This window comes from Heterocephalus glaber, unplaced genomic scaffold (genome assembly GCF_053883595.1).
Source record: "Heterocephalus glaber isolate CG9 unplaced genomic scaffold, H.glaber_assembly_v1.0 deba00001457, whole genome shotgun sequence".
Lineage (NCBI taxonomy): Eukaryota > Metazoa > Chordata > Mammalia > Rodentia > Bathyergidae > Heterocephalus > Heterocephalus glaber.
In genome coordinates, this window is record NW_028258305.1 from 13,711,372 (window position 1) to 13,855,550 (window position 144,179).

Consider the following 144,179-nt stretch of genomic DNA (forward strand, 5'->3'; position numbering starts at 1 on the left):
GGGCCGGGGATTTAGCTCAGTGGTTCTGCCGCCTGCCTCGCAAACTCAAGGTCCCGAGTTCGATCCCCGGTACCAAAAAAAAAAAAAAAGTAACTCAGTAGTAGGGCGCTTGCCTACCGTGCGCGAAGCCCTGGGTCCAATCCTCAGGGCTGCAAAAACGGTGTGTGCTGGGGTAGGACCTGTAGACGGGATAAATGAAGGGAGGAGGCCACCCACTGGCCCAACACCGCACTCCCAGCAAAACGTCACCCTTGGAGGAGAGGCCTATTCCGAATCTGGGGAGGAACCGCTTCGGGGGACCGGAAGCTGTAACGCGGACAGTCTGTGGGACGGACCGACGTATCGACAGTTCCGGGCCCAGAAGCTGATCCCTGCGGCAAACAGAAACGAGGCGCCGGGGACTTCACGTAGGAGCTAAGTGAGTGTGGTTGCTCTGCTAAGGTCGTCGGGTGGCGTGTGATATTTGGCCTTAAGTGTCATGCCACAGGTCTCGCGGATTCAGTTCCACTCACCGGGAAACCTTTCCAAGAATCCCTTCACCCCGGTGTGACCCCCGTGTTCGGAAGCCGGTGGGTTGCTCTCCCCGAGCGCCGGCTCCTCCCCGCCCAGCCTCCTCGTCCCCTGGCTTTTTGCGCTCCAGTTTTAAGTCCCAAGCCGCCTCGCGGGCCACCTTCACCGACTTTTTCCTTAGAGAGAACTTCTAAGGCTTTCAACCTCAGCGTTTCCACCAACGCAACTACGTATTTCCAACATCCTTTTTTTTTTCTTTCTTTCTCCCAGATTCCTTGACAAGAATATCCTTGCAGCGAAACAACACTGAACTGGGAATTAGAAAGGCTAGGTTCTAGTCCCGAGCGCCATTAACTAGCGGTACGATGCTGGCGAATTCTTTCTGATCCTTTTGATCCTAAGTCTCCTTTTCTGTAAAATTAGGGGCTTGGGTATGTAACAACAAAGGTTCGTTCCAGTGTTGACTGGTACCTGTTGCCTCCAATGTGTCTTTTAAAAATTCCTGTCTCATTTATGTTTCTGTCCTTTGATTAATTTCCTGTAGGCCTCTTCCCCCTCTCCCATTAATCTGAGCCCTTGACAAATCTGGTTTCAGATTCATTTGAAAATAATTTCCTAGGGAATCCTATGCTCCCTGAGCATTTTTTACCTTGTAGATAAGGGACATGTACCTAAATAAGGTTTTTGACATATGCAGTTCTTTAAGTGTTTAATGAAGGCTTTTTTTTTTTTTTATAGTAGGTTAAATTCTTTTTTTTTGTACCGGGGATCGAACTCAGGTCCTTGCACTTGCACAGCAGGTAGCAAAACCACTGAGCTAAATCCCCGGCCCTAAATTCTTTTGTCTATATTTGATGAACTCTTTTAAGGTAAAGTGCTATGTTAAATATACATGCAAAAACCTCAGAATTATTTTTAAACAAGATAGTGACTTGTGAATATTTCTAACCTATAAGCAATGAATCGTCAAAGCATATAAACTATAAATGAAAAACACATGATATAGTTTAAAACAGCTGGTGATTAAGTACATACATCATCTTATTTTCTTTTTAGGGCCTTACAGTAGGAAGGACAAGCATTAAAACACTTTAATTTCTTTTTACAGAGATCAGCAAAATGAGGCCCATGGAAAAGAAGTGACATGCTCAGTCAATCAACATAGTAACACCTGATGGTGTATGCCACAGCGGGTGTTCCAAGGTTCTTTTGTTGTCGAGTCAGGTACTTTCTTCATGATGCTGTGCCTTTTCCAGTTATCATTTCTTTTCTTTTTTAAAGAAATCATTCAATATATTAACTATGTCAGGACCAAAAAATGCATTTTAAGAAGATTATTTGAAATATAACATCTAATTTTTAATTTAATGTCCAATTATGTAGCAGAGCTCACTTTCCCAGAACCTCAATTTCTTTGGTCTTATCTTGTAACTATGATTATTTCTGAATAATTTTAAAGAACATATGACAGAAAACATAAATATATAAATAATATATGTGATATATGTAAATACATTTGTATAACTGTAAAATATAAGCAGATTGTAAAAATGCCACAAAACAGTTACATTTTAAGACAAGGTAAAAGTTTAGAATTTTGTTTAAGGCAGCTTTATGTAATTAACCACATTGAAATATTTCATTATTTTTATTCCTTGTTTTATAATGTTGAGTAATGTTTAATGATATAAAGCAATCACAATATATTCTTTAATGGAACAAGTTATAAAACATAATATGGTTTCATTTTTGTGAGTAGAATAGATATTAGCACAGAGAAAAGGTTTGAAAAGATAACACAGTAAGTAGTTAAAAATGAGGTGCCCTATTGAGACGATACTCTTAAGTGAAATAAATAGGACACACATGTGTAAATACTGAATAGTTTCTCTAGTGTGAGAAACTGAAAGTGTAAATAAGGAGTAAAAGGTATAATAAATAACGTGAAATAGAAAGAAAAGGGCAAAGGGGAAGGGGAAGTGGGAGGGGTAGGGGGAAGGAAAGAAAGGAATAGAATTAATATGAGAAAATGAAAAAATGGAAACAAAGTCTTTGTAAATAGGGAGGGATGGAGGGGTTGAAGGGAAGGCAGGGGAAGGGGGAAAAAATAAGAACTAAGATTATGTAAAGGTGCAAATTTCCAGTGATGAATGTCATTATATTGTATACCTAAAATGTACCAATAAAATAATATTTAAAAAAATGAGGTGCCCACTGCCTGCTTGCCCACCTTTCCTCCCTCCCTTCCTTGTTTCCTTCCTTCCTTATTTAACCCAGGACCCCATGCTTAGCTACATGCCCAGCATAGGTTATTTCTGACTAGTGAGTAAAAGAAAGTATACTGAATAGTCTAATGGCCTATATCTATTATTTGAAAACTTAATCTCCTTTAAAAACAAAATGTTGAAGTGACTACATTTTATGGAAATAATTGTGCATGCTTCTGCAATGAAAATTCTACCCTGGGTTGTAATTAGTCACTGTGTCTGCTGTGATCGAGAATCTTTATATTGATAAACTTTAAAGACAGTGAACTTGTGGAAGGAACTTTGGCTTATTAACCTTTGCATCAACAACATTAAGCATAATGCCTGGCATATGGTACTTAGGAAATAATTTCCTAAGGAGAAAACATGAAAATCAAAGCTGTAGAAATGCAGTGTTGAGAGCAAATACAGGACTCTGGGAGGGAAAGAACTGTATTACTAATGAACTCTGTAGTTTTCTCAATAACTCTTCTTTCATTCTAAGAATAATATTCAAAAGGCATTATCCAGTGACTATCCCTTCTTCCCACTCACGATAAAGCACCTTTTTGTAGGGGAATGAGGTAGAGGGAAAAGTGTTAAGAGGTGAAAGACAGTTCCAGCTAAAGGAAGGATATATGTAGGTTTAGAAATGAGATGACAAATGATTGGAGATTATAGGTGGATCAATACAACAAAAGCTTGGGAGGTAGGAGTAGAGAGACTATATAAAAGTATAAGAAATGAAGAGAGAGGTTAGCAGAGGGTAGATAATGAATCCTTTTATAGCATGTTATGAAATTGCACGCTAAATTGGGGTAATGGGGAGCCATTGGAGGGTGTTTAGCAGAGAGGTGATGAATTCAAAATCATATTTTGGAAAATACACTCCAGTTGTGATTTAGTTAGAATTTCAAGAGGGGGAAAAAGAACCATTTATAAAGTTGCATTCTATTGTATTTCAGTCCTGTCATAATAGTAACATGAACAATAATAATACCTATTTTTTAAAAAAAATAATAATACCTATTAACTGGAGAGTAATTGGCATGGAATCCTGTCGCTCTGACCAGGCTGTGGCTCTTCAGGGCAAGAACCCAGTTATATTCATTGTTGTGCTCTAGTACATAGTACAGTGCTTTGCATGTACTGTAGTAAATATTCAATTAATATTTGGTAATGTGATTAAAATATTAAAATCTTTTTTGTACCTAGGAGAAACATGAACCAGAAGCTGCTGAAGTTGGAAAACTTGCTACGATTTCACATGATTTCTAGGCAACTACACAGCCTAGATCAGAGAAGAATGTTAGCACAGTGGAGACATGGGTTTTTGTCTCCTTCCGCAGTGTGGGCAGCTCAGCTGTATGCCTGGCCCTGGCAGACAGATGTGTTCCTTGGGGCTGCTTTATCTCAATATAGGCTTCTAGTAACAGAGAAGGTAGTTATAAATTTCTGTCACTTACTGTATTATTTGGTCTGATATGAAAGTGTCTAGAACCACAAGTAGAAATCCATTTTGGGTATTTTGTCTTTTATGGAATTGTTATTACTTAATATTATACTCCAAGCAATAGATCTTTGTGAGGAAGGGAAATTCTGGTTAGTTGTTCCGTAATAATGCTGATAAATTTGATTACTCAGATAAATATAGTGAATTAAGGATACAGGAATTTTAATTTTAATTGAAGGTTTAACTACTTATGGGAGTGTTTGTTGGTAGAAATAATAGCCATACTTGTAATAGATATTCCAGAATAAATTGTCCCTTAAAGTTTTGTGTTTTTTTTGCACTTGCGAGGCAGGCGTGGTGCCACTGAACCAAATCCCCAGCCCTTGTCCCTTAAAGTTTTCTCTTCTTATTTATATGTTTGTCTTTTTGAATTTTTTTTTTTTTTTTTTTTTTTTTTTTGGTACCAGGGATCAAACTTGGGACCTTGTGCTTTCAAGACAGGCGGCGAAACCACTGAGCTAAATCCCCAGCCCTATATTTGTCTTTTTAATAGGAAAAAAGACCATGGAAATCTCAATTATCTTCAACAAAATCTAAAAAAGAAGTAGAAGTATGGATTGGAATGACTGTTGAGGAATTGGCCAGAGCAATGGAAAGAGACATAGGTGAGCAGAGAATTTACCAAAACAAAAAACAAACCATGAACAACCTAGAATTTTATTTGCAATGAGATTAAGGCTTTGAGGGATGAAACTTAAACCAGCACCTTAAGAAGTTGTTAAGTTACTCATTTTACTTTAGGTAAAAAAAATCCTAATAGTTTCTTGGCTCTTTGGCACATGTGGTTTCTAAGATTTTGCTTTTAATAAAAGTGGAAAATATTTTCTTATCTGAATTAAACTTTATTTTCTTCAGAGATTTTTCTGGGCTGTTAAAATAAATCTAAAGAATGTTTCTGAGCTAAGGGACATATAGTGTTTTACTTTCCCTTTCTTTTCTAAAATTTTCTTTTTCTTTCTTTTTTTTTGTGGGAGTGGGGGTGGGATCGGGCTGAGGGTGGAACCCAGGGCTGTGTGCAGGCTAGGTAAGTGCTCCACACTAAGCTGCATCCTTAATGGTTTTTTTTTACTCTTTTGAAACAAAGTCTTACTGGGTTGCCCAGACTGGCCTTGAACTTTCAATTCTTATTCCTTGCCCTTCTGAGAAGCTGTCATTATAGGTGTGAGCTGTTATGCTGGGCTTCATTCATTTTGACAGTATCTGTAAAGCTAACAGAAAAATGTGTATAGTAATAACTATAATATTTTGAACTGAAGTGCTTTGAGTCTTCCAAGTAACTGAGATTACAGCCATGTGCCACCACACCCACCAAGAAGCCGGCTTCTATGGGATTGGAAGGTTATTTTTTATTTTTTTGTGGTGCTTTGGATCAAACCAAGGGCCTCCCATATGCTAGGCAAACAGTCTACCACTGAGCCACACTCTTAGCCCGTTGGGCACTTTTCTACATGTAAATATTTAGTTTCAGATGAAGATACAATAATGTATTGATAATCATATACATGTAATGTAAAAGGGAAAAGATTATCACTCTATCAGCTACCTCAATAATTCAGGATAGCATGTTGAAAAACTGTAGTAACGATTATTTGGGATTTTTAGCATTATTAAAAACAGCATTGTATTTATAATTTTTAATGGGTTTTTTGTTTTTTTGGTTTTTTTTTCCAGTACCAGGGATTGAACTCACGGCCACTGAGCTAAATCCCCACCTGTATAATTTTTACGTTTTGAAAGAGTTGTGTAGTTCTCTGAGCATATCCATATAGAAAATTGACTTGTAGCATTCTTAAAATGTGTTTTTTTGGGAAAAGATTTGGGAAATAAATAGGAGATAGTTTCTTATGCTACTGTTGACATGTAGCTTTCTGGGGCTGGCTTGTATCACTTTACAAGTCCAAACTGATACAAGCTAAACTCTTAACAAATTATGTTAGCAGGCTGTTAAATACAATCATTTTAAAAAATTAAATCTTGAAGGTAGTAGAAACCCATCAAAACTTTATTTCCCAGGCTGAGGATTTAGCTCAGTGGTTCCCCCACCTGCCTTGCAAGCACAAAGACCCAAGTTCGATCCCCGGTACCAAAAATAAACAAATAAATAAAATTAAAAAAATAAAAAGATATTTAAAAAAAAAACAAAAAACTTTATTTCCCTATTATTTTACTGCCTTTTCCTGTTTCCTATTTTAATTACCTTCAGGTTATTCCTGTCTTAGCTGTATGATAGAAATACTATATAATAGTGTGCTACAGTGCATCTCTTTCCATCTCTGAAGTCATCGACTTCATGTTGGCATCTTGAAATCAGCCATGGTTGGAGTATTTCCACTGTAGAAACTGAGAAATACTATAAATCAGGAAAAAAAATTTTTGAGAGCCTTGTTATTAAAGGCTTATCAGTGAATAAGATGTTCCTTTAGTATAAGGTTCTGCTTGAGGATGCCTTTCATTCATATCTTCTCTTTAAATTTATGTTTGTAGGGTGACTAAAAGTCTGGAAACAAATTTTTTCCTATGTGTCTAAAGTTCTGTTTGGTTCCAACCAGATTGGGTGTATGAAGCTTTATTGAACACTGCTGTTGACATAGATTCTCTAGAAGCAGACTCACATTTAGATGAAGTCTGGATCAAAGAAGTGATAAAGAAAGCAGGGATGAAGCTGAAGTGGAGCAAGTTAAAACAAGACAAAGTTAGAGAAAACAGAGATGCTGTAAGAAGGTAAAATTTACCTATACACTAGAGGAAAAAGACCACAGAGTTTAAGTCACACTTCTTAATGTGAAGATCTGGCTTAAAATTTATTTAATTAAAATGATCTGTGAGTATAGACTAAACTATTTTTCAAAGTGCTTCAAGTACAGGGCCGGGGATGTAGCTCAGCGGTACAGCGCCTGCCTGGCAAGCACAAGGCCCTGAGTTTGATTCCTGGTACCAAAAAAAAGTGCTTCAAGTACAAAAAGTATATTCAGGTTATTTTAAAACTCTAGGGTTATTTTTCATAAATGCTGAGTATATATTTTAGTATGAATTTTAAAATTTGGTTCAGTTTTTCCCATTGCTATGAAGATACCAACTATAAATAGGAAATTTTTAAATCTGTTTTAAGTCACTATATGTACTTCTTTTTTTTTTGGTACCGGGGATTGAACTTGGTACCTTGCGGTTGCAGAGTAGGCAGTGGAACCACTGAGCTAAATCCCCGGCCCCAAGTCACTATATCTAGAGAAGGGGAAAGTAGTTATATGTAATCAAACTTGAACATTGGGTTTTATTGTTAATGGTAGCTTGCAGAAATAACTACAAACCAGTTCACTAAGAAGTGTTTCTTATATTTAAGAAATGAAACTCCTTTGCTGTTAATTGTAGGCCACAGGCAGATCCAGCTTTATTAACCCCAAGGTCCCCAGTTGTCACTATAATGGGCCATGTTGATCATGGGAAAACGTCGTTACTTGACAAACTACGAAAAACTCAAGTGGCAGCAATGGAAGCTGGAGGCATCACTCAGCACATTGGTGCCTTTCTTGGTATGGACATAAATTACCTTACAATATGCTTGGGACCCCCACTTATTATTTTTTTAAGCAAATGTCATGATATGAAATATATAAATTCAAAGTAAAAGGGATAAAATTTATATAAAAGTATATAAATTCAAAGCTACAGCTTAAAGCCATTGAATTGATAAAATGTAGAGCAATTAGTTAAAAGTCATTTTGTGCTTTCTATAAGAAGAAAATCATGTCACTGCTTTTATTATTGTCCATTCTTAGTTTGGTTTAATGAGCCTAAATTTAATTAGGTCATACAACATCCAATGCGAGGTTATGATAATGTTGCTATTAATAATTAAATAATAACTATCATTTACCAAGCACTTAATATGTGCCCAACACTTTGCTAAGCATCTTATTTGCTTCATCTTTTTATTTTTACAACAACATCATGAGGTAAGTATTGATATTCCCACTTACAGATAAGGAGGCTAAGACTTCTTCAGGTTAAGTAACTTGCCTGAAGTACATAGTAAAGTGGCAAAGCCAGGATTTAAACCTACAGTTGTTGGACTCAAATGTTGAGCTACTAACTGCATACTAAATTGCTTTTCTGTGGCTCTGGGCAGTTTTAGCTGTGGTTTGCTAATTGTAAGGGTAACTGCTTATACAGCTATTGATTTCATCTGTTATCTCTCCAAATTGAATATCAATTGGTACATTTATGAAAGTGTCTATATTCTAGAAATATAAAGAGTTTTAGTTTGAAATTATTGCATGAAAAGAAAACCCTGAATGTCTCATTGGTATTTTATAAGTATTCATTATAAATTTCAATCTGTGTTGTTCTGATTAAGATACTAGTAATACAATTTTTTTTAAAGAATTGTGTTTGATAATGTCGTTTGTATTGCTCTGTGTTAAAGAAGTACACATTTGAGTCCTTAGTGTTCTTGGATTTGTTTTCACAGTCTCTCTACCTTCTGGGGAAAAGATAACCTTTCTGGATACTCCAGGACATGCTGCCTTCTCAGCAATGAGAGCCAGAGGTGCTCAGGTCACTGACATTGTCGTGTTGGTTGTAGCTGCAGATGATGGAGTGATGAAACAAACTGTAGAATCTATTCAGCATGCCAGAGATGCTCAAGGTATTGCATGGCTGACTACATGTATCAGGAAGGAGGTTGCTTTTCAAAATTTTTTTAAAGAATCTACTACATAAAGCTGCAATTTTGGATCCACTTACATGTAGCTCATTCAGTCTTCACAGCAGTGCTAGGATTGTTAAACCAGTTTTATAGATAATCTTCAAAGATAGTTTGTTTTCCTGCAGACATATAAATGAAGGGAGGAGTGTAGCAGGATTCAACTTTGGGCTTGACAAGAACTCTTTCATCTACTATGACTTTTATTTTTGAAGCAAAACATTTATTGGTACATTTTAGATATACATAATGATAACACTCATCATAGGACCTTCTCCTGTACATGATATATCCTACCTCTTCCCATTCTCCCCTCCCCTCAACTCCCCCACCCCACACTATATACAAAAGCTTTGTTTCCTTTTTTTTCTTGTCTCTTCCTTCCTTTCCCCCTTCCCCCTCCCTTGTTCCCCTTCCCATTTGAACATTTTCTTCCCATTTCCCAATATCTATTGTACATTTTATACTGTGATTTTTTTTTTTTTTGGTACTGGTGATTGAACTTGGGTCCTTGTGCTTGCGAGGCAGGCACCAGAACCTGAGCTAAATACCCAGTCCTATACTATGATTTAAAAAAAACCCAAAAAACTTTTTATCATGGAAAATTTAGACAGATGGAAAATAAGAAAGAATAATGAACTCCTATTTTCCCATTACCTAAATTCATTAGGAGTTGGATACAGGTGATACTGTTATTCTTTGTTCATTTATCTGGAATTCTTCTCTAAAGAGAAGCTTTTGAGGGAGGGGAGGTCTGAGACAGAGCCTTGCTATTCAGTTCAGGCTGGTCTTGAATTCACTATGTAGCACAGGCTGGCCTCGAACTCATCCACCTGAGTGCTGGAATTACACATGTGTGCCACCACACTTGGCTTAAAGAGAAACTTTTCTTTCATCTCTTTTAAATAAGTTATTCAGGTCAACAGTATAAAGTTGAAACTTTTGGAAAATCACTTGGCCGTCTTCTTTATTTTTTCATTTAAAAATTATAATAAACACCACACACACACACATTCCCTACATTTATTCTTATTCTGGTATGTTACACCCGCCTCCACCAAAGAAATGTACCTGATGGAGTATCATATCCCAGCCTTACCCCTCCACCCTAGTTGGCAGGGGAAAAAAAAGTTGACCGTTACTGATCATGTCCAATTCTTTCATCTTACAACATGAAAACAGACCCAGACTTTAGCAGCTAGAACTCTCCCCAATTACGTACAGTTACATAGCTAATTTGTAACTTTTTTGAATTTGGGGTCTGCATCTTCTAGCTTCCAGTGTTACTTTCTTTCCTTTTTAATTTTTCAAAACTGCCTTTGTGTATTGTGCTGCGCTCTTGATGATTCTAGGCAATACATGGAATAAAGATGAGAGGGATAAATTTAACATGGATCCTCTCAGTTGGTTGAGATGAGAATTGCATTATATTATGTATTCTACATCTATTCTTTTGGTCTTTGTTAAGTTCAAGCTCGTCAACTTGTAATACATTTTTTGTACCTTATTTATTTTTTTTGGTACTGGGGATCGAACTCAGATCCTTGGGCTTCGGGAGTAATGCATTTTTTGATAGTGGTAGTGTAGATTGAAAATGTTTTTGTGTCTTGTTCAGTTTCTTTGACCCTGAGAAAATTGCAGAGATTAATGAAACTCAACTAGAATTATCTTCTAGAATTTTGTGATATCACTGATGAGAGGATATGTTTAGTAATAACAGATTATAAGAATTTTTGATTCACTTAATAATTATATATTTCTCTACTATGTTGATCACTGAGCGAGGTGTGTGAATAGGGGTGCTATTAATCCTAAAAGAAAAGTGCAATATGGTACCCTCCCATTGGCAAATTATCTGGTGGTATTGAATTAGACTCTTTTCTTAATTTCTTTTTCCTGGAGATCATCACCAGTGTATTTCCAATCTCACATTCAGGTTTAAGGATAGGCTTCTCTACCCAAAATAATTTTTTATGATCACGTCAGTTATCTGTTATTAATTCAGAATCTCCTTATAATTGGAGTCCTAATATCTTCTGTCTGGATTCCTTCTTTATATGTAAAGAGCAGAGTGGGGTGGTATGAATCTGAATAGGGCTTTTTAAGCCTTTTGTTAAATAAGTACGTTCACTGAATAAAAGCCAGAGCAGGCTGGTGTCACTCATTGTGTGTACCTAGAATTGAAGGTGCTCTCATTTGTGCTCTTCTTAACTTTGTCTCTTTCAGTTCCTATTGTTCTTGCAATAAACAAATGTGACAAAGCTGAGGCTGATCCTGAAAAAGTGAAAAAAGAGCTGCTGGCTTATGATGTGGTGTGTGAAGACTATGGAGGTGATGTTCAAGCAGTGCATGTTTCTGCACTTACGGTAAATAAGGGCATCTCAGGGATGAAAGTGTTCAGATGCAAGTTCTAGCCTCATATTTTTAAATACATGATTTATGTTGTTGGAAAAAAAGTCCTTTGAGGTCCAGGGATTTAGTTCAGCCGCACTGTACCTGCCTTGGAAACACAAGGTCCTGAGTTCAATCCCCAATACCAAAAAAAAAATCCTTTGAGTACCAGACAAAGCTGGTATTATCCTGATGTGGCTCATTAGGAATTAGGCTCAGAGAGGTCAGTTATCAGTTCAGAGTAGTATAACTCATCTGTGGAAAGTTGATTCTAACCCTAATGCTTTCTAAATCATGAGATATTTAGAACAAAGGGAATAAATGGTAAACAATGTGGGAATAGGATAACAGTAGGCTATTTGAAACAAAAAAGGAACTCAGTTGGTAATAAAAAGGACTTGTATTTCCATACCTTTAATTTTTCTAAATTTGTTACCTCCAGCATGGTTAGAAATTATGTTTGTATGTGTAGTAAAACTATTCTTTTCCTTTGAAATTCATTAAATGGAATTTATTTTACCTCTCCAGTTTATCTCAATTATAATTGCTCTCTGAAAGCTAGATGGCAAACTTACTACAATAAGATTAAAAACACCTTTTCTAGGATACTATCAGATGAGCTGATAGATGTAGAGCTTCAAAGGCCAACCAGAGATGATTCCTATCAAACAGAGAACTGAGAGAGGTTGGCAGGGAAGTAGGATGAAGTCTTCTTTTCTAAGATATAAAAGACTATTTCACACAAAGAAACAACTTCAACTGCTGTTTTGTTTCTTTCTTTCATTGATTTTGCTTTTTTTTTGAGACCATATTTTGCTTTTTTGCTCTGGCTGGACTTGAATTTACAATCCTCCCACCTCAGTCTCATTAGTAGCTGGATTATGCATGTGTACCACTGCATCAGGCCCCAGCTCTGCTTTTTTGAGCAGCATTTTATAAAATTAAAATAAATATTAGGAATAAGTGGGAGAAAGCAAAGTATTTAGTTTGGTTTTTTTTTTTCCATAGTTGTCTATTGTCTGTAATAACTATTCGAAATCACTTAGCTGACATGAGGGATGGAAAAATCCCTTGCCTATCAGTTCTACTTCTATCACGATTCATCAGCTCTGTGATTGTGAAGCCCTAGGGAGCTTAGTAAACATAAATCATTAAAGGTAAAATAATAATGTAATCTTGCCTCTTCATTTCATGGACATGTAAAAGAGATCCACGGAAGTGAGGTTAGTTTTCAGGGTTGCATAGCTAGGTGGTTAAGGAGCATGGCTTACAGCCTGGACCTAGTCAGTGCTTTTTCTCCTCATTTAATAATTCTAAGTAGCGCTTGATACTTACTTTACAAGATTCTTTTTTTTTGCTTTGTTTTGTTTTTTTGTTCTTTGGAGACAGGATCTTGCCTGTGTAGCCCAGGCTGGTCTTGAACTCATTATGTAGCCCAGGCTAGCCTGGAGCTTGCAGCAATCCTCTTGCCTCGGCCTCCTAAGTGCTGAGATTATAGGCATGTGCTACCACTACTGGCCTTTACAAGATTCTTGAGTAGATCAAATGACATAATAGATATGAAGGCTTGTTCAATTGATAAAAGAAATGTCAAGTAGCATCACTAGGAAAGTTAATGAGAGGAAAAACACACAGTCATAGAGGCACATGGAAGAGAAAGAGATTGAATAAATAATGTATTTCTGAAGGGGTATTAACAAATATCAATGGCCAACATATTTTTTAAAATACCCACAGTTCCTTAAAAGATCTGTCCCTGGGTAAGGGTTTCTTCCTGATCCTTTTCTCCTCCCTTCCTTTTTTAATTTATTTGTTTATTTATTTTTTTGGTTGGTTTTTTGAGACAGGGTCTCCCTATGTAGTTCAAACTGGTCTTGAATTCACTGTGTAGCCCAGGCTGGCCTCAAACTTGCAATGATCCTCTTGCCTCAGCTTCCTAAATGCTGGGATTACAGGCTTGTGCCAACATACCCAACTCCCTACCTTTTTAAATTTTTTTATATTTTTTTCTTCTTATTTTAATTGGGTAATTCAAACTGTTAATGCTTAAAGAGAAAAGTGTAACTGTCAGATTATTTGGCTTTCTGACTCTGGTGTTTACATTTACAGATAATAAAATATATTAATATTTGTTGTTAAAGGGTGAGAATCTGATGGCTTTGGCAGAAGCAACAATTGCTCTTGCAGAAATGTTAGAATTGAAAGCAGATCCCAGTGGTCCAGTGGAAGGAACAGTAATAGAGTCTTTCACAGACAAAGGAAGAGGGTAGGACTGCACTAAAATTCTCCTTTTTAATAATTTGGTTTCATGATTTTTGTGACTTGATTATATAACAATATACAGTGGGCCCTCAAGTTATGACTGGCCTGACATACAAACAACTTGAGTTAATTAGGTTAATGGAAGATTCACTTGCCTCTTGTTATCTATAGTGTGTACCCAGGTAAACATCCTTATCTCAGCTGTACTGACTTATAACCAACTTGAGTTACAACCAGCCCTTGGGAACAAATCGAGTTGTAAGTAACGGGCCCACTGTATTATTAACAAACATTTTATTATTTTTATTGCATATATTATTATTATTGCATGTTGTTAATTCATGAACAATATTTTCAAAGTATTTTTGAAAAGATTTTATTTTACTAGCATACAGAACATAAAATTGAGTAGACTTTAGCAACTATCTGTATACATCCTGTCATATTTAGATGATGTAAGTAATTTAGTTTGTTTTTTCTCCCACTGATTTGACTAAATTGTTAAAGCCTCATAGACAAACAGAAGTTGGGATGAAATAATAATTGTTACATTTTAGCATTTCTAAAATGTTTATGACTTTACCGATTAATGTAATATGTAGGAAGGTTCTTGAATTTCCCTACCTGTTATCAAGAGAGGTTTCTCATTGCTTTATACACTGCAATAATAAGTTTGAGCAGTCACTTAGCTGACTTAGTAGAATAGAAAGTGAATTAGGGAGCTCGGGATTTAGCTCAGTGGCATCGCGCCTGCCTTGCAAGCACAAGGTCATGAGTTCGATTCCTGGTACCAAAAAAAAATTAATTAGGATTTTGTCTGAATACTCTACACCCTCTCTTACTTCCCTTACCATAACCTTGCAAGAATTCTTTTCCCCTCCCATCTGTCCTTTTTTTTTCTTCAAAACTGGGGATTAAACCCAGGATTTCATACATGCTAAGAAGCACTCTACCAATGAGCTACATCCCCAGTCCTTTTAAAAATTTATTTTGAAAAAGTATCTTATTAAGCTGCCTAGGCTGACTTCTAAATTGTGATCCTCCTGTCTCAGCCTCTCAAGTAGCTGGGATTATTGGTGTGTAACACAGTGCCTCACTGGTGTTAACCATTTTTAAGTGTAAAGTTTAGTGGTGTTAAGCAGTATATTCACATTGGTGTACAATAGGTCTCTAGAACTTCTTCATTTTGCAGACCTGAAATTGTATACCCATTAAAGACTTAAACCTCCACCATTCATCTGTTGATGAACATTTGGGTTGCTTTTACCTTGGCAGTTGTGAAGAAATGACTTTTTGTTTTGTTTTATTTGTAGTGCCGGGGCCTCACACATGGTAGGCAAGTGCTCTGCCTCTGTGCTATACCACCTCCACCCCTATAAATATTTTATAGCATCAAAAACTGAGAAATTGAGAAGAGAATTAACCCTGTGGACTCCTAGGTTTATATATATTTTAAACCTCATAAAGATATCTTTGTTCTATTTAAGAAAGTACAATTACTATATATCTTACTTATGACATTAAGAATAATATACTTTTATATTCATTTTAGTCCTGTTACAACAGCTATAATTCAAAGAGGAACTTTGAGAAAAGGCTCAATTTTAGTTGCTGGAAAGAGTTGGGCAAAAGTACGCTTAATGTTTGATGAGAATGGAAAAACAGTCAGTGAGGCCTATCCCAGCATGCCTGTTGGAATTATAGGCTGGAAAGACCTTCCTTCTGCAGGAGATGAAATTCTTGAAGTCAAATCTGAGGTACATTATACTTAATTCCTGTATATTAGATATAATGATTTTAAATATGTCTCATGTTATATCAAATAAATATGTTAGTACTAATGAATAATTCTAGTTTATAAGGGGCCATGAGGTGGCTAGTTGTGCCAATTAGAATTTACAGAATTTTTTAAAAATTTGAGATAAAATGTTAAAAGTTAAATCATTTGGGGGCCGGGGATTTAGCTCAGTGTTTCCAGCACCTACCTTGCAAGTGCAAGGTCCTGAGCTCAATACCTGGCACCAAAAAAAAAAAAAAGTTAAATCATTTCAATTATATACAAAGTTCCCAAATTAAGATTTTATAAGCTTCTTGAAACTTAGAAATTTAGTGGTTTCTTATGTGAGTTAAACTAATTTCATAATGGAGGAAAACACAAAGCCTTTAGCATAGTAGGTATCCTTGTCTTTCATTAAATAATGAGTTTCTCTGACATAAAGTCAAGGGCACGGGAGGTCATTGACTGGAGGAAGTACAAAGAAGAGCAGGAGAAAAATAAAGAAGACCTGAAAATAATAGAAGAAAAGCAAAAGGAACACAAAGAAGCACATCGGAAAGCCCGTGAGAAGTATGGCACTTTGCTTTGGAAGGAGAGATCATTTATAAAGTATTTAGAAAGAAAAGAACAAAGACCCTTGAGGCCAAAAGAGAAAGTAGAAAGAGATTCCAATGTACTTCATGTAATTATTAAAGGTACCTTTTGAGTATTTTACAAGTTTTTTATTTTGGTGGTTCTGGGGATGGAACCCCAGGGACTCATGCATAGTAGGCACATGCTCTGCCACTGAGCTACATACCCACCCCTTTTTACATTTTTATTGTGAGACAGAGTCTTGCCAAATTGCCCAGGCTGGCTTTGAGCTTGTGGTCCTCCTGCCTTAGCCTCTTGAATAGCTGGGATTATGGACATTACTACCATGCCCAGCACAGCTTCCTTTTTGTTTTTTTTTTAATTTTTAAATTTTTTACAGCTCCTTTTTTGAATACACGTATTTATTCTCACCATTAGTTTGGACCCTTAAATTTAAGTGAAAATTATTTCAGTATTTTGAGGGGCATTTTCCAGAGTAAACATATTTCTTGCTGATTTTGTGTAAATGTACATTTTTCCTATATACTTTATTATATAGTTACAATGCTAAGCTTAAATAAAAGTGGTTATGGTGGTAAATGCCATACATATCTTAATTTTTTCTTGTTTCTCTTTTGTTTTTTGAGACAGAGTCTTGCTCTGTCTGGCTTTGAGCTTATTGTGAAGCCCTGCCTGGGCTCAAACTTGTGATCCTCCAGCCTCAGCCTTTCAAGTGCTGAGATCACAGACAGGCATCAGCATACCCAGCTGCATATCTTAACTTTGAATAGATCATTGTCATTTTTGTATCTGTCAATGCCTACTTAACCTACCAATTTTAAACTTTTGCTTTATTTAGGTGATGTTGATGGATCTGTTGAGGCCATTTTAGACATAATGGATACCTATGATGCTTCACATGAGTGTGAACTAGAATTAGTACATTTTGGAGTAGGTGATATTAATGAAAATGATGTTAACTTTGCTGAAACATTTGATGGTAAGGATTCTAGTTCCTACTTGTTTAACTGTGTTACCTAGATTGTGTTATGAATCCTTTACTTTTGTCTTGTTGCTTGGCTCATCAGATCTAACATTCCCATCAGAGTCCAGTCCATCTGCTGCAGTCCAGTCCCAGCTAGCGGTTGAGGCTGAATAGGATGTGCAGTACTGAGGCCCTATCTCCACTTGTCATGGATTACTGCAGCCTTGGGGAACTATTTCAAGACCCAGTAGTGTTTCTTGATTTATTTTTTTTCTAAAGCATTATTACTACCTTATTCTCCACCCAGGCAAAAGTTGATTCTCTCTGTATCTTTCATTAATTTAGACTTTGAGTGCACCACACACTGTTATGAGCCTAATCAGTACTTTCCTTCGTCTTTTACTTTTTAGCTGTTTTTGTTCATTGCTAACTATAAATCTAATTTTTAAACTTTAAATGCCTGTATGGCAGGAGGGACTGTCTTTATTAATTGAACTTACAATACACAATAAAGGGAGTCATGACAAAAGCACCAGCATTGTTGATTAATGAATCATTTAGAAAAGACGTAATTTATAACCTGACTTGATTAGAAGTAGGTATCACTTCTACTATTGGAAAGTTATTTTCAGTAATACTTTTTCAGAATATTTGTTACTGACTAGCTTAGCACTATGATATGTAAGGTAGACAGTATTAAAGGATTTCATAATGCTAAGACTTGTGAAGTGATTGTTGAGTCCTGGTTAAACTGTTTGGGCAAATTTGTTTTAGGTAGGTGTGTCTTGCTTTTGTTTCTCTCCACAAGTATTTATAGTTAAACATATTACTTGTTCTTTGGTAAAATGCTTAGTTCCATGAAAGTTCTTTTGTTTCTTACAACAACTTTTGAATTTGGCCAAAGTCAGTCACTATTTTTAAGCATCTATGGCCATTTGGATACCTAAGTGTAGACCACAAAAATTGTAGGAAATAAAAATAAATTGAATAGTAGAATTATTAAAATAATTATTTCCGCTCTGATCATTTTTAATTTTCTTCTCTTATAAAAATCAAATCTTTGATGTACTGCCTTGTACTTTACAGAACACTAGAAACACTAGTTAAGAAACTAGTGTTTCTTTTTTTTTGTATTAAATTCTTTTATTGGTACATTGTAGGTATACAACACAATTACATTTCTCATTGGGAATTGTACCTTTACATAATGCAACTGGGTTCTTATTTTTTCCCCATTCCTAGCCCTCCCTTCACGCCCTCCACCCTTCCCTGTTTACAAAGACCTTATTTCCATTTTTTCCATTTCTCATCATTTTTCCTTTCCCTTCTTTCCTTTCCCCTGCCCCTCCCACTACCCCTACCCCTTTGGACCTTTTCTTCCTATTTTACATTATCGATTATTCATTCTAATCATTGGTACATTTTAGGTATACAATATAATGACATTCATCATTGGAAATTTGCACCTTTACATAGTCTCTCTTGGTTCTTATTTTTCACCCTTGCCCAGCCCTCCCTTCAACCCCTCCATTCCTCCCTGTTTACAAAGATTTTGTTCCTATTTTTCCATTTTCTCATATTAATCCCATTCCCTTCTATCCTTTCCCCTAGCCCTCCCACTTCCTTCCCCTTTGCCCCTTTTCTTCCTATTTCACATTACCTATTACATTTAGTCTTTTTATTTACACTTTCAGTGTTTCTTAAATTAACAGATTTAAAATCAAAAGAAATTTTCCTTATTAAACAAGACATAATAAAATTTATAAAATTCTTTCAGTAATTTGAAAATTTACTAGTTTTCACTAGAAAAAATAGATTTCTCATCTCCCCAGGGACTATTGTTGATTAATTTTCATAGAAGAAAATAATTTGGATTTGTTTCTGTTTGAAAGACAAATATTTGTGCTGTTTTATTGACTATATTTCTGCTTGCCAGGGGTTATATATGGTTTTAATGTGAATGCAAGCAATGTCATCCAGCAGTCAGCTGCAAAAAAAGGAGTAAAAATTAAACTTCACAAAATCATTTACCGTCTTATTGAAGATTTGCAGGGAGAACTGAGCAACAGATTGCCCTGCACTGTGGAAGAACACCCAGTAGGTGAGTGTTCACTGAATGTTACTTTAAAACATACTTCCAGTTCTGTAAATAGCACTTGAAAGTATAGTCAGGGGAAATATATTCACTTTTCCAGTGCAATCTTGTATTCCACGGGAAAAAAAAAAACTACCATGAGAATGTATGTTAACCTCATGGATATTGTAAACACACGCCCTGTACAACACACTGTGCTGTTTAAGCCCTGGAGATTCAAAGGGAAATAAGCAATAAGAACTTGCTTTCAAGCTTAGATATGAACAACTAATGATAATGGTAATACAGATTCAACTGGGATGGGAGGCATAAAGATTTAATGTCATGAGGGCTGGGGATTCAGCTTAGTTGTTCTGCCTTGTGCCTCGCAAGTGCAAGGTCCTGAGTTCAATCCCCTGTACCAAAAAAAATTTGTCATGAAAGGAGCCATTGATTTTGTCCTGGGATTGGCACAGAAATATACCTTGAGAAGAAAATTTACTTTATATTTAAATATAAAATACTTTGAAAGTCTTGTATAAACTTTGTCCAGATTAAAGGATGAATTAAAAAATTGAGATATTGTGCCCATTTGCCTCTAAAACATGTACATTTACTAAGCATAGGATCATAGGTTATATTTATATGTCATCTTTTTAATCTTTTTTTAAACTTGAAATTTTTGCAGTGTATATAGGTCATCAACTTTATAGAATGTACTTTAAATTTATCTGGTATTTCCTCATAATGGTATTTGGTTTTGCATTTTTGGTCATAATACAGATATAATTTAGGGTTCCATGATCATAATGAGGTTATGTTCTTGTACTAAGAGCAATTTTTTTTTTTTGGTACTGGGGATCAAACTCAGGAACTCGTGCTTGCTAGGCAGGCGCTATGCTGCTGAGCTAAATCCCCAGCCCACTAAGCAATTTAAAAAAGTTGTATGTGAGTTTCTAGAGGTGAGCAAACACATCAAATGCCATTAACTAACACCACTTAAGTAATACCCTAGAAAACTGATAATTATAGGTTGTGCTGTTGGAATTTTAATTTCCAGAGGAAAAACTTACAGAATTAGTACTCTGAAGTGGATATAAAAACATTGAAGTGATTTAAAAATAAATCAGTTAAATGATAGTTATCTACTCCAGAAAATATTTTACATGAAAGCTGAAAGCTAGGTTTTCCTGGAACAGACAGGAATAGCCAAGGATTTTCATCTGTTATTCCTAACTATTGGTCAGGAAAATAAAGTTGGTGCAAAGAAATCAGGACTTTTTTCTGTGCATGAGCTCATCCACTATCCCTCCAGTGCTGGGGTCAGACCAAGGTCTTCATCCCTGTTAGGCAAGTGCTAAACTACATCTCCATCTCAAGTTCACTGTATATTGTCAGGCATTATATATTTCTCAGAACCAGTAGTTTTCGGTACATTAATGTTCTTTTCTTCCTAAAGGTGAGGCTTCTGTATTAGCTACTTTCTATGTAACAGATGGAAAAAAAAAAATTCCTGTGGCTGGCTGCAGAGTCCAAAAGGGACAGTTGGAAAGACAAAAAAAATTTAAATTAATGCGTAATGGACATGCTATTTGGAAGGGTAAGCAACATCAAAATCCATGTCTGGGGCCTGGGATTTAGCTCAGTGGTTTCGCAGCAAGGACCTGAGATCAATCTCCGGTACCAAAAAAAAAAAAATCCATGTCTGTTTCATATCCAGTCACCAAACCTTATGTAGCCCTTTCAAATCTGCTCTTTTACTCCCATAATCCTAGTTCAGGCCACTTTTAACTGCTTTGTAGTTGGATTTCCTCCCTGCTTTCACATGTGGGTGTGGGTAACTGGGAACTAAACCCAGAACCCTTGCACTGAAGTACATCTCCAGCCTTTTTAAAAAATGTTAAGACAGGATCTCCCTAAGTTGCTCAGTTGCCCAAGTGGGGCTCAAACTTGTGATCCTCTTGCTTCATCGTTCCAGACTGTTATTACAGGTGTGCGCCATCATGCCTGGCTCCTACTAGTTCTGATGACTCCTCCAGGATTGTTCATCTCCCAGTCTTGACAGGCCAAGCTTTTACAAATTGGCCCCCAACTACCTTTCCAATTCCATCTCCTACACTTCTACATTCTTCCTCTTTCTTAACTTGACCTTTTACCTATGTTTATTCCCATTTAAATCCTAACTATAGTCTTGTCCTCTGCAACGTCTTAATCTGCCATTATTTTGAGGGGGAGATCTTGGGTTCCGTAGGTCTTCCCTCTATCAGTCTACTGGTAGCCAGCCTCCAAGTAGGGACTAGTAGGGCCACCAAGCTGGGCTTACTTTATCTTTAAAATGGGAGATTTATATCTTTTGCTACAAGTCACATCTTTACAGGATACTTTATTTAATTCCATTTAACACTGCAAAATTTCTAAGAATTTCAGTGTAATTTTCCTTTTACAACCAAACTACACACCATTAGTAGGTACTTTAATGAGTCAATATACTAACCTGAAGTTTTTTTTTTTTAATTAAAGGTTCATTAACCTCACTGAAACACCATAAAGATGATATTTCAGTCATCAAAACCAGGATGGAATGTGGTCTCAGTTTAGATGAAGAAAAAATAGAATTTAAAGTGGGAGATGAAATTGTTTGTTATGAAGAAAAGGAAGTTCCAGTTAAGACTTCTTGGGATCCAGGATTTTAAAATTACATTAAAATGTCAACTAAATATTTTGCTTTATTTATAGAGCAGCTAGTTTTTCCTTTTTTGAAGGTAAAAGTTCACCAGTAACAGATTACAAAAACTGTCAAGGGGGCCAGGGATATAGCAGTGGCACAGCACCTGGCTGGCAAACATGAGGTCCCGAGTTCAATCTCTGGTACCAAAAAAAGAAAAAATTTGTCAAAATTGCTACAGAAATAGGAAACCTGAAAAAGATGCATCCAATTAGAAATCCTGGAAAGACCAAATACCTAAAAAGGGTATCAGTGGCATCATTGAATGTTATCAGTTTAGTCCCCTTTAAATTGAGCTTCATGGGCAAAATATGGTACCAGATTTATCCTGAATATTAAATCCCCATGCATTCATGCACAACACTGACGAATAACTAATGTTCCCTTAATGTGCAGCCAACAGGTCTCAGAAGGACTCACAATGTATTTCTGAATGATTCAGCAATTTGAAGTTGTGTATAAATGTGTGGTACTAGGAACTGAAGGGCTTTAAGGCCTTTCTGGTCCTTTTTAAAAATATTGAGAAAATAACTCGCTGAGGCTAGCCTTGAATTTGTGATCCTTTTGCCTCAGCCTCCCAGAACACTAGGATTACAGATATGCAGTGCCACAGTGGAGAACCCACTAAGAATTATCTGACCCGTATCTAGTGTTGAGGTTAAAAAAACTGGCCTCACTACTATGAAGTGAAAACATCAAGCTCTTTCCATGCAGCGGGCACTTTGCAGATATCCAGAAACTACAAACAGGTCACACACTATTCCCAGAAGCAAAATTTACATGATGGCAGAAGCACATCATGGTGGGTTCTATCAAGATTAAAATGACCATCGGTTTGACACTCAAAATTTCCTTAAATTTATGTGCAATAAAATTCAACTGCTAAATGTTAGCTGAAGTCTTTTATTAACTCATGTATAATTACTTGTCTTCTGGTTTGTTGAAGCAGTAAGTCAGACAACACTTGCCACAATAATGTCTGTCAAAGTGGCTTGCCATAAAAACTCCAGCACCACATTCATCTGAAGGGCACTCCCGACGAAGACGACTAATTTTGCCATTTTCATCCACCTGAAAAGTATAAATCTGCTGTAAGCTAATTTTATACAAATTCTGAAGTCTGATTTAAATAACCCAAAATATCTAACTTTGAAACACAATGCTGGTGGGTTTTAGTGCTTACAAGCCAAAGTATTCTAAACTATTACCAATAATTTTAATAGAAAAGTTTAAAAACCCAGCTTTGCAAGTGGTAGATGCCCAAAGAATCCAGATCTCACTGCAAACTAAAAACCCTATTTGGAACAGCTTACAGTGAACTCCAAACAGGAAAAACTCCAGAAACTTTAAAGAAAGTCTTATTTCCAAAACGCCTCATTTAAACCAAAAGTAGGTAATACTCAATATTCAAATACTGTATATTCAAGTCCAATTATTTCAGACAATGTTGACAGGTTAGTATGAAGACTGCTTGTACACAAATGAGAAACTGGCTCACCTTATAGTATTTCAGGACAGCCAACTTAACCTTCTTTCTCTTATGCTTATTCTTCTTGGGGGTGGTGTAAGACTTCTTCTTCCTTTTCTTAGCACCACCACGGAGTCTCAACACAAGATGAAGGGTGGACTCCTATTCATGCAACAGAAGATGAAACAGGCTTTTATGGTACACATTAATGGACCAATATGGCGCATCTCCTAGTTAATATAAAGTCACCTGGAAAGAATCTGTTTGCTAGTCTCTTTCTTCCATTTTTGTGTCAAACTTAAATTAAAAAGTTTCCCAAATAAAACTATTTGTAAGGGGATGCTTTTCCCCTAAACAAACCTTTTGAATGTTGTAATCAGACAAAGTACGTCCATCTTCCAGTTGCTTACCAGCAAAGATCAGCCTTTGCTGATCAGGAGGAATTCCTAATGAAAAAAACAATTCAGAAGAACATCATTTACATATTTCAAATTAACAAACTAATAATCCTGAATCAAGTAACTGCTATGTATAGCTCTCAGTACAGGCACAGCACCATTATAAATGTTACATTTGTTAGTAAATTTAATACACACCAACTTACTAGTTTTCATTTTATAAATTAGCAAACAGGATCAGAGAAATTCACACACAAAATGTCCCGCAGAGATTCTAATCTAGCCTGCTTCCATGCTCAAGGCGTGTTACATTCCAGAGTCCATCAGTAAATAGGCAAAATACACCTAGCCCTTTCAGGTAAGCAGGTGTCTTTAAATGTTAATTTCTGTGAACAACAAAAAAATTTGTTTTTCTTTTGAGACAGTTTTGGATGTAGTTCAGGCAGGCCTTGAACTCATTATGTCTCCCAGGCTGGCCTCCAACTTGCTACAATCCTCCTGCCTCAGCCTCCTCAGTGCAGGGATTACTGGTACAGCCCGCCCCCCTCCCCCAAACTACAAAATATTACTTACCTTCCTTATCCTGGATCTTGGCTTTTACATTTTCTATAGTGTCCGAGGGTTCAACCTATTAAATTAAAAATCCAAGTATGTTGGCTACGCAGCAAGAAACTAGAACGGTCATTTAATTAAACAGTTACCACAGGACCTAACCGAAGTTCACCCAAATGAGCTGACACAGTGGGCGACCTCCCCTAGACTGGTGCAGCCAAGCACAATCTGGGCTCCAGCACCGGGCAGGCGGCGGCTGCGGGGCCACACGTGCTCGCGCTCGCCTAGCGAGAGGCGCCTCCTTCTCTGCAGCAGGGTCCCCTTGCTTTACATTTGGGGGGAACTACTCTAGAAGTGACCGGCCCAGTTTGGGGGCACCGAAAGGCAGCCCTCGGGTCATGATCAGCAAACTACCCTCAATACAAGGCTAGGCCCCAGAACCCAAATTCGGAAACGTGTTCTAACACTTGCTAAGCAGCGCTGGTCCTGAAATCCACCTCAGGACCTTAATCAGTTCTGGGCTTCCTCACACCACCTGGCCCATACCTCGAGCGTGATGGTCTTCCCCGTAAGGGTTTTTACGAAAATCTGCATCTTGGCGGCGGTCCCACCTTAAGTCGATGAAAAGAAAGAAGTAGGTTAGATCTATAGATACGGTAGAGGGCGACCCACAAGCCACGAGCCGGGGACAGGCCTCAGAGAAGACACTCACCACGGACGGCGGATCCGAAAGGAAGACCGCCTCGAGGGCCCACGGACTATCACGACCGAAGGTCCCACCCCTTAGACGACTACAGCAAATGCCTGGCTGCCGTCTCAGAGGCTGTCTAACGCAGTGCCAGATTAGGTTGTGAAAATCTTTTCTTTTTCTAAGTCTAGGCTTATTTCTCACTTTAGCCTTCAGAATGCTTTCAAAAAACATTTCAACAATTTCAAAATGTTTTAAAAAGACTTTTCCCATACAGCCTACAAGGACAAGAGTGTCTCACAAAGTGGACGACTGAGATTGGGGAAGAGGAAATGGAAATGTCTTCTGGGAGTTGTAGTTTCCCAGTCCTCTCTTCGAGAGAGGATTACTTGTCCCAAAATGCAATTCTCCACCTGTAGGCTCCCTAGTTACTATCTCTATGCACTGGAGTCCAGTCAGGAGACGGGGATCCAAGTGAGGACCCGAGAAGGTAGCAGAATAATGGTTTCGAGCAGGGTGGAAATTATTAGAGGAAACCGTTTAAGGGGCAGGAAAATATTGTGAGGCATGAAAGTGTCGTTCACCCGCTTACAGAGGCGCTGAGAGGCGGAGGATTATCGACCAATTTAGACGCTGTCTGGGACTCCAAGAGAATAGAATCTCCTTGTGGTCTACTCCAGGAAAACTGAAAGATAAATGAAATGAGGGTTCAACCTTTTCTTACCTTACCGTAGCCTCCGCCTCGCTTTCAACCCCCAAGTCTCCTAGTGTGAGGAAGGTTCCGGACCAGGTATGTCACTCGTTATAGTGTGAAACAGTTCAATGTAAAGAAACTTTTAGTTTTCCAAGTTTTAAAATGGAATCATAAAGGAAAGGAACCTGTTAATAGTTGTAGAATTAGGTTATTTAATTGTAGAATTTACAAATTTAGACGTGGAGAGTGTTGGTGAAGGACCTAAAAGGAAAGTTTTGGGGTATGTATAGCAATTTATGCCCTTGCCCTGTCCTTTCTTCAGTCCACAAACTACAGAGTCCTTTCTAATGTACCCTCTTAATTCTTTCTCCTTTTCATCTCCCCACTCCCAAATTCATGGTTCCTTAATTTTCTCCTGGAGGGATCCAGTATCTATCTCCTTGCCTTACCGCTTTTCAGTCTTTATCCCCTTTTGATCTATCTGCTCTGTTGCCTTCAAAATATTCATTCCCGAAAAAATGATCATTCTCTTTCAAATACTCCACATTTAGGACATGGTCCAAATTTCTTAGTATGACATTCAGCCTCTGCCTTCCTTACAACCTGGTCTGCTAAACTAATCACTCACTTTACATCTTAATAACATTGAATTGATTGAATTTTCTGACTTATGCTCTCATGCTTTGGCGCTTCTGAATTACCCATTCCTTCCCTCTTCCTGGAACATTTTTTCATGCTGTAGTTTGCCAAGTACTCTCCACCTTCACAACAAAATTTAAAAATGTTAACAGATGTTGTCTCCAAGCCAGGTGTGGTGGTACACACCTGTAATCCCAGCACTTCGGAGGCTAAGGCAGGAGGATCGCCACAAGTTCAAGACCAACTTGGGCTACATAGTGAGTTCAAGGCCAGCCTGAACTACATAGCAAGACCCTGTCTCAAAACAAAACAAAACGACATTGTCTCCAATTTACCCCTTCTCTCAGGCTTTTGTCCCTACCATTCTGGTGGAATAGGTCTTGTAATGTTCACTAATGTCTTCCATTTTGGTAAATTCAATGGTCACTTCATCTTATTTGATGTAAACAGCGTTTTACACAGTTGATCACTACCTACGTCTTTGAGACATTTTCTTCACCTGACTTCAGGGCACCACTTTTATTTCTAACACTCTGGAAGCTCTTTTTCAGTCTCTTACTGCTTCCTCTTGATCTAAAAGACCTCTAAACTCAGAGCATCCTTAGTCCTAGGATCTTTGCTTATTTACATTTTCTAGGTTATCTTATTCTAATAACATTTAAATACCTTTTATATGCAGATGACTCATAAACTTACCTCTCACTCAGACCACTAATATTGAACTTCTTATTCACATATCCAGCTATCTACTCAACATCTCAGGAAATTGTTCTTTCTATCTCCATATATAGCAATTCTAATTTTTCGACTTGCTAAGGCCAGAAACTTTATGGTCATCCTTGATTACTCTTTCATATTCTACATCTGTCTAATTCTTCAGCATATCTTGGCTTTACTTTGTTTGTTTGTTTGTTATTTTTGTTTTTTGAGACAGGGTCTTGCTATGCAGTTCACACTGGTCTCAAATTCACTATGTAGCCTGGGCTGGCCTTGAACTTACAGCAGTCCTCCTGCCTCAGCCTCCTGAGTGCTAGGGCTACAGACGTGCACCACCACACCTGGCTTGGCTTTACTTATATAATGTATGCAGAACACTTCTCACCACCACTGCTACAACCTTGTTTCAAGACACCATCATCTTTTACACAGATTATCACCTTCTAACCATGCTTACAGCTTTGACCCTTGTTGCTTGTAATCTGTTCTGCACAGAAAAGTCAGATGATTCTTTCTTTCTTTCTTTCTTTCTTTCTTTCTTTCTTTCTTTCTTTCTTTCTTTCTTTCTTTCTAGACAGGGTCTCATTATGTAGTTCAGGCTGGCCTTGAACTCACTGTGTACCCCAGGCTGGCTTTAAACTTACAATGATCCTCCTGCCTCTGCCTCCTGAGTGCTGGGATTACAGGGGCTCTTTAAAATGCAAGTCAGCTGTTAACTCTTCTGTGTTCCATCTCACTCAGAGGGAAGCCTAAGCTTCTATAAGCAAGCCCGTTGCTCAAGCACTGGACAAGTGGAGGCCACAATCCAGCCCATTGCTCTGCCAAATCTGTCCAGAGAAAGGGACACCTTTTTCTAAACTACACAAAAGGGTCCCATGAGCTGGTAGTATGTCCTACATGAGGTGACAGCTACCTCTCTGACCTCTTCTCTCCCTTGCTCATTCTCTTTGAGCCCCACAGGCCTTGCTGTTCTCTAACACACTGTCCCACTCTGTGGCCTTTGGACTTGATGTTCTCTTTGCTTTAACAACTTCTTCCAGGAATCTATATGACCTGCCTTTTTCAGATGTCTGAAATCATCAGCTTGCCAGTGAGGGCTTTTCTCTTTCTTAACTCTATATAAGATAGTGTCCTCCTAACTTCCTTACTCTATCCCTCCTACCTTGACTGTTTTTCTCCGTAAAACTTACCCCCATCTGTCACATGTTTTTCACTTATGTGTTGTCTGTCTCTACTTGAGGTTTTATTCAATGCTATATCTCTGCCATCTAGAATAGTGGTAAACACAATAGGCACCCTCAAAATATTTATTGAATAATTAAATGCAGCATAACTTAAGCATTACCCTAGATATTATTCCACCAGGTTGGTGATGGCGATCCTTTTAGAACTTTCAGTGATGCAAACGCATGCTGTGGCATGGGAACTATAGGTTTGCCACCCACTGCACTAGATGTTTCTTCTAACATTTCCATATCTTCTCGTAGGTTAGTGAGATGCCCCTCTGGGCTTTTGTGCCACTGCTGTCATTGTCTCCTGTGCTCAGTAGCAGTGGCTCACTTATTAGATCCAATAGGTTTGACTGGGATCCCAGGTGACTTGTTTTCAGTGTATCCCTAAGTGTCCAATATGAATGAATGAGTAAATGGCAATATAAGTTGGTGTAAGATGCTAAGGAACAATTGCTTTAATTATGTTCTGGCTTGAGGGCACCATAAGTCACATGTCTTCTGGGCAGACAAGATTATTGCTTAGTGAGAAGGCAAATATTTAAGACCCAATGCTAGAAACTATTATGCATTGGAGTGCATATGGGTGGGGGAGGTATAATGGGAAATGAGAACATTTTAGTTCATGATCTTGTCAAACTTATAGTCTAATGGGGGAGTCAGAAAATATACACTTAAACTTTGTATCCACTTGTAGGTATTTACCTTATGGAACAACTTTATGTTCATTTGTAAATTGCCTATTATCCAGTATATCAGCATAAATATACATTTAGTGAAGCCAGGTATGGTGGCACATACCTTTAATCCTAGCACTTGGGGGCCTGAGGAGGTGAGTTTGAGGCCAGCCTGAGATATATAGCAAGCCTCTGTCTCAAAAAAAAAAAAAATTATCCTCTTTTTAAAAACTTTTAATTTTTGCCAGAGATTTAGCTCAGCAGCACAGCGCCTGCCTGGCAAGCACAAGGTCCTGAGTTCAATCCCTGGTACTGCAAACAACAACACCCAAAAACAACAATAACAAAAGTTAAGGTGTAAAAGGCTGTTAAAAGAAACTATGAAGTTATCAAAAGTTTTAATTTTTGTTAGTACGTGTTTACCATACACAGTGAATATATCCCTTGTGAGGAGTTGATACATGTGTATAACATATCTTAATTCGTTTTTTTGTTTTTTTGGTACCGGGGATAAAACTCGGGACCTTGTGTTTGTGAGGCAGGCAGCAGAACCACTGAGTTAAATCCTTGGCCCCTTCATTCATTTTTATCCCCTTTTCCTCTCCCACTCCTTTCATCTCTTAGTGTCTTTCAGTTTTGAAAAAGATCTATCTCCCTATTTCCTATTATCTGTTTTTTATTTTGCTCTTTATATTTTGGGTTTCTCATATAAGAACAACCATATATATATAATTATTTTTTGTATCAGGGATCGAAATCAGGACCTTGCGCTTGTGAGGCAGGCAGTGGCACCACTGAGCTAAATCCCCGGCCCAACCATGCAATATTTAAATTTGTGTGTCTAATTTATTTCATCATGGTCTCAGGTGCATCATTTTCCTATGAAAGACTCAAGTTTGTCTTTCTTTATGGAAGAGTATACTTCTTTGTGTATAAATACCACATTTTCTTTATCCATTCATCTGTTGATACACATGTAGGCCACATCCAAGATTTAGCTGTTATTGATTGTACTGCTATAAACATGGGTATGCATTTATCACTGTAATAAGATGTCTTTAACTCTTTGGGGATGATACCTAGAAGGAGAAGAACTGAGTCAAGTGGGATTTCTATAGGTTTTTGTGGAAAGTCCAAAGTAATTTCTGTGGCGGTTGTACTAGTTTACATTCCTACCAACAATGTAGAATGGTTTCTATTTCCCCAAAGCCTCACCAGCATTTGTTATTATTTGATTTCTTGATGATAGTCATTCTTTTTGGAATAAGATGGAATCTTAATATTGTTTTGATTAGGGTATCTCTAATGGCCAGAGATGTTGAACATTTTATCATGTAGGTATAGGCTATTTGTACTTTTTCTGAGAAGTTTCTAATCATTTCCATTGCCCATTTTTTTATTGATTCTTTTAATTAGGGGAGTAATTATTTTGAGTTCTTTATATATTCTTAGATATTACTACTCTCTCTGAGGAATAGAAGGCAGACAATTTTTTTCCCATTCTGTAGGTTGTCTCTTCACTGTGTTGGTTGTTTCCTTTGCTGGACAGAAGTTTTTCATTTGATGTAATCCCATTTGTTTTGTTGTTGTTGTTTTGTTTTTGTTTTTGAATTTATTTTAATTTAAATATTTTATTTTAAAATACATTTAGCATAGAACTGTCATAGGACAGGAAATAACAAAACACCAAAAAATAGTATTTTCAAATACTTTTTAAGCTAGACATAAAAATCAATAGGCTAGCACAGACTCAAATTTTGGGAAACAATTCTTAAAATTCAATTCATTAACTATACATTTTGAACAAAAAGCTCACATTTTCCAGTGTACTGACAGGTATTCCTATTTATGATCCTTGATGTTATTTCTTTTCCAGTTGGGGTTCTGTTCAGAAGTCTGTGCCTACATCTCTATCTTTAAGAGTTTTACCTATTTTATCTTCCACAGATTGTTTTAATATTTAGATCTTTGATCCATTTTGATTTTAGTTTACTGCATAGTGAGATATATGGTCTATATTCAGTCCTCTGCATGTGAATAATCAGTTCTCCCAGCACCATTTATTAAAGAGGCTATCTTTCCTCCAACTTAGGTTTTTGGCCCCTTTGTCAAAGATCAGATAGCCAAATGTACCTTGGGTTGTTTCTGCATCCTCTGTTCTGTTTCATTGATCTACATGTCTATTTTGTGCCAGTGTTGTGCTGTTTTTAATCACTGTAGCTTTGTAATATAACTTGAAATCTGAGATTGTAATGTCTCCTGTTTTGCTCATGTTGCCCAGATTGCTTTTGTTATTCTGGATCTCTTCTAGTTCCATATAAATTTTAGGATTGTTTTCTTTGGTTCTGTATGGATTGCTATTGATATTTTGATTGGAATTGCATTGCATCTGTGTATCAGTTTTGGTTTATAGCCATTTCGACAATATTGTTTTTGTCTATTCAGAAACAGGATATCTTGCCATTTTCTGATGTCCTCTTTGATCTCTTTTTCAGAGTAATGTAGTTTTCATTTTAGGGATCTTTCATTTCCTTGGTTACATTAATTCCTAAGTATTTAATTTTTCTTGATATTATTGTGAGGCAGGCAGAGGCACCACTGTGCTAATTCCCCGGCCCTCTTGATGCTATTGTGAATGGTCTTGTTTTCCTAATTTCTTTCTTGTGGAGTTTATTGCTGGTATACAGGAACACTATTGATTTTTGTGTGTTGATTTTATATCCTGCTACATTACTGAATATGGTTACTAATTCTAGGAGTCTTTTGGTGGAATTTTTTGTTCTTCCGTGTAAAGGATAATGTCATCTGCAAATAATGATAATTTAAAAATCTATCTATCTACCTCCCTTTTACTTTCTCTTGCTTGATTGCTTTGGCTAGTGTTTCAAGTACTATATTGAACAGGAATGGTGATATGGACAGCCTTGTCTTATATATATATATTTTTGGAAGCAAAACATTTATTGGTACATTTTAGATATACATAATGATAACATTCATCATAGGACATCCTTGTCTTGTTCCTGATTTTAGAGGGAAATTTTTTCAGATTTTTCCCCTTTAATATAATGTTGGCAGTAGGTTTGTCATAAATGGCTTTTATCAGATTGAAATAAGGTCTTTCTGTATCTATTATTTTCAGGGCGTTTAAAATCATGAATAAATGTTGGATTTTGTCAAATGCTTTTTCTGCATCTGTAGAAATGAACATATGGTTTTTGTTCTTGCTTCTGTTTATGTGATATATTACATTTATTTTTTAACAATTCTTTTCTAATTTGTTTTTTAAATAAATTTTGTTTTATTTTATCCCATTCTCCCCCTCAATCCTTCTGTATTACATTTATTTTTCTTTCTTTTTTTTTGGTACCAGGGATTGAACTCAGGACCTTGTGTTTACCAGGCAGGCACCCATGCCACTGAGCTAAATCCTGGCCCTGTATTACATTTATTGATTTGCATATTTTCAGCTATCCTTGCATCCCTGGGATGAAGCCTTCTTGGTCATAATGTATTATCTTTTTTATGATTTGTTGCTTTCTGTTTGTTAGTATCTTATTGAGGATTTTTGAGTTTCTGTTCATTAAGGAGATTACCCTGTTAGTCTCTTTTTTAGTTGGGCCTTTGTCTGGTTTTGGAATCAGGGTAATTCTAGTGTCCAGGAATGACTGAGAGTTCTCCTTCCTTTTCGATACCATTAAAGAGTTTAAGGACCATTGGTATTAGATCTTCTTTGATGTTCTTGGAGAATTCAGTGGCGAATCCATAGGGTTTTGGGTGATTCTTAGTTGGTAGGCTTTTTAAGGTAAGATTGCCTAAATGTGTCTTATTTTGTTTACTTTTTAAAGAATCAGCTCATTAATTCATTGGTTCTTTGGATTGATTTGCTAGTCTCAATTTCATTAATTTCTGTTCTGATATTTATAATTTCCTTCTTTGTACTATTTTTGGATTTGGACTGTTCTCATTTTTCTAGAATCTTGAGTTGCATCATTAGATTATTTATTTGGGCTCACTCTGTTTTTGTGATGTGGGCATTCACAGCTATAAATTTCCTCTTAATTCTGCTTTCACTGTGCCCCGTAAGTTCTGATGTGTTGTACTGGCATTATTGTTTGAGTCTAGGAACTATCTAATTTCTTCCTTGATTTTTTTCTTTGACCTATTGATTATTCAAGAGTATATTGTTTAATTTTCATATGTTTGCATAATTTCTGTGGTTTCTTTTGTCATTGATTTCTAGTTTCATTGTGCTATGATATGGTAATATGAATGGGATAATTTTGATTCCTTTGCACTTATTTAAGCATGTTTTGTGGGCTACAATGTCATTTATTTTGGAGAAAGTTCCATGTGCTGTTGAGAAGAATGTGTATTCTGTTGTTGGGTGGAACACTGTAGATATCTATTAAGTTCATTTGTTCAAAGGTGTAGTTCAACTCTGATAATTCTTTGTTGATTTTTTTGTCTAGTTGATCTATTTGTAATAGTGAGGTGTTGAGGTCCCCCACTGTAATTGTGTTGATGTTATCTGATATTTTAAGTTCAGTAGTGTTTGTTTTATGAGGTTGGTTGTGCCGGTGTTTAGTGCATGTATGTTTGTAATTGTTATCTCTTTCAGTTGAATTATTCCCTTAACCAATATGTAGTTACCTTATTTGCCATTTCTGATCAGTTTTGGCTTAAGTCCACTCTGTCTGAAAATGAGGTAGCCACTTCTGCTTGTTTTCAGGCTTCTGTTGCATGGAATATTGTTTTTCATCCTTTTATTTTTAGTCTCTAATTTGGTTTTGGAGTAAATGTGTTTTGTACACAGCTTACCTTTTTTATTTTTTTAATCCAATCTGTCAATGTGTCTTTTGGTTAGGGAATTGAGACCAATCACATTGAGAGTTAGTACTGAAATATAATGACTTTTCCTGTCATTGCATTATTTTCCTGTTGCTAACACCTCCCCACCCCACCCCATACCATTCTGTTTAACTGTTTACCCTACCTGGTGTATTCATTTCATTAGACCTTTTTGCATTGTCTCTTTCTAGGATATCTTTGAGAATATTTTGGAGTGCTTGTTTGGTGGTCATGAATGTCTTAAGGTGTTTTGTTTCGTTTTGTTTGTCATGGAAAGACCTTATTTCTCCATCAATTTTGAGGATAATTTTGCAGGGAATATCAGTCTGGGTTGGAAGTTGTTTTCCTTTAGGACTTAAAATATTTCACTCCAAACTCTTCTGGCCTTTAAGTTTTGTGTTTAGAAGTCTGCTGTAATTCTAGCAGGTATACCTTCATAAGTGATTTCTTTTCTCTAATATCTTTTAAGATTCTATCCTTGCATTGTACTTCTGGGAATTTAACTATGTGTGTCATAAAGAAGTTCTTTTCTGATCATGGTTATTTGTGGTATTATTGCTTCACTTATCTGTATGTTAAATTATTTCCCCAGTATGGGGAAATTCTCTATTATTTTAGTAAATAGATTTTTTATGCTATTTGTGCTATCTTCTGATTTTTCACCAGTTCCATTTAATCTTAGAGTGGGCTCCTTCAAGTCATCTGGCAACTGGTGAATCTATTTTTCATATTCTCTCTCTTGGTTTTTTGTGTGTGTGTGTGTTTTTTTTTTTTTTTGAGACAGGGTCTTGTTTTGTAGTGCAGGCTTGCCTTGAACTCACTATGTAACCCAGGGTGGCCTCAAACTCATGGCAATCCTCCTGTCTCAGCCTCCTGAATGCTGGGATAAAACAGGCATGCTCCACTACACCTGGCTCTCTTTTTGTTTTTAAGGTATCTCTGAGAATATTGTTTCTGGTATTAGTCCTGCCTTTTAGTTCTAACACTTGATCCTCATATTGATCACTTCTGCTGCTCATACTTTCAATAGAGGTTTTAATTTTCTGGCTTTCTCTTTGGTACTTTTTTATGAACTCTACATCATTTTTTTTTTTCGGTACCAGGGATCAAACTCAGGACCTTGTGCTTTATAGGCAGGTGGCTGCACCACTGAGCTAAATTTCTGGCTCTGAACTCTAAATCTTTACCAAACTGGTCATTTCATTTTTTGTATTATTTCATTTAGCTCATCTAGGTTTTTATTAACATCTTCTATATATTCACTGAGCATTTTATTAAGTTCATTATCTGTTTAGTTATATCTTCTTTGAGCTGGTTGAGCACCTTATTGATCTTTCTTAAAAAAAAACCAAACTCCTTTGTTACCCTTTTGAATAATTCAGCTGTGTGGCTTTTGATTTTGTCCCTTTGGTGTCCCATGGATCAAATTTGGTGGAATTAGGAGTTCTTGGAAGCATTTTGTTGCCTTATCTTCTGTCTTACTTTTCTCTCCTTGCTGAGGCAAAACACCCAACACCCAAAGTTAAAAGGCAAAGGGTTTATTTAGCTCACAGTTTGTAGAGGTTTCAGTCCATAATCGATTAACTTCAAGGCAGGGTGGTGTGGCAGCCAGGCCTTGTAGAGGAGAAACAGTTTATGGTGGCCAGAAGTTAACAAAGCAGCAAGGGACCTTAACGGCATCTTCCTGCTCGTTTTATTTTATCCAGGCTACTCAGAGCGGGTAGCACTCACACTCTTAATCCTAGTGCCCTTGAACCTAAGCATTGTTCCATGAATCAATTCCAGTCACACAATCTAGATCCAGCCACCTCCTAAAAAGCCCCACCTCATTCACATGAGGCTTTCGGGGGACATCTAAACACAAACCATGACATCTTCTCATGTTTCTATTGGCTTTTTGTTTGTTTTTGTGATGAGGTTGTGGGTCAATTATAGAGCAAGGACTTTTTTTGCTAGTATGGAGACTTCTTTAGTTAGTGACTGCTTTTCAGTGATGTAATCTGGGCATGGCTAACTATAGGCCACACATTTGTTAATTTTGGAGGGGAAGATGCAGTATATTCAGCCCAGTACTCAGTACCCAGAGGGGAATGGGCAATAGTATTGTTAATGATGCAAAAGCAATCCAGGTATTGGCATTAGAAAAACAATTATGCCACCCTGGCAAAAGCAACAAATCAGCAGCAATATTAACATCAAAGACACACTGGATATTGACATACCATAAGAACCAATAATGTACTACCTTTAACCATAGACAAGAGATCTAAAATTATAGTATATACACTATGGCAAACCAAATGCTGACATACAATAAATATCTACTAAATGCAACAAGTGTACCTCCACTAATAACAGAAAAGAATTCTAGAGCAATAGCATAGAGCTAACTATCTAAAGATTAATAAAGCTTAATAGTTATACTAGTAAAGATAGAGGGGGTGGGGAATAGAAGAATGAAAGAAGTAAAATTTGAAAAAGTAAACAATCCATGATGAGGAGAGCAAAGTGAGCTAAACAATCCTATTAAGGAGTAAAAAGAAATTAATAGAAATTGATAAAAAGTAACAGAAAAGAACAAAGAAAAATAGCAAAAGAAAGAAATAAAAAAGGAGAGAAAAACTTAAAGGGAAAATAAATAAAAAGATAAGAACCCAAACCCCAAAATCCAATGAAGAAAGAAAAAAAAAAGAAATTCATCTCCAAAAATTTCTGGTTTTTTTGAGTCAGGGTCTTTTCTTGCTGTATAGTTCAGGCTGACCTTGACCTCACTATGTAGCCTAGGCGAGCCTCAAACTCATGGCATCCCTGCTGCCTCGGCTTCCCAAGTGCTGGGATAACAGGTGTGTGCACCATGCTTCGCTTCTCTTTGTTTTTTGTTTATTGTTTGGTACTGGGGATCAAACTTGGGTCCTTGTGATTGCAAGGCAGGCGGCAGAACCACTGAGCTAAATCCACGGCCCTTTCTCTTTGTTTTTGAATGAGTAGTTTATTTCTAGGATGTTCAGTCTTGGAATCCAGCAGATACAGGAAAGAGATAGTGAGTCACTGCTAAGACCAATTTTGTTTCCACAGTCATGTTTTTGTGTGTGAATGTTAAATCCTGCCCTGCCTTTTCTGTTGGGTGTGCTAGTGCTCGGTCAATAGTGTCCTCCCTTAAGGCTGTATAGTAGTCACTTTGGCAAATCTCACTTTCCATGTTCCTCTGTGTACCGTCTCAGTTTTCTCTGGGTTTGTGAGGTGCTCCCCGCATCTCTGCTCCAAGATTCCTCTGTCTGCACATCTCAGGCTATGGCAGCTGTGCAAGCCAAGGTGTATCCTTGCTCACAATGGTGATGGGTAAGGCAATCAGGCCACTCATCTCTGTGCCGGATCTAGGCAGTGGGATGGGGTTTAAGCAGACCACTGAACTTAATGCCAGCACTTTTAGACCCAGCACTCCCTGAAAGCCACAGTTGCCAGGCTTGGCTTCTCACTGTGGAATTTGGGGCTCTCATGTCCTTCCTAGCCTGAGCTTGAACTTCTCAGGGCATCTTTGTTTAGCCCACACACTCTTGACAACTGTCTCTTATGGTCATCTCCCACCCAGTCACTGTCACAGGGGAATACCAGAAACTGAAGCAAAGTTGTTCTGTGGCTCATTCTTAAACAATTACCTCCTTCCCAAAATAGCTCCTGATTAAACCTTCACAAATTTAGTGAGTGGGTGCTACCCTGGATTTCTTCTCCAACTCTAGCCTGCCATGCAGAAGTAGTCACTTTTGGAGTAAAACTCTACACTGTTTTTGGAGTTTATGTAACTGTGCAGATTTCTTGGGGCTAGTAGTACTGCAGGTTCATGTTTCTCCCTGGAGCTGCCAACCCTCTCCAGGCTTTCTGTGTGTTGGCAGAGACAGGTGCCCCTTCCTGGGAGCTGGTGTGACCTTTCAGACTGTTTCATTCTTCTTTTTGTTCGTTTTTGAGACAGGGTCTCGCTATGTAGCGTTGGCTGCCCCTGAACTCACAGCAGTCCTCCTGCCTCAGGCTCCCAAGTGCTGGGATTACAGGTGTGCACCATCATGCCTGGCAACTGCTTTGTTCTTTTCTTTATGTTGTGCTCTATTTTTCTAGCTTTTTTGTAGTTTCTTGTTTACCTGTTAGCTCCCTCAGTTTCTCAGAGTTCTACTTCTTTTTTTTCTCTTCACCAAGTTATCTACGTCAAGACAATCTAGGTGTCTTGATTCCTGGTCCAGGAGAGGCTGTATTTTGCTGCTGATTGCTACTCTACATTTTTTTTTTCTTCCTGCATTTAGTCTCTTAAACTTCATAATTTTTTTTGGTGTCTCCTCACCTATGTACAACCTATAGGTAGAATTTACAAGTTACATATGTTATTTCAGATAACCAGATATCAATTATATTGCCAAGTATCATAAAATCAGTTTAGGTGTTTTTTTCATCATAGCCTTGCTTATAATAGTGAAAATATCCTGGAGTCTAGTGCACAGTTAAATAAATTGTGAAATGTCACACCATGAAATACCATGCAATCTTTAGAAGTTGTTTTTGTTCAATTTTTTTTTTTTTTTTGGTACCGGGGATGGAACTCGGGACCTTGTACTTGCGAGGCAGGCAGTAGAACCACTGAGCTAAATCCCTGGCCCTTAGAAGTTATTTTTGAAAAAATTTAACACATGGAAAATGTTTCCAATATTAAGTGAAAATTTAGAATACACAACTGAATTTAGAATTTGATCCTGCGCTGGGATGTATCTCAGTAGGAAAGTGCTTGCCTCTAGCTCCACATTAAAAAAAAAAAAAAAAAGTGGAATTTGCTTACAATTTTAATAACACTTGAAAGGAAATATATTGCAATATTAAATGGTGATTGTCTTTGGATCTTTGGGTAGTAAGATCCTGGATGAATTTTGTTTTCTTCCCTAATTTTCTTTGGTTTATTTTATTTTACATTCATATTTTTTCTGTACTGGGGATTGAATCGAGACAATGTTGAGCTACATCCTCCGGCCTTTCTATCTGTTTATTTTAAGGTAAGTTTTCACTAAGTTGCCCAGGCTGGCCTTGAACTTGAGATCCTCCTGTCAAGCCTCCCAGGTAGCCTGTGATTATAGCCATCACCACCATACCAGGACTATATTTTCCAAATTTCATACCATGGACATATACTTCTGTAATTGGAGGGAAGTTAAAATGTTTTAACTTGCCAGACATTTTTAAGCAAGCCAAGGGTTCTGCCTGATATTAATGTGAGTAGATCTTAGGTACCCACTTCTGTATCCAACTTCAGTTGGATAATAATTCTTCACTAAAAGCAACATAATAAATCTGCTTGAGTACTACACTCTGGTATGTGACATCATTAATGAATAGGTTTTTTATTTTTTGTGGCGCTGGAGATTGAATGCAGGGCCTTGCACCTTGAGCTACATCCCCAACCTTGATGTATAGAATTTAACAGAAATCCTACCTCTTACTTTTCAGTTAGTGCTTTCATATTAAGGATGAGAATTATAAAATTTATCATTAAAAACTAATTATAGCTATTGTATCTTGGATGACTGTGACTAGGCCAGGTAGGCAATGGGGTCGAGAAGTATTTGACCTTATTTGTTACATGCAAAGAATTAAAAGTTAATTTTCCCACATGAAACAAATTAATAAAACACTAAATCTCCTATTAAAAAGCATTGAATTTCAGTGATTTTTTTGATCCCCTTAAGGTGTCCTTAAAATTACTATTAAGATGTGATATAAAAAATTAAAAAGTATTGTGGTATATCTCAGTGCTGGAGTGCTTGTGTAGCATGCACAAGGCTCTGAGTTTGATCCTCAGCATTGCTAAAAAATAAATAAAAAAGAAAGCTGGTCATGATGGTGCATGCCTCTAATCCCAGGACTTGGGAGGCTGGGGCAGGAGGATTACTGCAAGTTAGAGGCAGTTGTTGCTACATAGTAAGTTCAAGGCCAGCCTGAACTAATAGCGAGACCCTATCTCAAAAAACAAAAATAAATAAGTAAATGAGTAAATGAAAGTATTAAGTTAAAATAAGAAATCATAGGGGCTGGGTATTTAGCTCAGTGGTTCCAGCACCTGCCTCAAAAGCACAAGGTCCCAAGTTCAATCCCTGGTACCAAAAAAAAAAAAAAAAAAAGAAAAGAAAAACATCATAAATTCTATGATATATATGACAGAAGTTGTACCTGGTTGGAAAGGGACAAGTTCTTAATTGGCCAGTATTTGGTATTTCTGTTCCCAGTGTTGTAGCATGTATCAGTAGAATAAAATAGACATTTTTTTTCTGATTAAGTTTATTGGTGCATTTTAGGTATACATTATGATCATGTGCAACATTGGGAATTTGAACCTGTATATGATATATCTTGGTTCTTGTTTTATCCGCATTCCTCTTCCCACACTTCCACCCCTCCACCCCTCCCTATTTACAAAAATTTTATTTGTTTTTTCCTTCTTTTCTCATGGATTTTTCTTTTCCTCCCCCCATTTTATTTCCCTTGCCTGTGGTTCATTTCTTCCTATTTTACATTATCTATTACGCATTTTGATCCTCATTTACACTTTCAGTTTCTTGCATCAGAGAAACTATTTGGTATTTACACATGTGTGTCCTATTTATTTCTTAAGAGTATGGCCTCAAGGTCCATCCATTTATCTATAAATGTCTCTAGTTTATCAGAGAATAGATATTTTAATCCATAGACTGAAATATTTATCCACAGAAAATTTTTTTCTGAAAAGAATATACATTTTTAGATTAAAATTTGATTTATAATTTTAATCTTTTAGATTAACTTATGGTCTCTTTTTTTCTTTCAGGCTTATCAAAGTTTTGGCTTTGTTGCAAAAAATGGTCAAGATTTAATGTTCCTCTGGTGAAAAGTGTGCATACTGTGATTTATGTCGGCCCAAGAAATACATAAACATGCTGTTCTCCCTCCTATCATTAGCAGAAGTGACAAGGAATTTTTGGAAAGTATGCAAAGATACATAATTACAGAAACTGAAAGAGCGGGCTGTAATGAGAAAGGGCCTGCTGATGAATATTATATCATATACAGAAATGTTTTCGATAAGGTATCACAATGCTCTTAAGAACTTTAAGTTTTTGCCAACTTATATTTCTGCCTTACTAATAACAATGCTTGTTTTACTATATTCTGCCTGTCATTTTTTTTTATATATAATCTCCTGAAATTCTTTTATTCGTACATTTTAGGTATACAATACATTTACATTTATCATTGGGTGCTTGTACCTGTACATGATGTATCTTGGTTCTTATTTTTTCCCCATTAAAAGGGTGTGTGCCCTTCACCCCTAAACCCTTCCCTATTTACATAGATTTTGTTTCCATTTTTTTTCTTTTCTCATAATTTTTCCTTTCCCCTTCCCCGCCCACCACCTCTGCCTATTATTTTTGAGTAGTTCATCCAGTTTGTCTGAAAGAGAAGAATGGGGAAAATACAATGTTGGATTTATATTACCTGCTAATAAGAGTTTACTTATTTTATCTTAGCAAGCCTTCTTTTTGTGTGTGTGGTACTGAGGGTTGAACCCATGGCCTTCAGACTGAGCTACATCCCCTGCTTTTTTATTGTATTTTTAATTTTGAGTCAGTCTAAGTTGCCCAAGCTGGCCTCAAATGTGTGACCCTCCTGCCTCAGCCTCCCAAGTAGCTGGAGTTGCAGGCATGCACTACCACATTGGGTTTAGCAGGCCATTTTGATCAGTAATTTGGCTGAGCCTTCTGATATCATTTTGACCCTTCCATCTGAAGGTTGCATACAAGAACCTGCTCATTCCTTGTTGTTTGGGGTTTGTTTATGGTGTCACTAAAGTCTTGGTTTAAATTTGATCTAGTACATTAAGCTGAGACCTCTCCAGCCAGCCAGAGTAACCTGTGCTTGTATTTCAACTACTATGGAGGCCAAGACTGGAGGATCCTTTGAAACCAGGAGATCAAGGACAGCCTAGGCAGTATGTTGAGAAACCTGGTTCAGAATAAATGAAGAAAACAAACAGGGCTGGGGATTTAGCTCAGTAGTTCCACCACCTGCATTGCAAGCGCAAGGTCCCGAGTTAGATCCCCGATACCAAAAAAAAAAAAAAAGGAAAAAAAACTTGATATAAATATTGAGAACTCTTATAGTTACAGGTCTCGATAAGCATGGTAAACGGGGTTTGACTAGACTTACAGGAAGAGATAAGATTAGAAAGTGTTATATATTTGATTTTGCTCTTTAAAATTTTACAAATAACTTTTTCCTTATAAACAACTACAGTTTGCCCATTGATTCTAATTATTTTGCCTTAAAAAAAAAAAAAGCCCTCCTTTGAAAGAAGCCCTGAAAGTAAACTTAGTGAAGTCAGCATCCTTTTCTCTTTGCCGGGAGTAAGTGCTTACCTTAACACTTCCGTACACTATTGGTCACTGAGTAAAACAGACAAAACTGGAAATCAGTCTTTTGTTTTTTAAATATGACATTATAACTCTTTATTTCCCCTCTAAGTAAAAACCTAGTGGCATAGCCAGGTGTGGTGGTACATGCCTGTAATCCCAACACTCTAGGAGACCGAGGTGGGAAGATTACCACAAGTTTGAACCAAACCTGGGTAACTCAGAGAGACTGTGTCTCAAAATAAAAAATAAAATAGGGCTGGGGATGTAGCTCAATGTGAAGGCCCTGGGTTCAATTCCCAGTGGCAAAAACAAACAAACAAAACCTCTAGTGCCTCAATCTAGGAAAAATAGGACGTGAAGTCATGTTATGTACCTACAAGAGGAATTAAGAAAATTGATATATATAAATAAGAGTATAAAATACAGAAAAGGCATCTTTTCTCCACTTAAATCATCCAGAAAAATCTGTCTTTTGGAATTGGTACATTAGCAGGTTATCTTCATTTTATATGTTATGATCACTGGTACTGATGATCATTGCTGGTCTTTTAGTTATTAAGGACTATATTGGGTGAATGTTTACATAAAGGTAGTACCTTGAATAGGTTTCATAAATATCAAGAGTCATGCTGACAATTCTTCATTTATAGCAAGTATACATAGACCTGAATTTTTATGTATACCTTGTGTTTTCTAATCCTGCTAAATTCAAATACAAGTTCTAGGGGCTCCTAGAGATTTCTTAGTATTTTCTCTGTAGATGATCATTTCATCTACATACAAAGATTTTGCTTCTACCTTGCCAATCCTATCCTAATTGTGTCATTTTATTGCCATACTATTTTGGTGGGGCCTAGGTTTCAAAGTTTAATGGACAGATAAAGAGTAAGCATATCTGCCCTTGTTCCCCACCTTAGGGAGAAAGCATTGTATCTTCTCCATTCATATAAGGCATTCTCGCTGGAAGGATGGAGTACATGTCTTTAATCTGTTGAGAAGTTTCTGTTCTACTTCTAGTCTCCTGATAGCTTTTACCATGAACAGCTGTAGAATTTAGTCTGATACTTTTTCTCCAACTAGTGACAGGATCATATGGCTTTTTCCTTTCCTCTGTTAAAATGATGACTTTTGGGGGTGGATCTTCCAAAGCTGAACCAACACTGCCATCTCTATAACAAAACCACTTTCTACATCTTGCCAGATCAGACTTCTAATAGTTTGTTTTGTTAAACAATTTTCTATCTATGTTCATACTTTTTTCTTCTATTATCTTTATCCAGTTTTAGGATTAGCACAATGTTGAGTTCCTAAAATGAGGGGAGAAGTGTTCCTTCTTTTTTCTGCTTTAATTGTTTGATATAATTTATCAGTTAAAATGTATATGAGCCTGCTGTTGTCATATAGGTAGGTTTTCAAGCTAGGAATATACTTTCTTTAATAGGTGCTATTCAAATTGTATATTTCCTCCAGAGTTAGTTTCATTAATTTGTCTTCCAAGGTGCTTCTTAGAAGTTGTCAAATTTATTTCAAAACATATTTTTGAAATATGGTTTCTGTATCCTTTTAAATTCTGCAAAATCTGTGGATACTGTAATTTTAAAAATGTATAATTGATATTGTGTAATAGGAAGAAAAGGTCTAAAGGAGCAGGGGAAGTGGGAGGGGTAGGGGAAAGAAAAAAAGGGAAAAGAAAAAATATGAGAAAAGGAAAAAAATGGAAACAAAATCTTTGTAAATAGGGAAGGGTGGAGGGAGTGAAGGGAGGGCAAGGGAAGGGAAAAAAATGAGAACCAAGATACTCATGTAAAGGTACAAGATCCCAATGATGAATGTAACTGTATTTTATACCTAAAATGTACCAGTAAACTTAATGGGAAAAAAAAAAAAGAGTCATGCTGAATCATCTTGTGTGAAATCAGCAAGGGAAATTATGTGACCTGCTTATCTTTGCATGCCTGAATGCTGGCTTGTCAGAATTTTTCTTACCTAAGAGCCGTCTGCTTTATTTATTGTTATTATTTTTAAAAGTAATTTTATTGGTTACATTTTAGGTGTACAATATAATGACATTCATCATTGGAAATTTGCACCTTTACATAATCTCTCTTGGTTCTTATTTTCCCCCCTTCCCCCGCCCTCCCTTCAACCCCCCATCCCTCCCTATTTACAAAGACTTTGTTTCCATTTTTTCATTTTCTCATATTAATTCCATTCCCTTCTTTCCTTTCCCCTATCCTTCCCACTTCCCCTTCCCCTTTGCCATTTCTTCCTATTTCACATTATTATACCTTTTAGTCCTTATTTACACTTTCAGTTTCTCAGACTAGAGAAACTATTTGGTATTTACACATGTGTGTCCTATTTATTTCACTTAAGAGTATCGCCTCAATGTGCGTCCATTTAGCTATAAATGTCTCTTAATTTCTCATTTCTTTATGGCTGAGTGGTACTCCATTTTATTAAAAAACCACATTTTCTTTATCCAGTCTCCAGTTGATGGGCAATTGGGCTGCTTCCAAGTTTTAGCTATTACGAATTGTGCTGCTATGAACATTGGTGCATGTAAATCTCTCTGGTATGATGCTTTTAATTCTTTTGGGAAGATCCCCAGCAGGGGAATAGCTGGGTCAAATGGGACTTCCAGCCCTAGTTCTTTGAGGTATCTCCATACTGATTTCCACAGTGGTTGCACCAATCTACACTCCCACCAACAATGAAGAAGGGTTCCATTTTCCCCACAACCCCGCCAGCATTTGTTATTGGTCAATCTGCTTTAAATTAGTATGTAGTGAAATCATTTTTCAGTTGGTGCTGGTAAATTTAATTCTTAGAGAAAATACATGGGGTTACATAAAAAATAATATCTAGTTCTATAGTCCTTTTCGTTTGTTTTTGGTACTGGGTATCGAACTTGGGTCCTTGCACTTGTGAGGCAGGCGATGAAACCACTGAGCTAAATCCCTGGCCCTATAGTCCTTCTTTTCTCTCCTCCAAGATTTCTATCTGGACTATCTGTACATGTATAACTATAAATTGTACATTTATTTGACACTATAAAGAACTCTTCAGGACTGAGAGGAATTCTGAAATAGAAGTCATTTGATACGTCTAGAAGAAAAGAACTTTTCTTCTATCTTCTTTTTTCCTTTTCACATTATTCCAAGACATTTCATTTTTTAAATTCATTAAGTTTATTGGTACATTTTAGGTATACAATGTGATGACATTCATCATTGGGAATTTGTACCTGTACATGATATATCTCGGTTCTTATTTTTTCCCCATTCCCTTGCCCTCCCTTTAACCCCTCCACCCCTCCCTATTTACAAGGACTGTTTCTGGCCAGGGATTTAGCTCAGTGGTTCTGCTGCCTGCCTCACAAGTGCAAGGACCTGAGTTCGATCCCCGGTACCAAAAAAAAGAGAGAGCAAACAAAGACTGTTTCTGTTTTTTCCTTTTCTCATATTTTTTCCTTTCCCTTCTTTCCTTTCCCCTACCACATTTCATTATTAACAATCAGATTGATTGATTTGAATGATTTGATTGCCTTCTCTGATATTATTTCTCTCTTGGAAGGATCTAGTTGGGCAAAAGATAAAAGTTTCAACTTGCATCTCTGGATACTTGGAACTGGAAAACAAATACCAAAAGAAATTATGTTTGAAATGATTTGGCTTAGAGAGGATATCTGAATCAAAGCAGAGAGGGCTTGAGATTCATACCAAGAATTGATTATAGAATGAGTCCGTGATCTAGTAAGCAAAGAAGACCAAAGCTAGAAGAGCCTATAGAAATGGATTCTTATATAGGCAACTGGATTTTAGAATAAATGCAGTCTAATGTTCCAGCTATTACTGCCATGAAGGAATGGGGGTTCCACACTGGTAGACTTTTCAGCATTTTCAAGAGATGCTGAAAATATGATTTTCCTAAATTTTAAAATATATCATGGATTAGTTGAAATTGCCAGCTGTATCCTACCTGTGACATATGAGTTTGCATCCTCTACTTTAATACATTTTCTGTGTATTTTCAAAGATATCCATGAGTGTTCTTCTGAAATCTGTTTCTTCTAGAAAACTGATATGGAAGGTGATCATGGTATCACTGCAATTGTATTATTGCAAATTGCAAATTTTTTTTTTTTGGTACCGGGAATCGAACTTGGGACCTTGCCCTTTCCAGGCAGGCAGTGGAACCACTGAGCTAAATCCCCGGCCCTGCTAACAGCTAATTGCATTAGCATCTCAATTGTCTTGGATTGTTGGAGCACATCACAGGGGTACATGAAATAGAGGAAGGCCAGGAATAGCAAGTTGCTTCACTGGGAAGACCACAAATAGTGACTTTTATTTTATTATTGAATTTTATTTTGATTTGAGTGGATAGTAGTATGATATCAAAGAAAGAACATGTATCTCCTACTTAATTATGTTCTCCTGGTACTTGGCATTGATTAATATCTATCTATCTATCTATCTATCTATCTATCTATCTATCTATCTATCTATCTAAACTCTGGGCCTTTACACTGACCTACATCACAGCCCTTTTTGATTTTTTTTTTTATGGTACTGGGGCCTTTTTGACTTTTGAGACAGGGTCATACTAGGTTGCCAAGTTGCCCGGGCTGCACTGGAACTTAGGATCGTCCTGTCTCATCTTCCAAAGGGTAGGATTATAGGCAGGTGGTGTGCCACCGTGTCCAGTTTCCTTATTTTGTATCTTGGTAGATCAAGTGTCTTCCTGGATAACTTTCTCTAGATATTGTCTAGCTATTGTCTATCTGGGGGATACCAAACACTAGAAATGTATCAGGGATAGAAATCATAATTTCAAGTTTCAGAGAAAATTTTGATCACTTCTGTTCCTTATGTACACCAGTCCTTTCTGAAATCCTCATGAGCAAAATTTGGCAACCATAAATTATTTGTAACATTTCTGTTTTTAAAAATTTTTGATGATTAATTTTTGCATGGGTAATGCATATACAAGATTAAGGAAAAAAGAAAGCCAATACAGGAGAGTATATGAAGGAAGTTTAGGCCCTTTTCATCTCAGACCCATTGCTTCTCTGCAGGCACACCCACTGTGTTTTTTGCTATTCTTTCTTATATTATTTTCTTCTGTTATTCTTCCTGAGTATTCTTTGCTTAATCCCATTGGAAACCATGAATGTATAGTGATGAGAGGTTTCCTACAGTTGTATTTGACATCTTGAAAGTAGAAATCCAGTTAGGAATTGAGAATATTGCTTAACCAGTATGAGTTGATAGGTGAGAAAAACAGGTGAAGGGAGTTCAGGCTCTTAAGGTTTAAATGAACTCAGAGACTAGATTTGGAGGGAGTAAGAGAATATATGTAATTAAAAAAGAATTGAGAAGACGAGACTTGGTATTAGATTTTTTGTGTTTTTTTTGAGACAGGATCTCACTATTATAGTCTAGGCTTGAATTCACTATGTAAACAGGCTGGCCTTGAACGCTAGATGATCCTCCTTCAACCTTCTGAGTACTAGGGATATTTGAATTTGCTGGAAAACTTTTAGATATGTTTGTTAATTGTGGTTTTTTTTGGTATCTGGGATCGAACTCGGGACCTTACGCTTGTGAGGCAGGCGCTGGAACCACTGAGCTAAATCCCCAGCCCAATTGTGTTTCATTTTTAAAAATCTGTAATTGTTTGCAAAGCTTTTGATCTATATTATTTTAGAAAAAATTCATTATCATAGGAAGAAAAAAAATTATATTTCAGGTCATAGAGTATGTTACCGCATATAAATCCATTCTTACTTCAATCAAAAAAGAATATGATGCCTTTATTGAGACAATGAAGAAAAGCCAGAGAACTGCATTTTATCTCCATGGGAAACTTAAGGCTTTGGCAGCAGGGCCTACAGCTTTGGTATATCACCAGAGAAGAACAATCCAACTGAAGGAAAAGTGAGTAATTAGTAGCCCAAAAGGTGATAATTATTACTTAATTATGATAATCAGTCAGTGTAATTCTAACCAGTGGTTTGTAGTCTTTTTAATTTCATTTTTCTTATAAAAGCCATATTTTATGTTATCCTCTGCCACCAATTTTTTATGTATTTCAAGTAGAATGTTATTTTTGTTTAAGAATTTCATGATACCTCTTACTATAAGTGGAGGCAAATTGTGGTATCATAAAATGAGATATGCAGGTAACTTCTTGAATGGAAGATTTGATAGTATAATTTCCTGAGTATTGTCTGAAGTACTTAATCCTGTGATACATAAAGGTAGTAACCTACTGGAGAGAATAGTGTTCACTCTTGTTGAGTAGTCTTATGTTTTCAGTGTTACTTTTAGCAAATGTTAAATTATTTGTGTAGATAATTTCAAAATTACCTTGGAAAATTGTGCAGTTTTACTTCCATTTCTGATAATATGGTTGCCTAAATTTTGGAATAAACCTTCTTCCTGGAGAAAAATGCTACCTAAAATGTTTTTTTAAAACCTCTCTAAAAACATCAGAAAGCTGATTAGAGAGTAAGAGATTATCAGGGTAAAATCTAACAAAAGATAAGCAGAGCATGAAAGGTGTTTTGGCCCTGAGAACATTTTGCTAAAACTAGTGATCAAAAATTTCAGCTTTTACTGTCCAGTGGGATTAAAAACAAAGTCTAGGATCTACCCAAGAGGTGCAGTCTACTAGGCAGCACTCCCCATATACAGCTAGGAAGATAAAGGGCTGCAGCCTAGTAGAATGAAACACAAGTTAATTATTTCACCTCTGGGAACTGCATAGAAAATTGCCTTCTGCTCAGCAGACTTCTGATGGGTACAAGGCTTATTGTATTTTGGGGGTGATGGTATGTTCTAGAATTAGGTAGTACTGATGGCTGAACAACTTTGAATATATTAAAATTTACTGAATTATATACAAGAGTGAATTTTAAAGTGTATGAACTATATCTCAATGAGGCTGATATGTAAAGATCTGGAAGATAAGAGTGAGAAGGTCATACTGTATCTAATCACGACTCTAAAAATAGAAAATAGAACATAGAAGAGGGATAACATTTGAAGAAATAATGGCTGAAAGTTTTCTAGAACTGGTAAGAAGTACCAGTTTACAGGTTCAAGAAACTCAAAGAATTCCAAGTATGATAAATGCTAAGAAATGCTCAATTAGATTCATCATTATGAAGTTGTTAAAAACAAGGTGATCATAAAAGTAGCATAGAAAGGAGCAACAATCAGATACTTTCTCATGCATGTGGTAGCATGTATTGGAATGCCATTCTTTTTTATGGCTGAGTAATACTCCATTGCATGTAATATTATCTGTATATTCTACATTTTGTTTATCCATTCATCTATTGATGGACTGTTGGGTTGTTTTGTGCATGATGTCACTATGAACATTCATTTACAAGTGTCCTAGTCCCCACTTTCAATTCTTTAGGAAATTTGTTATTTTATTTCCACAGTCTATTTTATTTACTTTCCACTATTTTATCTCCACAGTCTCCTTTTCATAAATACTGCAAACTCTTACTCTGAGCCAGCTGTAGTTACCAGAAGTTCTGTATAATAATCAGAAGTTGGCAGCAGTTATCCACTAACAAAGTGGTTATTTCTCTTTTGTTTTGGTCCTGGGGCTTGAACCCAGGTTTGAACCTAAGGTCTCATATTCAGTCACCTCCCCAGTTCTTTTTTATTATTTTTTTGAGACAAGATCCAAGTTGCCTCGGCTGGGCTCAAACTTGTGATCCTCCTGCCTCAGCCTCCTGAGTAGCTGGGATTACAGGTGTGTGCCATCATGCTTGGTGACAGATTAGGTTTTAATTTGAAAGAAAAACTGTCATTTATTTATTGACAAAGATTCTCTATCAAACTCTACTTAGGCTTCACTGAACTCTTTTTCTTTTTTTATTCTTTTGATTTTTTGAGACAGGGTCTTGCTTTGTAGTTCATGCTGGCCTCAAACTCACTATGTAGCCCAGGCTAGCCTCGAACTCACAGCGATCCTCCTGGCTCTGCCTCCCAAGTGCTGGGATCACAGGCATGTGCCACCACTCCCGGAAACTGAACTCTTTTTCAACTAGGCTTGACTTTTGGACTTTCATATTCATCTGGGTACTGTTCAGTTTTAGCAAGAATCCTGTCAAGTTGTTTTAGACAGAACTCCCACCTCTTGATATTTGGTCATCTTCAGTGTCTGACACCACATGTTGACTATCCATTTGGGCTGCCATCTAGGGAAGCCAGTGGTAGGTGAGTTTATCTGGAGTCTCTCCTTCCAGTGTTTCCTCTTAGTAATTTTCCACCCCCTCCTTCTTGACTACAGATTCCCACTTGGCAAAGCTGTATTTAGAGTTGAGCCTAATCTTTCTCCCCCAGTGCAAAACCCCATTGCATCTGTTGCCATGGCCCCTCTTGCTTCAGTAGTCATCTTTACCTTGTTTTAACAAGTGTCATGAATTATTTTTCTGTAACAGTATGTAATTTATTTTAATTTGTTATTTCCTAATTTATTTTTTGGTACCGGGGATCAATCTTGGGTCCTCATGCTTGCGAGGCAGGCGGCGGAACCACTGAGCTAAGTCCCTGGCCTTCCTAATTTATTTTAATCTATTTCTCCTTTATGCCAGTAAAGCTAGGATGAACATTTCAAATAATCTGTAAAACAAAGTTTTGAGCCAGGCACAGTGGCACACTCCTGTAATTACAGCTACTCGAGAGGCTGAGGGAGGCTTACGAGTTCAAGGCCAGTCTAGGCAACATACCAAGACCCTGTCTCAAATACAAACAAATAAATAAATGAACAAATAAAACAAGAAAGCAAGTAGAAAGGGGGAAGAAAGGAATAAACAAATGACTGAAGGAAGGAATTGATATTAATTTTAGATTTTTAAGATTCTCTTCTGAATGAACTTAATTTTACCTCAGAGAAGTGATATCCTTCCTCTAGTTCTAGGATCAACATTACTGCATTTGGATGAATAAAGATCCTCAAAGATACCAGGTTCTAATCCCTATAAGCTGTAATTTTTAACTTAATTTGAAAAACAGTCTTTGCACATAAGACTGAATTAAGGCTTTTGACATATAGAAATTAAACAGATGGGCCCTAGACCCAGTCATGAGTACCTTTATAAGAGGGAGGCAGAGGGATCTTTGACACAGGGATAGAAGACAGTGTGACTGTGGAGAAAAAGATTGAAGTTTTGTAGCCACAGAATTTTGCAGCCCTCAGAGGCTGACAGAGGCAAGGAACAGATTTTCTCCTAGAGCTTCCAGAGGAAGCACAGCCTTTACAATATTACTTTGGTCTGGTGATACTGATTTTGTATTTCTGCCCTCCAGGACAGTGAGGCAATAATTTCTATTATTTTTAAGTCACTGAGTTTGTATTGATTGTTATAATAGCCACAGAAAACTAATACAAGTATTTACAAAAACAGTTTTTAAATTACAAAAGGAATAGATGTATTTTGAAGTCAGATTATGTTTAACACTTATTAATTTCCTACAGGATTAATAATCATAGTATTAGATTTTACTGATGCTCTGAAAGAAAATAGTTTCATATTTATAAAGTTAACTTTTTCAGGACATTATTTCCTAAACTTCTACCTACTTTATATGATTCAAAATAATTAACCAAAATAATGACTTAACCTGTTTTATTTTAAATCTCATGACTGAAAAATTAAGTTAGTTGAAAGGAACATTCAGAAAGCCTTTCTGTTTTTTCAGAATAAGGATTATTAAAAATAATTCCTTGAAGATTCAATTGCAAATAGATCAACTGAAACAGCTTAGGGCAGAGTATGATGTGAAAGAAGTAAAATACTGTACTTTCATCAAAAATCCTGCAAAACCTATTCCAGGTACTGTATCTCATTTCAAATGTTTACATGAAATCCTAATTATTTCCATTTACTACCTATTAAAATTAATGTAATTGTACTTTTATATGAGCACTATCCAGTTGTATGTTGTACAAACAACATTAGTCAGGGTTTTTAGCTTGATACAGGGGAAACAGAAAACTTTAAACAACCCTAAAAGATCACATGAGTTCCAGTTTGGCTGAATTAAGTATGGTTTATTTATCAACGTCAGCATCACTTGGGAACCAGTTAGAATGGAAATTATTGAACTTCACTGCAGACTTAACCAAGTAAGAAATTAGGTGATTGAGTCTAAGTGTTTTATGGAGTTCTAGTTATTTTAATACACTCTAAATTGAGAACACCAAGGTATAATGTGGAAAAACTGTAGTACATTAAGTTTTGGGGACTATTATTGATTCATGTTGATATTAGCATTCACTGGTTCCATAACTTTAGTATAATAGTATTACCACATTTTAAGAAATTGGAGTATATCCTGGGATTTATCCAGGTTTTGAAGAAGTTTGTATGATGAATGCATAGAGGAGTTGCAAATATTTACCATGGAAAAATAAAGACTTTGAGAATAGATAGTGGTATTCAAAATTTAAATATACTTGGTTAAGCCGAGTGTGGTGGTGCATGTCTGTAATCCTAGTGCTCTGCAAGGCTGAGGTCAGACGACTGCAAATTCAAACGTAGCCTGGGCAATTTATTTACTTAGCAAGATCCTGTCTCAAAAAAAGAAGGGTGTTGATGTAGCTCAGTTGCAAAAGTCCTGGGTTCGCTTCCCAGTACAGATGGTGGTGGTGGTGGTAGTGGTAGTGGTGGTAAGATAAGATACTTGTTAGTGTTTATGCAGAGGCAGAATCAATAAGTGGAAATTTGAGGAAGCCAGATTTGGTCTAATGGGAGAAATTATGCCTTGAAGCTACTCTGTCCTAAAGGATTTTAACTGAGTTTGAATGACCCTCTTGTATTTGGTGGAAGAGGGGATTAGATTAACTTTCAATATAAAATTGTGACTAGCAAACTCAAAATAAGATACATGACAAAGTGCAGAAAAACTGCTAAATTGACTAAACGTTGAGAAGATTCGGGGTAAGAGAATGATTAAACTCCAGTAGGGTTAATCCAGGGGCATTTCTGAAGGAGGAAATTTTGAGATATGGCTTAATGTCAGTAATCAACCCACATGAGAAAGGAAGGCATTTGAGCATTTGAGAGTGTGTGTGTGTGTGTGTGTGTGTGTGTTATAAATAATAAATACAGGGCAGGGGAAAGAGAGAGGAAGAGATCACTGGAGATTTGGCAGGTGTTTGTAAATTTTGCGTTAGAAAAAAATAAATTGATCATCCTAAGACTTAGCTATAGTAGAGTAATGGGAGATTAGGTTAGAGGAAAATCTGTTGATGAAATCCTCACTTGTTAGGCAGGACTCTTCATGTTATTGAGTAAGATATATTGAAGGGTTTTCAAACTATGTTGCTGAGATCGTTAAATTTTTTTCAGATGCTTTGTTCTCGGAACAGTCAGTCTTCTCTGAGTTGTCATTGATGATGTTAAAACTTCTAGCCATTTTTAATTTTGTGCTTTTATACTTAACATTCAGTAAGGAACAAGTTCTGACCTGTCTTTCTAAGATACTGTTTGAGCATAAGAATCATGCATGTGGCTTGGTGTATCAGTTAGTGTTCACTAGAGGACTAGAGTTAATGTAAGATACATTAAATAATATATATATATATATGGATTTACAAGGTGGGCTTACAGTGGCCACCTGCAGAATTAGGTGTGAAAGAATGTAAAAGTCAAAGACTGGGAGCTCACTGTAGATTACTGTGCAACTTTGTATCAGGAAGCCAGAGTGTCTGCACTGAAAGGCTGTAGAGTCTATACTGGAAGGCTGGAGAGTCTGTGATGGAAGCCTGGTGAGGGACGTCAAATGGCAATGGTGAAGACCTGATCTTTTCTGAAGAAACAGAAGCGATACTTCCTTCTTCTGTTTATTTATTCTAACCAGGCTACAAACCTACTGGTTGTTGCCACCCACACTCAGGATGGGTCTTCCCTCCTCAGTTAGTCCATTATTTGGACACACCCAGAACTACACTAAGCCAATCAGCTAGGCATTTCTTAGTTAAACTGACGCAACAAATGGAAATAAAGTCTTTGTAAATAGGGAAGGGTGGAGGGTGTGAAGGGAGGGCTAGGAATGGGGAAAAAATAAGAACCAAGATGCATTATGTAAAGGTACAATTCCCAATTGGCGAAGCCCAACCGACCTCCAAGGCTGCTTGACAAAGTTCCAGCTTGGGGAAAAGAAGGGTGGAACACATCGTACCCTCATGTTTTATTTTTTTCATGCCATAATGTTTAAAATTGTTACTCTGGTCACAGGAGTCATTGTGTTTGTGACTAACAACAAACTCTCCATAAGGCAAATTGGCAGTGATGTATTGAAATCTGATCTGGCTCAAAAGTTCCAAATTCCAGTTTCTCTTAGTTCTATTGCCACATCCACTTCTAAAGAAACCTCTCCTGAAACTCCCTCTGTTTTCCCACTACTATAACTCCCCCCTCTTATTGCTGACCTTCTTATTACTAAAGGGGTCTTATGAAGAGGTTGAAAGGACAGACTTTAGATGTAAGAAATAGTGGGAAATAAGAAATAGAGAGAAAGTTGGGACAGGTAAATGCATTAAGGAGGCAAGTTATTCAATATTTCTCACAGGGCTGAAAATATCTCCTGCTCATGAACTAGGAACCCAAATGACAGTTAGTTAAGATAAATAGAGGTATAGAGAGGTAGAGAGCTAATAGCAAACTATATTAACTGTTGTGCAGTTTCTCAAGGGCTAGCTGGTGACCACAAGTTTGACATTTAATTAATTAAATCTTGCTTGTACTCCCGCTGTAGAGATTTTAATTAAGTTACCCTCTGGAGATTTTGATTAAGTTCCATTCTGTTCTACCTAGGTATGGAAAAATAAGGGGACAATTGTGATTTTAAGAAATGTATTCATGATGTTCAATGAAATGAATCAGCTTAGAGAAACATACTATTTAGTAAAAATAACCTTTACCTCACTAGATGTTGCTAAGGCAACCTAAAATGTAAACATATTCCGCCCAATGCCTCTTAGCTACTGCTTAAAGATATAAAAATAAATCAGACCCTGAGACTTCTCAGAGGGAACCTGAACATTGCTTGCAACGGTTCTTTTCTCACTCGCCGGCCCAAGACCTCTCCCCTTCCTACCTTGCATCGACTGCAGCTGGTCTGCGGCACCCTATGAGAAATGTAATTGTGTTGTATACCTACAATGTACCAATAAAAGAATTTAATAAAAAAAAAAACTGACACAACAGTTAACTATCACACTGGACCTGTTTGATTTGTTTCTTTTTTTCCATAGGTATGACTCTCCATGAATCTGTCAATTTAGATGCTCTCAGTAAATATATGAAACATCTTGAAGATAAGTATGCAGAAATTAAACAAGCCATGTCAATAAACTATGTACCAGCTCAAAAGAAGGCTGATTTAGATAAGGAAATGATTGTGTTATTAAAAAGGCGAGATGTAGCTGAAAGTCTGAACAAAGAATTACAGTTTCGGTATGAAAGTTGATTATATACTTTTTAAGTTTGATGGTTTTATTTGTGTTTATTTTCCTATTCCACCATTTGATTTTAGGCTCAATATGTTGTTGATGCTTTTTTTTTTTTGTAGTTATCAAAGACTACAGATTGTTTCACATGCACTTACTTCATGGGTAAAATCTGATATGAGCAGCTCATTTCAAGACTTCGTGGACCAAATTCAGAAAACCAAAGGTTCAAGTGGTAGTCTGCCTGCCTATCTATCTATCTGTCTATCTGTGTAATTTATCCCCAGTGCTGGAGATTGAAACCAGGGCCTTGTACATGCTAGGCAAGCACTCTGTCAATGAACAACATCCCCGCAACTCCCTCTCCTTTTTAAAAATTTTGTGGCAGGGTCTTGCTAAATTACCCACACTAGCCTTGAACTTGTGATCCTCCTGCCTTAGCCTCTAAACTACCTGGGCTTACAGGTATGTGACACCATGCCTGGCTTGTCTGTATTTTTTTAATTAGCACAAACAGTGGGAAACATTGTTCCCCAGAAAGCTTAAAAGAATGAAGTTTCCTGAGATTGAGTTTAAAGAAAACTGTTAGTTCTCTGTTACTCTTTGGGTTTCTTCCTTCCATAGCTGTCAGATTATTGGTAAAGAACAGATTTGGTGAGCCAAAGAGAAATGCCTAAAAGCACAGAGGAAAGTGACAGGGAGGCCACTTAGTTTAGGAAGAGGTTGGTATTTTGAAATGAGAGCTATAATTGTTGATATTAAAATGTGTTTATTATTTTCTATAGATAAGTAACCTCAAATATGGTGATCCTTTCAGTATTTACAGGTGACCAAGGCATTGTTGAAGAACTGCTTGAAGATGATCCAAGCAGGGCAAAAGATGCTGAAATTGTGCTGTACTACATTGAAAGGCAAATATTTTAAAAGCTTCAATTTTCCATGTTTAAACGACCACATTTATGTTTATTTGGTGTCTTTTTTTTTTTTGAGACAGAGGTCTTGCCATGTTCTTGAAGCTATGTTCCAATTTGAGATCTTCCAATCTCAGCCTCAAGCCTCCTGAGTAGTAGGGATTACAAGTGTGTGACATTGTCTCTTGATGAGCTATAGTTGTCAGTTGTAGACCTTTTTGAGACAGGGTCTCACTATGTAGTTCAGACTGACTTTGAACTCGTTATATAGCCCATGCTGGCTTTGCACTCATAATGATCCAGGCTCCCAAGTGCTGAGATTACAGGAATGTGCCACCACACCTGGCTAGTTGTCAACTTTTATATCTTTAAAATTCTAGCCAACAATTAGAAAATAAACTAGTTTTTTTCATAGATTCTTTGTGAAAAAATACTAGAGTCTAGGAGATTTTTCATAGGAGATAGGATTGTAGTGTTGGTATAAATTTTATTTGTATCTTTATTGGACTCCCTGTCAACTTGATGTTATTAAATGTTTTTGAGAATATTTTCTTGATTCACATTATCCTTGCCAATTCTGTCTTTTTTCTCATTATTTCCATTGTATAACATATTAATATGGCCTATTTCTTTCTAATACTTAATTTGTGTAATATTTAATGGAGATACAAAGAAGATTGACTGTATTCTTTAAAATTAATTTGCATGCTGTAAAGCCAGTATTTAATGAACTTATGTAATATTCCTAGTCTTATTTTCTCAATTTTTTACTAGTATATGTGTGCAATACATAGTAAACACATTCATCATGGGGGAATTAGTACATGTACATATTGTATCTTGATCTTTTTTACTTCTCCTTTCCCTACCCTCCTATCTCCCCATGTCTCCACATTCCTTTTCCATCCTTTAAAAAAATAATTTTGATTGGGCCAGGGATTTAGCTCAGTGGTTCTGCCGCCTGCCTTGCAAGCGCAAGGACCCAAGTTTGATTCCCGGTACCAAAAAAAAAAAAAAAAAAAAGAAATTCAAAAGTAACTTTGATCCATTGATCCTTTATATTTTTTATTATTCTCTCTCTCTCTCTCTCTCTCTCTCTCTCTCTCTCTCTCTCTCTCTCTCTCTCTCAGGGTGTCTATATAGTTCAGGCTGGCCTTGAACTCACTATGTATCCCTGGCTGACCTTGAACTCCCAGAAGTCCTCCTATCTCAGCCTCCTGAGTGCTGGGATTCCAGGTGTGCACCACCACACCCAGCTATTTTTTTTTTCTTTTTTTTGGTACCGGGGATCTAACTTGGGAATCTAACTCAGGGCCTTGTGCTTTCGAGACAGGCAGCAGAACCACTGAGCTAAATCCCCAGATCCCCAGCTATTTTCTTTTATTCTCAGTTTCATTAATTTCACTCTGATCTTTTTAATTTCTTTCCTCTATTAGTTTCAGATTGGGCTTATTTGGGGTTTTTTGGGGGGGGTACAGGGGATCGAAATTGGGACCTTGTGCTTTCGAGGCAAGCGGCGGTACCACTGAGCTAAATCCCTGACCGATTGGGCTTATTTGTAAGACCTTGAAATGCATTACTAGATTATTTATTTGTGATCACGCTATCCTTTTTATGTGTGTACTTATAGCTATAAACTACCCTTGTAGAACTGTTTTTATTGTCTCCTACATTTTACGCTTCTTTTTTGGTACCAGGGATCGAACTTGGGACCTTGTCCTAGGTTTTAATATGTTGTTTTTTGTTTTTTGTTTTTTTGGTACTAGGGATCAAACTCACACCTTGCACTTGCAAGGCAGTCGTGGCACCACTGAGCTACATCCCTGTCCCTTAGTTTTTGTTTTTTATAAGGTGGGGTATGCCAACATTCAATGCATAGATATTTACAATTGTTATATCCTCCTGTGGAATTGTTCCCTTTCCCAGTATATGGTGTCCATCTTTATCTTTTCTGAGCAATTCTGGCTTGAAGTTTTTTGTGTCTGAAAATAAGATAGCTAGTCCTGCTTGTTTCCAGGCTTTGTTTGAATGGTGTATCATTTTCCATCCTTTCACTTTTAGTCTGTGTACTTCTTTTTGGATGAGTGGCATCTTCTGTAGGAAAAATACGGTTGCATTTTGTTTTTTAATTCAATCTGCCAGTCTGTGTCTTTTGACTGGGAAGTTGAGACCATTGATATTGACAGTTACTATGGTAAGGTGTTTATTGAATTGGGATTATTACATCATCACTATTATTATTATTATTATTATTGCATTATTTTGCCAATGCTGCTTCTTCTATTTTTTTTCTGTTTGTATAACTACTCTTCCAGCTAGATGCATACTTTTCTTTGGCTCTTTGTTGCTGGTGGCCTCCCTGTCTCTATTTAAGATTTCTCTGTTTATGGTATTTTCTTCAATGCTAGTTTAGTGGTCATGTATTTCTTCATGATTTCTTTTTCATGGAAAGTCTTTATTTCTCTGTTTTGTCTTTATTTCTTTATTTCTCAATTTTGAAGGCTGATTTTGCAGGATATAAAAGTCTAGGTTGATAGTTGTTTTCTTTTGGGGCATGAAAAATTTCACTCTAAACTCTCTTGGCCTTTAAAGTTTGAGAAATTAGGGCTACTCCATTGTATCACCCTGGGGTTGACAACCCTATCTGGGCTTACCTTGTGTTTGGCATCATTGAAACAATAAGAACCAACAAACCTACCACTATACCATCCTTAACAATGTAGAAGAGATCTGCAATAATAGACACAAAGACAAACCAAATATTGACATACAGTAAATAGCTACTAAAAGTAACCACTATACCACCATTAACAATAGGCAAGAATTCATTAATAATAGCATAGAGTCAACCAAATAGCTAAAAATTAATAGAAGCTTAATAGTAGTAATAATAAAAATGGAGGGGATGGGGAAAAGGAAAATGAAAGAAGTAATATTTGAAAAAGAAAGAAAGGAAGATGAGGAGTGAAAAGAGACAATTCAACTAAAGAATAAAAGAGTTAATAGGATTAGGTAAAAGTAATAGAAAGAGACAAATGAGAATAAGAAAAGGAAAATAAAAAAGAATAAAGGTTCTGAATTCGATCCCCATTACCGAAAAATAAAATAAAATAAAGAAAAGAGCAAAAAATAGGAAAAACAGAAATATGCCCCCCCCCAAAAAAAAACAAAGAAAAAGAGAAACAAGGCTAAAAAATTCCTGTGTGCTTGGTTTCTTCTCAGGGCCTGTGGTATTGGAATCCATCAGATGTGAGTGGGGAATAGTGAGTCATAATGAGGACCTATTTTGTTTCCATGCCTACTTTTTGCTATAGGAATGTTGGATCCTACCCCACCTTTTTGGCGGGGGGCTACCAGGGATCAAACTTGGTACCTTGTGCTTGTGAGGCAGGTGGCAGAACCACTGAGCTAAATCCCCAGCCCCCTGCCCCCACCTTTCTTGCTGGGTATGATCAGTCAGTGGAATGGTATCTACCTTAGGGATGAATTCAATCCAGTGGTTCTTGGTGTTTGTGCCTTTCTTTGTGCCCCAAATCCCTACTATCTCTGACAAGTTTTATGGCCTGTGAGCAACATAGGCTACTTAGGAAACCTCTTGACCTGTACTTTGGCTGACTTTACATTCAGTTAATATTTCTTCTAGGATGATCTTCTAAGCAGATTGCCTTTTTTTCCCTGATAACCCTTTTCATCTTGAGATAATATAGAACAAATTCTGAGCTCATTGTAAATTGACTTCAAGTTCTTACTTTCCATTCTCTGTGACTTTCTTTAAGTTCTACTCTAGGAATAAAGTATAAGAATAAGAGGTTCAAAGTCAGCTGGAAGATGAGAGTATACACTAAGACAAAACAACCCCTCCCCAGAATATTAAAGATTTGAATGAACATCTTACAGCATGAAATCTAGTTGTAGTTTATTAGAATTGCTTTTTGTTTCTATATTATGCCACTATTTTAGTTTGTACTAAATATTTCTAATCAGTTTTCTTTTTTGTGTGTACCATTATAATGCATTATAAAATGCAATGGTTATAGGTTCAATGAATTAATCTCACTTGGTGAATATGAAAAGGCAGCTTGTTTTGCAGCAAATAGTCCTAGAAGAATTCTTCGAAACATGAATATAATGAACAAATTTAAAGGTAAGTCTTTCTCTTTGAAGCTTATATATTATAAATTATACTTTTTCCCACTTGATAGAATGGAAAGAATATTAACTGAGAGGCTAACAATCTAGGATCTAGTCCTTTTTCTGCCGTTTACTGATTCCTGATTTGTAACATGACAAGATTTAATTAGATTTTCTAAATTAAATTGGCGAAACATTTTGAGTATATAGAAAAGCACAGAGAAAGGTGTCTATACTCATGAATTTACTATCAAGATTTAATAAATGTTATATCAGGCGTGTGGTGATGCACACTTGTAATCCCTGCACTCCTGAGGCTGAGTAGAATTGTGAGTTCAAGTCCAGCCTGGACCACATAGTGAGCCCCTATCAAAAAGAAAAAGACAAGTTAATGTTTTGTCAAATTTGCTCCAGATCCTTTTGGAAATCAACTTTCTTGTGGTAAATTAACAAATACACAATAGACTGTACATACCTACTTACACAATTTGTAATATATATGTATATATATCCCATGACATCATCACTCAAAAGTTCCTCATACTCCTCAGTAATTCTTCTCCTCCTGCTACTTCCTACTCTTCTTACCCATCTCTTCACAGCCTCTCCTTCTCCCAGTCTCTAGGTTACCACTAGTTTACTTTCAGTCACCATAGGTTAGTTTGCACTTTCGATAATTTTATATAATTCCAGCCATACACTAGGATGTTCTTTTTATTTTTTGGTACCGAGGATCAAACTCGGGACCTTGTGTTTGTGAGGCAGATGGCAGCACCACTGAGCTAAATCCCCGGCCCAGGATATTCTTTTTCGACTTCTTGCTCTTAAGCATGAACATTTTGAAATTTATATTGATGGATCTATCAATAATTCATTTCTTTTATTGATGAAAAGTATTCCCTGGAATGAATATAATCCTTTATCAGCTACAATTTGCCAATATTTTCTTTTTTCATTCTCTCAGGAATGTCTATCTAAGAGTAGAAGTTTTTAATTTTGTTGATGTACAATTTGTGAAATTTTTTCTTTTGTGGATCATGATTGTAGTGTCATACCTAAGAAATCTATGCCAAATCCACAAAAAGGTTTCTTTTTTTTTATAAGAATGTTATAGTATTAAGTTTACATTTAGGCCTGTAATCCACTTTGAATTAATTTTTGTATATGGTGTGATATATGGGTCAAAGGTAAGGTGTTTTGTTTTGGCCTATAGCTATCCTGTTGTCTCAGGATAATATATTTATTCATTTATTTAATTTATCATCATCATCATTATTATTGCAGTGGTGGAGGTTGAACCCAGGTCCTTGTACACACTAGGCAAGGGCTGTACCTTGAGTTATGTCCCCAACTCTTGTTTTGTGTTTTGAGATGGGGAGTTTCTCTATGTTGCCTAGGCTGAACTTGAACTCACAGGGGGACCTCAGAACTGCTTCAAAAAGTGGCAAGAATGGTAGGATAACTGGCCAGATGTGGTAGGATAACTGGCCAGATGTGGTAGCATCTGGAGGCTGAGGCAGGAGGATTGCCAAGAGTTGAGGCCAGTCTGAACTACATAGAGACCCTCAAAACTGTCCCCTCCCCCCAAAAGGATGACAGGATAAGTATGTTTAAAGCAAGAGGATAGTATTTTGAGGGAGATTAATGGTAATGTGTCTTTTATTGTAATACTTAAAAATTTAAACATTCACCATATACTTTGATCACCCTTTGAATTCAGTTTTTTTTTTTAAGTTTAAAAAGAAATACAGTGCTGGGAATTTAGCTCAGTGGCACTGTGCCTGCCTTGCAAGCTCAAGGTCCTAAGTTCAATCCCTGGAACCAAAAAACAAAAGGAAAGAAATACCATTGAATTCTATATACTGATCTTGTATCTTTTGAATTTGCTAAAATAATTTATTCTGATACTTTCTTAGAATGCTGTATATGGATGATCATGTCATCTACCAGTGGAGACAGTTCTACTTTTCAGTCTAGATTCCTATTTCTTTTTCTTTTTTTGTTGGGCTGTCCAGATCTTCCACTTTTTGTTCTTGTTTTTGTTTTTGTTTGGTACTGGGGATTGAGCTCAGGACTTTGCAGTTGCGAGGCAGGCAGCAGCACCACTGAGCTAAATCCCCAGCCCCTCCAGTTTTTTTGTTGTTGTTGTTAAATTCTTTTATTGGTACATTTTAGGTATACAACACAATTACATTTTTCATTGGGAATTGTACTTTTACATAATGCATCTTGGTTCTTATTTTTTCCCCATTCCTAGCCCTCCCTTCACGCCCTCCACCCTTCCCTATTTACAAAGACTTTATTTCCATTTTTTCCATTTCTCAGCATTTTTCCTTTCCTTCCTTTCCTTTCCCCTGCCCCTCCCACTACCCCTACCCCTTTGGACCTTTTCTTCCAATTGTGCATTATCGATTATTCATTCTAATCATTGGTACATTTTAGGTATACAATATAATGACATTCATCATTGGAAATTTGCACCTTTACATAGTCTCCCTTGGTTCTTGTTTTTCACCCTTGCCCAGCCCTCCCTTCAACCCCTCCATTCCTCCCTATTTACAAAGATTTTGTTCCTATTTTTCCATTTTCTCATATTAATCCCATTCCCTTCTGTCCTTTCCCCTATCCCTCCCACTTCCTTCCCCTTTGCCCCTTTTCTTCCTATTTCACATTACCTATTATACATTTAGTCCTTATTTACACTTTCAGTTTCTCACACCAGAGAAACTATTCGGTATTTACACATGAGTGTCCTCTTTATTTCACCTAAGAGTATCGCCTCAGTGTGCATCCACTTAGCTATAAATGTCTCGAATTTCTCATTTTTTATGGCTGAGTAGTACTCCATTTTATAAAAAAAACACATTTTCTTTATCCAGTCCCCAATTGATGGGCATTTGGTCTGTTTCCAAGTTTTAGCTATCACAAACTGTGCTGCTATGAACATGGGAGCACATATATCACTGTGGTATGATTCTTTTAATTCTTTGGGGAAGCTCCCCAGCAGTGGAATAGCGGGGTCAAATGGGACTTCCAGTCCTAGTTCTTTGAGGTATCTCCATACTGATTTCCACAGTTGTTGCACCAGTCTACACTCCCACCAGCAGTGGAGCAGGGTTCCTCTTTCCCCACAGCCCCACCTGCATTTGTCATTGGTTGATTTCATGATAGCAGCCATTCTTTCTGGAGTGAGGTGGAATCTCAGCATTGTTTTCATTTGCATCTCTCGAATGACCAGTGATGTTGAACATTTTTTCATGTATTTATTTGCTATTTCTACTTCTTTATCTGAGAAATGTCTGTTCAGTTCAGATGCCCATTTTCGGATTGGGTCTTTAAATTTGGGAGGTCTGATTTTTTTAAGTTCTTTATAGATTCGAGATAGTAGACCTTTGTCTGAGGAAAAGCAGGTGAAGATTTTTTTCCCTCCAGTTTTAAATAGAAGAGGTGAGAATGGATATCTCTGTCTTGTTCTTGATCTTAGGGATAAAGCATTTAGATATTCATTATTAAGTATGATATTAACTGTAGGTTTTTCATAGGTGTCCTTTCTGAGGTTAGAGAAATTCCCTTGTATCCATGGTTGATGAGACTTGGATCATGAATGGATATTAGATTTGTGAAATACTTTTTCTAGATTTATTGAATTGATTATGTGGGCTTTTGTCCTTAAGATAGTAATATAATGTATTGCCTTCATGAGGGAAACTACGAAATTCAGTGATTTTACTGTAATTATAGAAATGTAAATCTATCATCATAATCTAATTTTAGAACATGTTTATCATTTTTAAAAGTATACTCATTAATTGTACCTTATGCCCATTAATTCCTCACTCCTTAGTTCCTGGATTCTCTCCAATCCCTAAGCAACCACCAATAATACTTGCTGGTTATACAAATTTGTCTATTCTGAACTTTTCAGGTAAATAGGATCATACAATATGTAGTTTTTTTGACTGCCTTTTGTCACTTAGCATAATTGTTTTTGAGGTTCATTATGTTGCAGAAGTATCAGTAGTTCATTCCTTTTTATGGCCAGATAACATTCTGTTATATGGATATACTACATTTTGTTTATCCATTCATCAGTTGATGGTTTTTCTCCACTTTTTAGATATTATGAATAATGGTTGTATGAATATTTGTGTGCAAGTTTTTATATGCATATATTTTTAATTCTCTTCAGTAGATACCTAGGGTTAAATTGCTGGCTTTCTTGGTAACACTGTGTAACAATTTAGAAAATGCTAAACATTTGGATGTACCATTTTCCATTCCCATCAGAAATGTATAAGGAGTTTGGTGTGGTACACACCTATAATCCTAGTACTCCAGGAGGCTGATGCAGGAGAATTGCAAGTTCAAATCCAAACAGGGCAGTTTAGTGACTTAGTGAGACCTTGTCTCAAAATTTTAAAAAGGGGGATATGGCTCAGTCCTAGGTTCAATCCCCAGTAACACAGAGGAAGGGAAGGGAAGAGGGAAGGGAAGGGAAGGGAAGAGAGAAGGGAAGAAAAGAAGTGTAAGGGTTCCGGGCCAGGGATTTAGCTCAGTGGTTTTGCCGCTTGCTGTGCAAGCGCAAGGACCCAAGTTCGATCCCCAGTACCAAAAAAAAAAAATAATAAGGGTTCCAATATTTTTGCATCCTTATCAATACTTGTTATTGTCTAGTTTTATTGGTTTTTTTGTTTTGTTTTTGTTGTTGTTGTTGTTTTTTAGTACCGGGGATCAAACTCGGGTCCTTGCGCTTGCGCAGCAGGCGGCAAAACCACTGAGCTAAATCCCTGGCCCCTTGTTTTTTTGTTTTTTGTGTTTTTTTTCCTTGTTTTTGTTTTTGAGACAGGGTCTCCTTATGTAGTCCAGGTTGGCCTTGAACTAACTATGTAGCCCAGGATGGCCTCAAATTTATGGCGATCCTCCTGCCTCAGCCTTCCCAGTGCTGGGATTACAGATGTGTGCCACCACGCCTGGTTCTCATTAGGCTTTTGATTTTCATGTCCCTATTGACTAACAGTGTTGAGTATCTTTTTATGTGCTTATTGACCATTTATATGTATTTGGAGAAAAGTTTATTCTTTATTCGTTTTTAAGTTATATTGTTTGTGTTTTTATTACTGGATTGCAAGAGTTCTTTATTTGTTCTAGATAAAAATTCTGTATCAGCTGGGTGTGGTAGTACATGCCTATAATCATAAACTTTTGGAAGCTGAAACAGGAAATCTTTAAGTTTGCAGCCAGCCTGGGCCACCTAGTGAGAGCTTGTCTCAGAAAAATATCTTGTCAGATTTTGCAAATATTTTCTTCCAGTCTGTAGGCTTTTTATTTTCTTGATGGAATTTTTTTAAATCAAAAGTTTTGGCCAGGCATGGTGTCACAGCCTGTAATCATAGTGCTTGGGAAGCTGAGGCAGGAGACTCACCATGAGTTCAAGGCCAGCCTATGCTACATAGTGAGTTCAAGGCCAATCTGAACTACACAGAGAGACCTTGTCTCAATAAATGAATGAGTGAATGAATAAATAAATAAATGGTTTTTAATTTTGATGAAGTCCAACTTACTAATTGCCATGGTATAGATATAGTTGAAGAGTATTCCCTAAGGTTTCATGTGGTGGAAGTTTGGTCCCCACTGTGGCAGTATTAAGAGGTGGGTGGACTTTTCGATGTGAGGCCTAGTGGGAGATTCCGAGGTCACTGGGATACTCACTCAGAAGGGATGGATACTGATCTCACAGAGTGAGTTAGTTGTTCTTATGATTGGTTGATATTAAAGAACCAGCCTGGCCTCTCCCCATCTCTCTGCCTTCTTGTCTCACCATGTGATATTTCCCTCTTGCATGTATTCCTGCCTTTGTGTTTTTCTGCTGTCTATGAAGTTATCGCCATAGACCACCATAGCTGAGCTGGTCCCATGCTCTTGAACCTCCAGAACTGTGAGCTATACATGAACTTCTTTTCTTTATAAAATATCCAGCCTTAGGTATTTTATTATAATACTAATAGAAAACAGACTAATATGTCAGTTTTATCTTTTATCAGTGTGCTTTTGGTGTTCTAGTTAGGAAATCTCTGCCTGACATAAGGTCACAAAGATCTGCCCCCTTCATTTTCTTCCAAGAGTTTTATGTATTTAGATCTATGATTTACTTTGAGTTAATTTTTGTATATGGTATGAGGCGTAGGAGTCCAATTTCATTCTTTTACATGATTGGTTGCATTTTGTTTGCCAGTATCTTGTTGAGGATTTTCGCAACTATATTCATTAAAGATATTGACCTATAGTTCTCTTTTTTGGTTGGACCTTTGTCTGGTTTTGGAATCTGAGTAGTAATGCTAGCTTCCAGGAATGACTTTGGGAGTACTGCATCCCAGTTTCAGTTTCATTAAAGATCTTGAAAAGTACTTGTGTTAGATCTTCCCTGAAAAGGGACATTAAATAAAAATCTGGGAAATGGGATATTTTTGGTTCACGAAAGAAAAATAATTTGATGAGTTAAGAACTCAAATTCATTGGTTGCATATACAAATTAAATTTAAAAATGAGTTGTAGTCATGCAGATTTTTTAGTCATGCTAATATGAGATTGAAATACCCCATTTGGTCATTGGCTAAGCCTACATATAAAAGTCAAGATTCCAGTTTGTCATTCTCACTGAATTATTTTCAAAGTTAGAGTGTGTCATGAGAGGCCTAGCCATTAACATATATTGGACACATTTGTGTCTTTCCACAATGTCAGACTTTATTGAATAATAATACATTCATAAGCTATATCAATTTTATTGTCTTTGTCTGGCTGAGTACTCAAGATTTCACTCTATAGCCAATGAGCCAGTCAATCGTTGTTTGTTTGATTGGCTGATGAGTTTTTTGAGATGGGGTCTTACTATGTAGTTCAGGCTGGCCTTGAACTCACTATGTAGCCCAGGCTGGCCTCAAACTCCCATTGGATCCTCCTTTATCAGCCTCTTGAGTGGTGAGATTACAGGTGTGAGCCACCATGCCCAGAAATTATAGGTTCTTTTATTATAATCTTAGTTGCTAATACTGTGGCACCCAAGTTACACATCACACTTTGCACAGTAATATACAGGTTGCAGAACATCTAAGAAAGGGTTAACAACAGCTGCAGGATTTCAAGAGGCAGAACTAAAAGCAAAGGCAGAAACCCCAGAGATCTGAAAAGTCACCATAGATGGCCAATTAAGATTACAGACCAGGCAGAGCTTTTTTGAAGTATGGGCTTGTTGAAATTGCAGAGTTGGGCTGGGAATGTAGCTCAGTGGTGTCACACCTGCCTGGTAAGTGCAAGGTCCAGAGTTCAATCCCTGGTACCAAAAAAAAGAAAAAGAGAGAGAGAGACAGAGAGAGGAAGAAAAGAGAAAGGAAGGAAGGAAGAAAGAAAGAAAGAAAGAAAGAAAGAAAGAAAGAAAGAAAGAAAGAAAGAAAGAAAAGAGAAAAGAGAAAAGAAAAGAAAAGAAATGAAATTGCAGAGTTGGTTCAAAGCCCAAGTCTAGACAGCAAGCACTTTGAGTGCATTGGATCAAGAAGGGGGATCAAGGTAAGCTGAAACTGAAGGACAGAAGAACTGGAGTTTGTCTCCTGTTGATCTCAGGATGCATTCACTATGTGGTCTGATGAGATGACAGGTCAGCATGTGTTGCCACTGTGCCCCAATGTTGGATGCCCCTTTTTTATATGATTCTGGGCTTGTTTTTCTTGATATAATTTTTATATGTCATGTATCCATGTTCCTCCGATTTAATCTGATAAGTTTACAGGTGGTATTTTTTATTATTATGATTAATTTATATATCACTTTATCTCTTATGATTGTGCTGTGTAGGTGGAAGGCATTTGGTTTTGTTTTGTTTTGTGTTTTAAAAATAAGCCTGATGTGTCCAACATCTGGTGGCCATCTGTCTGCACAGACAAGCTGTCAAGTTATTCTGCCTCAGCACTTGCACTCAAAATGGAGCAAACTGCTGTTATGAAATGGAGTCACTGGGGGCAAAGCACAGCCTGAAAGCTATGCTTCTATGTAGCATGGAGTAACTCGCAGCAGGACATAGTCTGTTCTACACAGGGTGTGTCTGAATAAATATGTTGCTCTGAATGTCTAGTTTTATATTTGTTTAATTTGAGTGGTCATAGAGCAATATAGTTTGCCTGAGGAATTTTATCCTTAGTGTATTTGCAACTGCATCTTTCGTTTTGAAGTCATAGGTTTTCTCTGATCATGGCAGATTTGCATTATTAATGGGACAGTCCTATGATTTAGAAAACTGATTGATTGATTGGTACCGGGGACCAAACTCGGGACCTTCCACTTGCAAAGCAGGCAGCAGAACCACTGAGCTAAATTCCCAGCCACAATACATTTATTTTTTCATAGTTCTGGAAGCCAGAAGTCTGAAATCAAGGCATCAAAGGGTTTGTTACCTCCTGCAGGCTCTCAGGAAGCTCTCCTAGCTACTGTTGTCTGTTAGCAATTTTTGGCATCTCTTGGTTTATAGACAAATTACTTTAATATCTACCTCCATCTTCACATGGGATGGATAATGCTGTTTAATTATTATCCAAAGTATGAAGTTTAATCAATACATATGTTAAAGTTTTAGAAAATACAAAGAGATGAAAATAGTAATCTGAAATTAGAAAAACCAAACTATTTCTTAAGGTATCTGACTCAAAACTTTTCTTCTTTTGTAGCTGTTGGGAAAATAAGAGGAAAGCCTCTTCCATTACTCTTATTTTTTGAGGCTATATTTAGCACAAGTCATGCTTTTAGATATCCTGTTGATGCATATCTAACTTTGGAAGGAATCAAATGTGGACTGTCTGAAAAAAGGTTTGATTTAGTTATCAACTGGGTCACCCAAGAAAAGTAAGCAAAATTCATCTTTTAACTCCGTTTTCATATCTGGTTAATACAGTTCTCAAAAATATAACAGTTTTCTTATCAATACCTTATTTAAGCTTGTATTTTAGGACCTTATGGCAATTAATTAGTTAGAAAGTATTTACTAAGGGTTCATGGAGTAATGAGGACCAGTCACATTGAGACCGGAACAAGAGTTGATTCACAGTAGTTCACAAAATGATTTTTGATGAATTCTTGGAGGATGGAAGTTGGACAATGAGGATGGAGAAGGAACATCAGTATCACACTGCTTGGGAGGGAAAGATAGGAACCTGGTTCCAGACAGGCTGTGGGATATATAAGCTGGAAGAACACGGACCAGGGTAACATTTAGAACACATAAACCAACAAGAATAGACAGGAGGTGGCTTCTTGGAGCTCAGTTTCAACACAGATTGGCAGATTTGTGCTAGCTCTTATAGATTGGGTTCCTAGAACCAAAGCGAGACAGGAATTTTGGTGCACAGGATTGATAAAGGGAGAGCTTCTCAGGAAATACCTACTGAGGATTGAGTGACACAGTATAGGGAAGTGACATTGTGCCCTCAGACAAAGTCTGCTTGGCCTAATTTATAAAGGATAGCTGTGGAGCGTAAACCATACTACAGAGCTGTTCTCCATTTAGGCAAGGGACTGGGCTTTTATCTTTCTTTATCAGACTGCCAAGGGCTGTGGGCTACCTAGAGGAGGTGGGAGCCCATAGATTCCCAGGGGCAAGGTATCTTCCATCAGCCAAGAGTAATATGGGGAGTTACCTATGAACCACTGGCAGCCAACACCCAGAGCAGCTGTAAAGGGTACACTGGCCCACTACAGAGGGTTTGGATGGGGCATGTAAGTGGCATCTATCCCAGTCAGTCATTTGCACAACATAGTTCTGTTTGTTTTTCATATTAAGTTCATTCCATCCAGGCTCAACTTCTCCAGGTTCTGTGATCATAATTCTTGGGAAACTCATAAGAGAAGGGTTAGTGGGAAAAATCAGAGCTTCTGTTACTACAATTGGTCCTAGGTCGGTAATTTGGGTTTTACAATTTTATTGAGGTATAATTTATACAGTATGCGTAAGTAATGTATACTGTTTGATGAGCTTATAAAAACAACTTTATTTTTTTCAGTTTTTATTTTTATTAGTACATGTTTGCATTACATAATGATGACATTACTTTTGAGGAGTTGGTACATTCATATAATACATCTTAATTCTTTTTAAATCTTTCACTCCTCTTGTTCCCTTCCCTCTATCTCTTTTTAAAAAAATTTTATATAAATTACATATACAATATATAATTATATATTTTCCCTCTCTTGATCTCCTTCCCATTTGAACAAAATATATCTCCCTACTTCCTTTTATCTATCTTTTATTTTGTTCTTTATTTATATTTTGAGTTTCTCATATAAGAGAAAGCATGTGGTATTTAAGTTTGTGTGTCTGATTTGTTTCACATAACATTATAGTCTCAAAGTGCATCCATTTTCCTTCAAATGACTCAAGTCTATCTTTATGGCAGAGTAGTACTCTGTATACAAATGTCATATTTTTTTCATCCATTCATCTGTTGATGGACATAAAGGCCACTTCCAAGATTTAGCTATTATGAATTGTCATGTAATAAACATGGGTATGATGTATCACTGTAATATGACGTCTTTAACTCTTTAAGGAAGATACCTATAAGGGGAATAGCTGGGTCAAATGATATTTCTAGGTGGTGAAATCTAGGTGATTTTTGAGGAATGTCCATATTGATTTCCATAGTGGTTGCACCAGTTTATACTCCCAACAATGGAGAAAGGTTCCTCTTTCCCCTTAGCCTCACCAGCATTTGTTATTATTTGATTTCTTGATAATAGCCACTGTTCCCGGAGTAAGATATCTCAGTATTGTTTTAATTTGCACCTCTCTGGTAGCCAACAGTGTTGGCTATGTCATTTTTTCATGTATTTATTGGTCATTTGTACTTCTTCTGAGAAATGTGTATTAAGGTCAGCTGCCCATCTTTTGATTGCATCTTTTATTTGGGGGAGCTCTTATTTTTATAAGGTCTTCATATAGTCTAGATATTAATCCTCTCTCTGAGGAATAGTGGGCAGGATTTTTTTTCCCATTCTGTAGGTTGTCTCTTTACTCTGTTGGTTGTTTCCTTGTGCTGTCCAGAAGCTTTTAATTTGATATAATCCCATTTGCTCTCAGATCCACTTTTAGAAGTTCCTGAAAGACTCCTCTTAGAATTGGTAGTTGGGGTGTGAGAAGAGTACACAAGAGAACTTTAGGAAAACATTATGATGAGGTGTTTGGGAGTGGAGGAGGAGATGGAAGTTCCTAGGTCCATTTTCCAGCCCTCAATTGTTACAGATGGAGCATCATCATAGTGGTGACCGTTTGAAAAATAAAATAATGGTATTAAAAAGAGGATAATTAATAAAATTATTAATAAGAGGTAATAATGGTATTAATACTAAAATACACTGGTCACTATGTACTAAATGCACACAATGTACTAAAATACAATGGTATTAATACTAAAATACTGGAATTACTCATTTGTCCTGGTATTCTAGCCACTGTGTTGATTCTAATTTACTTGTCCCTTTTCAGGAAATGTTATGATTATATGTACTAAAACCTGTATTTTGGTATTTAAGTGTGGAAATTGAGGAATTGCTTAACAGATCATTGATTTGTACTCAAGTTGCCATCTGATTTTTTTCTGCTCCCCACCCCAATAAACACAGAGCACTTTATTTTCTGAATTTTCAATAGAGACATTTTGTAGAGGTTTCAGGATTTCATTATAGTGTTATCAGCAGTTCAATGTATACAGATGCCAATGTTATTTTTTGTAGCAGTTAATTAAAAATACAACTAAAGCTCAATTTCCATATAACCAATAATTAAGAATGAAACTTTTAATCATACCCAACTGTTCTTTTGGCTCATGCTGGTAGTTTCTAGGTGGAGTTACTGCAGTAGTACAGATGGTGCAATTGTGTATGAAGATGGAATAATAAAATATGAGCACAAATGAGGCCGATGTAGCTCAGTTGTAGAGCACTTGCCTAGCATACATGAGCCCCTGGGTTCCACGCCCAGCACTGGGGTAAAAAACTAATGACAAATGAAATCTATTCAACTGAGCTGTCATTTTTTTGTTTTTGTGTGTTTGTTTGTTTTGAGACAGGGTCTTGCTATGTAGTTCAGGTGACCTTGAACTCATTATGTGGCCCAGGCTGGCCTCAAACTCATGGCAATCCTGCCTCAGCCTCCTGAGTGCGGGACTATAGGCATGTACCACCACACCCAGCTGTTTTCAGCCAAGCTATCTTAAAATAACTGCTTCCTTCAGACTCCCCTAATAATCACAGTTACATCCTTTCCTCTTGTTGCTTATAAATCTGTAACAAAATTTTAAAAATAGCGGTGCTGTCACACTTTATTTTCCTTTTAATACAAATGCCTATAAAATCTATCACTAATTATGGGGTGAAATGGTTCTCATTATCTTTAACCCACATTTAATAAGTTCTTACTTCCATAGGGTTTAGAACCTAGGTATACTCCAGATAACTTCTGAGAACATTGAGACCCCCAATTATAAGACAATTTTTGTTTACCTTGTAATTTTAAATCTCACCAGTCCTTTCAGGGAAGTTTTAACCTTATTTGTAGATTTTTTTTAACTTGGTCTTAATTTCACCAAAATGTCTTCCCCCAAAGGAATGTATGCTGATTATTTTTGTTGTTAAATCTCAGATGTATTTAATTTCTCTTACATCATTTATTGCCTATTGACTTGGAATTTTTATAGGCTATAAAAAAATCCAGTCCTACTGTATTGAATTTTCAAATATTTCAGTATTAGCCACTCATCAAGAGTTCTCTAATGTGTGCCTTATTGATCTGCTTGCTGTAGGTTAACATTTTCTGAGGAGGCTGGTGATGTGATTAGTGATTATGGGGAGCAGGATACTTTTAACAAGGCCAAGTGTTTGGCTTTAGCTCAAATTATCTACAGCAAATGTGGCCTTCATAAGAAAGCTCTTCTTTGCCTGTGCAAACAGGGTCAGATTCATAGGGCCATGGAATACCTACAGCAGTTTAAAGACTTTACTTCAGGTAAGTAAAAAAGCCTACTTATTTTTTTTTGTTTTGTTTTGTTTTTTGTTTTTTAAGCCTACTTATTTTCATACAATCAAATTCTGGACTTCAATTGTAAGATTACTTATAATAGCAGATATAACTTTAAATTTATAGGGCTGGGGATTTAGCTCAGTGGCACCACACCTGCCTCACAAGTGCAAGGTCCTGAGTTTGATCCCGGGCACACACATCCCCAAAAAAGATAAATTTAGTGGATATTCTTGTCTATGCTTTGGGAATGTCCAACTTGCGCCTTCTTTTTTCCTCTCTATTTTTAAAAAAAAATTATAAGAAAAATATTTTAAAATAAAAGCTTTGTTATATACTTTATATTATAAATTTTAATTGCAGCCCAAGAAGTCCACTTTATTCAAAAAGAGGGCATAAAAACACAAGTTGACACACTAAACTAATATGTTGTAAACATTAGAAATGACAAATTAGTGAAATAATGTTCATTTCAGAATTAGCTTTCTTCTTTTTTCCATGGCCTCCCCTCCCTTCAACCCCTCTTTCCCTCCTTATTTACAGAAGCTTTATTTCCATTTTTTCCTTCTATTCTCTTTTTTCTTATCCCTTCCTTTCCCCCGTCCCCTCCTATGTACCTCTTCCCATTTGAACATTTTCTTCCCATTTCCCAATATCTATTATACATTTTGGTCCTTATTTCTCACAGTGGAGAGACAGTGTGGTATTTAAACATGTATGTTCAATTTATTTCACTTAAGAGTATGGTCTCGAGGTGCATCCATTTAGTTAGAAATGTCTCAAGCTTATCCTTCTTTATGACAGAGTTGTATTCTATTGTATTAGAAAAGCCCATCCTTTTTATCTGTTCATCAGTTGATAGGCCTTTGAGCTGTTTCCAAAATTTAGCTATAAATTGTGCTGCTATAAACATGGGTATACATATATCACTGTGGTATGATGCTTTGAACTCTTTTGGGAAGAAACTTAGAAGGGGAACATCTGGGTCAAATGGAACCTCTACTTTTACTTTTTTGAAGAATCTCCATACTGATTTCCACAGTGGTTGTACCAATTTATAATCCCACCAGCAATGTAGAAGGTTTCCTTGTTCCTCACAGCCTCTCCAGCATTTGTTATTGGTTGATTTCTTGATGGTAGCCATTCTTTCTAGTGTGAGGTGGGATCTCAGTGTTGTTTTAATTTGGATCACAACCCCAGGAACTCCAGCAGAATGAATCCATTGGGCACGACAAGAAATTAAATGCAAAGGGGGATAATCCAACAAAAAGAAAAAGTTATGACAAGGATAAGTCAATACCTATCAGTTCTAACCATCAATGTTAATGGTCTCAATTCACCAATCAAAAGAAATAGACTAGCAGAATGGGTCAAGAGGCAAGATCCGACAATATGCTGCATACAAGAAACACAATTAAAAAAGAGACTCATAGACCGAAAGTTAAAGGGTGGAAAACAATACTGCATGTGACAGGAAGCCAAAAAAAAAAGCAGGAGTAGCTATCCTCTTTGCAGATCAAGTGGATTTCAAACCAACATTGATTAAGAGAGATAAAGAAGGACACTACATCTTTGTAAAGGGAACAATCCAGGAGAAAGAGATCACAATCATAAACATATATGTACCAAACACTAGTGCGCCCAACTGTATAAAACAAATACTAATGGACATGAAAAATCACATATATACTAATACAATTGTAGTGGGGGACCTCAATACCCCACTATCACAAGTAGATCAAGTAGACATAAACAATGAAATTCTAGAACTCAATCAAACTCTTGAACAAATGAACTTAACAGATGTTTACAGAATGTTGCACCCCACAAAATCAGAATACACATTCTTTTCAGCTGCACATGGGTTGTTCTCCAAAATAGACCACATACTCGCTCATAGAACATGTTAAAGTAAGTGCAAAGGAATTGAAGTTATCCCCTGTATAATATCAGACCATAGTGTGATGGAATTGGAGATCAATAGCAAAAGAAACTGCAAGAATTTCATAAACACATGGAAATTGAACAACACACTTCTGAATAACCAATGGGTCACAGAGGAAATTAAAGAAGAAATCAGACAGTTCCTTCAATTAAATGACAGTGACAGTACAACATATCAGAATCTATGGGACACAAAGCAGTCTTACGAGGGAAATTCATAGTAATGAATACTCATGTTAGGAGAACAGAATGAGCCCAATTAAACAACCTGATGCTGAACCTCAGGCTTCTAGAAAAAGAAGAGCAGGACAACCCCAAAGCTCATACAAGGGAGGAGATTATAAAGATCAGACCAGAAGTCAATGCAATGGAGACTAAGAGAACAATAAAAAAAAAAATCAATAAAGCCAAGAGTTGGTTCTTCGAAAGAATCAACAAAATTGACAAACCCTTAGCCAAACTGATCAGAAAAAGGAAAGAAAAGGCCCAAATCCATGCAATTAGGAATGAAAGGATGAAATTACAATGGACCCAGCAGAAATGCAGAGGATCATCAACACCTAGTTCCAGAACCTATACGCCAATAAGATGGAAAACACAGAAGAAATAGACAGATTCCTAGATACGTATGAATTACCAAAGTTAAACAAAAGAAAATTCTAAACAACCCAATATCAATCAATGAAATTGAAAATGTAATTAAAAACTTACCAACTAAGAAAAGCCCAGGTGCTGACAGCTTCACTGCTGAATTCTACAAGACTTTTAAAGAGGAACTACTGCCACTATTCTTTAAACTCTTCAATGAAATTGAAAGGGAAGCAATACTCCCAAATTCATTCCTGGAAGCAAGCATCACCTTGATCCCCAAAGCAGAGAAGGACCCAACCAAAAAAGAGAACTATAGGCCAATCTCACTAATGAACACAGATGTAAAAATCCTTAATAAGATACTGGCAAATAGAATGCAGAAGATCATCAAGAAGATCATATACCCTGATCAAGTGGGATTCATCCCAGGGCTGCAGGGATGAGTCAATATACGCAAACCAATCAATGTAATACACTATATCAATAGAGCCAAAGACAAAAATCATATGATCATGTCAATAGATGCAGAAAAAGCATTTGACAAAATCCAACACACATTTATGATAAAAACCCTACAAAAAATTGGAATAGATGGTCTCTACCTCAATCTGATAAAAGCCGTCTATGAAAACTTAACAGCCAGTATCATACTAAATGGTCAAAAACTGAAATCCTTCACACTAAAATCAGGAAAAAGACAAGGATGTCCACTATCACCATTCCTGTTCAATGTAATTTTGAGAACATTAGCCCCAGCAATTAGACCAGAGAAAGCAATAAAAGGAATAAAGATAGGAAATGAAGAAGTCAAATTGTCCTTATTTGCAGATGACATGATACTATATATAGAAGACCCCAAGAACTCCACCAAAAGTCTTCTAGACCTAATAACCAAATTCAGTGAAGTAGCTGGATACAAGGTCATCACAAAAATCAATAGCTTTCCTCTACATGAACAACAGACTCACTGAGAGAGAAATAGGGCAAACAATTCCTTTCACATTAACATCTAAAAAACTGAAATACCTAGGAATCAACCTAACAAAAGAAATCAAAGACCTCTTCTCTGAAAACTATAGCACTCTGAAAAGAGAGATTGAAGATGATATCAGAAAATGGAAAGACATCCCCTGCTCCTGGGTAGGAAGGATCAACATAGTGAAAATGGCCATACTTCCAAAACTGCTATATAGATTCAATGCAATCCCAGTTGAAATCCCAGCAGCATACTTCACAGACCTTGAGAAAGTAATCCAAAAATTCATTTGGAACAAGAAGAAGACCTAGAATAGCAAAAGCAATTCTGGGCAACAGAGATATGGCAGGGGGTATCACAACCCCCAACTTGAAACTATACTACAAAGCTACTGTGATAAAAACACCATGGTATTGGCAAAGAAACAGACCCAAGAACCAGTGGAACAGATTAGAAGATGCAGAAACAACTTCAGACACACTCAGCCACCTCATCTTCGACAAAGGAGCCAAACACCCTCACTGGAGGAAAGATAGCTTCTTTAATAAATGGTGCTGGAAAAATTGGGTTTCAACTTGCCAAAGATTAAAACTAGACCTATATCTCTCACCATGCACTAAACTAAAATCAAAGGGGATTAAAGATCTAAATATTAAAACAGAAATGCCAAACTGGCTGGAAGAGATGTTAGGTAGAACTCTTGAAGACACTGGTGTAGGAAAAGATTTTATGAACCAAACTTCAGTTGCCCAAGAACTAGCACAAACAATCAACAAATGTGTCTACCTCCTCTGCTTATTTGATTTTTTTATGTCCATTAATATTTGTTTTATGTGGTTGAGGGTACTAGTATTTGGTACATATATATTTTTTAATGTTTTATTTAAGATATTTAACATACAAAGAAGGTACACAAATACAGATTACATTATGATGACCAAGGCAGTATTCTACATGACAAAAATCAAAACAAATTTATAAAGTAAATTTATAAAGTACATATATATTTATGATTGTTATCTCTTCCTCTTAGATTGTTGCCTTCACAAGAATGTAGTGACCTTCTTTGTCTCTCTTAATCAGTCTTGGCTTGAAATGTACTTTGTCTGCAAATAGAATAGCACCCCTGGTTTTTTCCAGGTTCCTATAGCATGAAGTATTGTTTTCCATCCTTTTACTGTTAGTCTATAAATTTCCTTTTGAATTAAATATGTTCCTTGTATGCATCACATTGTTGGATCTTGCTTCTTGATTCATTATGCCAATGTGTTTCTTTTGATTGGTGAATTGAGGCCATTTACAATGATGGTTACAACTGAGATGTATTGACTTATCATGTTATTTTTCTGTTGTTGGTTCCCTTTTTTCTACCCTCTGTTTAATTACTTTCCTTGCCTAGTGGATTCATTCTGTTGAGGTTTATAGAGTTGTGGTCCTGGTTTTCTTTTTCTGGAATGTCCTTCAGTACATTTTGGAGTGTTAGTTTGGTGGTTGTGAATTTCTTCAGGAGTTCTTTATCATGGAAGTAGCTTATGTCTCCATCAATTTCGAAAGATAGTTTTGTGGGGTACATCAGTCTGGGCTGGAGGTTGTTTTCTTCAAGGGCTTGAAATACATCACTCCAAGCTCTTCTTGCTTTGAGGGTTTGCATTGAGAAGTCTGCTGTGATCCTGATGGGCTTTCCTTTGTATGTGATTTGTTTCTTTATCTGCTTGTAGAATTTTATTCTTCTTTTGAGTTTCTGGAATCTTAACTATTATATGCCTAGGTGTAGATTTTTTTTTGATCAAGGCTAGTTGGAGTCCTATATGCCTCACTTATCTCTATGTAAAGTTCTTTTCCCCTGCTTGGGAAGTTTTCTGCCATCACTTCTGTGAACAGTTTTTTTGTGTGTCATCTGCACTCCTGTTTCTTCATTGACTCCAATCAGTCTTATTCTTTGTATCATCTAGCAGCTGTTGGATTAATTTTTCATGGTCCCCTGCTGTTTTTAAAAAATCTTTCTTTTCAGGCTGGGGATTTAGCTCAGTGGTTCCGGCACCTGCCTTGCAAGTGCAAGGTCCCAAGTTCGATCCCTGGTACCCAAAAAAAAAAAAACTTTCTTTTCACAATTGCCAATCCTCTCTTTTATATCTGAAATTCTGTCCTCACATTGGCTCATTCTGCTGTGTATCCTTTCAGTGTAATTTTTAATCTCCTTGATATCTGTTTGAATCTATTTCATGGATCCCATTTCCTTCCTATATTAAGTGTTTATGGTTTCCATCATTTTCCTAAGCTCCTCTATTTTCTAAACTTTGTATCTGCTATAGATTCATTAATCATGTCCTTCATTATGGTCAGTATTTTTGTTGTTATTTGACAAATTACTTCTGATATGATTTTTTTCTTGAGTTTCTTTCATCTCCTTTGTTACTTCCATGTTTCCTTTTCAGAGAATCCAGGAGGGTGGCTTTCAAATCATTCCACCTCATTGCTCCTGGGTTTGTGTTTGGCAAGCTGAAAGTCTTGGGTTGCATCTTGCTTCCATGTGTCCTCATTTTCTATTTTGTAATGTTTAATTCCTGGGTTGATGCTTGTAAATTGCTTATGGCAGGTAGCTTTATTGATAGTATTGAAAACCCTTATGAAATGACTACTTCTCAGAGATGTCTTCCAGGGTTTGCTGGCTTCTGAGTTTTGAATCTGTTGCTAGATCCTACCTCTTCAATTTATTTGGGATGAGAAGTTGTTGCCTATTTGGCCTAGCCCCTGCTTCTTTGGCACTGAGCTACAGTATTATTTATGACCCTCAGGGAATCTCAGTCTTGGCATACCAAGAAGAATAACTCCTTGGAACAATTATGTCACCTTGGCTAAAGTGGTACAATCAGTAGTAATAAAAATAGCATCAAACACAGCCTAGAAAATGACAAAGTGTGGTAACTATTAATTTCCTACTTTTAACCATATGAACTAGATTTGTGGTTGTATAACAAAATCTAAAACAGACAAAAAAATTGTGTACAGTAAATATGCCCTCAATGTGGTGATTTTACCCTCAGGAGAAAATTTCAAAGGAATTAGCTGGAAAAATAGAGAAATAGAAGAAGAGAAAGAGAATAGAAGCAAGGCTGGAGGACAAAGGAAGATTATGTGAACTTTGGGAAACTGGTGAAGGAGACAGGACACCAAGAGAAATGGAAGAAATAAAAACAAAAACAGAACAGAAAGACAACAACAAAAAAACTAGAAACAATGTTCATACTAATATAAAAACAAGAACAATCAAGAGAAAAAGGAAGAAAAGAAGAAAAAGAAAAAATATATCCACTTCAAGGCCTGTCTCTGCTGTCACTGGTAGACAGAGTGGGCAGACAGAACCAGGCCAGTGTTGATTAATCCCAGCAACCCAGCTGTAGATTTACAGCAGGGTAGTTGATAATCCCAGCAAGCCTGCATCTTTATTTCCACTGAAATTCAGGCTGGTTTCTGGCTGTGAGGCTGGAACCCAATTTGTTCAGCCTGCAACCCTCTGTGTGCCTCCTCCCAGCTTTACCTCCTTTTGACCTGAAGTCATCTCTACCTCACCTTCACACTGGGAGCTGCTAAATGGAGCCAGTCCACAGCTGCTCTGAGTTCCAAGCTCAGTTGACTTCTCTCCACATTAGCAATTAGCCAATCACCCTTTCTTGGGGGACACCTGAATTGGAATAACTCACCAGCCACTGCAGTCTGCTGGGTCTACTGCTCTGTTTCACTGGTGTGTTTCTCCATGGGAGGCTTCTGGAGTTACCGATAGTCACCTTGCATCTGCAGCTTCCAGCTCCCTCTCCTGTGCAGTGAGCCTGGGCTCAGGGAGAAAGTGCCGCTTGCCACCTCCTTCTTCTGTTTTGATGTCCCTCTCTTCACTCTCACTGTGGGCTTCAATTCTTGCTTCAGATCCTCACTGGGTCCCAGGGTCCCAGGGTCCCACTTTCCTCCTTCTCCTCCTCATGTTGCTATATTCTAGCTTCTAGCCACCAAATCAGAGAGGCCATTTCTCTGCTGTATACCACTGCCAAAACTGTTCTAATTTATACTAGCTGTACAATTCAGGGAACATTAACTCCTCTAAGTCTATTTCCTCACTTGTAATATAAGAATAATAATATCTCACTAACTCATAGTAGTAGATGCAGTAAATTAGTATGTTTGTTGCTTTCATGAGATGCAGTGAATTAATGTTTGTTGCTATCCTGTTAGATATTGTTTAATAAACACCAGATTACCTTGTATTACCTTTTAAAGTGCCAATTATTTATGGTAGTTCTTTTTTTATGGTAGTTCTTAAAAGGCACTCAGAAATTATAAATATTACCTCTATTATGCCCTAAAAAGTATACTTTTACTTTGAAATATTTTAGAAGTTAACATGGAGTTTGTAAATTTAAAAATACAAATCATAATTATAGCTTAAGATTATCCCTAGCATATTAAACCACATATAGTTATTCTTTTTGGGTTAGAAATAGTAAAATGCAGGCAACTTCATATCATCAGCTATTGGCTCAATCATTAGCCATTGGCAAATACTCAATCTCTAGCATTATCTAGCTAATCTCTAGCTCTTAGCTTCTAGCTATTGGCTTCTCATGGCTTCTGAAGATGGTCATTTTTAATTTCTAAATACTTAATATTCCTAGGGGCAAAAATCCAAGTTGTTTTTTTCTATGCAATGCACAGAAAGAAAGACATACTCACCTAGAAGTTGGTACAAATATGAACAATAAAATATAGACAAACAATGTAGTGTTAAGTGGAATTTTAGAAATTTTAGCTAATTCTAGCACTCTTTAGTCATAAAAAGAGTGATTGATGGAAGTTTATTAGTACTTAACTTTGCTGATTTCCAGTCTATATGCTTTTATTATATCATACTTCTGGTAGTCATTTGATTTTTTTTCCCTGATACTCTTTATTATGGGTAGTTTTTGTTTTGTTTTGCTATGCTGAATATTAAATATTTTCCTTATTTAACATCCTACCTGTTTAATGACTGTTCAGACTTATGACCCACCACTCAAACTTAACCAACCTTCCTTTTTTTTTTTTTTTTGATGTTTTGAGACAGGGTCTCACTTTGTAGTGCAGGCTGGCCTTGAAATCATTATGTAGTCCAGGTTAGTCTTTTTTTTTTTTCAGGTTAGTTTTTATCTCACAGTTAAGTTATCCTCCTGCCTAGCCTCCCGAGTGCTGGGATTAAAGGCATGCATTACTATGCTTGGCTTCATTTTTTTTTTTCTTTTGTACAGTTCTGTACTTCTTGTTTATAGAGCCTCAATGTCTTTTTCTTTGGTACAGTACACCTTTTTTATACAGTACTGTAATTTTTGCTGATTGTACTGTACAGTGCTTTAGTTCTATGTTCTGTTATACATTAAAGTACTGCATGTAAGAGTTATGCAAATAAAAGCAAAATCATCAAATTGGAGTTTCTTTTGACCATTTCTTTGTTCGGAATATTGTAATGTACATGTTATATACAAATCCTCATTTAGCAACCAATTCATTTAGCAACCTAGTCGCAGAAATGGGACCCAGTCATTAAATGAGGAATCTCTCTGTATTTTGTGTGTATATTTAAATTGGGGATAGTACTGTTGAGTTGGGTTGGAGTGTGTCATTGAGGGGTGGAAGGATTGGAAAAAGAAGTGTTGATTGGCCCATACAGACTTAGCTGGTCCACTTGTAGTTGATTTATCATATGAAGTTGAGATACAGTTTTTTGTTTTTGTTTTCAGGTGACCTGATGCAGCTAATAACATTATGTCCCCAAGCTGAACTAATTCATTCTCTCACTAAAGAAAGCAATGGGAAACCACCATTTTTATCTTTTGGGCTTATTATACTTCATCTGTTCTCTGGAAATATGGAAGAAGTTGGCATTAAACTACTTAAAGAAATAAATAAAGGTGGGAAAGGTAAGTAAAATGTTCTGAAAGAAACAGTGAGTTATTCAGGGGAAGTTTTATAATGATTATGTATGAGTTAACTCAAAATTTTTTAGAATTTCTTCGTAACAACAGTCAACTTCAGGAATATATAAATGTAAAGATCACTATGTCAGTAATAGTCTCCCGATATTAGTATATATTTCTTGAGGGAATCAAAATGAGGAAAACATCTTTATTAAACTTGATCGGAATGTCATAATAATTTTAATAACACTATCCTAAAACTTAACATATATTAACATGTGTATATTTAGCCATCTTTTTTTTTCCAGTACCATGAATTGAACTCAGGACCTTGCACTTGCCAGGCAGGCACAGTGCCACTGAACTATATCCCGGCCTAGCCATCTTTTATATGCATTTTAAAAGTTACTTAGATATAAGCTTTATATTTTTAAATTTTTAAACCAAACTTATGCATACTTATATATGATACTCCCTCTGAACCTAAATCTGCAGTGGAATCTAGATTAACAAATTAAATTTTATTTTTCCCCCTTTCATTAATTTAACATTGTAGCTAGAACAGACAAACTTGATTTTAAATTATTGTCTGGGATCAAGGAAAGAAAGGCAAATTACTTGAAACCATATTTTGGGAGGTAATTTTATAGTTTGAAATTATCGTTAAAGACATCAATCAACTTATTTTATAAGAAAATAGGAATTATGGTGGAAATAAAATAATAGTGTTGATAGTATGCTAAAGATAAATCATCTTGTATGAAGCATCATAAGTAATATAGGTATTAGGTAAGAAGTTATTTCCAAGCTAGGTATAGTGTTGCACACCTGTAATCCTAGCACTCTGGGAGGCTTAGGTAGGAGGATTGCAAGTTCAAGCCCAGCTTGGGCAATGCTGGGGTTGTAACTCAGTGCAAAGGCCCTGGTTTTAATCACCAGTACTTATAAAATATTATAGATACAAAACACAGTCCCTATAATTGACTTTCAAAAGTAAATATATCATTAGATTTATTTTAAAAGGAAATTTATTTCACTTTCTTTAGAAAAAATATTTGTTATGAAAGCCACATAACAGGTCTCCATTTTAGAGGGTAGAGAGTTTTCCTAAGAGTTTCTTAAATCCTTGGGATGGCACTACTATGGCATTTCTTAAAGTGTTCGTAGGATCATGAAAACTCGAACAATAGGGCCTCAGTTAATAAGATGAGTCCATATCCTTCACTTTCTTAGCTCCCTGCCTCATAGCCGTCAACACCTGCTACTTTACCAAAGAGCCAAAGGGGAGATGAGTAGAGGAGTATAAAGTGTGAAAGATGGTAGAGGGTTGAACTGAGACATGAAAAGTTAATGATAGGGCTGGGGATGTAGCTCAGTGGTTTCACCGCCTGCTGTGCAAGTGCAAGGACCTGAGTTCGATCCCTGGTACAAAAAAAAAAAAGTTAATGATAAAGGAGGAGGAGAAGGAACAGACACTTGAGAACTTAGCATAAGCTGGACTAAGTGCTTTACGTGTTATATCATTAAACTTATGGGAATCAGGTAGAGGTTAAGAGTAACTGAGTTGAAATTATATCCCTTTATATTTTTGAAGAACTGCTGAGTATGGATTATTAAATGACAAGTGTTGTACTGTAATCTTTTTTTTCCCCAGATGCAATAGAACATCTTATGATGAGTGATTCATTTTGCTCGCTAGAAACATGGCAAGACATGGCAGATATATGTTTACAGAATGGCTTTAACAAATTATCTAATGACATCATGTCCATTCTTCGATCTCAGGCTGGAGTTTCAGAAATTTCTGAAGAAGATGAAAAAGTGAACCTAATGGAACATGTTTTTTGGTAGCTCTATATTTTAACCAGTTGAGGGAGCTTGTACAACATTGTCCATATATTGGTTGAGCAAACTGGTTTTGGCATGATAATAAATAAAACCAGCATATAAAGCTCTCAGAACTAAATAACAGCAGTTTTGTTATGATGATATTTAGGTTTGTCCTTGAAACATTTATATTATTGCTTTATTTTTCCAGTATGGTCATTTCTTATATTGAATTTTGATAAAATCCAAATTATAACTTAGTGTAAAATTGTATAGGTATTTTAAGGACATAAGCTAATGTCTAGATACATTCTTTTCTGGTAATTTAATTTGATGGTAAGAACTGAAGAAGGCGAGCATAGTATTTTTCCTTTAGGCTGCCCAAATAACAAATTCTACACACTTGCCTTGAGAAGAAAGGTAGATTTATTTCAAGGTTAATTTCTGGAAAAACCTAGAGTGTAGTAATTTTTTACTGCTGATTTAAAGGTGTGTCCTATGCTTTGGCATATATAAATATGGCAAAGGTTAGGTTTCTACTGAAATTGGAATTCTTGGCTTGTTCTTTAGAGGGAGGAACCAGCCAAATTTTGCATAGAAGTTGACCTGGAATACCTCTAGGTACAAAAGAAATATGTATGTCATAAAAGTTGTTTTTTATTATTTCAAGTGTCTGAATAAATATTTAATTAAAAACTCAGAGTTCTGTGCCATCGACAAGTGTGATATCCAAAATATATAAGTATGGCATGGACACCAATCAAGCAGAACAGATGCTTAATTAATCAGAACAGCTTTCAGTCCTTATGTCACATCAGAACACACAAGCTAATGTCAGCCTTGATGAAGGGTAAAAATGAGCCACTGTTAAGATAGAAAAAGCAAAAAGCATATATTTTCCTTCCTAAATTTAAATTGAAAGTGAATTTTTTATAATGGAAAGAATATGGACTTGGAGTCAGATAGCCTTATATAAAAATTCTGGTACACTCTTACTCATTTGTGAAATATAGGTGGTAATAGCTACCCTAGGTTTATGAAGGGTACTGCTAATGTATGTGAAGTGTAAATGTATCACATAATGGAGGAATTTAGTAGAAGATGACTGTTATTTCTGTGTAGGAGGACGCAGAAACAAATATTCCTCTGCCTACTCTACACTTATGAAATCCTACATTTTTACTCATTTGTATGATATAATGGTACTTATTTGGAGTATTTGATATATTGGTATAACTTACTGCCTATTTTAAGCTATCTGAGCTCATTTTATGTTTCCCTGCCATATATTATAAATCTAGAAGTATACTGGCTGAGATTAATTTTTCCATGTAGTGCTAAACACAGTCCTGGATAGTTATACTTCAGTTTTCTAAAACTTAAAATTTTTACTAAAGTAATATACATGCAAAATTTAAAAGCCAATATATTACTAAGATGCTTATGATAACTAATAACATTTTTATTTCTAACCTTTTATCTTAGCTGTGATTAAAAAAAGAACACAGATGAGGCCGGGTATTTAGTTTAGTGGCACAGCGCCTGCCTCTCAAGCGCAAGGACGTAAGTTTGATCCCTGGTACCAAACAAACAAAAAAACCAAACAAATAGAACAAGCAAACAAAAAATCAGATGAAGCATGAAAAAGAAAAAGGAAAGAGAACGGGTATTTCAGCAGCATTGGTTGTTTATGTACCAGTGGTTTATATACCAATTGTTTAGTACTTTTTTTTTACTCTGAGACCTGTATTAGTGATAGAATACTACTATGGGTTCATTAACAGAACTTAGGGGGGGAAATGTGATCACTGAAAGCCACTAGAATGAATTACATAAATAATCTAGAGAAAGCTTGAAACAACAGTTGTTGTTCTGTTAATTTTGCCATGGTTTAAAAATGTTTATCCTTGGCTCGTTGTTACTCTTTTTCAGATAATTACTTAAGGCAGCTTTCCCAAGGAAAGTGAAAGTTGTCAAGTGAATATGAATTAAAATGCCTGGAATAGGGAGGAAGAACAAGAACATAACGGCAAGTGGGGAAGGAGGAAGAATTGAGTTTTGAGCTGCATAGGGCTTGGAAGATGTAACAACCTTCCTGTAATCTATGGTGAAAGAAACATAACAAGGGCCCAGCGTAGATGCCTGTAATACAGACCAGGACTAACACTATTGAGTTTTATGTCCTGGTATGTTATACTGGCATTATCATTTGATTCTAGGAGCTGTCAAATTTCTTCCTGGATTTCTTCTGTGATCCATTGATACTGTTTAATTTCCATGCATTTGCATAATTTCTGTGGATTTTTTTTGCGATTGATTTCTAGTTTCATTGTGCTATAATCTGATAATATGCATGGGATAATTTTATTTCTTTTGCATTTACTTAAGCATGCTTTATGGGCTAGTGTATGGTCTATTTTGGAGAAAGTTCCGTATGCTGCTGAGAAAAAATGTGTATTCTGTTGTTGAGTAGAACACTCTGAGATGTCTAGTAAGTCCATTTGTTCTGAGGTTTTGGTTCAACTCTGATACTCTTCGTTAATTTTTTATCTAGTTGATCTAATTGTGCTGATGGAGTATTAAGGTTCTCCACTGTAATTGCGTTGATTTTTTTAATTTTTTATGTCCATAGTGTTTGTTTTATGAATTTGGATGTGACTGTTTGATACATATATGTTTATAATTGTTATCCTGTTGAACTGTTCCTTAAAACAATATGTAGTGACTTTTCTTTGCCTCTTCTGATTGGTTTTGGCTTTAAGTCTACTTTATTGGAAAATGGGATAGTAAATCCTGCTGGTTTTTTGGGTTCTTATTGCATGGAATATTGCTTTCCATCCTTTGATTTTTAGTCTATAGATTTCTTTTTGGGGTTGAACGTGTTTTTTGTATATAGCATACTATTGGATTTGTTTCTTGATCCATTCTGCTAATCTGTGTCTTTTGATTAGATAATTGAGACCATTCACACTGAGAGTTATTACTGAAAGGTATTGACTTATTCTTGTCATTGCCCAATTTCCCTGTTGCTGATTCCCTTATTGTTTCTCTCCTACTTAGCTGCTCACCCTGCCTAGTGTACAGTATTTGTTCAGTTAGCTCTGGGCATTTTCTATAATGTGTCATGATGTTCTTTTCTGATTGTGGCTACGTAGGTTTCTATATGCCTTGGATGACAGTATTGTTAATGACACAAAGGCAATCCAGATATTGGCATACAGAGAAAATCAATTAACAGCAATAACTATACCTCCTTGGCAATAGCAATAAAAATCAGCAATAATAATATCATCAAAGATAAACTGGACATTGATATACCCTACGAACCAGTAATATTAACCATAGAAAAGAGATCTATAGTTACTGATTAAACACTAAGACAAACCAAATATTGACACACCATAAATATCTACGACTTGCAACAACTGTATATCTCCACTAACAATAAAACAGTATTCAACAGTAATAGCATAGAGCTAATTAACTATCTAAAGAGTCATAAAGCTTAATGGTTACACTAGTGAGAATAAAAGGGGTGGGGAACTAGAGAATGAAGAGTAGAATTTGAAAAATTAATCAGTGAAAGATGAGAAGGAGGAGAAAAAAGTGAGATAAAGAATCCTGTTGAGTACTGATAGTATTGATCAAATTAATAGTATTGATTAAGAAAAAAAAAGGAAAAAACATCAAAATAAAGGAAAAAAAAGAATTAAATAGAGCCAAGGAGATAGATAGATAGATAGATAGAGAGAGAGAGAGAGAGAGAGAGAGTACCCACACCCCTCAAAAAAATGAAGAAAAGAGAAAAATTGAGTAAAATAAATTCCTCTGGGGGCTGGGGATGTAGGTCAGTGGTGCTGTGCTTGCCTGGCAAGTGCAAGATCCTGAATTCGATCCCCCCCCAGTACAAATAAATAAATTAATTAAATTAAATAAATTCCTCTGTCCCTTTGAATAAGTGATTTCTTTCCAGGATATGCAGTCTTGGAATCCAGCAAGTCACAGTTTTCTCCATCTAGCTTTATGGACTATGGGTTTGTGAGGTGCCGCACCCCCTATCCCAGAAGCCCCTCTGTCCATACACTCCAGACTGGCAACCATTCAAACCAAGATGTGTCCTTGCTTACTTGGTAGATGGGGAAAGCAATCGTACTTCTAGTCTGTGCTGGACATGTAGGCAGTGTAGCAGGGCTTCAGGCAGACTGCTGAACTTAAGGCCAGCACTTTCAGACCCAGCTTGCTCTAGAAGCCACACTTACCAGGCCTGGTATCTCACTACAGAGGCTGGAACTAGTGTCTGCATCTAACCCTCACCTTCTCTGTGGCTGTCTCCTGTAGCTATCTCTCACCCAGTCCCTGTGGGAAAGTAACACTGGAAACCTTAAAGTGGAGTTGTTCTGTGGCTCAGTCTTAAAAACTCAACCCCTTCCTAAAAAGCTGCATGATTAAATACTCTCTGGCAATATGGCAGGTATTGCTGTGGGATTCTTCTCTGACTCTAGCTTGCCATGAAGGAGTCACTTTCAGAGTGAAACTCTACACTGTTTTTGTAGTTTACAATAGCCATGGGTCTTCTTGGATCTAGTACAGCTGGCAAGGTTCATTATTTCGCCCTAGAGCTGCCAACTCTCCAGGGATTACCTTCTCTCCTGGGGCATTGGCCTCATTCACTATCAAGTTGATTGGTCGGTCAGCACCTCTGCTGCCCCATGCCAAGGGGAAACAAAACACAGAGTGATGAGTGGCTGTGACCAGGGCATAGAATCCACAGGCAGAGTTGGCAGGTTGTGAATGCCACACAGAGGCAAGTTCCTATTATCACTATTCTTAAAGAAAAGGGAGATAAGAACATAAAGTTCACACAGTAAGGGTTATAGAGAACGAAAGCTCTTTGACCTTTTATTAGATGTTCTTTCTTACCATATCAGTGAAAGAGAGAAAAAATATTTCTTCCACGGTCTGAAATATTTAATTGTGCTGTTATATTTTTGTTTGAATTATTATAGTGAAGATCTTATCAAGGGAATTTCCATTAATTTCATTCATTTTGAAAAGTTTAGAGATTTTCTGAAACAGATTTAATCTAATAAAATTTTTCTTAACATTTATTTCCCTAAATGAATAAATGACCGATCAATCACTCTTTTTACTTTAAAAGATAAAAAATTGTCACTTTATAGGTGACTAGAACTCTATTAGATTACTAAACCATGAGTTAAGTTAAAAATCAAAGTACAGGTTTTGTTGATTGGTTTTTGAACTTTGTCCATTTCATAGGAAGCTATGTATTTCTTTCATTTCTTGGGGGAAAAACATTTAGTAAAGCTAAACCTCCATGGCCCTATGGAACATAATAAGTTGTTCACTTGCTTGTAGTTATAATTTGTGTGTTATTTAATCAAAAATATATATTAACTATAAAATAAATATACTGTTATTCATATAGGTATTTCCTTGTGTTTCTTTTTTGTCAGTTACCTACAGGTGCATTCCCTCTACCTGGGGAATCTGTGTCAGTCTCTCCTTAATGTTTTTTTCTTACTCTCCAAATGAAATTCTCAAGTATCTAGAGGTCCAGTGCTGCTATAAATTAGTGAAATGTGTCACACTGAGCCATAAGAGATCTGAGGACATTTAGAAATGCATTAATTTCCAATCAGTTTTTATCAGACAGGATTATGAATTCCAGATTACTCTCTCAGAAGCTGGTAATGTTGATTTGGTGCATGCACTGTGTGGGCCAAACAAGATACTTCTATAGACCAAACGACATATAGACCACCAGCTTGAAACCTCTGTCTTGAATTCAGGAGGCCAGAATTAATTTCTTGTCTCTATCAACCTTAAATGAAACACTTTATGGAGCTAATGGAAATAAAGTATTACTATGGTTTCTCATTCAGAAGAAGCTGCTACAGAGTACCCTGTTTATTGATGTACTGGTAACAGAAACGAGGGTGAAGGGTAGAGCATGTGTTGCCAGCTCAGTATAGGGGCCATTGGATTTCTAATGCAGCTGAAGTTAGAAGACAGTACATGTGAAACATGTGGTCAGAAAGAGAAAAGGCATACACTCATTTTGACAATTTTTTCCACTCTAAAGAATTTGTGTATCAGTATCCTTCCCCAACTATATTGCCAAAGGATGGTGAAGAAACAATATTACAGTTTGCATAAAAAAGCTATTGAGATATATTTTGAAGATTTCTATACATAGAATCTTATCTTTATTCAGTTAGCTCTTAATTGGAAATCCCACTGTGGCTGTGGTGGGTTGCCATGTTGTTTGTTATAATAGTTCAAATCAAACTACTCACAGTAGTAATCACCACAAAGCATTTTCAGTCCTCCACTGGGTGCAGATGCTGCCGTAGAGCTCCTCTGTATATTAATGTGTTAAATCCACAGAGGAGGGTATATCTTTTTCACCCAAAGAACAGTTGTTATGTTTATATTCTATTGTTTTCTTGGGTGAATCTATAAATAGTGCCAAATTTGTATGTCGGCTTGACATGGAGTGCCTGTCACTCTCTGTTGTGGTTTGTATGTGTCTGCTGAAGTTCATATGACAGAAACTTGACCTCCAGTATGGCATTGCTGGGAGGTGGGCCCTCATGAATTGATTAATTCTATTATCAAGGAAGTAGGTGTGTTATTGTGGTAGTGAGTTCCTTATAAAAGGACAAGTTTGGTCTTTCCTTACACTTTTGTCTCTTCTCCCATCTCCCTCCCTCCTTCTTCTCTTCCTTCATCATCATCATCATCATCATCATCATCATCCACCATCATCCTCTCTCCCTCCCCCACCTTCTGCCATGTTATGATGCACCAGGAAGGTCCTCACCTTTAAGGTTTATACCTTAAACTCAGATGCCAATGACATGCTCTTGGATTTCCCAACCTCCAGATTTGAGTAGATAAATTTCCACTCATTAAAAATTACTCGGTCTGTTGTAGTCTATTTCAGCAGCACAAAATGAAGTATACCTCCAACTCTTTTTGGAGGTATACTTATAACAACAAACCCCTATCTGTTTTTTCCTGGAACTCTTCCTTCACCACACATATGTTCATACTCCCTCCCTCTTTCCTTTCCTTTCCTTTCTTTCCTTTCCCCTTTCCTTTTTCCTTTTTTTCCTTTTCCTTTCCTTCCATTTTCTGCTGGAGATTGATCCCAGGACCTTGCGTAGTGTGTGGTTTACCACTGAGCTACATCCTCAACCCCATTTCACACATTTTTTTTTTTGGTGCCAGAGATCGAACTCAGGACCTTGCGCTTGTGAAGTAGGCGGCAGCACCTCTGAGCTAAATCCCCGGCCCCACATTTCACACATGTTAAAAGTACAGAATCAATGAGAATATACATTTTTTGGAAGTAGCCCTCACCAGTGGGACTGAATCATCAAAGATCTTTGCCAGCTTGCTTAAAGAGTTAAACATTTATAGGTTAACAAACATAGATTTTTGAATTTCAGGCCTAGACCAATTCTTTTGGATTTTAAGTGGTTTATAAGTTAGCTTGAAAAGTCTGCATGCTACTTTTGCCCAGCCTCACTGGAGCAAGCACTTAACATTTGCTGAGCTCAGTTACTGAGCATAAAATTGAGAAACAGAATTGTGCTGGTACTAGGATTGATAAGGAGAACAGGAAAAACATTGGCAGAGAGACTCCAGTGGCCTAGATTGCACTGTAGAGACCTTGCTTGCTAAGAACCTAAAGGCAGCATTAACCTTGGTACAGAGAGTGTGACTTACTCTGTCTTCCTGAGGGGACAGGGACAAGGACACTGGTTGCCAAAACTGTTCTTCTACTCTCTACCCAGGTCATTTGCTCTGGAGATGGAAAAGACTCTTATACCATATTCTCCAAGTTTCTTCTATCCCCGGGGAGTGCTTTTCCAGATCTCAAATCAGCATAGTGATATTTTCTAAACTAGGAAATGGCCTCTCTGCTTAATGAGAGATCTTGAGAAGCTCATATCACTGATAGCAAATACCAGAAAAAGACATACCTTAAATTCAAAAGACACATCAATTAGATGTCAGTATGATTATGATTATTTTCATTCTGTGATTTATAACCTATGAAAAAACTTGCCCATAAAAAAATTTTATAAATGAAAGTTTAGAAATCAAATTTTTTTTTGAAGCAAAACATCTATTGGTATATTTTAGATATACATAATGATAACATTTATCATAGGGAATTTGTACCTGTACATGATACATCTTGCTTCTTTTTTTCTCATTACTCTCCCTTCCTTTCAACCCCTCTTCCTTCCTTATTTACAAAAGCTTTGTTTCTGTTTTTTCCTCCTATTCTTTTTTCTTGGGGCCGGGGATTTAGCTCAGTGGTTTGGCCACCTGCTTTGCAAGTGCGAGGACCCGAGTTCAATCTCCAGTACCAAAAAACAAAACAAAACAAAAACAAAAATACCTCTTTTTTCTTATCCCTTCTTTCCTTTCCATCCCCCCTCTCTCTTGTTCCCCTTCTTGTTTGAACATTTTCTTCCCATTTCCCAATGTCTATTATACATTTAGGTCCTTATTTCCATCTTTGGTTTCTCATACCAGATGTAAGTAAAATTATAATACCATTTTAACAGTCATAAAATGAATCACCAACTCCTAATTATTCTACACGGTAAATTTTAGGTTTGTCTAATACAAGGTAGGCCTATATATCTAGGGTAAGACAGGTACCACAAATACTTGTATAATCTCTGCCTAAATGCTGACTAGTGCAAGAAAAGTAGTTTTGGGCATCTCATTAAAAATAACTGTTACACATTTTTAGTATATATAGATAATGAAGACAGAAAAGTTGATGAGAAAGGGTCATTTAGTTTTGGAAGAAAACAAAAGTACAATCACAATGCTGCCTTTATGTGTAAAGGCCCTCACAAAAAGGATATAATTCACTTAATCCACGTGAGGAAAGGACTAAAGAGTAAACTTTTTTCCCATGCTGGGCACTGAACCAGGGCCTCATGCATGCTAAGCAAGTGCTCCACCACTGAGCCACACCTCCAACCTATACTCATTTGAGACGACCTGCCTCAGCCTCCCGAGAAGAGAAGTAGCTATTCTTAAGAGCTTAAAAAATAGGGTCAGGGATGTAGCTCAGTGGCACTGTGGCTGCCTGGCAAGTGCAAGGTTCTGAGTTCAATCAACAGTACAAAAGAAAAAAAAAGAGTAGCTTCCTTTCTCTGTGTCATATAGTTACAGTAGTTTCTAGATGTTCCAAGAGAAATTTTTTAAGCCAGCCTGTTTGGTCAAGAACCACATAATACAGACAGTTACCTAATTCAGTAACCGCTTCCTGATTTCCTACTAAAAGATGATTAAGACATCCTATGGGTCTCAATTTGGAAGTAAAGTTTAAAAAACACAAAATTGTAATACTGTACAACATTCTTTGGTTAGGACTTACTAGAATATAATACCAGCTTCATCCAGTAGATGGCAGCTAAGATACCAACAAGACCTGAAATTTGAATTGTTTTTGTGATCAAGTGAGGCTGATCTTATTGTTGCTAGTTATATTTTAAAATTATGGGTATTCTGGTTGGAAAGGTTGGACAACTGTAGAACCATTCTTGGACTATTCTTAGGAATATGGCTCTTTAAAAAAAAGTTACTGTACACTAAAATATTTCAAAATTCTAACTTTTTTTTTGGTTTTTCAGTTGAAGCAGCAATGGGGGTGGGGTTAGTGGAGTGAATGAGGCCTGGGGAAGAGGGCTTTGTTTTCTAGACATAGAATTTCTTTTCAGAGCACTTCAAAGGCCATATTGTAGTTGAATCCTCCTCCTTATGCAGCAATCTGATCCCACACTGTTGTAGGCTTGACCAGATCCTCATGGTTTGGCTGACTTTTATATTGTGCTGCTTTGGGTTGAAGAACAGCCTGGCTGAAAAGTTGTTGCTGATGCCATAACTGTAGCTTCGAAAATTTTTGGCATGCCTAGTGTGGTATTTAGGAAACTAAGAAATATAGACATAAAAATATCCCAATTTGTTGCCAGATTGTGGGAAGTCTCTTTTCTCAAAATGGTTGAGATAGTTTTCAAAACTAATTGAAGAAGGTGCCTCCTTATTCTGCTTCAACTGTTCAACCCTTATTCAAAGTAGGAAAATGAGATTATTCCAGAGTTGAAAGCAAGAGGCATCTCTTTGTGTCTCTGAGCAAGACCCTGACCTTGGAAATAAGCCCAAGAACGTTTGTTATTTTCTGACCAGGTTTACCAGCTCACATAACATAGCTTTTAGATACAGCCCGTGAATCAAGGTTAAGCTTGCCTTCACCTCACAGTTGGGGTTTCACTTGTGGTCTTTGTTCCTCAGCCCTGCCTGCATCAACAGCAGGAAAGTGAACTTGTCAGTCAGGCAGCATGTAATTTCTCCAAGTCAGCAGAGTTACGCCTAAAGAAGAAAGAACAATGCCTGGAAGCTTCCTGGAGAAGTGACTACATAAGGAGGCATGGTATTATTTGTGAGTCAAGGTTTCTCAACCTCTGTACCATTGATATTTTGGATTAGACAGTTGTTTACTGTGTGCCACTGCCCTGTGCTCTGGAAGATGTTCAGCAGCATTTTGACCTCAGTCCACACACACGCACCACTTAGTTATGCCTGTTAGAAGTACCCAGACTTTGTCAAATGGTTTAGTACCACTGGTATAAGTTTTCCTAGTGAGTATAAAAACTCTACTAGTTAAACATAATTACTACTGGGTGGTTCTTCACTAAGGGTCAAAGATAGCAAAATAAGTGAATGTACATTATTTCTTTCTCTTAGATAAATTACTATTCACCATGCAGATTCAGAAAGCATAATGGGTTAGGTAATAAGGAAACAAAATAAAGCTTATCTCATTTTAACCCAGAACTCAAAAATCTAAATAACTTAGGGATACTTGGCAAGAAGGAAGTCACAGTGTGTTCAAATTTTTGTCATAGGCAGAAGCATGTCACCTCTCCAAGCATGAGTTGCCTGGCTTCTGGGTTCTACAAAAGTTGTTCCCCTATGCCCATTCCCTGGGGCACTGTGTCTTCTCAGTTTTACCTTTCTTCTTCCCACTTCTTGATCTTTCTCTGTCTCTTCAGTTAGAAGCCCAGTCAGACTCTGCAAGCTGCAAGAATGCCTGCTTTGAAGAGTAGACACTAAGGCAAGTTCCCTCTGTGGCTTGTAATAGTGACTTGTTATTATACTGGAATACCATTTGATAGAGGTGGCTTTAATAGAAATTAGTATAGAAAATTAGTATAGCCATTGAATTAATATAGACATTAAACTGATGAACATTCAAACCAAGATTTGAAAGAGCCTATGTTGCACTCTTTACAGAAAGCCACAGAGACAAGATTGAAAGCATAAGCTTTTCCAAAAAAGCTAATGGGAAATGGGATTATTTACCTGGAAAAAATACTGAAGGTGAACTATAAAGGGTCATTGAATAGAGACCCTTATAGATGTTTTCTGCTTTTGTTTAAGATAACAAAAAGAAACAAACATGGTGTGTGAGAACTTTAAGTTATTGGAGGGAAAATGTGTTTTGTTTTGTACTGGAGATTGAACTTAAGGCCTTCGCACTAAACTACATCCCCAGACCTTTTTATTTTTTTCTCTTGAGACAAGGTCCTGCAAAGTTGCCCAGGCAGGACTCAAACTTGCAATCCTACCTCAACCTCCCAAGTAGCTGGGACTATAGGCATGTACCACCAGGCTTCAGGGGAATATTTTTGATGGCAAAGGTTATTAACTTAGCTAGCTAGAGTACCAGCATCCAGGGTGGCTTTGGCATGGTCTTTAAAGATCCATAGAAGAATTACCTGTCCCTGTACCTGGCTGACAGATGGACGCAGGATGTGGTCCTGCAAATGACAGGATGGCCTTTTCCATGGTACTGCTCTAGTGCTTGGATGGCCCAATACAGGTGTTGTTGGCCATGTAGTGACAACTAATTTCATTCTGTAAAAAAGAACCTGGACAAGATTTTTTCCCAGGTGTGAGTTACCTGACTAGACTCAGTGGATAAAGGTCTCTGCCTTCATTGGGTACACATCTATTGTGCACATCTACTCAGTAAGCAGTGTTGTGGGTTAGCCTCATCCAAAAGCTGACTTGGAGATAATTTGTGTACAGGTTGTTCATTAGGAAGAGCTTCTGGTATCAACACTTTGGAAGGGAAGGGAAGGGAAGGGAAGAGTAGGGAAGGGAAGGGAAGCAAAAGGAAGGGATGAAAGCAGGACTGGGATCAGGAGAAGTTAAGCTCTGAGCAGTCCAACAGAGACATCAGCTGGCTGCATGGAATGCTCTGAGGCTAGGAGGGCCCTTCTGAGTTGTCCCTCATGGGGCACTGGGGCTGGGCACAGTTATGTGTGGATGAGTCACTGGATAGGGGCTGCCACCTGCAGAAGGTACATCTTTGGGCAGGCAGTTTCTTTCAGGTATTACCCAAGGCTGATGGCCATGGTCGTGTTTCAGCAGCTCACCTACTGTGTAAGGGCAACAAACCCTTGCCCTGAAAGGAGCCTGGGGGAGCATCACAGCATCCAGACCACCAGCTTCACCTACCTTCTTCTGAAGTCTGAAACCTGCTTTCACCCTTTACTTACTTACACAAGAAACATTTTTTCCTCCTCCAAGAACACATTTTCCTTCTCTTCATTCCCACCCAACCCTTTACCAGCCTACTACATGGAGTAAATGCAAAATCACATTTATTCTGTCCTTTCTCTCTTCCTCCTTCCACATTTTCCTTACTTTCCTCCTTATTAGGCATATTCATAGCCTTATGACAGCCAGCCTAGATGGAAAGTTAATTTCTCCCCCTGGAGTTTTTCCATTGTTCCCTTAGTGCCACATATTCTCCTTCTGTCCTCTGCTAAAACCTTGTGGGTGAATTCCCAGGAAAGCAATAGAGCTGACAGAACACTGAACTGGAGTCTGGGTTAGCTCAGGCACTAGCTTGTGGTCTTTGATTAAGGCCTGTTTCCTCGGTTACCTCTCCAAAACAGGGAGAGGCCATTAGACTGACTGAGTGATCGCCAATATCCCTTTTTAACTCCAACGTTCAATAATTTATTAATTTTTTTTGTACCAGGGGATCGAACTCAGGTCCTTGTGCTTGCGCAGCAGGCAGCAAAACCACTGAGCCAAATCCCTGGCAATAATTTTTTTAATTTGAAGATTTTTCACAAAAGAAAATGGGAACCATGGGCTGGGGATTTAGCTCAGTGGTTCCACCACCTGCCTTGGAAGTGCAAGGTCCCAAGTTCCATCCCCAGTACCAAAAAACAACAAAACAAAACAAAACAAAACAAAAAAGAAAATGGGAACCAGAGGATGCCAGATTCCCTGTTCACTCTGCTTCCTATCTCACCACCCAGAATAACTTGGAGTCTCTCTTCCCAAAGATGCAAGATTAGTTACAGCATAACCTAAAGTATTGGGAGGGGATAAAGTTTTAGAATCTAAAACAATTTGGAAACCATTCCAAATTGAGATCCACAAATTCTCAGCAGCCCATCCTGCAGCTGCACTTACCCTGACTGCAGGGCTCTTGTGTGAGGTTAAGTGAAGGTGAATCAGACTTGAGTTGTGCTGCATTTGAAATGCACAGTGGAGCACATTGCAGCAGATTTCGTGCCCTGCTGGCTTCATGCTACTGGCCTCCTCCCCATTTCTTAATATAAATGGATTCAGCTTATCACTGCTGATATTTTTTGTAGCTGGTGTTTGTTTGTTTGTTTGTTTGTTTTTTCACAAGACAACCTAGCTAAGCATTGGCCCATGGATGGAACTCAGACTCAGACCAGGTAGAGACGCTTCAAATTGTCCTTTTTGTTCCAGGCTCCTTTTTTCACTCAGTAATGACAGATCACAATAAATGAGTTGCAGAGTAAATCTAGCACAGAGGACAGAAGCTGGAGAGAAAAAGGTAATGGAAAAAGCAAATTTGACTGTTCAGAAAACAGAGTTGAGCTTATTTGTGTAGTAACTCAGGTGTGGTTACTTATTTATGAAGCACATTTCCTTTGAGGTATGGAAAATAGTAGAGCTGTGAACTTGATCCCTGCTCTGGAATTCTAATGGTCAGAAGGTAGAGCCCAGCAAAGACTCCCCCATCCCTTCTATCCCACCTCTACAATTCTCCGTTGAAACAGCAGAATCCAAAATTTCTATTTACCTGTCTTGAGGCCCAAGAGGGGAGGGATAGTGTTTGGTTACCATTGTTTCCCCTGGCACACAGCCATCCTTCAGTAAATAAATGTATAATCAGTGGGCATCAAAGTAACCTGCTGACTGACTTAGCAGTGAAGGTTGTGGCTACTTGAAAGCCGGAAGGAGGTAAATACAAAAGAGGAGGAGAGGCTTTGAATCGCCCATATTAGACACCTGCCTTTACATGGGGAAGGGAATTCATGTCAGAGATTGAAGGACAGAGAGCACCATTTTGAAGAAGAGGTAGCTGGATTCCTACTGCAAGAAAAAATTCCAAGTGTATGGGTCTAATTCTTGCAGAACAAGGCAAAAAAAAAAAAAAAAAAAGCCCTCCTCCCACTAAAAACAAAAAGTCTACCTCAAACAGCTATAGCCCCAGACTCATAATGGTGCCCTAGTTACATAGGGGAAAGAACAAAGAAGTGATTTAAGCATCTTGAGATTGAAATAGCTATTGCCAAACTCCAGAGGATCAGCAGAATCATTACATTCCAGAAAATACCGAACCTCTGAGGCCTCTGTATTCTTCCATCCTGATGTCAGATTGCTGGCAGCCCACGCTGAGCTGCTTTGTAAGAATGTGCTGCTAGGCCACTGCCTCTGGAAAGACAAGGGAGGAAGGGCAAGCTACCTCTGCTTGCAGTTTGGAAGCTCTGCATTGATGATAAGTTAACGGCTTGGACTCTGTAGGCTCTGTGCTCCCAGTAACAATGATGAGTCTAATTGGCTTGTCTTTTCAACCAATTAGACGCAAGTGTCAATGTCCCTGAGTATGTATATATCAGTCAGGGTCCAGACAGGAAAACAGAATTTACCCCAAATTATTAAAAAAAAAAAAAAGTTTAGTAAAGGGATTATGACAGATGTAGGTAGGATTAAGGGAACAAATAAGGAATGTTGAGGTACCCAGAGACTTGTATCAATGGGAAGCCATTATCTCCCTAGGGTGAAAGGACAGAGGGAGGAAGGAAACCCTGTACCTGAACCGGTGAGAGCTGGAGCTGTGGAAGGAGAAGTCTCTATGGGGACAGTCATCACACAGGGACACAGGGATGTGACTAAGGGGTGCTGCCAGAGACAGGCTACTAAAGCAGGGAGAGAGTGGGGAAGAAATGCCTTGTCCATTTTTTCTGCAGGGTGCTTCCCATTGGCCAACTGGAAGCTGGCCAGCAAGGATGGTCTGGATGATACATTCCTCTGGTCAGCGTCCTGGGGGCTGAGCATGCATGAAGGTGGGCCAAATGGAGAGTAATCAGCAACATGCTGATGATTAAGACAATTACCATATGCGAAATATATATGAACCCTCTCATATAGCTTCTTACATGTTATCTCATTTAACCTCCAGGCTTACTCTGTAAAGCAGGCTGAGCAGGGTCTCCTCAGAATGCCAGAGGTTAGTGCACACGCATGCCTGATGACTTGTTCAGGCTACTCAGCTGAGAAGAGTGGAAGTGTGTCGAAACTTGTCATCAGGCTTGAGTCAGGCCCAAATTGGCTCTAAACATCAAGTAGAACAGAAGTCACTGGGATGATGACTGTGAGCACTTTGTCACCCTTTCCAGAGCTTTTGTGACTTCCCCACATTTGTAATATACATTTGTATTTTCTATCCTGAATGCAGGCATGTTGCCTGCTGCTCACCACATAGTCCTGTGAGAAAATAAGTCCTCCAGGGTGCTGAGACCTGCATTTGGTGAAAGGAAGGAAGAGCAGGCTAATTCCTTAGTGCCATCACCGAGGAAGGAAAAGAAAGCTGAAAAGCCAGGAGCTGACAGCCCTGCAAAAGGCATGTGATCTGGACACGTGGATGCATAGCCTGTACTTTATATCTCTAGCTCCTTGGAGGCATGAACCTCCTTGGGCTGGTCAGTTTCCCTAATGGGTTGGGGTGACTTGGATCCAAACTGGAGTAAGTGACCCTCCACCAACATGGGGGCAGCAGGCAGCAGACACAGCCATCAGGTCTAATTTACCGTAAAGTAATACAAGCAAGCATGGAATTTGATCTGAAATGCAAGGCCTTCTCACCAAATAAATATTTCATCATTTGAGTCCCCACTGAGCTGAGGCAGGGACAGAGCTTCTGGGCATGCCTGAGTCTTCTGTCTCCTCTTTCATGTCCAATGACTTCCACCTAGGGAAGGGGGAAGAAGAGGGCCTGGGGGAGGCATTAGAGGAGGGAGAGGGGTAGGTCAGGAGCTAGGGGCTGAGGGCCAGGCTTTCCCCCTCAGGACCTCCCTAGACTTGCTGAGTAACTCAGCTAAATCACCTTTCTTTGTCTTAGTTTTGGACAAAAATGGAAATGATTTCCCAGTCCAGCTCTAGTACCCTTTTCTTGTTGCAAAGGTCAAATGTGATAACACATGAAAACATTTTAGAAGGCAGAAAATGATATAGCAAATGTACAATTATAAATACTGACCATGACTTTTAAGTGGCTTAAACCATAGCTGACCTGCTTTTTTTCATTTAACTGGAGTTTATTGAGCACCTGCCATATACCAGGGGCTAATTTTCTGCCTTATAGATTGGCAGAATTCTTTGTATATTCTCTACTCACCAGGCCTGACCTTTAGAAGTTTTATTTTAACCTCTGCTTTTTAGGGTTGACAGGAAGCATGAAAGGAAGTCAAATGGTTGTCAAAGGGTGACGGGGAATACACAGGCTAAAATGAGATTTCCACGCCCCCTGCTCATTGCCTCAGCTTATTGGCATTCTGCCTTTCTGCCTAAGGAGCTGCAATCTGAGTCTGCAGAGGGAGCAGGGACACTGAGCAGCCTTGCAGGGTGCCATGGCAACCACAGGGGCTGCCACCAGGGAGTTCACGTCAGATTGCACCTTAAAACATATCAGCTGTGGGTTCCACAAAAGAAACCCTTTCCCATTCTGTGAGGTGGAGACAGGGAGAAGGAGTAGGTCTGATGGATACAGCTCTGCCACCTTGCTATCGATAGGGATGCATTCATTAGAGGGGACTTTTCACTTTCAGTGGTGCTTCTGCTTCCCCAGAGCTTGGAGACCAGACCCAGGGAGAAAGGCACAAATACCTGGCTTGGGTTGTTAAATCCCAGGACATCCTCTCAGGATGTTAGTCTCAGAGCAAGTATCAAAGGAATAGAGGCTCTCACATGGTAGGGCAGTTCAGGAGTCCGTGCCTGTCCTGAAGGGAACCCTCCTCAACTGGTTCTAGGTAAACCACATGCTACTTCCATATCCCAGATCCATTGGCTCTACAGGTAATATTTTGTTTTTCCTTTCTTTAGTTAACAAATCAACCTTCCTACAGCATTCATGTTAGTAAGTACCAAGTAGATGAAAACAGCCCTGGTCTAGAAGAAAATCATTTGTAAAATCTCACTAAATATAAAATAGTGTCCTTTCTGTAACATAAGGAAAAGACACATGGGACAGGGTCTTTGGAACTTGAGTTCTCTTAGTATTTTCAAAATGTGCCAGGACCCAAGGATGCCAGGGGAGGGGGTACTGGTAAGGGAAATAGAAACCTGGCTCTTTCACTGGGCCACTCCACCATCTTACTTTTCCCAGGGGAAAGCTAAGCTCTCAGTGGAGTCTCAAATACTTGGTAATAGGCCCTTGTCTATTTGGAATTTGTGCTTCTGTCTCTCCTTTTATCTTGCTTTCCTGTGATGTTCAAAACAGCATCTTAAAACACATCTAGCCTCCTTATTTGTTAGCTCTACCTGTGGACAGGCTACGAGGCTGAGCAGGAGATGCATATAGTGGTTAAGGTGGGTGACTCCTCACTATCGTTAGTTAATAGAGGCCACAGTGATGATGACTGGCAGCCTTCTGGGGATTTATCTTATTTTAATTTCTCTTTGCAGAGGTGCTTTAAGACTTTTTAAAAGATACCCAGAACTCTGCTAATTTATCTTCCATTTTTTTCCGAGACTCTGGATACTATTTTGATTTAGAAAATTTGCTTATTTGTGCTTCAGGGAGTAGTGGCTGCCAGATATTTGAAGGAGAGGACCCATTGGTTGGCTCTTTTCATAGGTGCTCTGTTGGCTGCACAGTCAATATTGATTTCTAGATTGCTCTCTCTAATCACACTGCATTATGCTGCATTGGCCCAGGGCCTGTGTAAAGATTTTTAACTTGAAATATTTGTTCTCTGGAAGCTGCTAACCCTCTTTCCTTTGGCTGGGTCCCCTGACTTGTCACCAGCATCCTTCTTACTGTCTAATTTGAAAGGTCTGAGAAGGATCATACTCATATTTGCTAAGCATAACAGTTTGGCTTTGACTCTCAAAGTTGCTAAAATCTTGGAATGTATGGTGGGATAAACCAAACCAAAGAAAGTTCTTAAAGAAAAATAATGTGTTTTTCTGAAGACTTTGAGACACCTTAATCAGAAGAACTATACTGTCTATTTGGAAATAGAAATAAAGGTTAGCAGCCAAGTTTTCCTTTGCAAAATTAGCACCTCACACATACTGTTGGGAGCATTTGATAGAGCTGTGATGATTAAATGTGAGAGGTTGTGCTCTCTAGAATCACATTTGTAAAAGTCTAGAAGAATGCTGAGTATGTAATAGATACTGTGTATGTGCTACATAAATAAAACATACAGCTGAACTGAGGACCTGAAATGGGACTGGAAGAGCTACAGAGAGAAATATGCAGCTGACATCAAGAGAGCCATGTTTGGAGTTTAGGGAAAGCTGTCACTGATGTAATAGAATAAGATATCTAAGGGGCTGAAGCCACATGAAAATTCATGAATTATTGCTGAGAAGAAGGGGAGAGGGCTCTTTTAGTTGAGTGTTCTTTATGTGTTAGATGCTTCACACATATTATCTCATTTAATTAATCACTGTATTCTGTGAAGTAAGTGTTGTTGTCATACTTTTACAGATGAGGAAACTGCTGAGTGTCCACAGTTATTGCATGAGGCCACCTCTTCTCTGAGGAAGGAGCAGGAGCAGAGGAGGGATTTCGGCCTGTTCTCCCTCAATGCTTTGCTGGGAGGAGGGGCAGACACCATCACCCCACTTCCTCAGTGGGCTAGGGCCATGCTATGGGAAGTGGCTCCTGTCCGGTGAAGGTGGAAGGGGAACTGGCCACAGTGACCTTGCCCTAGCATGAGCTCAGAGGCCCTGAGGCAGGGCCCTCCCTGTAGCCTTGGTAGGGTGTTTTCTAAAGCTGCCCCTGACTTTGCACTCTACTCTTCCTTCCTCCAGGGATTTGGCCTGATGCCCAGGCTCTGCTGATAGAAAATTGACACATTTCCTAAAATAGGAAGTCTTGTCACCCACCCATTCTCTCTCTTTGGCTGAACTAGGTGGGGCCTCTTTAGTATAAATCTCTCTTGATAGGTTTGTTTTAATAGAAGAAACTATAACATAAGAAAAAATGTGACTTTTGTATCTCTTTGGCCTGAGAGCCAGTTTGCTGGGCATGGAATTTACAGCCACTGATCCTGGTGGTTAAGTGCACTAAAGGGGTGGGTTGGAGGTTGGACAGGAGTCTGCGCTCTTATTTTCTGTTTAAAAGGGAGAAAAGAAGCCCAAGAGACCTCCCTAACTAGTCAGTTGAGTTCCTTCCCTTCCTGCAGCTGCCCAAGGCAGGGATCTCTGGGCTTGGCATTAGAAGAGCCCAGTTCAAATTCAGGATACATCGTTTTGCCAGCCAAGAAGGCCTGAAACAAATCTTTGCTCAGAAATAACACATCCATGTAGGGCCTGGAACAGGAAAGGGGAGTGGCAACTCACCTGTCCACTGTGTTTTGCGCCTCTCCTTCCCTCACTCCTGCCTCTCTTTCACATTGATCATAAGAATAACCATGCACCTCCTCTGTCTGCTGTTTGGATTTTACATGGCTGCCTTAATTCACTGTTCTAGCGTATAGGTTTGTTTTTTTCTACAATCAGTTGATCTGAAATTGGATTTCACCTAATGGAAAAGAACATTCCACTTTTACTTATAGGGGTATGGGTTTGGTTTCATTTCTTTTTTCGTTTTTTGTGGTGCTAGGGATCAAGCTTCAGGCACATGCTAAGCATTCAGTCTTCTAGGAAGTAAGCTATCCTCCCAGCTTGTTTAATTTCTTAATCTTGTTTTGTTTTTACTGTTCAGAATTCACTTGAAAAAGAAAAAAGAAATAAGGAGAAAACAGAACTCACCTGATTTAGTTTTCCAGCTTTGCTTGTGATGAAAGAGAGGGGACACAGTAAGAACAGTGAGATAGTAACTTGCCCTCCTGCGTGTGTAACTTTGCCTTAAAAAATAGTGAACAGTGGACAGAATTGTTTTCCAGCTGAGTTTGTGCTTCTACCATGTGCATTCTTTGGTCCCCTCCACAGGGGTGAGCTTGCCAGGTGTGCACAGGGTCATAAATGGGGCCTCCACCACTCTTGCTGACAGAGATGTAAATAATCTTGAGGACACAGTTGTCACACCCTTTACCCCTCCCCACTGGACTAGGCAATAGCATGGGGAAGGCTTGTCAAGGGACTCTGCTTCCCTCCTAGCATGGTGGTTGGCTTTGGTATTTTGAGGGAGATGGACAAAAAGATACAGTAGGAGACAAAAGACAAAGGGAGAATGACTAAAACAGGAGGCTCAGAGAGGGGAATGTGCCTAATGAATTCAGGGAGCATGGGGTAGATTGGTTTGCTAAAAATATTTATCAATCATCTACCATATGTGAGGTACATAGCAGATACAAAGTAAAGGTAATGAGTGATTTTTGTCTTCAGTAATTCTGTAGATTCTAAAATTCCCCCCAAAATCAGAAAAGCCTGGGAGAATTCTAAGGCCTAAAGCTGGAGGCAAGCATCGGGTGCAGGAAAGTGTCAGCTCTCCTAGCACAGAGATTCAGATGACTAGAAAATGTGTACTCAGGACATAATCTTAGTAAAGCTGCATATTATGTTTAAAGCAAACATTTAAAAAGAGGATTGGCATGAGGAATGTGCAGAGAGAGTGAGCAGTTCTATGTTGCAGAGCTTCCTGATTGCTGCAGTAGAATCAGCCAGCAAATGTGGAAAGAAAAGAAATCAGAGATCAAGCATAAATATATTTGAATAGCAATCCTTTCAGCCTGGGGCTGATGCTCCTCATAGTGTTATGTTGCTGTTGCCTTGGTGACCATGACAGCAAAGTCTGACAGGCCCAGGGAGGCCTTCCCAGGTTGGTAGATTCTTTGGCTTTTTGAACTTGTCCCAAAAAGTTGCTTGGTTTCCTCTCCCTGAGTACAGAGGAATGCCTGTGGTCCCTGAAATAATGTAACAGTTGACAGGGTTCTGTGTCTTTTTAGCAATAAAAATTACTAATGAGGCAGATAATCTTTGTCCTCCCATTTTTTCTCCTGAGCATGTTCTCCATACAACTAAATTCTAATGGCTTCCCTAAAAAGGAATTTAATTGATGTATATATCATCAATTAAGGTACACTTTTTTTAAACAGCCAAAGGCTGGTAATGTAGCACAGTAAAGCACCTGCTTAGCAGGCACAAGGCGCTAGGTTTGATTCCCAGCACTCCCAAAACAAACCAACAAACACACGCAAGAAATCCAGCCAGATATGAAATAAAAGAGTATAGGCGTGTCAACGATGAACATTCATTCAACAGGTGTTTTTGTCCCTACTATGTCCAAGTTACTCTGCTAATAACAAAACTAAGTGCCCACTTACAAAAGCCCCACTTGAACTAGCCTCCTAGATGCTCAAGATCAGGACATTATTCAGCTAAATTAACAAGGAATTCCAGGCTCTAGTTCTTCCAGTGAAAACACGAACTGTCCACATAAAAGAAAAGATGGAGGCAAGAGAATTTGTCACTGGTTTCTGGCAGCCATTTGGCTATCAGCGTCAGCCTCATTCTCAAGAGACTTTCTAAGGCTACTGAATTTTGGAAGAAATGACCCTTGTGCATACCTGTGGCTGGGTATGCAAGAGGCATTGGACCAAGAGAAGTGGGAGAATAATTTATGAATTGGAGAACAAAATCCAATGTGGAATCCTGCAAGAGGGTGGAAACTGGCTTACCTCTGATGACGCTGGTCTCTTTATACAACAGGCTTTTGGGAACTTCATTTGAAATAGCCTGCTGAGTAGAAAGGTGTGTTTCCAAGAATTGGCACAGGTGATACACTAGCCAGGATTGAGGGACGGATACATGCCTGGAGTTGGACACCATCCCCTGTGGGGGGGGGGGCACTGGTGGTGCGGTTCAGAAGGCAGAGGAAAAGTGTCCTTACAGAGGAAAGTGTCTTGTGGGCAATCCTTTTGGGCTCCTGCTCACTTTTGTATGAAGCTGACACCAACAAAATGAGGCGAGGTCGACACGGGTTGGTGTCCAACAAGTGCTGTGGGAGACCAGCCTCGGGTTATGGCAAGTTTACTTCCAGATTGCCAAGAACATAGGGCTCTTCATCATAGGTTAACTTCTCCCCTCTCCTCCTCCTCCTCCTCCTCCTCCTCCTCCTCCTCCTCCTCCTCCTCTTTTCTTCCTCCTTTTTCAAACTGGGGTTTGTAATAATATGAATACTTCCTTAAAACAGTTCCAGGTCACAAAAAGTGGAGACTGTGCTGCCCCTGGGTTATTCTAGGAGGTTCCTCTGACTCACTCAGAGAATTAGTTGGTCTTTTGTACCTCAGTTTCTCTTACACATGAAAACAGGATGGTACTTGCCTGCTTCAGGTTACAAAGCTATGAGAAACTCACTTAAAAAGAATAAAGAATATTTACCTCCTCTTAATACCTTTGAGGAAGCAGGGAACATTTTCTATGAGATATTCACATAGTGTCCTGGAAAAACTTTCTTTCCTAGTAAAGTCCATGTCATTATTTGTGCCAATATCTCTTTTCTTTCAACTTCTAATCATTCCTGCATAGTAATTGATCACATGTGATAATTTATTAGTAACTAATAATAATAGCTATAATTTATTGAGCAATTCCCATGCACCACTCACTGTGCTGATTGTTACATTATTTTGAATCCTTGTAACAGATACAAAAAGATGGGTACTAGTTCTCCTTTTATTCTTGTGGAAAGTGAGATTCAGAGAGGTTAAGGTATAGGCAGCCCAGCTCACAAGTGGTAGAGCCAAGATTATAAGTCAGGTCCACCTAACTCCAGTGTTATAATTTTTCCACTAAATTCCACAGGCTTCTGGCCACTCAGCTTTCTGAGGGCATAAGAGTGGAATCTGCCCAGAGAAGGCAGCTCCTAGCAGAAAAGGTGATTGCAGAGTGCTAGGTGCAGAGCACAGGTGTCGGCAATATCAACACTCAACCCAAGGTGTGCTTAGGCTGGTTGTGGTGGGCATAACATGGTGTCATTTATTTTCTTTTCTCTGGCTTTGGCTAAAATGCCATCTAAAAACAAACCCACCCTTTTTGTAAAGCAGACTGCATATATCTGGTTCACAGTGCTGTGGGGGACAATAAAGCTTAGAAAGGGAAAGGATTTGTGTAGGGCAGACTCATCGTTTACCTAGGTCTCTCTTGCACTTTGAGGGTGACAAGTCCCCTGCATCCCCATCTGACTACTGGACTTGTTCAGCAGAAGTCAAGTGGTCTTACCTGGCACTCCAGACTGTATCTCTGTAACTTACCTGGAAGCTGTTAACTTTGCCCTAGTTTATTTTATTGCATGCATACTTACACTTTCTGTGATGCTTTCAGGCAATAGGCGTGGTTGCTGATGAGTTGAAACCTGTCTTAATTATGTACTGAAGTCAGGTTCAGGAGTGTTATTACTTGCCTAACCATAGCAGCTTGCAAAACAGTTTCCATGGCTTTCAGCACAGGCAGGCTTGCGTTGCCATACATCTGCTCCTGAAAAGGGTTTGCCATTTGGAAATGCAAGCATTTGGCTCCACAAATGGTGCCCTGACATAATTATGGTAGTGTTCAATGTCCTCTAAATGTCATTGCCTACTGATCAGTATTGATTTTGTTAGCTCTTTCAGCTGCTGGGCTGTCAGAAAACCCCTTAGGGGATCATAGCCTTTGATACCCCAGGGTGTAGCTGCTGCTTTTATTGATGTATTGCCAAAACCAGCATCTCCCAGGGCCTGTCATTAACTCTTCAGGAGAGTTTTTATATACAACATCCAAAATACTTGTGAAATTCTGTATTATGTAATCATCACCAATATTGCAGATGTAAGACTTCTTTTGCCCAGTTTATGGTAATTACCACCTTGATAGTTATTTAGGCAACAATGTCCAGTAAGGCAGAAATTTAGAGCTCTTCTTACATATGTTAATCTCTACTTTCAATTTTCTAGCCTTCTCAGGAATAATGTATTACAGAATATATGTATATACTCCTGGTGATCAAACCCAGGCCCTTGCACATATTAGGCAAGTACTCTACCACTGAGCTACATCCTTACCACTAAATAATATATTTTCTAATATCTAAAACTTATCCTTTGAAATAAAAAATTTAAAACTTTTGTGATAAAGCTCTAGCTTCTTAAATATTACACAATAATTTTTATTTTAATGACTTGGGACAATTAATATGAGATTATACAATACAATATGGCTAAAGGTCAGTGATGTTCTCTCAAGGTAATTGAGTTACATCGGGCAGCCCTATGTTAAATGTTCCCAAATAGCTATACTGTCATGAGCTGGGGCCTTTAGCACTCTAGACTTTCATTTCTCCCTGTTGCCATGTGTTCCAGTGCTTCTATTTTTCACACAGTGGGAGAAAGGACTTGGAAACAGCTCTTCTTTCCTTCAGAGGCCAAGCACATGGGTCCAGTTGCCAGAGATTCTTGTTTACTCTGGAATTCACAGCCTTGGTGTACATAGTGGAGGGCAGAGGAAGAGGGAGCCTCCAGTGTGAGCAGAAAGGCCATTTGGGAAAACACATTTCAGCCTTACAGGTTACAAACTCATTGTATGTATGATACAATGTCTAGTCTGCCTTTGACAGAAGGCACTGCTATGACTTTTTATCAAGCAATTGGGTGGTTAGCAGAGAGACCTGTTTTTCCCCTCCAGTCTACAGAGGGAAATGTGACCTGTTTTACTTTGGGTGGACAGGAGATGCCATCATGATACCATAACAAAGAATTTGCCACCCTGAAGTTAAATTTCTGAATATCCTTTAGCAATCCTTATGACACAGGTAATTTCTTATTTAATGCCTGTCTTCCACAATAGACAGTGAACTTCAAGAAACGGGACTATGTGTCTGCTCACTTTACCCCAGTGCCAGCAAAGTGCCTAACACATGTTAGGAACTCAGGGAATAGGAATTAGATTAAGTTTGAAAGGGCATTTCATTGACTGTCTCATCTGAAGAGCTCTGCAAAAAATTAGAGTACAGAGATACTATTTGGACTAGGTGTTGAGCTGGAAGAAAACATTTTTTTTTGGTACTGGGGATTGAACTCAGGTCCTTGCGCTTGCGCAGCAGGTGGCCAAACCACTGAGCTAAATCCCCAGCCCAAAGAAAACTTTTTAGGAGGACAAAATTTGTGCTCATCCCTGCAAGGCTGATTGGAAAGTTCACTGTCTTCATGGGTTTTGGTCTATGATTGCAGTCCAGTTGGCAAGCATCTACTCTATGGGGCAGTGGTTCGGTGATAGCTAGAGATGCATTGTGAGATGTTGCTCTTGCCAAGAAGAGGCTTACACTCTAGGTAGGGAAGCAACAGTGTAAGTAACATATGTTGAATATTTATAAGTCTCATGAGAGTCAGAGAGGCTGGGAAGATGGATGGAGAGCTAAGACTAGAAACCTCCATAGTGGATGCTCAGCTATCTGGGTGTCATAGCATTTTACTTCCTGCCTTTCTTCAGAGGACACAGTTATTTGTGCAGAAATCCCAGATCATTTCTTTCATGTTTATACTGAAGCTTTTCTACCCTGATCTTTGGTGAGCTAGCTGCAGACTGGGTGAAAGAGGAACATGGTGTCTTCCCACCTTGACTTCTTTTCCTGTCTCATTTTCCCATGTCATTGCTTCTTTCTTCTAGCCCCAATATATTGGCCTTCTTTATATACTCCTCTTCATGTTTCCAGTTGTCTGACTTTTAGCTTCTTTTTCTCTTGCCCATTTGAACATGCAGTGCCCAGGCAGGAGCCTGTTCATCATTCCTTCTATTCACTTCTTCCTACAAACAACCTTCCGTGGTCCTTCATTTCTGGGCTTTGCTTTGTATTTTCCAAGATGAGATGAATTATTTGATAATGCATGTATTTTCTTGACAAACATTTACCTTCTATTGTGGGGAAGGGCTATGATAGATATGACAGAAAATGTAATGAAGATTCACCTCTCCAGGAATTCAGAGATATCAGAATAGAACATCAGCACTTACCTTTTTCTGAGAATTTCCCAAGACTTTCTGAGAAAAAAGATAAAAGAAATTCAAGAGCTCTGATGAGCTCTAGGATTATGAAAGTTTCCTTTGTGTTCATAGTTATACATGAAGAGGGGACACAATGGATGATCCTGATACTCTAGATGGAGAAGAAAGTTCGCATTCCTACTCATCCTGACTTTGAATAACTGAGGGGTTAAAATAGATCTTTAAAAGTTAGAATTTTTTTTTACAAATTATTTTAATCCTCTACTTTTTTGGCTAAGGGTAGATTTTTAAAATATTATTAATTTTATTGGTACATTTTAGGTATACAATATAATGACATTCATTATTGGCAATTTGCACCTTTACATAATCTCTCTTGGTTCTGATTTTTTTTTCCCATTTCCCTTTCCTCCCTTCAACCCTTCCGCCCCTCCCTATTTACAAAGACTTTGTTTCCATTTTTTTCATTTTCTCATATTAATTCCTCTTCCTTCTTTCCTTTCCCCTACCCCTCCCACTTTCCCTTTGCCCCTTTTCTTACTGTTTCACATTATCTGTTTACCTTTGAGTCCTTATTTATACTTTCAGTTTCTCACACCAGAGAAACTATTTGGCATTTACACATATGTGTCCTATTTATTTCATTTAAGAGTATGGCTTCAATGTGCATCCATTTAGCTATAAATGTCTCTAATTTCTCATTCTTTATGGCTGAGTATTACTCCACTTTATAGGAAAACCACATTTTCTTTATCCAGTCTTTAGTTGATGGGCATTTGGGCTGTTTCCAAGTTTTAGCTATCACAAACTGTGCTGCTATGAACATGGGTACACATATCTCTCTGTGGTATGATTCTTTTAATTCTTTTGGGAAGATCCCCAGCAGGGGAATAGTGGGGTCAAATGGGACTTCCAATCCTAGTTCTTTGAGGTATCTCCGTATAAAAGTTAGAATTTTTAAATAAAGAAATTAGCTGCTTCTCCAGATTCCTCATGCTGAAAGTATTATAGTCTTCCCCTAACCCTTGGTACCAAGCAGGATTCCACATTTCCTCAGTTGTCTGGGCTGAAACCTGGCTAAATCTGCATATGCATGTTTTCTGGCTTTTGTTCCAGTCCTTCTATAAATTGAAGCACTCTGTGCCTGAAGGTAGTAAACCTCCCAGTTTGGCCAAATTGTAACATTTCTATGGGCTTTTCTCATACTTTTGATGGCAGGGCAAACAAATCCAGATAGCCCAGATTCAGGCCTCAGCCACACTTGGACACTAGGTTGGTGGAGTAAGACATTTGAAGGCATCATTAGATTCCCCCTTGTCTAGGTCTAGTTCTGGGAATGCCTCACCCACCTACAGACAGAGCTGTAAACATCAGATTTACTTTGGAGATGGGAGAAGTCTCCATAGGAATGTCATTACTGTGAAGAGAAATGACCAAAAACGATAAGAAAAGAGATGGTGAGCAACAGACCAGGTGGAAGCAGGGCCCTAGTCTCCTGCTGTTGGCAGCAGTGGGTTTTTCTGTTCCCCTCTCACTAGTGATAGCAAAAGAGAGTTTCAGAGGAGGATCGATTTTCTTGAACAGTGGAATCATGGAAATGGTGGGGACTGAGTGGGGAGCTTGAACTTCCAGAAACACCACTGGGTGAAGATTAAGAACCAAAGACATTCCCCCCTGAATTCCCCAAAACCCCCATTTGATCTATGTAGACAGCAAAGATCAGGTAAAGAAGGACAAACTATGGTCCTCCTTCTCAGAGAGAATTGCAGTGTGATGGGGTGGTTAGGGTTGACACAGACACACAACACAGGGGGATGAACAGAATTGGGGTAATAGGTAAGGAGAGAAAATGTTGAGCTGAGAGTGGCCAACTTCAGGGACCAAATGGGAAGAGAATTCTTTCCTCCTCAGAAATTCCTTGAAGTGATTGATGGTGTTTGTTCCTCTTTGTGACGTTTATCTCAATAATGCTGATGAGATAAGGACTGTACTTCCCTCATTCATTCTAACCAGATAAAATTTTTAGTTCAAAGGGAACAATTTTTTTCACAGAGGCAAGCCCTAATGGCATCAGGAAATTAAACAGCAGAGTTCAGGTAAAAGCGAGTTTCCCAAGGGGGATGATTCTATGACCTCTGCTCAGGACACTCACTCCATAAACCTGGCTTCAGCATAGGCGGTGCAGAATCATTGAGCACCAGGGATGATGGGGCTTACATAGACAAGCAGGTACAAATTTCCTCTTCACCTATGTGATGAATCTGCAGCCCACAGAAGTTAAGATCTTGCCCAAATTCAGAATTGCCAAGGACAAGAACCCAGATCCTCCTGCAAAGATGTCAGTTTCTCTGCAGTATAACGTAGGGCAGTGGTGGCAGTGGTGGCCATAGGCATGCATGCCACAGTGAACAGTGTGTGTCATTGAAAGCTCTAAAAGGTTTGCCAGCACTGGGCCAGGGTATGATACTAGAATCTTGGCTCTACAAGTCCCTTAATAAAATACAAAATAAGGTCATGCATTAAGCTCTAATCATCAGTGTGGATAGAGCTTTCTCTTACATCCACCCACCAATAGAATAGGATTTAAAACTAACTTGTTCCTATCCCTACTACTGGTGAAGACTGGTCTCTTTTTTCCTTCCTCTACTCTGCCCTAATGCAGATTCCTACCTTTGTTAGAAAAGCATTTTTGCTAATGATTCTCCTAGAAGAAGACCATATGGTCTCACTTGTTTGGGGTAAGGACCATATGAGGCTTTCCTAGAGAAGGCATATTTTTGGCACTCTCCTATATTTTTCTAGTTGTATTTTCCATAATGGAAGTAAAACTCAAGATGCTTCAGAGTAAATCTTATACACACTCATTCCTTCTTCACACCTAGATCAGGAATGGAAGAGGTAAAAACCATGAACCATTCCTTCTGCCAGCCATTAGGGCCATTGATAACTAAAATGATACATATTTTAGAAAAAGTGATGCTAAGAAAATCCATTTTTGTGTGTGTTAACAACTCAGTTCTAGATCTTGATAAATGATCTAATAATACTAAACATTTTTGATGTTCCACTGTTCTTTGAGGAATATGGTTATCTGGTTCATCTCTCCTAGTCCCCATTGACACCTAGATGAAAAGTGAGATGCTTTGATCAGATTTCAAGACTAAACATGTACCCATTGCCTGGCTAAATCCTTTTCTAACTGATTTCTTTTCCTGTATATCTTCTGACAGAATTACAAAATCTTCAAATTGGTCACTTAAATAACAGCACAGCTGTTATTTCTGTACTCCAAACCATTATCAGTTGCTGAATAACTAAAGCAGTGGTTTCCAAAGAGTGAACCCTGGGCTAGCATCACCTGGAGACTTAGAAATGTGAATTGTTGGGTCCCACTCAAGAATTAGAAGCTGTATTGGTGACCCAGCAAGCTGTGCTTTAACAAGCCTTCCAGGTGACACTGATGTACATGTAAATTTGGTAAACTGTGGACTCCAGCATGAAGCTCTTCGGAGCTTGCCATTGAAGGAATTTCTTTTGATAGGCTTACCCCTTTCAGCCTTATGGTGCTTCCTGGCATGTCTTCTGTGCTGGGGTTAAATAGTATTATAGTTTAAATTAAATCTAAGATGTTCCCCAAAAGTCCCATGTGTTCAGAGATGGGACTGTGGAAGGTGGTTGGATCTTGGAGGCACTATACTTGGGATTGGATTAATCCACTGATGAGCTCATAATTTAATGTGCTGTTAGGAGGTGGGGCCTAGTTGAAGGGGGTGGGTCACTGGGGGCATGACCTGGGAGGGTATATTCTTGTTCCTGGCTCCTCCTCCCTCTCTCCTTCCTAGCCGCCATAGATTGAGTAGTTTTCCTCTACCATGCCATTTCTGCCTTAAAGCCAGTGTATCAAGGACTGAGCCCTCTGAAACTATGAGCCAAATACACCTCTCTTCCTTTAAGTTGTGTTAGGCATTGTGTCCGAAGGATGAGAAAGTGGTTATACAAACAAAAGAGGCCCTTCATTTTCATGCCTTCCTACATTTCAGTGGCTCTCTGCCTGAAATTATCTCCTCTTCCTTACCCATATCTACCTGCCCAATTTATTTGCTGAAAGCTTTGACTGTCTTAAAAACTGGCAGGCACATATTTGGTAAAGAATGTTTTTCAGTTTTAGAACCAAAGATGGACCCTTAAGCACAGTTGTAGGAACCAATCAGTACTAAAGGGCTTCTTCAAGTGGCAGTTTGCAAATAGCTTCTAATCAGCACATAGGTTAACTAGTATTTGCTTATTGTTTCCCCTCTGGGAGCCTGCAAAGGCAAGTGTTGTGACATAAGAGTAGATGATTCAGTCCAGATCTGATGGGAAAACAAGATATAAAATCCAATACCATTGATGTGAGCAATGAACAATAATGACAACCTATATTTAAGTGGCATGAGCCTTGGGAATTATCTCTTGCAGTATCTAGCTTCCCAAGTCCAACACATCTTCAAGATTGAAACACATTCTAATATTTTAATAAGCCCTAGAAGACTCTGGTAGCTCATAATAAGTGCATATTGTAAGTGCATAATGTTCTAAGCAATGCGTTCGCTTCTGTTGGGTTCCATGTGCCAGAATGACCACCTTCATTACAAGGACTGAAAACAAGTTTGAAGCAAAAACCCTAAACTCTCAGCTGGTCTCTGTTGTGCAATGATCCAAATGGTGTCTGTCAATCAATATGTTGCATACTATCTTCAAGATGTCACTCAGTGGACCTGTATTTGGAGTCAGAAGCCTAGGTTTGAGTTCATGTCACCAATTACTAGTTTTGTAATTTTGGGGAACCAGGCAATATCTTACTGTACAAATGCATGATAATGTCTAACATTCTTGCTTCCTTTGCAGTGGTTGTTGGAAGACGGATTGGATCACAGGCCCTTTTGTAAATGGCAATGCTTACTATTAATATTATTATTAATAGTACATTATTACTATTATTAATAGTTAATATTATTTTGATCACCTACTCCCTGTTGCCTACTCTAAAGCCAGAAACCTTACTGTTTCATTTGAGAAACTAAAGTCACTCTTCTTATATTTATGTAAGTCTTGGGTTGTGACCCCAGATGATGAGGATTTTTTAGAATCAGGTACTGGATTTGGTTATGGTGTTGTACTATTTATTGAGATGTGGTTAGGATGTGGAAGGATTTGGAAAGAGCCAGTGTGATTCAGGGCACTGATTTTCCCAATGTGGTCCTTAGGCCGGTCTGTGGTTTACAGAATCATGGGCTTTCTGGATTGGAGCAGACTGTAAAGTTTGTAGTTTGTTGATGTGGTTTCCAGAACTACTTCATAGTTCTGGTTCCCTCCTCTGAATGAGAAGCACAAGTGTTTGTAGTGTGATTGTTGGAGTACTAATATATTGGGAGGGAGCAAAGGTCTTTGATGATCTTGTAATGAGAAACTCCCTTACGAACAGTGCTCTTGCTCACCCCATACCCTCACTGCAGCACTGCGCTGCAGGAATTCAACAAAGAACCCAGCAGTAACTAAGTGAATCTCCAAGTTTTGGAGGAATCAACACAGGGGTAGCCTGATACTGTCTGATATACAGAATAGATACATTTGGTATAGTTCCTACCGGTTATTTCCTTACTCATAGTAGTGGAATTCTTCCTCTCCCATTAATTCTACAGAAATAGTTAAGTAACAGACAGTATAGAATGTTGGATGCAGTGACAAAGTGAACAAAGAGAGATCAAAGTTCAAATATGGCATTTGACTTTACATTTCTGAATCTCAGTTTTTCTCATGTGTAGAGAATGATCATTCCCACGTTAGGAATTTGATGTGAGGGCTAAATATGATGCTATTTCCAAAACAGGCTGGTTCACAGACATTGCCCATGGGTACACATAAGCACGCGCCCATGAACTTTCTGTCAGGGTGTTTATCCTGTCTTCAAAGCAATCCAGATAAAGGTGTTTGAGACATTTTGGTGGGGTGATAAGAGCTCAAAGGAACCTAAAGTAGGAGTTGGCAAAGCTTTTTTAAAATAAAGGACCAGCTGTAATTACTTTAAATTTAAATAGTCATGTGTGTCTAATGACTACTCTGTTAAACATAGCAACCTTAGAGTATGTGAATTAGACTTGTGACACATAAAGCTACAGCCATATCTGTGGACTTAGTGACATACTAGTGGCCAATAGCAAAACATTTCAAGCTTTCTAGTACAAGAATATCAAGAGCAGAAAAGTAAAGAATATCAAGATAACTGGTAGCTGACACCCTTGTGTAGGGTAAACAGGAATTTCAACTTTGTGGATCAAACAGTTCCTATCACAAGTACTCAACTCTGCTGTTGTAGTGCAAAAAAGCAGTCCTAGGCAACACACAAGTGAATGTGGCTGTGCTCCAATAAAGCATTATTTACAAAAACAGGCAGCAGGATGGATTTGACCCATAGACTACTTATTGTTTATTAGTCCTGTGTCTAAACTTTTATCTTCTTTCTTTTTAAATTGTGATAAGAATAGGTAGTATAAAATTTACCCTCTTAAGTTTTTAAATGTATGATACAATATTGTTGACTATAGGCACAATGTTGTGCAGCAAATCTCTAGAATTTATTGAGCTTGTGTAACTGAAACTTTATAATTATTGAATGAGAACATCCACCCCCCCCCCCCTCCTGCAGTCCTGGGCAGCCACTATGCTACTCTCTGTATGAGTTTTATTGTTTTAGATACCTCATATAAGTAGAATAACACAATATTTGTCCTTCTGTGACTAGTTCGTTTCACTTAGCATCATGTCATCAAGGTTCATCCATGTTGCTCCTTATAGCAGGATATCCTTCTTTGTCAAGGCTGAGTAATATTCCATTGAATGTGTATACTACCTTTATTAATTAATTCATTGATGGACATTTAAGTTATTTTCCTATCTCAGTTACTGTAGATAACACTGCAATGAAGATAGGAGTGCAAATATCTTTACATATTCTGATTTCAATTCTTTTGATAAATACCCAGAAGTAGGATTACTAGATCATGTGGTAGTATTATTGTTAATTTTCTGACAACTTTCCTTAGTATGTCCATGCAGTTACAGATTTTACATTCCCACTAAAAGTATGAAAGGGTTCCTATTTCCTCACATCCTTGCCAGTACTTTTTTTTTCCATAATAGCAATCCTGGTAGATTGGAAGTAGATAGAATTTTCTTTTCTTCTTTTGTTTTTGGGTGCAGGGTCTTACTTTGTAGTCCAGACTGGCTTGAGCTCACTGTGTAGCCCAGGCTGGCCTTGAACTCATGGCAGTCTTCCTGCCTTAGCCTCCCAAGTGCTAGGATTACAGTTAGACACCACCACGGCTGGCTTAGAATCTTATTTTTAAATGTCACCCATGGAGACCTGCTTCTGCTGCATTCTTCTTTCCAAGATCATCTCTCACCCACTGCATCCGGGTCTAGGATCCCTTCAAAGCTCACCTGGACACATAGCCCCAAAAATCTGTCTGAAGTTTGCTTCAAATGCTGTACTCGTGGCTCCTGGAGGCCCAGGAACCTCTGTCCACTCTCTTGAGACCATGTGTGAATCCTTCCCAGAAGACCACCGGATGCTTCATCATCACCAGGAGCAAAGTCCTGTGTCCCATGTTTGAATTGCAGCCATTTATTAGGTATGCAGATGCCCTATCATTTGCGCCTGTGACAGCCCATACCCTTGCTTTATAGCGCTTAGTCTCTAATTATTTGTGTGACAACCAGCTCAATGTATCTCCAAGCCTTCTGAGAACACAGGTCTTATTAAGGCCAGGTTGTGCTGAGCTGCTGTCTGCGGCTGTACCCCCAGCACCAAGCAGAGGTGCCCAAGTAAGGTGCACCCCCAACAATACCTACCAGATGAGTGAATGTGAAAGTTTAGACCCTCACATCATCCACAGAACTATTTTAGGGTATCACTGTGTTCTTCCAGACTCCCTCTCCTAGGTGGGAATAAATTGACTTTCACCTGTTAATAGGTTCAAGGCCTGGAAAATAAGACATATATTACAGGGTTGGCTTTCACCAGAGGCCTGCCGTTTTCTTGGTAACTTTCATTGACAAAGCCGCTGAATTTATTTATACAGTTGGTAGTGATTTCTGGGAGGGAAGTGACTTTAATAACTTGAGGAGCCTTTCTTTTGAAAGTTGGGCACAGTCATTAATTCAATAGTTGTTTTCCTTCTCTTTCTTGGGGAGAATAATTTTAAAATATTTGCACCTGCTGTGCCTTTTTCTGATCCTTCAGTTAGATTTTGTTGTGTGTTTGTGGACTTTTCCATCTGTTTTCTATTTGCAAACATTACTAGCAGAAGAAGAGTTAGCTGATGAATTCCATGTTGAAAGACCAGTTGTGGAACTGCAGGCACCTGAACAGTGTCAAGACGGGCAGAGCGGGTCGGCCTGCACTAAGCAGGCGGGCGAAGTGCGGCGCTGAAGAGCCACTGGGAGAGATTCCGGGGTTCGGGCCAGGCCGCTGTTGCCTTCCCATCCCTAGGAGGGTGGAATGGTCAGGGCTATCCATCCACGAGGGGAAGTGGGGTGACTGGCGGAGGAGAGATATTGTGATGTGGCTGTTTCCCTGTCACTTTGTCAGTGCAGACGTCAAGTGCCCTTTGTGGGTTTCAGTGGAGGCAAACCCCAAGCTAGTGCCCTCTTTCTTACAGCCGTGGAGAAGGCCCCTTCAGGGCACCTGTGTTCTTTCTTAGTTTTGTTGACTAATTCCAGTCTCCACTGTGTCCTGTGAATTCTTATAGCTTTGGATAGCAAAGGTCAGTGTGATTTTCTTGTCCCCCCTTTTTAATGGGTGGTAGAGTAAATAGCATCTCCCCACCAATGAGATGTCTAAATGCTGACTCTCGAAACCTATGAAGGTAGTTTATTTGTAGGGAAAAAAAGGTCTTTGCAGATGTAATGTAGGGATCTTTTTTTTTTTTTTTGTATAATGTAGGGATCTTAAGATAGGTGTTCTTTTAAGAAGAGGAGAGGAAACGCAGACACGGAGGTAAAGGCCACATGAAGATGGAGGCGAGAATTGCATTGAACCACAAGCCAAGGAATACCACAGCTTGCCAGCAACCATCTCTGCTAGAACCTAGGTGTGAAACAGGCTCTTCTTCAGGCCCTCCAGGGGGAACCGACCCTGACACACCTGACTTCAGTTCTGGCCTCCATCAAGTGTGGCAGACTAAGTTTCTGTTGTTTTAAGCTACCCAGGTTGGGGTGATTTGTGATGGCAGCCCTAAGAAACTAATGTAGTGCTGACATGAGTGTAATTTGAGAAAGACCTTTAAGCCCTGAGCATATCAACCCACATTATTATCTTTTCAACAACATTGCCAAGGCTGGGACTTGTTGGGGAAAATAGTGCCGGGTGTGTGTTGTTAGCCACCAGCCCTGGGGTTCTCCTCCCCTAAAGCTACTGGTAGGGGCTGACCGGGGCAGATGACACCCCTGTTATTTTTATCAGCTGGGAAAACAAGGGAACAACCACACAGATCAGGGGCCACTCTGCTGGGTAGGGAGGGTGAAAAAGATAATTGAGCAGGGTCACAGGACGTTCCTATTGCTTTTCTATCCCTACTCATCTTTTGCTGTTTAACATATAAACGGGGGGAAAAAAGTGTTCACAACAGTTGAACTACAAACACAGTCCGTTTTTTAAAATAATGCAATCTTCTCTAAAGGGGCAAAGCAAGGCAACATTGAAAATTAGAGGAGCAAAATCCACTCTTTAGTCTTCTCCTTACTCAGGCACCAGCCCTTTCACCTGGCACCAGGGCAGTGTGGCTGGAAGTGTAACCTGGGTGAAGCAAAGGTTGACTAGCATGTGCAGGTGAGATCTCTGGGGGACCACAAAGGGGCCAAGGTGGGGCAGAGTTTGCTTTGGCTGTTTTGGCTTCCATAATTTCAAAACGTTGGAAGTTCATGTTTTGTGTTGATATGCAAGAATCTCGAGTCTACTGATTGAAATACTCTTTATTGGCAGATTGTTTTGGCAGTCACAGAATTATCCAGTGCTTTAGTTTCAGTAAAGATATCTCATTAATATACTTACGCTGTTTATAGTTGCTTCATGTCTCTCATTTCTTTTGCGTCTCCCAAATAACCTGTGAGACAAGTACAGCAGGTCTTCTTATTCCATTTTAAAGTGAGAATACATAGACTCTTGAGGCTTAGGGGATGTCGGCAGACAAAGGGGAAATAGAGACCTCTAGCCATGGGGAAGAGTGAGGGTCGAGGATCAATGTGAAGGACCCTGGATCAGTGAAGAAATCTTCCCAGCTGGACAGCAGGGCATGTGATGAAAGCTATAGTAGGAGAACTCTGTCATTTGAAGAAGTTTCTGGAGAGGCAGGTATGGGTGACTAAAACATCCAACCAACTGGCAGGAAAATAAGGGAGCTTGTAGTTTGTGAACAGCATTTCCCTCTTGGAGCCTAAACATTGAACAGGAGGTGGATTTTGGGAAAACTATCTTTTCACCCCAATGACTCACCAACATAATGATGCTCCGTGATAATACAGCGAATGAACTCTGACCTCTGCAGTAAAGAGTGGAGGCTGGTACCCTTTATTGTTCTGTCATTGCCTCATGGGCCTGGCTGTGCAATGGCCCCTTACACAAGGCAGCACTGGAAGGCCTGGGCTGGTGGATGTGATCATTGGTGTGTTAGCGGAGCCAGCCACAGTAAGCTTTGAGAACAGGAACTTGGCCCCTCAGCAGGAGGTCTGTCCTTAGCTGATCTGACACACCACATTTGCTTTTTGATTTGCACACATAAAATGAGTCTCCCTAACGACCCTCTCCCCTGAGCCTCATCAATTAGAACTGCTTTTGTTCTTACCATCCTTTTGTTGACCAGCTTGGAAATTAGTTAGAAGGGAGAATAAAGAGAAGTTGTCTTTACAGGCAGTGGCCCTGAAGGGCTGGCTGCTAATGAAGGAGCCCTGAATGGTGCAATTGTCCCCTGTTTATATAGTTTTATTTTAATTTGCATCCGTACCAGGCTCGGATCTCAAGAGTCATTCAGCCGTGTTTGGAGCTTTTATCTCTTTCCATAGAGAAAAACCTGCCAGCTTATCATTTGCCTCGAGGAGATTAACGTGGGTCTCTCCTCCCTTCACTGTTATCATGTGCTGTTGAATTGTTTATAGATCCATGGAGAGAAAGAAAGGCTCCACAGAACTGTAGAATATTTCTTTCCTCGCGTTGCAAAATCACATGAGACTTAGCTGTCCTGCTAAAAGGCTTCTAGAGCCAAGGTCTCAGGGAGAAGGGCCTGAAATGGAGGCAAAGAGATGATGGGGGTAGGGGCTGGGGGAATACAGTGGTAAAGAGCTGAGTTGAGAATGAGGCAGGAGGATTTCTGCAAGTTCTAGGCCAGCCTGGACTACATCACATCATGAGATCTTGTCTCAAGAAACAAAACAAAAAAGAACTGGGTTGAGTCTCTCAAACTAAGGAGTGAGAAAAACTGTACTCCTTTCCCCTTATCTTTGGAATGAATGTATATTCCTTTTGGAATGAATGTATATCCCCAACATACCAGTGGAATTTGACTCCAGAATAAACTCTAACCCACTATTCCCTCTGAAAATAAATTGCAACTTTCAGCACAGTGTTTAAAACTCCCTATAACTTAGTCCTATTTAGTTCTTGCTGATTGTTAATGAGAATTCTCATCTCCAAGGTACCCATCTCCGGTGCTGGTGGTCCTCCCCACCTTTGAGCTTAGCTCTGCTCCATGCTTCTGCTCAGGCTGTGACTCCACGTGAACTCTACTTGCCAGTCCAGCCCAGCTCTGTCCCAGGCCCCCTGTCTAGGGTGCCTCCCCGAATGCTCTGCTCACATTGTTATCATCATTCTGCTAACGTTCTTGCCCCTCAGAAACAGGGTTCCAGACCAGCAGTGTCAGTTTCCTCTGGGAACATGTGAGAATTTCAGGATCTTGATCTCCAGAACTACTACTGAGTTAGAATTTGCATTTGAACAAGATTCCTGGGTATTTCATGAGCCCTGTTCCAGGTGCCTCTGACATTTAAAAATTGGTCCTTTCCACCTGGTGATCAATTTACTCCCAAAATGTTTTTACACTGTGGCTCTTTCTTCCCCAGCACGAGTGTTACCACCTGCAGACTAGGGCAGGCAACTCAAGGTTTACTTCTGGTATTTTTTCTAGATGTAGGACAGTGCTATGAAAACGCAGTAAATATTTGTTGGATAATTCCATGTAAATTTGCCCTGTAATTCACATATATATTTTTGCTCCTTGCAGATGTTTTTATGTCCTTTTCAGTATGCTTTCTATGTCTTCTTTATCTTAATTATTAATATGTTAAGAGCAGAGATCTCATGCTTTTTGTCCCCCCCCCCCCCCAACAAAGTAAACCTCTTCAGAACTTTCAGAATAGAGGCTAGTGATCCTGTCTGGAAAAACCACCCCTGACCTCTTCTCACATTGTGTTGCATCAGATCCTGATGGTGCCTGGGGCTTTTTGTTTTGGGCTCTTCCTTCATCTCTATTTCAGCTGTTCTAAGGCAATAACTGTCAACACCAGATTACCCAAATCTCTATCTCTAGCACTCCAGTTGCAAGGGGGTTATTTCTGCATCCTCCATTCTGTTCCATTGATCCTTATTCTGTTTTTGTTCTGGTACCATGCTATTTTTATTACTGTAGCTTTGTAATATAATGTCCACATTTTAAAAAAGTGAAGAAACAGATACATGTTCATGTTGATTTGTGAGAACTCCAAACTGAAAACCCCAATGTCCATCAACAAGTAAGTGGATAAACCAACTGTGACAAATTCATATAATGAAATACTACTCAGCAATGCAAACTGACATGGCCAACAATATGAATGAATCTCACAATAACACTGTAAAAATATATGGATTGGTACATATGATTCCATTTGAGTAAAACTCTAGAAAATGCAAACTATGAGTATAGCAACAGAAAGCAGATCTGTGGTTATTTAGGGATGGAAGTGGTGGTAGACTGGGAGGAATAGGGAGAAGGAACTACAAAGAGGCATGAGAGAACTTTTTTTGGGCCAATTGATGTGTTCATTATCATTTTTTGTTCATTTTTTGGTACAAGGGATTGAACTCAGGACCTTGCGCTTGCAAGGCAGGCACAGTGCCACTTAGCTAGATACCCAGCCCTCATTGTCTTGATTGTGATGATGGTTTTGTGGTGTACACATATCTCAAAATTTATCAGACTATATACTTTAAATATGTGCAGTTTGTTGTGTGTCATTGTACTTCAGTAAACTGGCAAAAATGAAGCAGAATAATTAATTTTAATAATTTCAATGCCATATATACAAACTAGCATTTAAACATAATTAATATAAAAATACTAGTGAGATTTTTCACATTGCTATTTTGCACCACCTTTGAAATCTGTATGTATATTATACTTATAGCTCATGGCACTTTGGACCTCACATTTCAAGCACTTGATAGCCACATATGGCTAACGGCTGCTGTGCTGGATACCGCACAGCTAGACTCTAGTGAAACTCCCTCTTTGACCTAGAATGGTTTTCTCCTAGGACCTGCTCAAATCCTGGGCATATGGCTCCTTTATCTACCTCTGGCATGGTTTTGAGCTGCCTCGAGGGTCCCTTTCTGCAGTCCTAAAAAGCTTTCATTCTTGGGGGCTGCAGGTCAGAGGTTGGCCCTGGAGGGTTAAATTATAAATTCTACCAACCAACCTCCCGTTTTTATTTCTCTGTTTAAACTTGAAAAATAGCATTCTCTTTGCATATGTGCTCTTATTTCCCCTCGCATGAGGAAGTGAACTCCAGTTCATTAACTGCATGTCTGAGGTTTGTGCTGTGGTCAGAAGTAGGGGGTTTTCCAAGCTAAAGAAGGCATCCATTGGGTGGGCTTTGCCTCTAATTGCTGGAATGAGCTTAAGGGCTGCACCTGAACTTTGAACCTGGACTAGTCCTAGTGCTGGGCCTCATCCAGACCTCCAGGTCTGGGATCTGCTTTCTCATTCCCTCAACCACTGTCAAGAAGGAGTCAGCAGGGGAGGATGGAACATGGGTGCTGATAGCAGGACAAGCAGGAGCTCCTAAGTCCTGTGGTTGCTGGGTCCCCTTGGGGGTCACCAGCCAATGCTGTGATAGGGATAGTGAGAGCTATTTCTAGTTCTTCTGCTAACCAGCCCAGGGACCTCTGTTACCTTTCTTCTCAGAGTCTCAAGTTTCCTCCCTCCATAAAATGCAGGAATTTGATCTTAAAGGTATAGACAGTGTCCTGTATAAGGAGCGCTGACAAGAATCTCACATGGCGCAATCCTTCCTGTATTAATGGAAAGTGCATTCATAGCTCTGTGTGGTGTTTGATACTTTTACAAGCATTTGTTACTTTTGAAAGTGAAAAAAAAAAAGGAGAGAAATAAAAATCAAATCAAACAAAAGATGGCAGAGGATGGGGAGAACTAAACACTAAAGGGTTCAGTATATTTTTAACTTTTTATTAAAATGTTTCAGGCACACAGAATGCAGAAAGCACAGTACAATGAATAACTATGTACCTGGCTCTCAGCTTCAATAATTATTGCCACTGTGTTTCATCTATTGCTCTCCATCTCCACTTTTTTTTTCCTTTCTGATACTAGGGATTGAACCCAGGGGCTCTCTGCTACTGAGCTATGTGCCCATCTCTCTTTGAATTTTATTTCAAGGCAAGGTCTCATCTAGTTGTCCAAGCTGGCCTGGAACTTGTGATCCTCCTACCTCAGCCTCCAGAATAGCTGAGCACAGGTGTGCGCCACCGCACTTGGTTTTATTGGCCATATTTAAAGCAAATTCCTGACACTACCACAGCATTCCTCCCTTAAAGGTATCAGTAAGTGCCTCTAATAGATAAGGGCCTTTGACAAAGGATGATAATACCATTAGCACAGCCAATACAACTAATAGTAATTTTAAAAATATCACATATTAAATGTGTTCAATTTTCCTGACTTACTTCAGAATGTCTTTTTTTTTGATACCAGTGGGATCAAATTCAGGACCTTGCGCTTGCCAGGCAGGCGCAGCCCCACTGAGCTAAATCCTGGGCCCAAAAATATCTGTTTACCATTGGTTTGCTTGAACCAAAAAAAGAATATTTGAGGCTTTAAAATTTTCTTTAAAGATACTTTTAAAAAATGTCCTGGTTGTGCTGCTTGAAGGTCATTTCCTGGACCCACCTCATTCTGGGCAGTGATCATTGACTCATGGGCCGTCAGTGCCACAGTGGCAGCCTGGCGCCCAGCTTCTCTGGGGAGGAAGCCACACAGGAAGGGCTGTGAGAAGCCAAGGAGGGGTAGGGAGTTGGTGGCGCAGATGCTCATGCTCCTCTTCAGAAATTCAGGCATTGCTGGGCCTTTACTCCCTGAAAGCCAGGAGGGATCCTGTCTTCACGTGTGGTTTCTGCACCTTCTTCTCAACTCCTTTTTGTACACAGCCCCAAGCCACTTCTGCAGTAAAATTTAGAATTTAGGAAGCTGGGTCACCTACAGCCAGAGGAGCTAGGGACTAGTAGAGGTGCCAGGGGCATCTGTGTGTTGAGGAGCAGGTAGATCTGCATTGTGGCCAGTGAGAAGCCCATGGTCCTGGCCTCTGTGAAGGAGAAGGTTGTGTTAGAACAAACAGGCTGTGGATCAAGTGAAACACAGTGGCTGGCAGAGTGAAAACTTTCCTGACAAAGAATAACTCTGGCTACCATACAGTATGTACATTATATGTATTTATAATTTCTACCTGTCCTGTTTCCTTGAAAGATCACGATGGCTCACAGTAAAGACAATAGGTACATTTGTCATTAGACTAGGCTAGAGACTCAGCAGGTGGGTTGTCCATTGCACACACTCGCCAGTCTTTTTTTTCTATAATAAGTCTTTATTGAAGGACCTGCACAGTTACTATGTGTACTTTCTATTTTAAAGGGACATAATGCCTTAAGTTAGGGTAAGGATCAAAAGAAATATAAACAGTAATTATAAATTTAAATAATATTTCTGCTTGGCTAGTATAAGCTTCCTTATCTAAATGCTTTTTTAAATTTTTTATTATGTCCTGTTACAAAATACAAAAGGTCCTGGGTGTGATGGTACATGCCTGTAATCCCAGTATTTAGGAGGCTGAGGCAGGAGGATCTCCATGAGTTTGAGGCCAGCCTGGAATATGTAATGAGACTCTGTCTCAAAAAAAAAATACAAAAGGTATTATATTATTATTTCTGCTTTTTGTAGACATAATAGTATAAAAGTGTTGTTCCCATCATCCAGGTTATAAAGTAGTATATTATAAATACAAACTGAAGTTCCTTAAATACCCCCTTCCTTCTCCCCCTAGGTGTTTATCTCTTTCCGGGATGTCTGTATACTTGGTGTTAAAATATATACTAATATTAAATAGTAAATATACTAAATATTAAATACTTGCATGTTTTAAAATTGCTAGAAATAACATCAAATATAATGAATTAAATAGTTGATTTCCTTTGTCTCATGAGGATAAATAGGGGGCCCAGGACTTTTGCCTGACTGTGGGACATCTCTGTCAAACCTGTTCTCCTTTCTTCATGCCTTCCAGTTGTCTTATTTTTCTCTGCTCTGGCCACCCGTTATGAAACTACCCACCCTCTGGATGGTTCTGAAATCAGCCGGTCATGGACTAACACCTGGATTTCCATGTTACTTGGTAGCTTTGTGATCTCAGGCAAATTATCCGAGTTTCAAATTTCCTTATCTGTAAAGTGAATATTACTACCTGAACAGCTAATGTTAGTTCTCACTTCAGAGTTGTGACGTTGAATGGAAACAACATGTGTCAGGGGTTTGGCTTCAGACCTGCCAGACAGTAAGAGTTTGATAAATCAAAGATTTTCTTGCAAACTGACCTCTTTGTAGGTGTCAGATCCTTTTATTCTCCCCTACCCCCACCAGTGGTTTAGAATTGCTAATAGGAACATGAGAGAGATCTAAACAAGGTGCAGTAGTGAGAATTCTTCGGAGAAACAGGACCAATAGGAGATTGTGTAGATGTAAACACAGATACATGCATGAAGGGATTTATTATGGGAATTGGCACATGGAATTATGGGGGCTGAGAAGTCCACGATCTGCTGTCTGCAGCATGGAGACCCAGGAAAGCCAATGTAATTCTGAGAGCCAAGGAGCTGGTGTAAATCTTAGTCTAATGGCAAGAGATGTTTAAAAGCAGGCAGGGAGGAAACCAAAAGGGCAAATTCCTCCTTCCTCTGTCTCTTTTCTATTCGTGCAGTCAATGTGGAATTGGATAACGCCCACCCACACCCACAGGAGAGAAGGCTCTTCCTTACTGAGTGCACTGATTCTCATGCTAATTTCATCAAAAACACCCTCACTGATGCTCTCAGAAATAATGTTTAATATAGTAGTCGTCACAAAAGGCTATGCAGGTTTCTTGAAAGACTGGTTTCTTTGTAAATAGGAATGACGTAGGGATAAACCTCTCCATTCTGCTAATTCTGGAACCTTACTGAGCTAAGTTTTTCAAGAGATGGAAGCCACTGACTTTAAGAATGTGGACTTCATTCATAAGGGCCTAGAACCAAAGAGCATGACAGGACAAAATGGAACAGACTACTGCGCGAAATTTCAGTCAGCTGAGATGTTAGCAGCACAAACATGGTATTGTTCTTCTTATCTCTACTCTTCAAGCTATGGATATGATTTACTGTGATTAAATTCTTTCTAGATACATAAACTGAAATAAGATCATTGCTAGGACATTTAAATACAAAACATTTCTTTCTATTTCTGGTCAAAGTGATATAGGAAATAATACCAGAGATGAAATATGAAATATTTCCCAACCTGTTAGTTGTATGATATGCTAAGCTCTTGTTCTCTAAAAATCAAAGAATGAATTCTAGGAACAGTGGAGGTTAAGAGTAAGAAAATATTTATTGATAGGAAAGCTCCTGAGGGGCAGGAAGGGTAGCCCAAGTAGGTAGCCCAGGGACCTACTTTAGAGAGGAGTTTTATGGAATAAAACCCATGTGGGTACAACATGGGCCACAGCCATAGTCAACCAATAAGGTTACAAGGATAGCCACTTAGGTAACAGTGGTCCAATTGGGAACCAAGTCAAGTAACAAGCATGGATGGAAAGAGCAAAGATTCTCCTAGGAAATGGTGAGTCCAGAGGTCTCTGGACACCACCAGGGTGACTGATGTCTACCTAGACTTCATTAGGCCCGGTGTTTGTTCTTTGAGGAAGTATGCAGGTCTGGTCATCTTGTCTTTATCTTGAGGCCTGGTTTCCAACTGATATATCTCTGGCCGTAACTGGTGTGTTTCACCTTTGTCCTGACTCTCTCGAGGACCTAGCCCTGACTGCCTATAATATTGGTATTTAACTCAGCTCTCTATAATAAAAGTATTTTCTCCCTCAATAATTAAGAAAAATAGCCCCAGTTTATGTATCCTACAGAGAATGTTGACACAGGTAGGCCTTTTAGGCAAGGTCTGGGCCTGAGTGTTCAATTCTGTGGTTCCATTGTTGACCAATTTCCAGGACATACCTGAAAGAACTTTTAAGTTTCTCCACCTGTAAAGTGGAGATCAAAGTGTGTACTCATTTTCATTCCTATTGTTCTCAGAGATGAATGCTTACTTCTTCCAGACTCTTCTGGACATAGTACATTTCCCAAAGCCCCCTTCAGGACTGAGGCATAACTTCACTTAGCTGCCACCATATTGGTGATGGATGATGCTCACAGCCATGTCTTTCCCGGAACTGTCGCTCAGCAGAAGCAAGTTGCTTTGGCCAAAGTCATACCTTCTTCCCACGGACATCCGGCATCATTTCTTCATTTTGGGGCATCTCTGAAAGGCCTTCAGCTCCAGAGCTTCTTTTGGGATCCACTGAAACTTTCATTGAGATAATATCGAAGCCCAGCTTCTCGCTCTGCTCAATTTTGCCTTCACTCCCACAGGTGCTATTTCTGAGAACTTTCCCCAAGTAAACCTCTTGCATGAAAATCTTGGAGTCAGAGAGTCTGTTTTCTAGGGAACCTGACCTGAATAGCATCTGTCAATTCTTTGAATTTTTGGAAGTAGGAATCCTGGTATACCATGTAACAGACTCAATACTTTTTAAGTTTTATGTATCAAAATTATAATGTAAGAAATATAAAAGCAGAAGAGAAATTGACCTTAGTCAAACAAATAAATACAGTTAAATTAAATCAGGAAAAAAGGAAATAAATGCCAAGGGATCTTCAGCAAATGTCCAGTCTAGAGGGAGTGCCAGAAAGTCAAGAGATACTTGGGCAAGTGATTTCTTTTCTCTACCCTATTTCTCCTTCCAGACCCCAGTGAGGCCCTTCTTGGGCCTCCAGAAGGGAAAACTGACCTTATGGACTTTACAGATTTGTCTTTGAGCATCCCTGAGTCTGATAGTTCCTTTTTCCTTTTCCTTTTAAAATTGGTCATGTAATATGAGTATATTTTTCTTGTAAAAATGTCAACTGACAAAAAGGTCAAAGCAAATATCCTTTCACTACTGTATCCCCAAACCCACTTTTCTCCCAAGATAGCACTACTAATGTCAGTTATTTTATTCCAGCTTTACTGAGATATAATTGAGAAATAGAATTGTATGTATTCAAGGTGCACAATGTAATGTTTTGATATATGTATAGACTGTGAAGTGATTGCCATTCAAGCTAATTAACATACCAATCACCTCAATTTAGTATGTATTTTTCCAGATATGTCCATTTACACATACATATATGGAATATAGAAATGTACAGTTTTGTGGGATATACATGTTTAAAATACAAATAGATTACATGGTGTACATTGTTGAACTAAGCGCCTTTTTCTTTGTTAGTAGTGGGAATTGAATTCCAGGCCTTCACCCTGAGCTACATATCCAAACATTTTTATTATTTGCTTGACAGGGTCTTGCTAAGTCACTAATTTCCCTGGGTTGGGCTTGCATTTGCAATCTTGCCTCAGCCTAAATAATTCACTTTTTTCACCTATACCTTAGAAGTTTCTCCATGTCAGTGTTCAGCATACGACTTACTCTTTTTTTTTTGGTATTGGGGAATCGAATTTAGGACCTTGCGCTTGTGAGGCAGGTGGCAGAACCACTAAGCTAAATCCCCGTCAACCACTTATTCTTTCTAATGGCTGTGCAAAGTTCTCTACCATGATTATTCCTTGTCTTAATAAGCTATGCCTTTACTGGAGGACATTTAGGTTTTTTCCAGTTTTATGATTTCACGGTGTTGTATTGACATTTTTATATATGCTTCTCTATTCATCTGTGCGATTGTTTCTCTAAGTTAGATATTGGAAGTAGAATGTGGGGTCAAAAGCATGCATATATTAAAATTTGACCCAATCTAATTGCCCTTTTAACTCCCAACACTGGATATTTTAAATATTTTTAATGTTTGCTAATCTTATAGGTGGTTTTTGTTTTTGGTTTTTTTTGTTTGTTTGTTTTGTTGATACAGGGGATCAAACTCAGGACCTTGTGCTTGCCAGCAGGTGCAGCATCACTGAGCTAAATCCCTGGCTCTTATGGGTGTTATAAAGAATCTACTTGTCAAAAAACACTTAGTCATGAGAAGAAGAAAAGTTTATTCCAATGGACAGGGACTAGAATCAGGAACTAAAATCAAGAGGTTCTAGCAGCTAGCTGAGAAAAGCCAAGTGAATCACATCTATGTGTGGATGGACTGACATTGGGAGAGAGATAGTGGCAGGTGGCTGCGAGAGATTTCATCCTCACGTGGATGGGCTAACACGAAGAGAGTGTTAGCAACTAACTGGGAAATGTGTATATAGGTTTTGAAGGGGGTAAGGAATCTGGGGTGAAATATTTATCACTTGGATGCCCAAAGATGGTCTGCTCAGGTGTGTACACAATTACTGGACTTCTTGGCACGAGGGGGTTGTATACTTCATTTGGAGTCCATTTGCCCTATTTACTGAGAAGCTGCTGTTGTTTGCTAAAAGCAGCCTATTTGCTTTGTTCCATTTGTTTGTGAAGGGCTCACTTAAGTTAGGCCTGACAATGGGCAAACAATGACACTTTAGTATTAAATTTTATCTTTTTGCACTGAGATTTGGCAATTTTTTTTTTTTTGGTACTGGGGATTGAACTCAGGTCCTTGCGCTTGTGCAGCAGGTGGCGAAACCACTGAGCTAAATCCCCAGCCCTGGCAAATTTTTTTTATCCTGTTGGCCATTTATATTTCTGTTAGTATGAGTTGCCTATTTATTTATTTAGAGATAGAGTCTTGCTACATGGCCCAGCCACATGGCTACCTTGATTTTGTGGTCTTCGTACTTCAGCCTCCTGAGAAGCTATGATTATAGGCCTATAGCAGCACCCATGCCTGGCTGAGCTGCCTCTTTCTAGAACTTGCCTCATCTTTTTGTCTTTTTGTTATTGAGTATAGGAATTTTTGATAGACCAAATGCCAACTCTTCATTTATACTGCGTGCTGTGGGTATTTTAATGTTACTTGCCTTTTGATTTTATTATCTTTTATTGTTCTGAGGTTTGGATTACTGTGTTGTTTGGCTTTAGTCTTTCCTTTATTGCTTCTGAATTTTCAGTCTTTAATGGTTTCTGGGGTTTGTGCTTTTTAAAAAACTTTTATTAGTACGTATTTGTATGCATACTGATCACATTTCTCATACAGAATTTGTACCTGTACATAATATATCTTAATTCTTTTTTTCTTAATTCCCCCTCCCCTCACTTCAACCCTTCTTCTCCTCCCCATTTACAAAAGCTTTGTTTCCATTTTTTCCTTCCATTCTTTTTTCCTTTTCCCTTCTGCTCCCCCTCCCATTTGAACATATTCTTCCTATTTCCTATTATCTATCTTGCATTTTACTCCTTATTTGCCCTTTGAATTTCTCACACAAAAGAAACAATGAGATATTTAAACTTGTGTGTCTGATTTATTTCACTTAAGATTATGGTCTCAAAGTGCATCCTTTGTTCTACAAATGATTTAAGTTTACCCTTCTTTATGGCAATGAGATATTTAAACTTGTGTGTCTGATTTATTTCACTTAAGACTATGGTCTCAAAGTGCATCCTTTGTTCTACAAATGATTTAAGTTTATCCTTCTTTATGGCAGAGTAGTACTGCACTGTATATAAAAACCATATTTTCTTTATCCATTTTATCTTTTTTTTTTTGAGACAGGGTCTCACTATGTTATTCAGGCTGGCCTTGAACTCACAGCGATCATCCTGCCTCAGCCTCCTGAGTGCTGGAATTATAGATGTATGCCACCATGCCTGGCTGTTGTTTGGTTTGGTTTTGCAGTGCTGGAGATTGAACCTAGGGCCTTCTGCATGCTAAGCAAATGCTCTACCACTGAGCTACCTCCCCAGGCCCTTATCTGTATTTTCTTTTCTTTTTTTTTTGGTACCTGGCATCGAACTCAGGACCTTGCACTTGTGAGGCAGGTGGCAGAACCACTGAGCTAAATCCCTGGCCCCCTTATTTTCTAAATTAATATCTGTCTCTAAAAATATGAGTCAATTTTGTCATGAATAAATAAATTTATAAAAGCTCTCCAAGGCACTAAGTAGCTTAACTATTGACCATGTCTTATTTTTTGGAACCCTGAATAAAGAGCTAAATCCCATTTCCATCTTTAGAAACCTGAATGCCATGCCAAAGAAAGCACTTGTCTAGAGACAACACAAGGGTCAGTTCTTTTGCCTAGACATAGGTGAGGTCTGGTTTTCTGCTTCTCCTGTTTGTCTGTCCAGTGTATATTCATCTCCTTGGCAGAGCAGGGCAGAGCTTAGGATTCTGCCCTTAGCACTGTTGATACCATCACCACAATGATGACAGTTAAGAACCAGTGGAAGATCAGCTGGCCCAGCATCTGGCAATGATCACCCTTATGCTCAGCTGACCTCTTGCTAGGCCTCAGGTACCAGATCTTGGGGTAGAGGAAGGAGGGAGTAGGTAACAATTTCTTGATGGTTTCCTCTCCACCATGGGAGAACAAGTGTTTCAGACTTGTTAGCAGTAGGGTGCTTATACTTTACAACTTGGGAACTACTGGGTTTCCATTTTTAGAACATGTCCCTGAGTTATGTGTCTCCTGCACAAAGAAAGTATCACTTCCCCGCTAAGGTATGCACACCAGGCCTGGGTCAAGGCTGGCTCCATAGGCCCGTGACTTCTATAGTCCCCCAGGCCCAACTCTCTGACAAAGCCTCACCTTGGATTTAATGCTCTGTGACTTTATAATTTTGAAATTATTGAAATTTTTAATAATTTTATCTTTGAATTTGTGTTTTGTAAGTAGAGTTGGGTGAGTGATGGAGCAGTGGGTGAGCAGAGGAGACAGGCTGACCGAAGAGCATATACATGGGCTCAGTGCTGTGGGCACAGGTTGCTGACAGGGTAGCCAAGGCCAGACCCACGGCCACATTAGTGTCAGTGGGATGGCAGTGGCAGAAGTTTCAGTGGCAGTAGTGGCCACAGTCCCAGGAGAGACAAAAGCTTCACATGGAAGCACCAAGTCTGTGGTGAGAAGAGAACATGCCCATCTGTCCACAGGGACCTCTCGGCAGCACCTATTCAAATAAGCCTCCAGCCTGAGCGTGGGGACAGGAACTGCCCATGCTCAGGCAATAAGCTTTGTCAGTAGATTACTACAAAATAAAAATGTACACACTGACACTGTAATACATCCATCTGAATTATTAGGATATTCCCAAGAGTTTAGATCTCTAGTTTTGAAATCTATTACAGCACTGAAGTTGCATTCAACAGAAAACTATTTTCATATGAAGCTTTGAATGAGCCAATTATTCATAAGAAAGACAATCTAAAATTAATTTTTCTTATAGCAGAAGATCAAGCAATAGAATGTATCCACAGGCATTTTAATTACATGCAAATCATGAAACCATTTACAGTTATTATATGACCTTCACAAGTTATAGGAAATGCCAGGTAAAACATTAAAATTTACTGTATAAATTTATATTTCAAATTAAATTCAGCATTATATGAAGCTCTAAATATCCTATATGTCCTCAATGTCCTAGTTTACATTTTGAAATAATTTATCAGAAATTTACCTCAATGCTCTCCTGGCCTATAAAATATATTTAACAGCTCCAGCAACAGTTATATCAGTGGAAAGATACTTCTCAAAATTAAAATTTATAAAAAGTTATTTGAGATCTTGCATTTGCCAAGAGAAACTAATAATATTTTCAATTACACCAATGGAAAAAAAAGTTGCCAAAAGTGATTTTTTTATGACCTAATAAATGAATTTGCAAAAAAAAAGCCAAAAAATTGTACAATCATGATATTATATTTTTAAGCTGGGTGTGGTGTTGCACACCTGTAATTCCAGCAGTTGGGAGGCTGAGGCAAATTGTTGTGAGTTCAAGGCCAACCTAAACTACATAGTGAGATCCTGTCTCAAAAAAAAGGATGTTTAAAATATTATCACTTATTATATATGCTATTGAAAGGGGTTTTTTTTTGCATTTTAAGTTTATTTTATTCATGTATGCTTATATTTGTAAGTAACAAGATTTTTTTTAAAAACAAAAAGTTATATAACAGTACTTTTCTCTCCTAACTTTTTGCACTGGGCTTTGCCGGGTAGATAGCAAGCCTATGCTGTCCTATCTTCCAGAGGGCCAGTCACCACTTCCCTGTGTGAAGAAGGTCAGGCATCTGTCTATCAGGCAGCTGATCTTGGAAGTAAAATGGCCCAGAGATGGACTGGGGACCGGGTGTCCTTATTGTACTACCCCACAGCTGAAAAAAGGCACAAATAACACAGAAGCCCGTCACAGGCCTTCTCTTCATGTACCACAGTAGAGCTGTCAGCTCCCCACATACAGAATCCACAGCAAGTTTTGGCTGACAGCCTCACCCCAAATCGCATTTGTCAGTATCCTTTCCTTCTCTAATGAACCTCTGTATTCCTTTGGGGTGATGCTATGGAAAAAAGACTTGGGGTCTCAACCAGCAATTTCTTAGCTTTTCATCCAGATCCTATCTGGGGATTCCTGGTCTGATAGGCAGAAGCCAGGGTCCCTGCACCAAAGCTGTCAGAGTCATCAATGGATAAAAGCCCTAAAGGTATATAAGGCTAAATCCAAGGAAAAGAAAGTCACCCAGCCTTAGAGCCAGGAGCATGGGGCAGAAGCTACCGCAAGCTGTGCTCCACATCCTCCAGAACAAGAGATCCAGGCCAACAAGATGGTCTTGGTGGTGCTGGGGATTGGATCCAGGGATTTTGCACTGAGCTGCATCCCCAGCCCTTCATTTATTTTTTAATTTTATCTATTCATTTTTTGGTACCGGGGATTGAACTCAGGACCTTGCGTTTACGAGGCAGGTGGCTGAACCACTAAGTTAAATCCCTGGCCCTATTTTGAAACTTTAAGACAGGGTCTTGCTAAGTCACTAAATTGCCTAGATTGAATTTGAAGTTGCAGTGCTCCCGTCTCAGCATCCCAGAGTGCTGGGACAACAGGTGTGTGCCACCAGGCCCAGCTAAAATCATCACTTCTGAGTTATTTCTTTTTATTTTGTATAATTTGGTAACTTAGAAGAAAAGTTGCAAATAGTATTTTACCTATGTCTCCTGAACATGAGACCCTTCTCCAACTGTCACTACCATACAAGTTAACAACTTGATAATTTTTTGTCCTGTTTTCCATTTCTATGTGTGTATATCACAAGCTCCTTGAAAAAGAAACTACATCCTGTACTTTCTTTATCACCTGAACACCAAGTACAAGGATACTAAGAACCCTCACAACCTGCTTTCCCATTTTTACATCATTAATCCTCACAGTAACACATATAAGCAAGGAAAGTTCCCATTTTATGGAGGATTAGCTCAAAAGAGGCACTGATTTCTTAAGTTCCCCAGCTTCTAAAGGGCAGTTAGGGTTCAACATATACAAATCAGCAAATGTAATGCATTAACATTAACAGAACCAAGGGCAAAAACCACACGATCATCTCACTAGGCACAGAAAAAACATTTAACAAAGTCCAACACCCATTGGGCATGGTGGCACATACCTGTAATCCCAGCCCTTAGAAGGCTGAGGCAGGAGGATCACTGTAAGTTTGAGGCCAGTCTGGGCTACCTATGTGAGTTCAGGGCTGGCCTGCACTATAAAGAGAGACCCCATATATAAAAAAAGTTCACTAATTTATGATAAAAACCCTACAGAAAATTGTAATAATCTTTCTCTCAATCTGTTAAAAGCCATCTATGACAAACCAACAGCCAACATCATACTAAATGGTCAAAAACTGAAAGTTTTCACTCTAAAATCCGGAACAAGTCAAGGATGCCCACTATCACCACTCCTATTCAACATAACTCTGGAAACACTAACCAGAGCAATTAGACAAGAGAAAGAAATAAAAGTCATAAGAATAGGAAAGGAAGAGGCTAAATTATTATTTGCTGATGATACTCTACATAGACGACTCCAAAGAATGCCAGAAGACTCCTAGAATTAATAACCAAATTTGGCAGCATAATAAGATACAAAGTCAACAGAATTCCCATACACAAATAACAAATTCACTGTGAGAGAATTAAGAAAACAACACCTTTCATAATAACATCAAGAAAAATGAAATACTTAAGAATCTAACAAAGGAAAGACCTATACATTGAAAACTACAGTACTCTGAAAAAGATCAAAGAACCTATCAGAATATGGAAAGATATCCCCTATTCTTGGATAGGAAGAACAAATATAATGAAAATGGCCATACTGCTAAAACTGTTATAAAGATTTAATGCAGTCCCAATCAAAATACCAATATCATACCTCACAGAACTAGAAAAAACAATCCTAAAGTATTTTTTTTTCTTGGTACTGGGGATTAAACTCAGGACCTTGCATTTTCCAGGCAGGTATGGTACTACTGAGCTACATCCCCAGCCCTACAATCCTAAAATTCATACGGAACCAGAAAAGATCTAGAATAGCAAAAGCAATTCTGGCCAACAAGGGGAAGGGAGGGGGCATCACAAGCCCCAATGTGAAGGTATACTACAAAGCTACTATGATACAAACAGCATGATGCTGGCAAAACAAAACAAAAACCCTCAAGGATCAGTGGAACAGAATAGAAGATTCAGCAATAACTGCAAGCACACTTAGCTACCTTATCTTTGACAAAGGAGTCAAACACCTTCACTGGAAGAAATACAGCCTCTTTAATGAATGGTACTGGGAAAACTGGCTTCCACGTACTGGAAATTAGACCTAGACCCATATCTTTCACCACGGACTAAACTAAATTCGAAATGGATCAAAGATCTAAGTATAAAAATAAAAACATTTGACCTGCTGGAAGATAGAATAAGTAAAACTCTAGAAGACATAGTTGTAGGCAAAGACTTTATGAACAAAACCCAGATCACACAGGAAATATTGCAAAGAATCAACAACTGGGTTCTCATCTTATTAAAAAGCTTTTGCACAGTAAAAGAAGCCACCAACAGAATCAAAAGACAACCCACAGAATGGGAAAAAAATTTACCAGCTACTCCTGAAAGGACTAATATCTAGAATATATAAAGAATTTTAAAAATCAGATTCTCCTACATTTAAAGATACAATCCCAAAATGGGGATCTGAAATGAATAGACACTCCACAGAAGAAGTACAAACAGCAAATAAATATATTTTTAAAATCCTCAACATTGCTGGTCATTGGAGAAATGCACATTAAGACAACACTGAGATTCTATCTCCAGAAAGAATGGGTGTCATTAAGAAATCAACCAATAACACATGCTGGCAAGGCTGTGGGGATTTTACATTCCCATGGCTGGTGGAAATGTAAACTGGTACAACCACTATGGAAATCATGCAGAGTCCTCAAAAATCTAAAACTAGAAGTTCCATTTGACTTGGCTGTTCCCCTTCTAAGTATCTTCCCAAAAGAGTTAAAAGCATCATACCACAGTGATATGTGCATACCCATGTTTATAGCAGGACAATCCACAATAGCTAAATCTTGGAAACTGCCTATATGTCCATCAAAAGATGAATATTTAAGTTGGGCATGTTGGCACATGCCTGTAACCCCAGCACTTGGGAGGCTGAGGCAGGAGGATCACCATGAGTTTGAAGCCAGCCGAGGTTACATGGTGAGTTTAAGGCCAGCCTGAACTACATAGGGAGACCCTGTCTTAAAAATCACAAAACAAGGGTCAGGGATTTAGCTAAGTGGCGCCACACCTGCCTCTCAAGCACAAGGTCCTGAGTTTGATCCCTGGTACCAAAAAAAAAAAAAAAATCTCAAAACAAAAACAACAAACATAATCTTAGATAAATACAAATGAGAAATCACACCACTATAGTTTGGATTTTAACTATAAGATCCAAAAGCCCTTGTGTTAAATAAAGGGTTAGTCCCCTGCTCATGTCACTATTGAGAGATTATGGAGCTTTTAAGAGGTTGTAGGTCTCCAGTCTTTCTGTTTACGTTCTGGTCACAATCAGCTTTTTTCTGCCATGTGTTCTGTGCCCTGCCTTCTCACAGGCTCAAAAGCAATAGCACCAAACAACCTGGGACTGAAACTTACAAAGCTGTGAGCCAAAATAAACCTTTCCTCTTTGAGTTTATTATCTCAGGTACTTTGTTACAGTAACAGAAAGCTGACACCCACCTAGCAGAAATAATCATTATTAAAATTTTGACTTATACTCTAGAGATCTTTATGTTTGTTTCTGTATGCATTTCAGAAAAGTTAAATATAGAAAGGTACAGGGAAGAAAACAAGCACTCATGTACCCAATATTCTGCATGAATAAATACATTTTATTGTTTTTGCCTCATTATTTTATATCTATCCTTTTTATACATTTTACCTATCCTTTTCATACATATTTGTATAGATTTACATACATATTTGTAGTGTAGTTTGTGGGGAAATAAATATTTACCTAAACTGTATATATTTTTCTTTTTTTCACTCATTGTTTTTAAGATTATTCAAGTTGGCCCATATACAACATTTACTAATTTTGTTTGCAGTGAAACAATAGTTGGCAAAGTACTACTAGCGAGCATATCAGCCTGTGAATAAATTTGGCTGTTTTTGTATAGCTAAGAAAGGTTTTACATTTTTAGGTTGTTTTTAAAACTCTGTAACACAGACTTAAATGATCTACAAAACCTAAAATGTTGATTTTTCTGTCAGAGGAAGTTTGCTGAGCCCAGTCGAATAGAATTCCTTTATATTAATAGGTAATAATCTATTCCCTTTTGGTGAGCATTGACAATGCTTCCAGTGTTTCACACTTATAAAGGGAGTATCCAGGAACATTTCATGTATGTCTTCCTATGCACAGAACAGGAAAATTGGCAGAGATGAATGGGATGTGAATTTGCAGTTTTACTGGCAAATTCTTCTCCATTGTTGCCATACAAATCCAGGCTCCTAACTAGTGGTAAATAAGAGGTCTCATTATTCTAAAATTTTATCTACATCTAATTTGATCAGACTTTCAATTGTTGGCAATTTGATAGAGGTGAGTGTCTCATTGCTGTTACTTCCTAGTGAGATCGGGCAGCTTTTCTTAAGCATACTGGCCATTCAGTTTCTTTCTTGTGATTTGCCCTTCTATTTGCTTTACCCCTTCTTCCTACTAGGATTTACCTTTTTATTATTTTAGGAATTATTTATATATTCTGAATTATAATCCCTTTTGGGATACATATGTTGTTTCTCTTTCAGTTTATTGCTTACCTTTGTTTAACTTTGTTTATGGTATCACTTATCTAAACAATTTCCCTAATGATACCATAAAATAATCTCCTATATTATGATCCAAAAGCTTTAAGCCTTCACTTTTTTATGTAGATATTTAATCTGTCTAGAATTTGCTTTGGTAGCAATTGAATTTTGTTATTTTCTACCTGGAGTGCCCAAATCCAAATACCATTTATTGAATTATTCCGTTCCTAACTAACTTATCATTTATTAATTCAATTAATAATTATGGAGTTTTTCCTGTGTGCCCAGTACTATTCTAGACATTGGTAATAAAACAGTAGGGGAAACAAGGGAAAAAAAGTCTCTGTCCTCAAGGAGTATATGTTCTAGTAAGAGCGACAAAGTATAGCATGTGTCAGATGTGCTACCTGCTGTCCCTAAAAAAGAGTAACACACAGAAAGGGGGTGGGGTCGAGGGGGAGCATTGGTGTCAGGGATGGCCTCGCTGACTACTTGTGTGGAGACCTGAAGCCTGTGGAAGAACTAAGATGTGAACAGATGGGAAGAAAGCTCTAGGCAGAGGGAAGAATGTGTGCAAGGGTCCTGAGAAGGGAGCAAGCCATGTGTCTCCTTGCCAGGAAAGCCACAAGGAGACACCTGTGGCTGACTCAGAATGAGCCAGGAGAGCTTGGGAGAGGAAGGAGGAGAGGTGATGAGGAGCTAGGTCTTGGAGGGCCTTCTGTGAGCCTTTGTTAGGATGTCGAAATGAGCTGGAGTGTTTAGAGCACAGGAAAAAAATCATCTGATTTGCAATTTAAAACATTCGCCCTGGTTGCTGGGTTGGCAGAAATCAGTGAAACTTTTCATCACCTCACTTTTTCTGCCTGAGGTTGAAGGTGCTAATCCACATTCTCTCTCAGCTGATATGAGGCTCTTTATATCGTATCATAAGGACTGGCCTTCCCTAAGGAAAGACTACTGGTGCTCATTATTAAAACAACAGCATGATAATTAGAATGACTGCCATTATAATTTCTGGATGTGCTGATGGATGCTCTGTGATATAGTTATTTCTTCCCAGAGTTTGCTGTTCAAGAGGCTGGTAATAAACTATAACCTGAGCCACATAGGTAGATATTAGGTAATTAGCTGAAGTAGAAAAAGCAATGATGGCCTTAGATTGGCATCTCTTGTGATCCCAACAGCTTGAACTTCATAGTATCTCTTAGTGATAGCTTCCCTGTCAAGGAAATTCCATGGTCAATGTGGATTTCCCCTGCTGTTGGGCTTGTGGCTCCAGAACTTCCCCTGTTATAACACTCATTGTATAATAACCAATTTAATTGTAGGCAATTTTTATCAGACTATAACCTCTATGAGAGCAGGCATTGGGACTGTCTTGTTCATTTTTTAAATTGCTAGTCCCATGAATAGTGTGTCATAGAAGGTGCTCAATAAGTATTTGGTGAGTGACAGAAAAAGTCTTGGGCCCAAAGCTGTTGTGTGGGATTCTGGGCTCTTGGTTTTTATCTTTGGGGAAACCATCCCATGCCAAACATTCTTATTGGAAGTGTATTATTGGGTGGGCCCATGGGAATTTTCCCAGCTGTCTAGTGGACTCCTGGGTTGCCTCATTGGTTGAGTCATCCTTGAGTAAAGACCCTGGGGCCTCTAGCAGTTGGATACGCCATCTGGAGCAGCCACTGCCTACAGCTATGTGGGTGTGATCTAGAGACCTGGGTTTGTCTTTATCTCTGTGCCAGGCTGCTGACAATAAACAAGCTTTCCTCCTAGTGGCTGTTGACAGTTGCTTCCCACACAGTGCACCAGGGCCCTGCCCCAAGACGGCATGGCTCCCTCCCCATGGCTCTAATAATAACAACATTATATTCTTAGCCAGAGCTTCAGGGCTTCACTCAGACATTTATTCTCTTGCTTTAAAATGGGAATCAGAAAGAGTATAGAAACATAGGAAAAATTTTTTGGACATTTATTTAATCATCTCTACATTAATTTGGTCATTTTCAAGCTCTCTAGTATCCACTGCTTGTCCTCTGGGGAGGAAAGTGAGGTGCCTAGGGGCCATGTCCAGGGAGGAGAAGGCCTCTCAGGAGCCAGAGCAGGAGGGAGGTGGTGGGAGATGGCCAGTGCCTGGGCTCTTGCTCCTCTGGAGATCCTAGGGTGTCCAGCCTGAAATTTCCACCTGTCTGTGCATATCTGTTGAGCAGGAGATGGAGGAAATGCTGGGAAAATGCTACTTGAGAGAATGAAGTACCAGAGGGCAGGAAGGGTTGTTTTTCTTCTAAGGATCTCTGCTTCCTGTGTCTGGAGCCTGTGCAGGGTTGCTGGCTAGTTGTGGTGCAGCTGTGGAGCTCATCCTTCTCAGGTGCTGCTGAGGTAAGGCCTGAGTGCCCAGAGTGGGTGTGGGAAGCATTCATCACTGCACCTCTCAGTGCTGTGGGCCAGTCCAGGCTGCACACAGCCCACACAGGCGTTTTTTACATTTTATGCCCTCTTACAATGACTTGACTTTTTTCCAGTTCATAAGAGAAAATAGGTGTTCTTGGAATCCCACCTGTAGCCTCCTGTGTCTGAGCCTCTGAATGACTGAAGAAGGAGAAATGAGAAGCTGACAAGTCAATGGCCTGTTACCCCTTACTCCTCCAAATTATAGGTTGGCCCCTTGGTCAATCTAATTTTCTCAATAGCCATATGACATGAGGAGGAGGCAGCTGGGTCACATGCCCTGGGGCTCAGGGATGCTCCACTTGCCAAGGAGCAAGACTGTCCTGGGAGATCCCTGGGCAACTATTTACTTCTCTCCCTAGTTTTTAAATTTTGTTTTATTTCTT

The 144,179-nt window shown here is 38.3% G+C and overlaps 3 protein-coding genes across 18 annotated transcripts; 2 read left to right on the forward strand and 1 right to left on the reverse strand.

Annotated features, from left to right (window-relative positions):
* The first annotated feature begins 218 nt into the window (after positions 1-218).
* Mtif2 (mitochondrial translational initiation factor 2) lies at positions 219-21,750 on the forward strand. Of its 6 annotated transcripts, XM_087216362.1 has the most exons (16): positions 309-418; positions 781-870; positions 1,619-1,734; positions 3,972-4,197; positions 4,763-4,874; positions 6,819-6,990; positions 7,639-7,799; positions 8,738-8,914; positions 11,198-11,337; positions 13,504-13,628; positions 15,177-15,381; positions 15,844-16,096; positions 16,834-16,974; positions 18,896-19,060; positions 20,493-20,633; positions 21,554-21,750. In XM_087216362.1, exons 3-16 carry the CDS (start codon positions 1,685-1,687, stop codon positions 21,724-21,726), a joined length of 2,241 nt encoding a protein of 746 aa, XP_087072488.1. In that variant the 5' UTR covers positions 309-418; positions 781-870; positions 1,619-1,684; the 3' UTR covers positions 21,727-21,750. The 6 variants fall into 6 exon arrangements, with proteins under 6 accessions (XP_087072487.1, XP_087072488.1, XP_087072489.1 ...); XM_087216361.1 differs by lacking the exon at positions 781-870 and having other exon boundaries at positions 219-418; XM_087216363.1 differs by lacking the exon at positions 781-870 and having other exon boundaries at positions 353-569.
* Positions 21,751-22,641: 891 nt separating this feature from the next.
* Rps27a (ribosomal protein S27a) lies at positions 22,642-25,179 on the reverse strand. The gene is made up of 6 exons (XM_004867273.4): positions 24,889-25,179; positions 24,723-24,787; positions 24,198-24,252; positions 23,587-23,672; positions 23,257-23,388; positions 22,642-22,829 (listed from the first exon to the last, which is right to left on the reverse strand). Exons 2-6 carry the CDS (start codon positions 24,768-24,770, stop codon positions 22,680-22,682), a joined length of 471 nt encoding a protein of 156 aa, XP_004867330.1. The 5' UTR covers positions 24,771-24,787; positions 24,889-25,179; the 3' UTR covers positions 22,642-22,679.
* Positions 25,180-25,243: 64 nt separating this feature from the next.
* On the forward strand, positions 25,244-90,393 carry Clhc1 (clathrin heavy chain linker domain containing 1). Of its 11 annotated transcripts, none has more exons than XM_087216367.1 (12): positions 25,244-25,654; positions 40,507-40,764; positions 47,846-48,033; positions 51,823-51,956; positions 55,382-55,583; positions 55,699-55,811; positions 56,394-56,487; positions 60,525-60,631; positions 69,333-69,507; positions 73,461-73,663; positions 82,949-83,128; positions 84,780-90,393. In XM_087216367.1, the coding sequence occupies exons 2-12, from the start codon at positions 40,588-40,590 to the stop codon at positions 84,974-84,976; spliced, it is 1,770 nt and encodes a 589-aa protein (XP_087072493.1). In that variant the 5' UTR covers positions 25,244-25,654; positions 40,507-40,587; the 3' UTR covers positions 84,977-90,393. The 11 variants fall into 11 exon arrangements, with proteins under 11 accessions (XP_087072493.1, XP_004867332.2, XP_087072496.1 ...); XM_004867275.3 differs by having other exon boundaries at positions 55,699-55,802; XM_087216370.1 differs by having other exon boundaries at positions 40,507-40,663.
* The last annotated feature ends 53,786 nt before the right edge of the window (positions 90,394-144,179 follow it).

Bases quoted from the DNA above. Each gene is read 5' to 3' on its own strand.
- Rps27a (XM_004867273.4), bottom strand. From the start codon at position 24,770: ATGCAGATTTTCGTAAAAACCCTTACGGGGAAGACCATCACGCTCGAG. The intron at 23,673-24,197 runs GTAAGTAATATT...TTTTTTCATTAG, and splicing joins CAAGATCCAGGATAAGGAAG to GAATTCCTCCTGATCAGCAA. The intron at 22,830-23,256 runs GTGAGCCAGTTT...TATACTTTTCAG, and splicing joins CTGTCCTGAAATACTATAAG to GTGGATGAAAATGGCAAAAT.
- Clhc1 (XM_087216367.1), top strand. From the start codon at position 40,588: ATGTCGGCCCAAGAAATACATAAACATGCTGTTCTCCCTCCTATCATT. The intron at 51,957-55,381 runs GTACTGTATCTC...TTTTTTCCATAG, and splicing joins TCCTGCAAAACCTATTCCAG to GTATGACTCTCCATGAATCT. The intron at 60,632-69,332 runs GTAAGTCTTTCT...CTTCTTTTGTAG, and splicing joins TATAATGAACAAATTTAAAG to CTGTTGGGAAAATAAGAGGA.
- Mtif2 (XM_087216361.1), top strand. From the start codon at position 1,685: ATGGTGTATGCCACAGCGGGTGTTCCAAGGTTCTTTTGTTGTCGAGTC. The intron at 16,097-16,833 runs GTACCTTTTGAG...TGCTTTATTTAG, and splicing joins ACTTCATGTAATTATTAAAG to GTGATGTTGATGGATCTGTT. The intron at 20,634-21,553 runs GTAAGCAACATC...TTTTAATTAAAG, and splicing joins TGGACATGCTATTTGGAAGG to GTTCATTAACCTCACTGAAA.